Genomic DNA, 144,179 nt, shown 5'->3' with positions numbered 1-144,179 from the left:
CCCCCCCCCCCCAAAAAAATAAAGGGAAAAAAAACTAAATTGGATGTGCATTTCCAATAATAAGATAAGTTCAAAAATTACTTTGATAAAATACGTATTTTGTTATGTGCAAATGGCTCTAGATACCTATTAGGTCCATAAATTACCATATAGCAAGGGTGGACAACTCCCAAGAGACTGCGATCTACTCTCAGTGTTAAAAACTGGCAATGATCTACCCCCTTTTGGGGGCTCCAGGTCAAAGTTGTTGAGCTTCTTTTAGGGAAGAGGAAGGCCCATTTTTTAGGGTTTCAGGTCTAAATTGCGTAGCTTTTTTAGGGAGGAGAAAAGCCAGTGATCTACCACAGGTGTCCAGTGATCTACCAGTAGATCACGATCTACCTGTTGGACGTGCCTGCCATATAGCATATATCCAACACAAAAAACAGCGACAATTTGTTGTTGACAAATGACAGCTGGACATATAAAGGTCCCAATTACCTTCAGTAGCTGAGGGCCACATCAAACCTAAATCTGGCCCTGCCTGGAACTCCCCACCTGAAATACAGCAGAGTTTATCTCCTCTGCAGAGCTATCATGCCCCTGTATGGAAAAAAAAACAGGAAAGTTATGACCGTTTGGCTTTGGAATGCAAGTCAATGGGATTTCCAGAGATCTGCCATTTCTAGATTGTGATCTGGGGCAGGGCAGAACAGGTCCAGATCAGATTAGGTCTGATCTGGATTTGCAAACTGGGGCCACAGAATGGATTGCAAAGCCTATGCATGGTCCTAGGAACAACAACTGGTGATCCCAGATGCAAATTGTTGTTGTTGTTTAGTCGTTTAGTCGTGTCCGACTCTTCGTGACCCCATGGACCATAGCACGCCAGGCACTCCTGTCTTGCACTGCCTCCCGTAGTTTGGTCAAACTCATGTTCGTAGCTTCGAGAACACTGTCCAACCATCTTGTCCTCTGTCGTCCCCTTCTCCTAGTGCCCTCAATCTTTCCCAACATCAGGGTCTTTTCCAAGGATTCTTCTCTTCTCATGAGGTGGCCAAAGTATTGGAGCCTCAGCTCAGATGCAAATAGGCCACTTCATTTGCATGAAAAGTCATATCCAGCTAGTGGGGGGAGGGGGGGCTAGTTGAGCATCATGATCCAGGTGGGGCTTGGCATCCATAGAGGAAACTGCATCAGCAGTACCCATGGAAGGTGTGCTGATATCCCTTCCTACTCCGTTTAATGTTTTGAACTACTATTTGGGCCCAGCCAACTTTTTGCATGGAAAAATGCTGGCACCCAGCTTTAAAAATAACATTGCCAGATTCCTAAATGTCGACTTTTAATAATAATAATAATAATATAATTTTGATATATATCAAAATGTCACATTTTGGTTCAAAATTTCCTCTGATTGGGAAAAGAAATACCATAGCAATTAATCTAATTATCTGATTAATTAATGGTGCACTGGAGCTGGCTACGCAGCTAGGGGAACAGATGAGTGAAAATCTATTTGGAAGATACTGTAATATTCTAAATTGTCGGTGCAGATTATCTTTAGGACAAAAAGTAGCCTCACCTTGAGCTTTACTCATTGTTTGTACTCAGCACCCCCATTTTACCCCATTCTCCTGGGCGGTTGGTATCTTTCAGGAAGCACGGGGATATAGGAAGCTGCATTGATCCATCTAGCTCCAATATTGCCCGCACTGACTGGCAGCGGCTCTCCAAGCTTCCAGGCAGGGAGCTACCAGCCCTAACTGGAGATGCCAGCAGGGGCGTCTTAAGGTTATCTGGCACCGTGGTGCAGGGATCCCTCAGGCACCTCCCATCCCCCACGTTTCCCTCCGGGCGGGCAGCACCTCTCCCTCGGTCCCCTCTGCAGCCCACCTCGCCCACGCTTCCATGGCACGCCTTCTGCTTCTTGCCCACCACTGGCAGGACTGACGAACGGCGACACTGGATCTGCGCTCCGCCCGGCAGGGCAGTTGGAGGGGGCGGCCCAACAGGCGGGGACGCTCCCAGCTGTGGTCTGCCTCCGCCTGCTCGGGCGAAGCGGCTGCGCGGAGCTGCCGTCCAGGGAGCCCTGGCTGCCGCGCCGCTGGGAGGCTCATGGCCGGCTTCCCTGCAACGGCGCCAGCAGCCCAAGAAGAGGCGGGCGAGGGCGGCGCTGCCGGCGGGGCTTGAGGCAGCTCCTCCAACAGGGAGGAGGCTCCGGGCACAGCACAGCATGGCGGAGGCGCCCTCCAGAACCTGCTGCATTGGCGCCTTGCGCCAGTAACCTCTATGGCTAAGACGCCCCTGGACACCAGCATCCTGTTCTCAGAGTGGCCAGCCAGATGCCACCACCAATCCCCTGGCTGTGAGCCTTCCTCCTCTGAGATCTCCCTTGGAGGTTTCGCAGCTGGTACCTCCCCCCATTCTTCTGCATCCAGCCAGTCCCCGACAGCATCATTGGATGTCTACAAGTTCTATTCTTATGACGGAGGGAGTAAAAAAAAACCCCACTTTATTCGCTTTCTCTACACTGTGCTTCTTCTTCTTCTTAATTTATGTATACTTTTCAGCAGGGCCGTCTTTACCTGGGGGTGCAAGGGGTGTGGGGCACCCGGGTGCTGAATTCTGGCAGGCGCCACTGAAACCGCCTAAGCTCTTAAGCAGGGGTTGGCAACCTAAGGCCCATGGGCCGGTGGGGAGAAGACGAGGCAAGTCTAACTGGCCCATGGCGACCCCTACCGCCACCGCCGCCACCCACTTTTACCGGCGCGGTGCAGGGAACAACTTCCAGGTTGATGGTGCCTGTGCAATCCTCCAACCCGGATGTGCGATGGAAATAATGTGCGCGCACACACACTGGTGCTCCTCCGACAGACGGAGCGCCGACCGGCCCATCCTCGGATAAGGTTGCCAACCTCTGCTCTACCTGTTATGTAATAATAGATAATTTTGATCAAGCTAGAAAAACAAAATACATATATACCTAGGTATTACTGAAATGCATACCTACTGTTTCGCTAAAGGACTTTCGACTTTGTGCGCTCATTTACCAAAGACGTGCCACACTTGTCATTCACAACAAGAGATAAGGTGTAAGCGTGGTGTCTGACATAAGCATAATAAAAGTTAATTTGGGGAGCACTGGGCGGATCTTTGTACCCCGGTGGCACATATGCTAAAGACACGGCTGCTTTTCAGATTTATACATTCCTCTGATTTTACAATCATTTTGACATTTCAAAACTTATAGAATCATAGAGTTGGAAGAGGTCACAAGGGCCATCCAGTCCAACCCCCTGCCAAGCAGGAAACACCATCAAAGCATTCTTGACATATGCCTGTCAAGCCTCTGCTTAAAGACCTCCAAAGAAGGAGACTCCACCACACTCCTTGGTAGCAAATTCCACTGCCAAACAGCTCTTACTGTCAGGAAGTTCTTCCTAATGTTTAGGTGGAATCTTCTTTCTTGTAGCTTGAATCCATTGCTCCATGTCCGCTTCTCTGGAGCAGCAGAAAACAACCTTTCTCTCTCCTCTATAAGACATCCTTTTATATATTTGAACATGGCTATCATATCACCCCTTAACCTTCTCTTCTCCAGGCTAAACATACCCAGCTCCCTAAGCCGTTCCTCATAAGGCATCGTTCCCAGGCCTTTGACCATTTTGGTTGCCCTCTTCTGGACACGTTCCAGCTTGTCTGTATCCTTCTTGAACTGTGGTGCCCAGAACTGGACACAGTACTCCAGGTGAGGTCTGACCAGAGCAGAATACAGTGGTACTATTACTTCCCTTGATCTAGATGCTATACTCCTATTGATGCAGCCCAGAATTGTATTGGCTTTTTTAGCTGCTGCATCACACTGTTGACTCATGTCAAGTTTGTGGTCTACCAAGACTCCTAGATCCTTTTCACATGTACTGCTCTCAAGCCAGGTGTCTCCCATCCTGTATTTATGCCTTTCATATTTTTTTTTTTTGCCCAAGTGTAGTACTTTACATTTCTCCTTGTTAAAATTCATCTTGTTTGCTTTGGCCCAGTTGTTTAAACTTGACTTCCCTCCCCCACTTTCTGCGGTTCCTTAAATTTATTTTTAATATCTTCTGCATATCCAAATTAACTTAATTTGTTCATTTATTCATCTTTTTAAATATATACTCTTATGAAACTGCAGGTTATTACAATAATCCTGCCAATGATCTTATCTGTTTGCAATTTATCTGTAAATATTCAATAAACCATTTTCATTCTTTTATAAAAAGTTTGCTATCTTGATTTCTTATTCTTCTGGTAAGTTTTGCCATTTCTGCATATTCAATGAGTTTTTGTATCCATTCTTCCTTTGCTGGGACTTCTTCTTTCCATTTTTTGGCAAGTAACGTTTTTGCCCCACTTTCTCTATGCTGTGCTTAAGTATGGAATATAAAATTGGAATACACATTTTAATAATAATAATAATAATAATAATAATAATAATAATAATCTATGATAAAAGACACGCGCCACATTTAGGGACACTGTGTGGTAATGGTAAAATCTGCCTTCCATCTTTGACTCTGACTAACTCAGTCTTCATGGACAAGGAAACTGCTGTTCGGTTTATGGAAAGTTCAGAACTCAGTGGTAGAACACATGTTTTTAATGCAGTAGGCCTTGCATACAATGATCAGGCAGAAGAGGAGGAGGAGGAGGAAGAGGAGGAGGAGGAGGAGGACGACTTGATATCCTGCCTTTCACTCCCGGAACTTTCCCAAGCTCCCTGAGATTATGCCGGTGTGCCTGCCTTTGCTCCTCCCACTTCATACCTCTACTGGTCTTGGGAAGAAGAAGAAGAGTTTGGACTTGATATCCCTCCTTTCACTCCCGTTATGGAGTCTCAAAGTAGCTAACAATCTCCTTTCCCTGCCTTCCCACAACAAACACTCTGTGAGGTGAGTGAGGCTGAGAGACTTCAGTGTGTGTGACTAGCCCAAGGTCACCCACCAGCTGCATGTGGAGGAGCGGGGAAGCGAACCCGGTTCCCCAGATTACAAGTCCACTGATCTTAACCACTACACCACGCTGGCTCGCAGTGGGTTCTGGGTGGGAAAAATCTGCCCAAGTCTCACCATTCAAGACTAGCCAATGTTGTCTAAAGAGACCAATGGTCTGATAAGGCAGCGTCATCTGTTAGCAAGGTTCTGTTTGACTCTCTATATGCAGAGGTGTACTTTATCTTGAGGTTTTTGCAGGTTGCAAGTCCTCTCTCCACACACAAGCACAGCCTGCCCATCGTAATGACAGGCATTTTGTTAGCATGTTCAGAAGATGCACGAACCTGACTACAAAACAGTTTTGATTGTTTCATTAGCATCAGAATCCAAGCGGCTGCTTCTCCGCCCCCACCTTTCGGAATTCCTCAGTAGTTACTTATCACACAGATAAGATTGAGTGATTGGCCCCATGCTGTCACTTCAGAGGCAATTCATCACAAAAATCTCCCCCACCGCCAAACTCATTGAAATAGACTAAAGCTGGTGGACAGAGACCAGTAAAAGGGGACTTTGATTGCACAAACCAAGCTGCTTGGAGGAGGGGGGGGGGATGCAATCATTACGGAGACGCTCATTTTCAAAGCAACCTCATTGTTTGTGGAACTCCATATTCTCCCTCTTGAATCTAACTCTGCTGATTCAGGGCAAAACAGCTGCGAGTTCTGAGGTCCAAAGGAGAAAATTCTAGTTATTCACCAAATGGTTGTTTTCTGCTGCTCCAGAGAAGCGGACACGGAGCAATGGAGTCAAGCTACAAGAAAGAAGATTCCACCTGAACATTAGGAAGAACTTCCTGACAGTAAGAACTGTTTGACAGTGGAATTTGCTGCCAAGGAGTCTCCTTTGTTGGAGGTCTTTAAGCAGAGGCTTGGCAGCCATCTGTCAGGAATGCTTTGATGGTGTTTCCTGCTTGGCAGGGGGTTGGACTGGATGGCCCTTGTGGTCTCTTCCAACTCTATGATTCTATGATTCTATGATATGTCTACTTGGGACCTGTGAGCTGGGGGCATCAGTGCAGTTATTGATCGAGCTGTGGGGTGGGTATCTTCTGCCAAAATCCTCTTCCTTATTTCCTGAAACTATTTCCCTGCCATGAAAATAGGGCACAATTTTCTTTGGGTTTCTTAGTGGGAAGGGGAAATGGGTATAAATTCTGCTGATTTGAATGAATTACTGCATTCTAGGAAGTGGCTGATGGGGAGCTGTGGAGAGGGCCTTGTGTCACTTTGATTGTAGTGCTTTTTTGTTGTTTTAAAAGCAAAGAAAGAACCTCCCTAAAATCCATGACCGCCCTGTGGGGTTAAGTAAGGTTTGTTGAGAATAGATTGGGGAAGTATATTTAATCCTGAAGTCCCAGGATGTGTGGGGGAAACTACAAAAGAAATGACTGCCTGCTGGAATTTAGGAAGCGCAGAGCTTGACTCAATCTCCAAGCAAAAGAGCCCCCAGTAGAGTTTAAAAATACAAATCTATGCAGCATTTGTGAAGCACAGGAAATATAGGCTATTAGACCTTTTAATATCCTGTTTTAGGTGATTTACTTACATAAACAGAGGTCTTATTCATGCATTGTTCAACGCTGAAGCAAAAACAGCACAGGTACTGTAGATTATTCTTGAGTACAGAATACAAAGAAGTGTCTTCATATCTGGGCTCGGAGCGCCAGTCTCATATGTATGATCAGCTACATGGTTTGAAGAAAAGAGACTTGCATGGGTAAGTCCCGGGGGCCGGATCTGGCCCAATCGCCTTCTAAATCCGGCCTGTGGACAGTCCAGGAATCAGCATGTTTTTACATGTCCTTTTTAAAAAAAATGTGTCTCTGGGTTATTTGTGGGGCATAGGAATTTGTTCATTTTTTATTTATTTTTTCAAAATATAGTCTGGCCCCCCACAAGGTCTGAGGGACAGTGGACCGGCCCCCTGCTGACCCCTGAAAGAGTGGGTAGAGAGGTAGGAGATAAACTCTTACATAACAAATGGCATAACTGACTCTACTCTACCAATTACATTTCTATGGTCTCAGTCTGCCTTTCAGCAAACACAGCTCTGTCAGGTCTTGAACCATTTCATATATTAATTAATATTGTGTTTGCTAGTTATGCTTTAATTGAAAATCTCCCACAAGGATAGGGGTGGTGACACCTTCCCCAAAACATCAGATAAATCTCTCTCCTCCCCACCTGCACATGGGGAGTAGAGCAACAGCAATTGAAGGCCCTTCCCATGTTCCTAAGTGGTTGCATTGTTTGTTTGTGTTAAGCTTGCATGTTTAGTTCAAACGCTTATTTATTTATTGTGAACATTTGAAGGGTCCATTTTATGCCAAAGTGGCACTCAAAGTGATGGACAACTAGTAATTTCCATTGCTCATAAGCAAGACAGTGACTCCCCCCTTGCATAAATCTACTTAATAAAACACTGGATGCTAAATCCTTTGTGTTGAGATTCTCACTCTGAAATATTAGCCCATCTCCCTGGGATGTTTCTTACTCGGCCTTATTCCAAGCACACTAGTAGTTTGGGGGACCATGTAACTTCACAAAAATGGGCAATGTTGCTCTCAAAGACCTACCTTTCAACATTGTGCTACCATTTTCGAACCAAAGTGGATACTATTATGTTATTCTGTACATTAGTGACATAATTGCCTACACTGCTAACTACACCAAAAGCAATATTGCAGGAGGTAATTTATTAAATTTTTATGCACATTAACTGGATAAATAATGATTTGTAAAATTGTGCAGAAGTTATATTAAATTGCTCAGTGGTTAAATCTGACACTGTTTATATTTCTCTTCTCAAATTATTAAGCCACCCTTTTCATTTAGGAGTTCATGTCTTGTAAAATCGTTAAGATGCATAGTATCTTTATGGCAGGTCGTTTTGACTTGGAATTCTAAACCAAATTAAGTGCCGGGTGTAAACTTTATTTAAGGTCCTCTGGCTAAGCATACTGTTTCGGAGGTAAGGAAATAACAAGAGCTGGGTACCGCAAAGGGCATTTCATTGCAATTGTCTTTCTGCCCTGCCCGATATTCAACAGTGAATTGCTGCAGAAATGTTCAGGCACTGCCCAGCTCATTTCTATGCAAGAAAGAAGTAGAAAGATTGTGGATCTTTCTAATGTCAAATGGTTTATGATGGATCACTGGTTTTCATAGGCAGACAAGGGGGTAGGGAGAGAGAAGGGAAGGACAAAGGCACTTGAAAGAGATAAGGAAGCCATAACTGAGTGGCAGGAAGATTACAGAACTGCATAAAATAAATCCACATTAGTGTTGGTGCTATAAAAAGAAACTCTATAATTCTTCACATTTATGTAACACGTTTCAAGCGCTCAAATACAAACTCCAAATACAAACTGCAAGACAAAGGGGTGTTTGGATGAGCCCAAACTTTTGAACTTTTGAACTACTTGCCTTTTGATCTCTCTATCCAACCCTGCAGAGGGGAACCTGATCTGGGGAACACCTGACCCAGCCTGGATCTGGGGAAGACGCTTTCAAAGAAGCACTCTATAGTCCATAGGACCGAATCCTTCATTCAGCAGCTTGGGAGTAGAGGATTGAATCCTGTGAGGTTTGCTTCTCCAGACTCCTGCAGCCTTCCATCTCAATGCCCTGCCCCGTGCCAGCCCTGGATCACTCGGCCGAGCAGCTTGATCCAACCTAGGCAGTCTTGACCCAATTTGGGCCTTGCCCAGATCTGCCCCACCTCCCAGATTGGCCTGATTTGGCTATGAACTTGGCCAAATCTGGTGCACAGCCCTATCCAGCAGTTGCGTGTTCAGACCCAGAAACCTCCCTCTAAATAAATTCACACATGCCTCAAATTTTTGGTTTGGTTTTTGGCAGAATTTAGGCCACAACTTTATTGATTACAGAAAGTGAGTGATTGCATAGGCTCAGGGGCGTAGAAAGATAGGGGCGGTAGGGGCGGGCCGCCCCCAAAACGCGTGTCCCACCCCCGGAACGTGTGCCACGCCCCTCCAGAACGCACAACACAGCCCTCTGGGAGGCGTGCCCCACCCCCGGAATGCGTGCCCCGCCCCTCTGGGAGGCACGCCCCACCCCCAGAACGGGCGCCAGCCCTGCCCCCGCCCCGGTGCTGGAGCATGAAGCTCCGCCACTGCATAGGCTCTGGTTTGACTAGCTCCCTGCACCCTTGCAGGTAGCACTGACCCAGGGCACAAGCCAAGGGTGAACACCTGGATAGGTGGAAAGCCAGGAACAAGCTATGTCTGCCACCCAGATGTCCCCCTGGACTCAGGTATGGGCACAACCCCCTCACAGGTTTGGCCAAACCATTTGAGTCCCTGGATTACTTTAACAGAATACCCTTCACATAGGGATGGTGAGAACGTTCTCCCATCCCTATCACCTGAACGAGTGCCTATCCGCAACCTTACAAGTTGTGACGATTTGCTACGCGGCAGGTGAAACCCAAATGGCACCAGCCAAGTGGGGGAAATTCCTGCCTTGCCCCTGTCCCAATGACGGACGACACATGACGGCATAGCAAGGTCATGTGCAACAAGCCCTAAAAGTAGGGAGAGGTGGGTGGGTCTTCCAATGCAGGCACGGAAAGAGGAAGCTCTGGGACATGTGTATGAGCATATATAGGTCCCTTGATCCATTTGGACTGTGCCCCAGTGGCCAGATTGAACCCAACAAGAAGGGACCTACCAATCAGGTGTTGTGACTGGCCAATATTACCCACCCACAACACAGGGTGTCGGTTTCCAGGTCTCACCACAACATGTGCCCTCTTTGAGGGAGGACCCGATTAATCAGCTGGTGAACACATGTAAAGAGATGGTGACGAACACAAGGGTTTCTATTATCTACAATGGTGGGGAATGTGGGAATGTTCAGGAATGTGGATGAGGAGATATTGTTTAATATATCCTATCCCCGCTTGCGCTAGCAAGCACCAAACTTTAGCAGAGTAAAAACATTCCCCTTTTGCAAAATACACAGCAGAAAAGCGTTTGCGCAGGCTTGATTTAAGCCACTAAAATAAAAGTGTATTTTCCTGGTATTTTCCCCTTTATCCCTCTTAAAAGAAAAGACACAACACAATGCTCTTAAAAGTATAAAAGATGTTTACTTACAATCTTCCTGAGATACAGCATACTCAAGAGGTAGACTTGCTTAGTTAAAAAGTAATATATACATTGTGAAGTTCACTTATAAGAAGTGAGACTCCATCTCATCTCACTAGATGTCGAGTCCTTGAAGTCCAACAGAGTCTGATTCGAGAGAGAGAGAGAGAAATGGCTGTTTCCTTCAGAATTTATCTATCACCTTTCCCATCTAATTAGCATGTAAAGGAACAGGAAACTAGGCTTAGTCATGTGTTCCTCCTCAGTCCTCCAAGTGGACTATCTAGGGATTGTTGTGACTTGACTGCGCTTAACCCTTTGCATCCCACAGGGAATACTTGGCTTCTGTCTCTAAAGGTAAGTTTGTAAGCGATGGCACCTGAACTCCTCACAAGATGTGTTTGGACTCCTGCTCCCATCTGACCATTGGCCTTGCTGGCTGGAGCTGATGGGATTTGGAGTCCAGCAAAATCTGGAGGGCCACAGGTTATTAGGAACTGGTATGTCCTTGTACTTCTTCACGGGCATCAAATTTTAAAAAGACAGAATATGTTGGTGCTTCTGCCACAGAAATTATTGCTGAGCTGGAGTGGAAGGAAATGGTCGCTGGGGAGGGTAGCATAAGTAATTCTCCTTGGGACAATATTTTTGATTGATAACTAATGGGAATGGTACTCCATGGGCTACTCAGGGAGGGGGGGGGGAAGTAAAAAAATCTCTCTTGCCTTACCTGCTCCAGACAATCCCCTCCATTTAATGCAAAGTTGAGCTCTCCAATGGTTGGCATTGTCGGAGGCTAACATGGAGGCTATTTATATACCTGGATATTTGCGAACATCTGCTTTATCGAGATACATCGTCAGAAAGGCTTAATTAAAACAATTCCAAGTTGGAGACTCAGCATGTATTTACCAAAGCATAGATTTGTTTTGCTACAAACAATTAAGAATGTATTCATGAAAACAACTCCTGCATGGAAATCTGTATTATTTTTTAATCCCTTATGCTAAGCTCTTTGGAATTTGCATTAGCATGTTAGTTCCGCTGAACTGAGGACTGCCAGCCTGATCCGCGGAAGCTGATTTAACCAAGCTGTGGTGAAAAGAGGGGCGGCAGAATTAGCATCTTCTTCTTTGCCAGGAGGGCACAGCCAGCCGGCTTTGCCCATGCCAACCCCTCCTTGCCATGCAAAGTCCCTGCTATATGAGAACACAGGCGCTGTATTGACGTGATCAGTGCTTGAGGGCAGGACTAGATCTAATGGGCTTAAGGTGCAGGAAGGATAGATTTGGTTGAACTTTAGGAGGAAGCTAATGGTGAAGGGCCATAGCTCAGTGGTAGAGCATCTTCTGTGCATGCAGAAATTCTCAAGTTCAACTCTTAGCATCTTCAGGCAATGCCCCCTGCCTAAACTCCTGGAGAGCTGCCTCCAGTTGGTGTAGACAATATTGATCTAGAAGGACCAAATATCTGACTCAGCATAGGCACCAATTCCTTGGAGCCAAGGAGTTTCTTTAGGGGGCCAGCTCCCCGCATTGTTCAGAAGGCGGAGGAGGGCAAACACAGAGCCGGGAGTGACACAGCTTTGGTAGCCGTCATGTCCTCCTCCTGCTGCTACTGCTGCTGCCTCTGGCCATGGTGGCTTCCCCCATCTTTCCCTTGCACGGCAGGGGGAGGGGGAGGACAGGGGCTGCCGGCCGCTGTGGCTGTTGCTGCCGCCGTGTTTGGCTCCACCCCCTGGGAGGATGTCACAGCAGCCCCCGCAATCTTTTTGAGAAGTTGGATTTTCTGCGACTCAGCATGATGATGGAAAGTCCCGACCAGAGACGAATGGTTGATGAAGATGATGGACTACACCGAAATGGTGAAAATGCCCTGGAAAATCAGAAACCAGGAAGATAGAAAATTTAAAAAGGAATGGGGGGGGGGAATTATAAGTTACCTAAGAGAACACTGGGCCGGATTTAGAAGGTGATTGGGCTGCATCTGGCCCACGGGCCTTAGGTTGCCTACCCATGAATTATATGATGCAGTAGAAAAAGTTTGATACAGTGATACCTCAGGTTACAAACACTTCAGGTTACAGGCTCCGCTAACCCAGAAGTAGTACCTCAGGTTAAGAACTTTACCACAGGATGAGAACAGAAATTGTGTGGCGGCGACACGGCGGCAGCAGGAAGCCCCATTAGCTAAAGTGGTACCTCAGGTTAAGAACGGTTTCAGGTTAAGAACGGACCTCTGGAACGAATTAAGTTCGTAACCAGAGGTACCACTGTAATGGAAACCATGGAGGGGTGGAAGGAAGTCTAAGGGTTCAGGGAATCCTAAATGCTGATGGTTATGGTTAATGTTTGAATTCAAATGTATACTGTAAAATTGAATGCATATATATATATATATATATATATATATATATATATATATATACACACACACACACACACACATACATACATATATGGTGTGTGTGTGTGTGTGTGTGTGTGTGTGTGTGTGAGAGAGAGAGAGAGAGAGAGAGAGAGAGAGAGAGAGAGAGAGAGAGAGAGAAGGTATGATTGCCATCTTGAAATATCTCAAGGGCTGTCATGTCACGTGGAATTTGGAACAAGCTTGTTTTCTCCTGCTCTGGAAGATAAGACTCGGACTCAAACCAATCAGTTCAAGTTGCAGGAAAGGAGATTCCGACTAGACATACCGAAAAACTTTCTGACAGTAAGAACTGTTCGACAGTGGAATGGTCTCCCTTGGGAGGTGGTGGACTCCTTCCTTGGAGGTTTTTAAGCAGAGGTTGGATGGCGATCTGTCATGGATGCTGAGATTCCTGTATTGTGGAGAGTTGGGCTGGATGACCCTTGGGTCCCTTCCAACTCTACGATTCTATGATTCTAGGATACTTTGGAAGGTGGTGGGCTCTTCTTCGTTAGAGGTTTTTAAACAGAGGTTGGATGGCCATCTGGCAAGGATTCTTCGACTGTCATTCCTGCCTTGCAAGATGCCCCTTGAGGTCCCTCCCAACTCTACAATTCTATGATTCCACACACTGACTGACAGTGGTTCTGCAGGGCATAGTTCAACAATATTGTTGACTTCTACATATGACGATCGTGGAGTATCGGGACGTGTGCCACTCGAGCCCTGAGGATCCAGGACATTATATTTCCTACAGTTCTGTTGAATCATTTAAATGACCTGGATCTGTGAGCCTCCAGGGACCCAGAGGTTTAGTGCCTAGTTTGTTTAAGGCCAGCCCTGCATGGATTAATTGCTTGGCTGGAGACTTGCTGGCAAAATTTTGCCCTTGGCCAAAACAAATTTCATTTGTATTTACGAGCATCCAAAATTTGGACCCAAACCGTTGCAAAGCTTAGCCCTCCTCCTGCTGTGACCATTCCAGCTACAAAATGAGTTGGAGGCCCAAATTAAAGGATTTACAGATAGAGGAAAGGGGTGGTGTTAGTCTCCCGCTCCCCTTGCAAGTGAAATGCCAGTCACACCAACCTCCCACCAAGCCTCGGAGAAAAGAGTCTGAGAGAGCTAGACCAAGGAAAATGAGATCACGGAATGAATAAATGCCTCAGCTGATAAACATTGCCCACCTATTCTTCCCTTTATAAACCAGGAAGAGGCGAGACACTATTTTTGTCTCTCCTCCAATTTTTGTCTCCTTCCAGGCACTATGAGATCAACTGCTTTAAGGCATTTTATAGTATTTTACTAGGCTTTTCTGTTAAATTAATAACATCAGCACCTACAACTATTTAAGAGGTGTTTTTTCCTCCAGAAAATGGTTTCACAGGAGGCCTACACTATGATGGAGCAAGTCTATTTATTTAGATGACTTCTACACTATAACCTCCAACATTTCTCTGATGAAAATAGGGATGTCCCATTCCATAATGATAATTTTACTACTATTTTTACTTTACACATCTTACTGGGTTGCTCCAGCCACTCTGGGCAGCTTCCAACATATATAAAAATATAATAAAACATTAAACATAATAAAACCTTCCCTATACAGGGAACCCTTCAGACGGCTTGGGGGTCAGATAACTCCATACCCTCCAACATTTCTCTAACGAAAATAGAGACATCCTAATTAAAAATGGGACATTCCGGGATCAAATCGGAAACTAGGACAGCTTCTCTAAATCAGGGACATCCCTGGAAAATAGGGACACTTGGAGGGTCTGTTATACTGCACTTTGTGCAACCCCTAGGATTATTTACAAGTAAGTGGAAGAAGATAAAAAAGAATACATAAAATTGACACAATAACATCAAACTTAAAATGGCAAAACAACATGTTCTATCATGAAGTGTAGATGGGTTCAATTATGACTCGAGGTCGAGATTCAGCTCAAAACAGTTTTATTGCTGCAACAGGAGCAAGATTGACTAACAGGGGCACTCCATGGTATGCCTTAAGCGGGCCCAGGCAAAACACACACCCCACCTATGATACCTATGGCCTTTATGATGTTAATTAGCGAATCACAACACTGGCCCAATCTCAGCAGGGATTGGCTAACTGGCAGCCACCAACATTGTCATTGGAGCGTTTTAGAATTGTTTCGTTACGTGGCTGAAGCTCCTGAGCTCCAGGAGGCTTCAAGGCACAGACCTCCGTAGTCCTGCACACATTTTGTTGTTGTTGTTAATTCGTTTCGTCATGTCTGACTCTTCGTGACCCCATGGACCAGAGAACGCCAGGCACTCCTGTCTTGCACTGCCTCCTGCAGTTTGCTCAGACTCATGTTGGTAGCTTCGAGAACACTGTCCAACCATCCCCACCTCTGTCGTCCCCTTCTCCTTGTGCCCTCCATCTTTCCCAACATCAGGGTCTTTTCCAGGGAGTCTTCTCTTCTCATGAGGTGGCCAAAGTATTGGAGCCTCAGCTTCACGATCTGTCCTTCCAGTGAGCACTCAGGGCTGAATCCTGCACACATAGGGTTGCAAAGCCCATTATGCTCATAAAGGGTAGTGGGGATTGCGGACGAGCTCAAAAGAAATCTGGGAGGGGGATGGGCTGTAGTTAGCCTGAGTCATGGGGCGTGTCTCTGATTTTGATTGACAGCAGCATCCTACTTAACGCCAGGTCGGTTTCGCTTTCCCCCTCACTCTCGGCAAGCCTTGAATCTCCCACCCGCCCGCCGCTGCTTTTAGGCTTAGACGACACTGCTTGCCCATTCGCGGGGGTCGCCTGTATTCAGGGGCCCAGTTGGCCGTTAGGCTTTGGTTAAAATTGGTATAGGAGGGGCATGGCATAAAAATGCCTACCCCCCTTACTTGCTCCTTATAGAAGTATTCTGTTAAAGGAATCCTGGGGCTCCAGGACTCTAGTCCATTCATCCTGCCATAGGCAGGATGGTGTGTCCATTACAGAGCCGAGCCTTGGGAAACACTCCTTGGGGGAGGAGAGTGCCTGCAGAACAGTTCCTCCAATCCCTTGGGGTGTTTACTTGACTTGCCTACCATTAGGTAAGTCAGAGCTGGTCCTGACCCAAAACGGGGTCAGATGGAATTGGTCCTGCCCAACCAGGGCAGATGGAATGGTCCTGACCCAACGGGGGTCAGATGGAAAGGTCCTGTCCCTTAGAGTGGACAGATGGATTAACCAAATCCTAAGACAACAGTCAGAATTAATATGTATTTTAAAATAAAGTAAAATAATATAAAGTAGAATTAATATGTATTTTAAAATAAAGTAAAATAAATTAATGCCAAAAACCCAAACCTAAAATATCGTTCAGTAGCACCTTAAAGACCAACTAAGTCTTCGATCCAGACCAACACGGCTACCTACCTGTAACCTAAAATATCGTGTCAGTTGTGAGTTATTGGGATTTCTGGGGGCTTCGTCACGCAATATTTCAAAAAGTGAAAATCCAGACAGAAAAGTGTTTTTTGCCCAAAGTTGTTGAGCGTTTTTTGAGCTATTTCTGAGAGTAAACGGCAAAAAGTCACTTCCGACATGGACTGCCGTGCGTCCATATTTTCCCGGACATTTCTCCGATTTCCGCCTGGACACTGTTTGCAGCTGCAGCATTCTGGATAGGTCCAGCAAATTCCAGAAATATGGCAACCCTATCACTAGATGGCAACTAGTGCATGGGGGTCTATAATAAATAGTGCACGGGGGTTTATAATAAATAATTCTCGTAGCTTTCCTGTTTCTCCAGTTCACTTAATGTTGCACATTCTTCCTTTGTATTGCTATTGTTGTTATTATTTGTAAAACTCCCATCTGGGACTCCTCAGTTCTCCTTAGCGCTGAACTTAAATAGTCCTTCCACGAGTGAGAAGGCTCGCAACAGGTATCTGTCCCTGAAGCCAGCGGGATGATCTAAGCAAACCTCTTGCAGCTGATCCCAACCCCCAAAGTCCTATCAAACAACAGAAGACCCTGTGGGAAAGGCACAGAGCCAAAGCAAACCGATGGGGGTTGACAAAGAGGGCATCTATCTCCACCTGGGATATTTGCCAAGGTAGGAGGATTTATAGCCGCGAGACACTATTAAAGTCAATGGAACTAATTGCACACCAAAGGAATGCTTGCGCTTGTGTAGCACTGGGCGCCTGGGACTTTGGGGTTCTGGAATGGCCTGGGCAACATTGCTGATAACGGCATTGTTTGTGTGCAAATTAGCCAATGTCGCAAAGCCAGTCTAAATAAGAATTTTGCCCCTCTAATCCACGAGAACGTGGTTTCCATGTAATTCAGAGTCTCACCATGTGTGCAAATGTGGCTTGCGGCATTTACTTTGCCTCTCTACACAACCGTATTGGCAGCAGACTCCAGGCAGTTGCTTCAGTCATTTCCATATGGTTCCCCCTCCGATAGTGTCATAATGCAGGGAGTTGATAAAGTGATGCTCATAGCCATGATCTTTCCTTCCCCATTGTGTGGCTCTGTACATCACAGGAGCCAGGTGCAAAGACCACATAGGTTAGCCAGGATTGTGGAGCGGTGAGGAGTATCGGACTAGGATCCAGGAGACTCACTTTTGGTGACCTTGGGCCAGTCAATGCCTCTCAGCCTAAACTACCTTACAGGGCAGATGTGGGGATCAATTAAGCAGCGGGAGAACAATATACAGCACACCACTATGATCTTCTTGGAGAAAAAGGTGGGGAGTATGTGCAATACATAAACAAGAATAAATAGGGTTGGGGACTAGGGCATAAATGTGAAACATTGTCCAACTCCCTGAGCAACAGGCTTCACTATTTGTGTCAGGGATGGGAATTAATTTATTTTTTTGAAATAATTTTTTTTTTTTATACAAAATTATAAAATTACCAAGACTTCCCACCAATAACTCACACTTCACAGAGAATTTAAGTTAAAGGTTTTTGGCATTAAGTTTGGCCACAACTTTATTTAAATACAACTAATGTGAGTGATTGCTTAGGCATTTGTTCCCATGCCATCTGCCCCCCACCTGTGACAGATCTGACTCCCCTAGCATACTGGGGAAGTCAGGATAGGAAGTCTGAGAGAGGCCGGGGCAGGGCCACCACGCCCTTCACCTCTCCCCCAGATGCTCCCCGAGCCTCATGCGCGGTCCTAGCCCCTAGCGGGAGTACGGACAAACATGTGGAGCCCCAGGATTCCTTTAACGGAATACCCCTAAAGGCAGCAGCCTCCACCATTCAATTTGAACCAATGTCTAACCGCAACCTTACAAGTTGTGACATTTTCTTATGTAGTAGGCAAAAACCACAAGGCACCAGCCAATCAGCCAAGTGGCAAAATTCCTACTAGGTCCCCGCCGCAAAACAGACGACCCCATGACAGGCACAGCAATGTCATACACAACAAAACCCCTAAATAGAGGGATGGAGGGAGGGAGGGAGGGAGGGAGATCCGTTGCAAGCACCAAAAGTGAAACCGCAAGCTGCTTGCTCAAAATATATAGGCTGTGTCTGTCAATCAAATAATTGCAACATAACATTCTCCCCAGCAACAACACCCCAGTGGCCATCCAAACTGACCCGCCCAACAAACCAGGGAATGTCTTGTTAACCCTTCCGCAACCCATGCTCTCCTTAAGGGGAGAACCTGCTTTACCGTAAGTTCTTGTAATCAAACCTATTACATCTTTGTGTTCAATTGTTTCTCCTATCCATAGCTTATCCAAATTTCCGCTAATGAAAAGCACCTCTTCCTTGGCTGTTTTGGAAGAGCAAATCAGTGTCAAGAGGCTTCCCAGAACCCCAGACACCCACACCCGGGGAACAGACTCTTCTCACTGCAAACGCTGATCGGATTTGCCATAACAGATCAGACGAACTATCCATCAAGTCTGACATTGTCTAGCTTGACCAAAGCCACAGAGGAAGGCAAGACTCCCTAAAGGCAAGTAGTTAAATGACATATTAAGGGTATGAAGATGAATTATTTCCTTCACCTGTCTAGCAAATACTGCTAGCCTTTTGATGCATGAGATTTGTTCACCTTTATCTTATCGCTTATGTCCACATAAATATTAATGGCTAAAAAGTTATCCCGCTTCTTCATGCACTCTAGCAAAGACAAAGAGTGAATTCAGCCTCGGGTAGCTATGGCACAATGTCTCATAATTTATGTACCTAATTGTGCCCAGGAGCATGGTAGTCCATAGGGAAACAGGGAGTGTCTTGGTTGACCAGTCAGTATGGATCAGCTTGTTTGAAATAAGCTATGATTTTTAGGATCAGTATCGGGCTACTTCATGATGACATCGCTCAAGTATCGATCCCTTAATGTGTGAATATCTTAGCTCTCCAGGAATACTAGAAGTCTACGTGGACGAGTTGATTAGAGGAACATCGGGAGATGGCAACTCCCATTGGTGAACCCAGTGGGGTTTTTTCTTTAAAAAATGTTTAAGGGTACTCTCATTTTGACTCAAGAAAAACACAATTTTATAGTTCAAATCAGGGAAAAGAAATACAGTAAAGGGACAAAAGTACAAAGAACATGCTTTACCTCATATTACACAGCTGACAGCTCGGAGGTGGTAACAACGAAACCAACCAATATCCATGCTAGATTCCGACTCCTACTTCATACATTAAACGCTCGCTTCCGTCTGAGACTCAGGAAACACCATGACAGGAAATGAGGCCGCCATTGGGGGTAGCAACGGAACTGGTGATTCGCTGTGCTTGAGAAGTAACTAAATTTTTTAACATTTTTAGTTTCTTCTCCTGTCAGATTCACAAAATGTTTTGGGGTATGCACACCCCTGCGTTCCCCCCGAAAAAAGCACTGCGTGAACCTAATACATACATAAATGCTATGTATTATACTATGCTAGCCTGCTGTAACAAAAACTACAGTGGTACACAATTGGTTCCGGAAGTCTGTTCATAAACTGAAGCGTTCATAAACTGAAGCGAACTTTCCCATTGAAAGTAATGGAAAGTGGATTAATCTGTTCCAGACGGTCCACGGAGTACTTAAACTGAAGCATTCATAAACTGAAGCGGACTTTCCCATTGAAAGTAATGGAAAGTGGATTAATCCATTCCAGACGGGTCCGCGGAGTACTCAGCCTGAAGCATACTTAACCTGAAGCATGGGTGTAATTGGTTCCGGAAGTCTGTTCATAAACTGAAGCGAACTTTCCCATTGAAAGTAATGGAAAGTGAATTAATCCGTTCCAGATGGGTCCACGGCGTTCGTAAACCGAAAATTGGTAAACCGAGGTGTTCATAAACCGAGGTTCCACTGTACTAACAGACTTGTGGCACACATACTCACACATTTATTTTGTTTTATTCTCAAACATTCTTCATTGATTTTTCAAACAAAGAATAACCCGAGGTACCACTGTATCCGTGGAATGCAGACAGCAGTACAGCCCTCCCTCCAGAAGGGATCTATACATATAAAACAAAATTCCCAGTATCCCATGTCATCCGCCCAACATTCCATCACACACAACAGGAACTAAAAAAAAATGGACAGGGCTTGATTCTTAATGCCTGAGGTCAATATGGGAAGAGAGAAGGCAGAAGCAAACATTGTCTGCAAGTACATCTCTTGACTTTATCCCGTGTAAGTGAAAGGTTGTGATTCAGGCCATAGAGAAAGGAGAGCACAGTATTTGTTGTCGTGGGAGGAAAACCAATTCCCACAATGAGATATCCTGGCCCTTCCTGCAGATGAGGAGTCATCCCCCCCCTAAATATTCCATCCATCACAATATTCCATCCATTACTAGTTTTTTGGGGTTTTTTAAGTGCAAGCCCCCCTTGCATTAATGTGGCTTCCAGGTCAGATGGGTTAATTCGTTTCATATCAGATCTAATTAACACCCCCCGCCCCCGCTGGTGGCAGTTTCCCCCAACTACCAGCGGTCCTTCGAAAAAGTCTGGGGCTTCTGTAGCAGCTCTGAGAAGACCATCAAAACAGCTAATTCCCAATCAGATCTCTATAAACAACAACAAAAAACACCCTGCGGTGATAAGTAAAAAGGGAGAGCTGAGGCAGGAACCGGTGTTTGGAAGTGTGAGATCTATTATTTATTTCCCTAGATTGATAGGTATTTATTATTTAGTTTGTTAGCTCGTTGCACCATGGGTCTCGTCTTCTGGCTTCTCGCCACATGCATTGGGTGGGGTGGGGGGAGTCGCAGCTATATAAATAAATAATTATAGGCAATTAATATTTGATCGCCATAGCCGGGAGATCTCGTAAGAAGGATATTGGTGAGACTCCAGGACTGTTTCCCCCCGCCCCTGCTCCCTTGATTGACAACGGCCATGTGTCAAATGAATTGCTTCTGCTTCGATGGAGTGTTCCTCCGGCTTGCAACACTGTTAGTTGAACTGCACAGTTAATTTGGCTATAGAGATAGTTTTCTAGGTGCTCGCTAGGATGCAGAGAAAGAGCGAACCAACCATTTAAAAACAACAACAACAAAATAATAAAAATGAAATTAACCTAGTAATTTCAGGGGGGAATGGTTTTGTGAAATGTTTTCGCTGAATAATTTTGCTGATTTATCAGAATTGGCCAATTCGCCAGTGGGGCTTGCTTTGGATTAGGTATGCATAAGACTGTGTTGTCCATAAAACTTTTTTTAAAAAAGCGGGGGGGGGGGGGTAGCTCTGCAGCTTTCAAAATAGGGGCTTTGACACAGCACCTCTGAAATAAAATGAGCCACTGTCTGAACAATCTTACCAGTGGTTTTTTTTTGGGGGGGGGAATGTGTGTTTGTTTTCTACATAGATTCAAATGCTGTCCCTTATAAGGCCACAATTTTTATGGGGCAGACATTTTGAACATCCCATTTTATTTTGTTTTTCAAAAACCCAATCTAACCCTCAAAGTAGAATTTCCTGGGAACTCTGATTTGCTTTTGCCTCACCCCAAAATTATAGGTAAAAACGAATACAGTGGTACTTCGGTTTAAGTAAAATAAAAAAATTCCTTCAGTAGCACCTTAAAGACCAACTAAGTTTTTATTTTGGTATGAGCTTTCGTGTGCATGCACACTTCGGTTTAAGTACACAATCTATAGCCCTTCTCATCAAAGATTTTCCAATGGCCATCCAGGGTGGCAGAGGTCAAATGATGGGTGAATCGTCATGAATCCATAGGCCTCACTCACCATTTCTAGATAAATAATAATCTTTAGCCTACTAGAACAGAAGCTAAAGGGTCATGACAACAGGTAAAGGAACCAAACTCGTTCTGCCCGGCTATGGCAATTCAAGCACTGCAGAGCTGGTAGGACCTATACAGAGCTCAAGAACACGTTACTGCTAGGAAGGTCCAAGAAGGAAGACACAATGGAATTGAGCAGGTGTGAGCAGAAATAATCCTCAGCAAGGAACCTGCAGTGCATCATCACCTGGATAGCTCAGTTGGTTAGAGAATGGTGCTGATAACACCAAGGTTGCAGGTTCGATCCCCATATGGGACACCTGAAGCTGGAGGAATATTGTCCACCTCTGTTCCCCACAGTTTGTTGGAGTTATCCGCAGAGACGGGATTATAATGTAGGAGGCTGCAAAAGTAGCAGGATCATATGACTGCAACCCCCCCCCCAAAAAAGAGGGTGCATATGGTGGTACGGCTGTACTTATAAATATTTCAAATGTCAATACACAAGGCTGCCACCAGGCCAAGCTGTTTACTTTACTTTGAATGATTGTTGTTGTTTGTTGTTGTTTAGTCGTTTAGTCGTGTCCGACTCTTCGTGACCCCATGGACCATAGCACGCCAGGCACTCCTGTCTTGCACTGCCTCCCGTAGTTTGGTCAAACTCATGTTCGTAGCTTCGAGAACACTGTCCAACCATCTTGTCCTCTGTCGTCCCCTTCTCCTAGTGCCCTCAATCTTTCCCAACATCAGGGTCTTTTCCAAGGATTCTTCTCTTCTCATGAGGTGGCCAAAGTATTGGAGCCTCAGCTTCACGATCTGTCCTTCCAGGGAGCACTCAGGGCTGATTTCCTTAAGAATTGATAGGTTTGATCTTCTAGCAGTCCATGGGACTCTCAAGAGTCTCCTCCAGCACCATAATTCAAAAGCATCAATTCTTCGGCGATCAGCCTTCTTTATGGTCCAGCTCTCACTTCCATACATCACTACTGGGAAAACCATAGCTTTAACTATACGGACCTTTGTCGGCAAGGTGATGTCTCTGCTTTTTAAGATGCTGTCTAGGTTTGTCATTGCTTTTCTCCCAAGAAGCAGGCGTCTTTTAATTTCGTGACTGCTGTAACCATCTGCAGTGATCAAGGAGCTCAAGAAAGTAAAATCTCTCACTGCCTCCATTTCTTCCGCTTCTATTTGCCAGGAGGTGATGGGACCAGTGGCCATGATCTTGGTTTTTTTGATGTTGAGCTTCAGACCATATTTTGCGCTCTCCTCTTTCACCCTCATTAAAAGGTTCTTTAATTCCTCCTCACTTTCTGCCATCAAGGTTGTGTCATCTGCATATCTGAGGTTGTTGATATTTCTTCCGGCAATCTTAATTCCTGCTTGGGATTCATCTAGTCCAGCCTTTCGCATGATGAATTCTGCATATAAGTTAAATAAGCAGGGAGACAATATACAACCTTGTCGTACTCCTTTCCCAATTTTGAACCAATCAGTTGTTCCATATCCAGTTCTAACTGTAGCTTCTTGTCCCACATAGAGATTTCTCAGGAGATAGATGAGGTGATCAGGCACTCCCATTTCTTTAAGAACTTGCCATAGTTTGCTGTGGTCGACACAGTCAAAGGCTTTTGCATAGTCAATGAAGCAGAAGTAGACGTTTTTCTGGAACTCTCTAGCTTTCTCCATAATCCAGCGCATGTTTGCTATTTGGTCTCTGGTTCCTCTGCCCTTTCGAAATCCAGCTTGCACTTCTGGGAGTTCTCGGTCCACATACTGCCTAAGCCTGCCTTGTAGAATTTTAAGCATAACCTTGCTAGCGTGTGAAATGAGCGCAATTGTGCAGTAGTTGGAGCATTCTTTGGCACTGCCCTTCTTTGGAATTGGGATGTAGACTGATCTTCTCCAATCCCCTGGCCATTGCTGAGTTTTCCAAACTTGGTGGCATATTGGGTGTAGCACCTTAACAGCATCATCTTTTAAAATTTTAAATAGTTCAGCTGGAATATCATCACTTCCACTGGCTTTGTTATTAGCAGTGCTTTCTAAGGCCCATTTGACTTCACTCTCCAAGATGTCTGGCTCAAGGTCAGCAACCACACTACCTGGGGTGTACGAGACCTCCATATCTTTCTGGTATAATTCCTCTGTGTGTTCTTGCCACCTCTTCTTGATGTCTTCTGCTTCTGTTAGGTCCTTACCACTTTTGTCCTTGATTATGGTAATCTTTGTACGAAATGTTCCTTTCATATCTCCAATTTTCTTGAACAGATCTCTGGTTTTCCCCATTCTATTGTTTTCCTCTATTTCTTTGCATTGCTCATTTAAGAAGACCCTCTTATCTCTCCTTGCTGTTTTTTGGAAATCTGCATTCAGTTTCCTGTATCTTTCCCTATCTCCCTTGCATTTTGCTTGCCTCCTCTCCTCCGCTATTCGTAAGGCCTCGTTGGACAGCCATTTTGCCTTCTTGCATTTCCTTTTCCTTGGGATGGTTTTCGTTGCTGCCTCCTGTATAATGTTACGAGCCTCCATCCATAGTTCTTCAGGCACTCTGTCCACCAAATCTAAATCCTTAAACCTGTTCCTCACTTCCACTGTGTATTCATAAGGGATTTGATTCAGATTGTATCTTACTGGCCCAGTGGTTTTTCCTACTTTCTTCAGTTTAAGCTGGAATTTTGCTATAAGAAGCTGATGATCTGAGTTACAGTCAGCTCCAGGTCTTGTTTTTGCTGACTGTATAGAGCTTCTCCATCTTTGGCTGCAGAGAATATAATCAATCTGATTTCGATGCTGCCCATTTGGTGATATCCATGTGTAGAGTCGTCTCTTGTGTTGTTGGAAGAGAGTGTTTGTGATGACCAGCTTGTTCTCTTGACAGAACTCTATTAGCCTTTGCCCTGCTTCATTTTGAACTCCAAGGCCAAACTTGCCAGTTGTTCCTTTTATCTCTTGATTCCCTACTTTAGCATTCCAATCCCCTGTAATGAGAAGAACATCCTTCTTTGGTGTCATTTCTAGAAGGTGTTGTAGGTCTTCATAGAATTGGTCAATTTCACTTTCTTCAGCACCGGTAGTTGGTGCATAAACTTGGATTACTGTGATGTTAAAAGGTCTGCCTTGGATTCGTATCGAGATCATTCTGTCATTTTTGAGATTGCATCCTATTACAGCTTTTGCCACTCTTTTGTTGACTATGAGGGCCACTCCATTTCTTCTACAGGATTCTTGCCCACAGTAGTAGATATGATAGTCACCCGAACTGAATTCACCCATTCCCTTCCATTTTAGTTCACTGATGCCCAGGATGTCGATATTTATTCTTGTCATCTCATTTTTGACCACATCCAGCTTACCTCTATTCATGGTTCTTACATTCCAGGTTCCTATGCAATATTTTTCTTTACAGCATCGGACTTTCCTTTCGCTTCCAGGCATATCCGCAACTGAGCGTCCTTTCGGCTTTGGCCCAGCCGCTTCATCAGCTCTGAATCTACTTGTACTTGTCCTCCGCTCTTCCTCAGTAGCATGTTGGACGCCTTCCGACCTGAGGGGCTCATCTTCCAGCGTCATAACTTTTATATGCCTGTTGTCTTTGTCCATGGAGTTTTCTTGGCAGGGATACTGGAGTGGCTTGCCAGTTCCTTCTCCAGGTGGATCACGTTTAGTCAAAACTCTCCACTATGACCTGTCCATCTTGGGTGGCCCTGCATGGCATAGCTCATAGCTTCTCTGAGTTATTCAAGCCCCTTCGCCATGACAAGGCATTGATCCATGAAGGGGACTTTGAATGATTACTAGCAAAATATTTGTCGTCCTGGAAGAACATGTACAAACCTTAACAATGTTAAGCCCCTCTGCTCTTTTCTCTCCCAACCAATATATTTTATTGGCATACGGACACCCACCCACATGAACGGTAGCTAATGATGATTTAGTAAACTACATTGAGATGGGGAGGAGTAATCCTCCTGTCTCCTTTTGTTAAGCAAGGGCATTTGCATGATTCGAACTCCTCTCCCGAGATCCGTGGTGGCTGGTACCCTTTGGGACTGGGAGGTTGGGAGGTTGGGAGGTTGGTGGAGTCAGAGTCAATGATCAGGCAGTGCCAACTATTTCTAGTTTCGTCTCCATCCTCCTTCATGTTGAGCCCTACAAGCACAACACTGAGGCCACATCTGCACCATGCATTTATAGCACTCTGATAACACTTTAAACAGGCCTGGCTTTCCCCATGGAATTCTGGGAGCCGAGAGTTGTTAGGTAAAGATAAAGGGACCCCTGACAATTAGGTCCAGTCATGGACGACTCTGGGGTTGCGGAGCTCATCTCACTTTATTGGCCAAGGGAGCCGGCGTACAGGTCATGTGGCCAGCATGACAAAGCCGCTTCTGGTGAACCAGAGCAGCGCACGGAAATGCTGTTTACCTTCCTGCTGTAGCGGTACCTATTTATCTACTTGCACTTTGACGTGCTTTCAAACTGCTAGGTTGGCAGGAGCTGGGACCAAGCTCACCCCGTCGCGGGAATTCGAACCACCAACCTTCTGATCAGCAAGCTCTAGGCTCTGTGGTTTAACCCACAGTGCCACCCGCGTCAACTTAAGCAGGTATAATTAGGGGGGGGGGATTCAGTTCACTTCACATTTAAGCCAGGGATTCGAACTGCCGCCCTTCTGATCGGCAAGCCCTACGCTCAGTGGTTTAGACCACAGCGCCACCCGCGACCCTATTCCCCTCACACAGCTACAGTTTCAAGACTCTCCTTTCCGCGAGGGGAATTGGGCTCTCCTAACAACTCTCGGCACCCTTAACAAACGACAGCTCCCAGAATTCTTTGGGGGAAGCCATGACTGTTTAAAACTGGTAGAATAGCATAGTACTGGCATCTCATTTTTTGCTGCCTATGGCAGCTGTTTCATGCCAGCAACACTTTTATCACTATATGAGTACTGGCACCTTAGTGTTTGCGCGCACACACGCAAACACAGTCTATACATTCGGAGTGAGCAATTTAAGTCTTGTATTATTGCTGTTTTATACTTTGTTTTATTTTTTGTTATTTCCATTTTAATTATGTAAGATAAAATAAATGAATAAATAAAATGAATTTACGTGAATTGGGGGAATGGAATTCATTGCATAAAGTTTATCCCATGGAGTTTACAATTGTGGGGTGGGGAGGGAGTGGCGGCAGTGGCGTAGGAAGCCGCCGCTCAGGCACCCAGAGCGGCAAACATGACACGCACCAGGGGGCAGGGGGCCGCTATGTAGTGCGCATGCGCAGCATCGCTATGTACGACATATGTACAATGTCACTATGTACAACGTATGGGTCTCTACATAGTGACACTGTGCATGCACGCTACGTAGCAGGATGCCGGTGGTGCCACTGACGCTGCCCCCAAAAGACGGAGCCAGGAGCGGGCCGCCCCCTCCGCTCCCCCCTTTCTATGCCCCTGAGTGGTGGCTATGGAGACATTTGCCTTTCATGGCAAAATCTGTAGATCCAGCACTGATGAGTAGAACATATTGTTTGACGCTAAATACAGTTGCATCAGCGGTTTGTCAAATCTTAAATACCATTAGCTGTCAACTGTCAATTGCAGTTAACAATAAAACATGGGAGATCAAACATAATTAGATGCCAAATACGTATATAAAATATCTGATGAACATTAAGCAAACACTGAAGTATTTATTGAATATTTGACACAGGATTTTGCAACAGAGAATTAGGTATTTCTGTTCTTGTCTAGATGGTGGTCTTACGATCTAAACATGGGGGTGCTTTCAGAAAGGGGCTTAATATTGCAAATAGGCTATTGGTAGAGTTGCCACCTTTGGCTGGGCAAAAAACGGGGCAGGTGAGGGAAAATAAAGGACAAGTTTGGGGGAGAACTGGGGGGCTAAAAATGGCTTTACCTGGTGTAGAAATGACTTCTAAGCAATTGATTAGGTAAAGGTAAAGGCGCCCCTGACCATCAGGTCCAGTCGTGTCCGACTCTGGGGTTGCGGCACTCATCTTGCTCTATAGGCCGAGGGAGCCGGCGTTTGTCCGCAGACAGCTTCCGGGTCATGTGGCCAGCATGACAAAGCTGCTTCTGGTGAACCAGAGCAGCGCACGGAAATGCCGTTTACCTTCCCGCTGGAGCAGTCCCTATTTATCTACTTGCACTTTCGATGTGCTTTCGAACTGCTAGGTGGGCAGGAGCTGGGACCGAGCAACGGGAGCTCACCCCGTTGCAGGGATTCGAACCGCCGACCTTCTGATCAGCAAGCCCTAGACTCTGTGGTTTAACCCACAGCACCACCTGGGTCCCTTAAGCAATTGATTACAATGACCAAATGGAAGCTTTCAATAACTGCAAACATTCCAACAACAATATTAAAAGGAAATCCTCCCCACCTGCTGAATTTCTGCCTGCCAGAAGGACAACAACTAATTGCAAGAGGTGCCATTCCGGCAGTGGTTTGACCATCAGTGCTTCTCCCCAGGGAGCTCCTGGCATTGTAGCTCTAGGAGGGGAATAGGGGTAACACTGTTCTAAGAACTCTAAGCCTGCTTAGTGATACTGCTTCAAACATATAGTGCAGATGAAGTCAACCACACCGTATGCATTTTGGAGCAGTCTCCTAGAAAAACTTGCCAAGTGTGTCTGCTCTGCAGCTCATCAAATCCGTGCTGGGATGAAGGGTTCCATTAAAATCGTTTTTTTAAAACCCTACAGTTGCCATCTTATTAGCCCATCCTCCTGCTTCAGAAGGTGGTGCCACTCAATGAATACAACTGGAGTCGGTAAGGAAGGAAAGCCTTTGGCCACATGTCATGGGGCACAGAACTCAGGTGGACCCAGCTTGGCGATGAGAACAGGAGAGCTGCGAGAATGCAAGTGTCCCTCTTCCAATCCTCTTGGCGTTTGGAGGACGCCGTTTTGTTGAAAAGCGCAAGCCTGACACATGGCCCGACGCAGCAGACGACACAGTTCTGTTGCCGGAGCTGAGCGTGTCTGGCTCAGAGCGCAGCCTGGCATGGGGACCGTCTGGGAACCATATGCAAAGCCACTCTGAGCTCTTTGGAAGGAGTGTGGGATACACAAGGCAATACATAAATAATTCTCCAAGGGCTCTTTTGCCAACACCAGGAGAGTGACTAAACAGCTCTTTGTATAACAGCACAGGAGGAGGGGGTAAGCAGGATCAGACGTAAGCTCCCCCAAAAGGTCTTGCTGCTCTATTGCTGATAATGGGCTTAGTTCCTCCTTTTCCAGAGCTGGTGCTCTTGTAGAAAGGTTAAACAACTCCGGGCTCCATTTACATAATTTAATCCTCCTCCCTAACACCCCCCTCCTCGCCGTCTGGGAGTGAAAATAGAAGGTTGCTTTTTTGGGAGACGGATCAGATGAGCAGTCGTTTCAATATAGCCATTAATCATCTCAGCTCCCCACCCCACTCACTTTGGCTGCGTTGGGTGACCTCTAAACTATTGACACTTCTGTCAAAATTTCCATAGCATGTCGGGGAAAGGCTGAGCTGCTTCTACGGGGCCTGGACATAATTGCACCGTTTTAATACTCATCCGCAGGATAATCCTGTTCAAGCAATCTGATGTGGGGTTAAGGTGTAATCCATCCTAGTAAAACAGGAGATTTCATCCTCATCTGTCAGGCTTCCAGACTCATTAAATTGGTTAGGAAAGATGATGATCTGCTTGTCATATTTTTAAAGACAGAGGAGTGGGTTATGGTTGTTGTTTTGGAGTGGAGGGATGGCACCAAGCTCTTGAGCTGATGAAGAAGAACTCTGCAGGCGAAATGTTGCCTTTCAACAAAACAAGGAGTTGGTTTAGGATTATTGATGTGATGTTCAGTTCCAGAATGTGACAGGGGTCAGGTACTTGCTGGGACCCCCAAGATGTATAAACCTTTCACATGCCCAACCCAAATCTCCATTCTCCTTCTGCACAGCCAGGAAGGCCAAAGGCTGCACAAGAGAGTTCTCGCTGTATACCACCCCACCTTCTATGATAGATAATACAGGAGGTGCCTTGACTAGAGATGCTTGACCTTGCAAACTCTTGCACCTTACCTGCACCTTCAGATTAATGTGAGGATCAGAACTTTGAATGGTATACAACGAAATAATTGTGCAAGCACAAGAATTACTACTAGTGCAATGGGACTCCCCCCCTCCTCCCTCTTGTGTGTGCCCTATACCATCACAAATAGCTTAATAATAATAATAATAATAATTTATTATTTATACCCCGCCCATCTGGCCGGGTTCCCCCAGCCACTCTGGGCGGCTTCCAACAAAACAGAAATTCTAAAATACAGAGATCCATCAAACATTAAAATACAGAAATCCATCAAACATTAAAAGCTTCCCTAAACAGGGCTGCCTTGAGATGCCTTCTAAAGGTCTGGTAATTGTTGTTCTCTTTGACCTCTAGTGGGAGGGCATTCCACAGGGTGGGTGCCACTACCGAGAAGGCCCTCTGCCTGGTTCCCTGTAACTTGGCTTCTCGTAGTGAGGGAACCGCCAGAAGGCCCTCGGAGCTGGACCTCAGTGTCCGGGCAGAACGATGGGGGTGGAGACGCTCCTTCAGGTATACCGGACCGAGGCCGTTTAGGGCTTTAAAGGTCAACACCAACACTTTGAATTGTGCTCGGAAACGTACTGGGAGCCAATGTAGGTCTTTCAGGACCGGTGTTATGTGGTCTCGGCGGCCGCTCCCAGTCACCAGTCTAGCTGCCGCATTCTGGATTAGTTGTAGTTTCCGGGTCACCTTCAAAGGTAGCCCCACGTAGAGCGCATTGCAGTAGTCCAAGCGAGAGATAACTAGAGCATGCACCACTCTGGAGAGACAGTCAGTGGGCAGGTAGGGACTCAGCCTGCGTACCAGATGGAGCTGATAAACAGCTGTCTTGGACACAGAGTTGACCTGTGCCTCCATGGACAGCTGTGAGTCTAAGATGACTCCCAGGCTGCGCACCTGGTCTTTCAGGGGCACAGTTACCCCATTCAGGACCAGGGAGTCCTCCACACCCGCCCGCCTCCTGTCCCCCACAAACAGTACTTCTGTCTTGTCAGGATTCAATCTCAATCTGTTAGCCGCCATCCATCCTCCAACCGCCTCCAAGCACTCACACAGGACCTTCACCGCCTTCACTGGTTCTGATTTAAAAGAGAGGTAGAGCTGGGTATCATCAGCATACTGATGGACACCCAGCCCAAACCCCCTGATGATCTCTCCCAGCGGCTGCATATAGATGTTAAAAAGCATGGGGGAGAGGACAGAACCCTGAGGCACCCCACAAGTGAGAGCCCAGGGGTCTGAACACTCATCCCCCACCACCACTTTCTGAACACGGCCCAGGAGGAAGGAGCGGAACCACTGCATGACAGTGCCCCCAGCTCCCAAACCCTCTAGACGATCCAGAAGGATGTTATGGTCGATGGTGTCAAAAGCCGCTGAGAGATCCAGCAGAACAAGGAAACAGCTCTTACCTTTGTCCCTAGCCCGCCGGAGATCATCGACCAGTGCGACCAAGGCAGTTTCAGTCCCATGGTGAGGCCTGAATCCTGACTGGAAGGGATCCAAATGGTCCGCTTCTTCCAGGCGTGCCTGAAGTTGTTCAGCAACCACTCGCTCAATCACCTTGCCCAAGAATGGAAGATTTGAGACTGGGCGATAGTTGGCCATATTGGCCGGATCTAAAGATGGTTTTTTAAGAAGCGGTTTAATAACCGCCTCTTTCAGCGGGTCTGGGAAGGCTCCTTCATGGAGAGAAGCATTTACCAACCCGCGAAGCCCATCGCCCAGCCCTTCCTGGCTAGCTTTTATAAGCCAGGATGGGCAAGGATCAAGGAGACAGGTGGTTGGTTTCACTCGTCGAAGCAGCCTGTCCACATCCTCGGAGGTAACAGATTGAAATTGATCCCACAAAACTTGACTAGACAGGACTCTAGCACTCCCCCGCCCCGGCCCTGCTCCCACGGTGGAGTCTACCTCTTCCCGAATCTGAGCGACTTTATCTGCAAAAAACTTTGCAAAATCATTGCAGGAGATCATGTGGCCCGTACTGGGCCCGGATGGAGCAGGTGGTTCCGCTAAATTGCGAACCACCTGGAAGAGTCTCCTGCTGCTGTTTTCTGCAGATGCGATGGAGACTGTGAAGAAGGTCCTCTTCGCTGTCGCCATTGCCACTTGGTAGGCTCGAAGTTGAGCTCTAGCCCGTGTCCGGTCTGATTCAAAATGAGTTTTCCGCCACCGGCGCTCTAGCCGTCTCAACGACTGTTTCATCGCCCTCAGCGCCGGGGAAAACCACGGGGCTGTCCGGGCTCCATGCAATCTGAGAGGGCGCTTCGGAGCCAGACAGTCAATAGCGCTGGTTAACTCCGCATTCCAGCGGGCCACCAGGGAATCAGCTGAAAGGCCATCGACATGGGATAAAACATCCCCTACCACTCTCTGGAAGCCAATTGGATCCATTAAGTAGCGGGGGCGGACCATCCGAATCGGTCCCACCTCCCTGCAGAGGGGAAGGGTTGAGGAGAAGTCCAGTTGCACCAGAAAGTGATCTGACCATGGCACTTCTTTTGTTTCGCTTTTACTTAATGTCAGATCACCAACATCCATAGAGGTGAACACCAAGTCCAAGGCATGTCCGCGGCTATGAGTTGGGCCAGACTTATTCAGGGACAGCCCCATGGTGGCCATGCTTTCCACGAAGTCCCGAGCGGCTCCTTGTAAGGTCGTGTCGGCATGGATGTTAAAATCCCCTAAGACAACCAAGCTAGGTGTCTCCAGGAGCACATCCGACACGACCTGAAGCAGCTCGGGCAGGGAATCCTTGGTGCAGCGGGGAGGTCGGTACACCAAAAGGAATCCTGTACTGCCCCTATTGCCCAACTTCCAGAACATGCACTCAGAAAACTCCGTCTTACCAATAGGACGCCTGGTGCAAACTAATGACTTCCTAAAAATCACTGCAACCCCCCCTCCCCGCCCAGATGGCCTGGGTTGCTGTGCATAAGAGAAACCTGGTGGACAAGCAGCGCCAAGAACGGGCCCATCGGCTTCATCCAACCAGGTCTCTGTCACACATGCCAGGTCAAATCCTCCATCCACAATCAGGTCGTGAATGGCAGTGGTCTTATTCATCATCGACCTGGCATTGCACAGCAGCACCTTCAGGTCATGTGGGTATCCCTTGCTGATTCCAATATCCGTCCGGTCAGGACCAGACCCGGAGGCAGGGATAGTCCTCAGACAACGACTAAGTCTGCCTCCTCGGTAATGACGTGGTCTGGTCTTAGCGCAACTCCTCCTCCTACCCGTGACCACTGAGATCGGTTGTCCCAGTGCATCACCCCCTGTGGAATCTGCCCCAGCCATTTTGCTTGCTGGGACCCCCTCCCGGGCAGCCCTGACCCCTCCCCTTAAAAACAAAATAAAACCTCTGTAAAAACAGCAAAGAACAGAACAAAAGAAAAACACAAAAAACACAATAAAACAATAAAACCAAAAACAATAAAAATTACAAATACACTAAAATTTAACAGATTCCCACACCCGACTAAAAATCCCTCCCTAAAACCTATGTAAATCAAAAAATACAGTAAAACAATACAAAGACAGAAAATTACAAACTAAAATTGACCCCTCCCCTTAAAATCAAATTTAAAACCAATACAGAAAACAAACTAATGCAATAAAACAATACAAACAAAGACAGAAAATTACAAACTAAAATTAACCCCTCCCCTTAAAATCGAATTTAAAACCAATACAGAAAACAAACTAACAGACTAAACGATAAACAAAAACCAAAAACAATAAAAGTTACAAACACATCAGAATTACAAGAAAAGCAGCAGCGGCACTGTTTCAGGCCTCCTAGGAGCCTTAAAGCTGTGGTAGAGTATGGGTCCCGCCCCCGGGCCCAAGGTGGAAGTGGGCTTCAGGGGGAGCAGTCCTTCCAGTACTCACAGCAGCAGTGATGTTCCAGGCCTCCCAGGAGCCTCAAAAGCTGTGGTGGAGTGGGGGACCCGCCCCAAGCCCCAGGTGGAGGTGGGCTTCAGGGGGAGCAGTCCTCCCAAACACTCCCTGGCAGAGCAGCAGCAGCAGCAGCAATGTTCCAGGCCTCCCAGGAGCCTTAAAAGCTGTGGTGGAGTGGGGGACCTGCCCCAAGCCCCAGGTGGAAGTGGGCTTCAGGGGGAGCAGTCCTCCCAAACACTCCCTGGCAGAGCAGCAGCAGCAGCAATGTTCCAGGCCTCCCAGGAGCCTTAAAAGCTGTGGTGGAGTGGGGGACCCGCCCCAAGCCCCAGGTGGAAGTGGGCTTCGGGGGAGCAGTCCTTCAAGTACTCACAGCAGCAGCAATGTTCCAGGCCTCCCAGGAGCCTTAAAAGCTGTGGTGGAGTGGGGGACCCGCCCCAAGCCCCAGGTGGAAGTGGGCTTCAGGGGGAGCAGTCCTTCCAGTACTCACAGCAGCAGTGATGTTCCAGGCCCCCCAGGAGCCTCAAAAGCTGTGGTGGAGTGGGGGAGCCGCCCCAAGCCCCAGGTGGAAGTGGGCTTCAGGGGGAGCAGTCCTCCCAAACACTCCCTGGCAGAGCAGCAGCAGCAGCAATGTTCCAGGCCTCCCAGGAGCCTTAAAAGCTGTGGTGGAGTGGGGGACCCGCCCCAAGCCCCAGGTGGAAGTGGGCTTCAGGGGGAGCAGTCCTTCCAGTACTCACAGCAGCAGTGATGTTCCAGGCCCCCCAGGAGCCTCAAAAGCTGTGGTGGAGTGGGGGAGCCGCCCCAAGCCCCAGGTGGAAGTGGGCTTCAGGGGGAGCAGTCCTCCCAAACACTCCCTGGCAGAGCAGCAGCAGCAGCAATGTTCCAGGCCTCCCAGGAGCCTTAAAAGCTGTGGTGGAGTGGGGGACCCGCCCCAAGCCCAAGGTGGAAGTGGGCTTCAGGGGGAGCAGTCCTTCCAGTACTCACAGCAGCACTGATGTTCCAGGCCTCCCAGGAGCCTTAAAAGCTGTGGTGGAGTGGGGGACCTGCCCCAAGCCCCAGGTGGAAGTGGGCTTCAGGGGGAGCAGTCCTCCCAAACACTCCCTGGCAGAGCAGCAGCAGCAGCCAACTGCTGCAGATAACTGCTGAGGAAGTGCAGGAATGAGTAGGGAATGTGTGTGTGTCATGGCAGTCTTCCTTTCTGCTCTTCCCGTGACCCACTAACATGTTTGCTGATTTGCAATCCCTATTTGCAATCAAGGGCTGACCTTGATGCCGAAATCCAGCATCGCCTGAGCTCAGAGAGCGCAGCTTTATTCCCGACTGAAGTGTTTGAGGACTGGGACATTTGGCAGGGAAAGCAAAATGCTTGTTTATAAAGCTAATGTACTACCAACTTTACTATATGCTTGTGAAACATGGACCACTTATAAACGCCATCTCCAACTCCTCGAAAGATTCCATCAACCGTGTCTCCGAAAAATTTAACATACTGATTCAATTAAGAATTGAAACAGGATGAACTTATGAATGGACACATTTGAAAGAGGCATGGATTGGAAAGGTTCCGATTCATCCATGCCACCTTGGGCTCCTTTGCGAGTAAGGGCAAGATATAAATGCAATAAATAAATAAATATGTGTGAACTGGGTGTATGATTTGAAACCAAAGTGCTTGTTTACAAAGCTATTGTACTACCAACCTTACTATACAGGTATGCTTGTGAAACATGGACCACTTATAAACGCCATCTCCAACTCCTCGAAAGATTCCATCAACGGTGTCTCCGGAAATTTTCACACATCACTTGGGAAGACAGGTGAACTAATATCAGTGTACTGGAGGAAGCAAAGTTCACTGTGGCAGGGTGATTTGTGTGCCTGCTTAACCTTCTGTCCAGGTACTCACTGTTGGAGGGCAACTTCAGTGACCATCTGCTCTCCCTTCTTATGAACTTTTTTTTTGTTTAACCTGGGCTTGGATCGGACAGCCCTTCACAGATAGAGGACTCCTTCAAAGAGCCCCCTGCAAAGGGTCTTCAAAGAGTCACATGTAAAGTTGGGTGCGCAGCAGAAGGGCAGTAGCTCAGTAGTAGAACATCTGTTCTGCATGGAGAAGACTCCAGGTTCAAGCCCCAGCATCTCCAGGTAGGATTGGGAAGACCCCTGTCTGGAACCCTGAAGAGCCACTGCCAGTCAGTGGCTACTGGGCTGGTAGGGCAGAAGGCCCAGAGGCCAAAGATAGGTGGAGCCTGAGCCAATGGCAAGCAGAGCTAACTATCCCATCCTCCTCCCTGTTGAGTTCTACAAGGGCGACACCGAGACTAAGGAGGAGGAAGCTAGCAGCCAGAGCCTTCCTCTAGACTGGATGCAAGTAAGAAGGCAGGCAGCTGGAGAGTTGGCTGAGTGTCGTCTGAGGTTTAGAGGAGCAGGGCCCCATTTGCCCTAATGATGCAGCTTCCAAAGACCCACTTCCACCCGATGAGAGGAGCTTAAAAGGCATGGAAGATCTCAAGCACAAACATGGAGTTGTAAAAGACCATGCTGCTCCTACCATTGGCTGTTGCTCAGCTTCAGAAGAGAGCTATACACTCCAGGAGCCGCTTTTGGAAAAGCGATGACTGACAGCATGGAAAATATCAGTTGGCTACCCTCTTCCTCCAATTCCTAATAAGAGACACACACACACACCCCCGGCAGCTGGCTTAGCTGTTTGAAGATGCAAATGTCACCCAATCAACAAGCCTTTGAATCTCGGCCTAAACCTCTTTGACTTCTGGCACTCCTTGCCTAATTAGTGCACGGAGCATCCATTTGAACAGATCCTCCACATAATTAATCTGCAATTGTTTTAATGAACATTCTCCCGATAGCTCGTCACACGCTGCTCCCGTCGTCAAGCGGGTTGTCTGTCCTCCACTCTGCCTTGTGCATAAGGAAGAGCCGGGGGCACCGTTGCAGGCAAATGAGGATCTGGGACTTGGGAGTTAACCCATAAATATCAAGCAGCACCTTAAGGACGAGTGAGGCGGGTGAGAATCATACTGAAGAAATACGTCAGGGCTCTTTCCGGAAGGGCTGGTGGAAATCAAAGCCCGATCTTTGCTTGTGGTCCATTTCCCAAAACCTTTGGCTCCAGTTTGTGAGTATAATTGTTGACACCACTAGATGCCAGGAGATGAAGGTCAGGCTGGTCAGTTCAAATGTACATGTGAAATTCTCTGACTTCCCTTCCCTTCCTTCTTTCAAGGACTAGCAAGTCCCAGCCCCCAGCAGCTGGGAGAATAAAGTATCTGGGAGAACAGAGAAAGCAAGCTGTAGGGTCAGTTGTACAGAATGTCAGTAGTTTGCAGGAGGAATTCAAGCGCACACCTGGAAATTTAGCTTTGTGCAGCTGAACTATTTTTTTGCAATCCGTTTCAAACAGAATCGTATTGGCCTCTCCTCAAAGAAAATCAGAATGAATGTCCATCAAAGACCACATTGTAATCCCGCCTCTGCACAATGCTTTTTTCAAGCAAGTCAGTTTGAGCGCTCAGAAAGCAGGTCACCCGGAGGATCCCTAAGAAACAGCAGCAAACTTTGGCGCATTTAGCAGGTGGCGGCAGGGGGGTTGGCTCTCTGGCATGCGAGGAACCACCATGTGGCATCCTCAGGAAGCTGCCAAGACCCCAACAGGTAGAAACCCTCCAACGTTTGCATAGCTGGAAGGTTGATTTCTGTGCAAAGATAAAAGCTGCACCTTCTGCTTCCCCCACTTTTATTTATTTATTTGCCTATTTAAATGTGTCACAATACCATACAAGATTATTATTATTATTATTATTATTATTATTATTATTATTATTATTACCTTCCCATCTGGCTGGGTTTCCCCAGCCACTTGGGGCAGCTCCCAACAAAAGATTGAAAATGCATTAAAACTTCAGTCATTAAAAACTTCCCTAAACAAGGCTGCCTTCAGATGTCTTCTAAATGTCGGATAGTTGTTTATTTCTTTGACATCTGGTGGGAGGGCTTTCCACAGGGCGGGCGCCACCACCGAGAAGTCCCTCTGCCCGGTACCCTGTAACCTCACTTCTCACAGTGAGGGAACCGGCATATGTGCTCAGAGCTGGACCTCAGTGTCCAGCCAGAATGATGGGGGTGGAGACGCTCCTTCAGGTATACAGGACCGAGGCCGTTTAGGGCTTTAAAAGTCAGCACCAACACTTTGAATTGTGCTTGGAAACATACGGGAGCCAATATAGGTCTTTCAAGACCGGTGTCAATATCAAAGCATTTACAGTAAATTTCAATATCAAAGCATTTACAGTAAAGTCTAAACAACAACAACAACAACAAACAAACAAACAAAACAAAACAAAATTTAAAATCCAACTCTACAATTCTATTATTCTATGATTCCCCAGATTAAAGCATCTTGTTTCTTTTCTTTCTTTCTTTAATGTACATGCAACTCGTTTCTACAAAAACACACACCTTCCAAGCTAGTTTACCAAAAGAATAAAGCAATTAAATTATCGGTACAAACATCTATTTTAAATACAGGTTGGTAGCCGTGTTGGTCTGCCATAGTTGAAACAATTTAAAAAAATAAAATCCTTCCAGTAGCACCTTAGAGACCAACTAAGTTTGTCATTGATATGAGCTTTTGTGTGCATGCACACTTCTTCAGAATATTTAAAATCAACAATGAAGTAAGAACCATATTAAAACACAGATCAACCTTTCATATATACGGATAGGCTTGCCTAAACAATAATGTTTTTAGCAGGTGTCGGAGAGGGTGTGACATCAATAGGCAGGAAGTTCGACGGGGTGGGTGATGCTAAACTAAAAGTTTATTTCTTACAAATGCAGAATAAATATTATGTGGCACTTGAAACAGAGACAATTCCATAGAGTGGGGCGATTGAGTGGGCATATATGGAATAAAGCGATCTCACATGTAAACTACTGGGGGCTTTATAAACTTTTGGAACCCATACAAGGAGCAAAGACATTTTTTAGGAGCGGGGACGGTGTTGTTGTGAGTTGTTTTGCATCAACAAGACGTGCTTCAGGTTGTACAGAGAGATCCAGGTCTTTGGACGCGAATCCTCCACAGATGCCGCTGTGCATGACAAAATCATGACACATCTTGGCATGGGGTGGAGATTTCCATGCACGTTTCTTTCATTTTGCTGGAGCGCAGGGTCCGTGAGGCAGAAATTCAGTCGGGGGAAAGGAGAGTGATGGGGACAGAGAGACACAAGTCTCAATCCAGCAAACTTTGTTTTCAGCCTTTCTCGGCACCAACTCCAGAAGGACCCAGATGTTGAATCTGCTGCCTGCAAGTCTATTCAGATGAAAGGTCAGCCTGCTAAATCGGGTCCTCCCTAACAAGAGGGCACATGTTGCAATGGAACCTGGCAATCAGACCCTGTGTTGTGGGTGGGAACATTGGAGCGGCCACAACACCCTATTGGTGGTCCCTCGATCTTGGCAGCAATTGGGCTAGAGGGACGCCAGTCAAAGTGATCGAGGGACCACTATTTAACCCTCTGCACGTGTCCCTGAGATTCTCTTTTGGGCTCAGTGCATCGGAAGAGTCGCCCACCTTTCCCTATATTTAGGGCTTGCGCTTGACCTTGCTATGCCGTCGTGTGTCGCCTGTCTTTGGGGCAGGGGCATGGCAGGAATTTTCCCCACTTGGCTGATTGGCTGGTGCCACTTGGGTTTCGCCTGCTGCATAGCAAACCGTGACAACTCGTAAGGTTTCGGATAGGCTCTGGTTCAGGTGGATAGGGGTGGCAGGATGCCTAGCCATCCCTATGTGTTGGGTATTCTTTAAGATGGAATCCACGGACTCATGGTTGGTCTTCCCCGTGAGGGATTGTGCCTTGAGCCTGAGTTCAGGGCTCATTTGGGTGGAGGCCACAGCTGTCAACTCTCCCGTTTTTTCGCGGGAAACCCCTGTATTTTGTTACCGTTTCCCGCTGTTATCCTGAATGGATTTATATCCCGTAAATCCCCCGGATTTGGAATGTAGCTCCTGCCAGTGGCCATGTCCCGGCTCCCGGCTGTCTGCGCATGTCTGGACATGCAAAGAAGCGATCTCTGGTGCCCAGACATGCAGACACGGGCAGCCTAGCACCGGAAGTTGCTTCTGCGCATGTCTGGGCACCGGAAATCGGGCAGCGCCGGCACCGGAAATCACTTCTGCGCATGTCTGGGCACCGGAAATCAGGCAGCGCCGGCACCAGAAGTCGCTTCTGCGCATGTCTGGGCACCGGAAATCAGGCAGCGCTGGCACCGGAAGTCTGGACATGCGTAGAAGCGACTTCCGGTGCCGCGCCACTGCTGACCCCAGATTTTTAATTCCGGGAGTTGGCAGCTATGGTGGAGGCTGAACAGACCCCCCTGTTCGCCACTGTCCCAGGTGTTCACCCAAGGCTGGCTTATGGTTGGTGCCCAGAGCCAGCGCTGCCCGCAGGGCTGCAGGTAACTAGTCGAACCAGAGCCTATGCAACCACTCACTTGATTGTAATCAATAAAGTTGTGGCTTAAATTCTGCCAAAAACCAAACCAGAATTTTGAGTCTGTCTGAATTTATTCCTAGGGATGGTTAAAAGGTCTCCACACACAGTGGCTGCCTTGCAACAATACCAAATCGCTTCAATGGGGGACCTGGCGACCTGATGCTGGCAAGCTGGCTGGAGAGTCAGGAGAAGAGAGGAAGAGTACAAGGAAAGGAGTCGATGCAGATGAGCTCCTTGCACCATGTGTTTCCCCCTGGTTTCCAATTCTACCTTGGCAAGTGTGCAGTCTTTTTTCTCTGAGCCATGCTGCTCCCTGAGAGTGTGGGGGCTTCAGACTGAATTAACTCGCTGCAGTGCCACCTTGGCATGAAGAGATTCAGGAGGTGACAGACTGCTCTCCTTGCCTGAATACACTTACCAAGCTGGTAATGAGAAGGCCGGCTGCCAGGCACCAACAGAACGGGCTGTAGAGATCCTGGAATGGCCTACTGGGGACTGCAACCCACGTTTTCTGGTTTTGAAAAAAATACGGGATTATCCCTGTAAGTCGCTCCCAGGACTCTCCAGAGAGGAGAACATGAAGCAAGTGGAGTGGAATGGCAACACACATTGATGGCCATGTAAACGTTGGGACCCTGGTGGTCATGTAATCCAATCCACTGCAATGCAGGAATCACACCTAAAGCATCCCCCCTTTTTTGAAAAAATAATTATTATTATTTATGCTTTTCAGGTTTATACGTTTCATTAATTTTACAAATCATTTTAACATTTCAAAACTTGACTTCCTTCCCCCTCTTTCTGCGGTTCCCTAAATTAATTTTTAAAATATCTCCCGCATATCCAAATTAACTTAATTTGCTCATTTATTCATCTACTTTAAATATATACTCTTATAAAACTGCAGGTTATTACAATAATCCTGCCAATATTCTTATCTGTTTACAATTTATCTGTAAATATTCAATAAACCATTCCCATTCTTTTATAAAAAGTTTGTTGTCTTGATTTCTTATTCTTCCAGTAAGTTACGCCATTTCTGCATATTCCATAAGTTTTCGTATCCATTCTTCCTTTGCTGGGACTTCTGCTGTAGTCACATTTATGAATAAGTTTCTATACAGTTTCTATACAGTTTAGGTACCTAATTTTGTTTCGTTTCATCACTTTATAACCATTTAATATATTTTTTTTGCTTCTGGGGGGGGCAGCTGCCCCACCCCCGTCCCTTGCTTGGTACGCCCATGTGTACAGTATAAATAGCAAAATTACCATTATAGAATGGGACGTCTGTGGGATGTAATCCATTGGTACAGTCAAATACTATATTCCTTATTTCCCTAGAGTGGACAAAGGTAGGGGGATATCCAGTCAGTGTAACTTCCTCTTCCACTGATATGGAGCATCCCCCCACCACATGTGACCTGGGAGATGGGCATGGCTCTGGCTGACTCCATAAAAGAGCCAAGTTACACAGCCATTTTCTCACTTGCAGTTTTCTCTCTTGTTCGTCTTGATACTGCTGTTGTCTTGTTCTTATCAAGGGAAGTAATAGTACCATTGTATTCTGCTCTGGTCAGACCTCACCTGGAGTACTGTGTCCAGTTCTGGGCACCTCAGTTCAAGAAGGATACTGACAAGCTGGAACGTGTCCAGAAGAGGGCAACCAAAATGGTCAAAGGCCTGGAAACAATGCCTTATGAGGAATGGCTTAGGGAGCTGCGTATGTTTAGCCTGGAGAAGAGAAGGTTAAGGGGTGATATGATAGCCATGTTCAAATATATGAAAAGATGTCATATGGAGGAGGGAGAAAGGTTGTTTTCTGCTGCTCCAGAGAAGTGGACACGGAGCAATGGATTCAAACTACAAGAAAGAAGATTCCACCTAAACATTAGAAAGAACTTCCTGACAGTAAGAGCTGTTCGACAGTGGAATTTGCTGCCAAGAAGCATGGTGGAGTCTCCTTCTTTGGAGGTCTTTAAGCGGAGGCTTGACAGCCATATATCAAGAATGCTTTGATGGTGTTTCCTGCTTGGCAGGGGGTTGGACTGGATGGTCCTTGTGGTCTCTTCCAACTCTATGATTCTATTATTTTGCTCCCACGCTGCTCTCCTGCAGCCATTTTGTTGTTTCAATATAATTTTGCTGTCTGCTGGCTCTCAGCCAGCAGCACATGAGTTCAGTCTCCATCTGAGACGAACTCACAGTTTGTGTAACTACTAAGAAAAACCTGCCTTTCAGGGATCATATTGTGAACTGAAATGCAAGTAAACTTTTTGTTACTTCACTCAAAAAGACTCTTGTGTCTTTACTAAAGTGGACACCAGGAAATTATCCTAAGAGATTCAAACGAATCTGCAAACTAGCTTCCAGCTATATTGAGGGGAATCTGCTCTGCTACAAGACTTACTAGTGTGAGTGTAGGAAGAATAATATTTATTCAACACATCCTTCCTTATTACGGTATTCTTAACATTCCCACCACAACGTCCCTATTTTAACCGGAAAAATGTTGGAGGGTAACGGCTTGTGCATGGTGTTGTTTATCGCCTTCTGACAATGTTCTCAGGGGGAAAAAATACCTAGTTGCACTGGTTGTGTCCCAAGCCTAGTTTCTGCAACACTGCAGTTTCCTGGTGAAAAGTGAAAAGGAGGGAACGTGGTGGGAAAGGGTGAGGGCACAGCTCTGTGGCTCTGGCGAGGAAGTAGATCCATCTGTTTCGCTATCCCGTTGCAAATCAGGCTGCAACGTTCTACAGGGATGTTCCTTGTTACAAGACAATCCCTTGGGGGAGTGCGGGGAGGGGATTGCTGTGTAGAGGTAGTCACAGATGGTGAAAGGAGATCTTTCGAAATGGATCATCGAAGAACAAGACAATTTGCGTGGACCAATTCAGTGCACGGGAATGCTAAACAAAGACGTTACAGCATAGTGTCAGGGAAGGCAGGGCATCTGCTGAAATGGACTTAGCAAACATTGCACAAAGAGGGGCAAAACATTTAGGGCTTTCTAGAACCAGTGGGTCTAAAGCAAAAAAAAAAAGAGGGGGGGGGTGGACAAGCAACATATTCTGAGTAGGGATGAATAGATCTGTCCATTTCGGTTCCCTCGGTTTCTCGTTTTCGCCCAATCTTAGATTCAGTTCTTCACATTTCTGCAACAATTCATGATTATTTTTTTGAAAAGAAATCCTCATGAAAATACCTCAACATGTTAGTCCAAACTTCTCCAAATGTACACATTTTTTTCTATGCAGTTTTATCACATATACATATTTTTGCAAGCAGGTTTTGCTAAAATAATGTGTTCCTGTATCTTGTTTTCACTCATATATCCATTTATCTGCACACTTTACCATAACATTGGCCTATGTGCATTGGATTTCATGTTCATGTCCACGTTTAAACGTGACCCTGCTGCCTGGGCATGCAGCGAGGAAGGAGAAATCATCATCATCATCATCATCATCATCATCATCATATATTTATTTATTTATTTATACCCCGCCCATCTGGCTGGGTTTCCCCAGCTACTCTGTGTGGCTTCCAGTAAAATATTAAAATACAACAATTCATCACATATTAAAAGCTTCCCTAAACAGGGCTGCCTTCAGATGTCTTCTAAAAGTCAGATAGTTATTCATTTCTTTGACATCTGATGGGAGGGTGTTCCACAGGGTGGGCACAGAAGGTCCTCTGCCTGGTTCCCGGTAGCTTCACTTCTCGCAGTGAGGGAACCGCCAGAAGCCCATTGGCGCTGGACCTCAGTGGCGCTGGACGATGGGGGTGGAGACGCTCCTTCAGGTATACTGGACTGTTTAGGGCAGGGGTCCTCAAACTTACCTCACCGAGGCCCGGTGCCGTCAGCACTGATCGCGCTGTGGGCCGGAGCATGTGGGAGCGCACGACCATGCGCATACGCAATTTCCGGCACACTTCCGGGTTGTAAAAACACCGGAAATAGCTTGTGCGCATGCGCACGGGCCTCCTCCGGCCCAGAAGTACACCGGAAATGACGCTTGCGCATGCGCACAAGCTATTTCTGATGTTCTGGTGACTGGTGAGAGCGGGGGGGCGGGGGGTTCCAGGGGCTGCATAAATGAGCCTCACGGGCTGCAGGCCTTATTTTGCCGAACCCTGGTTTAGGGCTTTAAAGGTTAGTACCAACACTTTGAATTGTGCCCGGAAACATACAGATCAGCTTGTGTTGGGTGGGCAGTAAGCACAAGCCCAGCCTCCCCCCTCCATATGGCTGGATGGATCAGGGGTAAGCAACACCGGAATTTGCCTTTCATCTCCTAGTTCTGATGAAATTTCAACTAGATTCAGAGAAGGGACACACCTCTCTTACAACAGCATATAAAGCAGCATATAAATCAATGGTGCTATGTAAATAGCAATTAAAACTGTAGAAGCTCGCCTGTCGCCTCCATTACATATCTTTGCTATATGCCATTAGGCGCCAGGCAAAAACTTTTCTCTTCTCCTGGGCCTTTAGTAAGTTTAACAAGCTATGGCAAGTTAAACTGTGGTAGGGAAATTCCTGTTTTTGTTTATTACTATAGTATGTATTTTTGTGTTCTCGTGGTTTTATATTGTAAACCGCCCTGTGATCCTTGGATGAAGGGCAGTTAGAACTTTTGTTTGTTTGTTTGTTTATGATGATGATGATGATGTATCCACCAAAACTATCCCATTCACAGCAGGACTTCCACTTGTGAGTGGAACTTCCACTTCTGCCCCTCCCCCTGCTCCCCCTGGCTGTTCTTGGGGTCCCCCTCAACTTTCAGGTTCTGATTTGGGGGAACACAGGGGGAGAGAAAAGGGAGCTGCCATTGGGCAAATGGAATTCGTTGCACAAACAAGATGACTTCATTCGATACGTGCTTGATCTCCCATTTCGTTTCCGAGCACAATTCAAAGTGTTGGTACTGACCTTTAAAGCCCTAAACGGCCTCGGTTCCTGTATAACTAAAGGAGCGTCTCCACCCCCACCATTCAGCCCGGACACTGAGATCCAGCACCGAGGGCCTTCTGGCGGTTCCCTCATTGCGAGAAGTGAGGTTACAGGGAACCAGACAGAGGGCCTTCTCGGTAGTGGCACCCGCCCTGTGGAACGCCCTCCCAGCAGATGTCAAGGCAATAAGCAACTATTTTACTTTTAGAAGACAACTGAAGGCGGCGCTGTTTAGGGAAGTTTTTAATGTTTAATGCTGTACTGTTTTAATATTCGGTTGGAAGCCGTCCAGAGTGGCTGGGGAAACCCAGCCAGATGGGCGGGGTATAAATAAATAAATAAATAAATAAATAAATAATAATAATAATTATTATTATTATTATTTACTTGTCAATATTGGATTATTTGGACCAGCCAAATCCAAATCATATGATAAAGTACTGGGGAAAAGAAATAATAATTAAGTTTGTTTGTTTTTTAAGCAACTAAATTGTTTGCCCGTATCTGGAATGCCCTCAGTTTGGGGTTCACTAATAAATGCATTTTTTTGCCCTGGATATCTGCCCTCTTGATTCCCTTTTACCCATGAAGAGCAGGAACATTATATGTGTTCCTTACATAAACATAAATATATGGAGCGCATACCTTCAAGTTGTATACTGTTCAGCGGGAAATGGATCAGCCTGATGCCTCACAAATCCCACCCCAAGAGTCTGTCCCATCCATCCTGCAGCAGATGCTCTATATTACAGGCCCCAGTATCTCATCATAAAAAGGTATGTTCATTAAATCACAGCCCCACTGTGCTGCTTTATCTTTTATTGTAGTCTTTCATGCAGCAAGGACCAGAGCACTGCAAAATAAATTCAGACAGCAGAACAGCAATCCAGGTTCAGGGTGATATTTCAGAGATTATAGCCTTGCCAGGGGGGGGAAAGAAAAGGGTAATTCAGAAGCAACACCGAGGTTAGAGCTTTACAGCAACCCCTCACTGTCAGCTGGGCTTCACTTTGGTGTGAACTACCAGGTTCTGTCCCAGGGCCGTCTGAAGTATATCCGGCGCGTGGTGCAAAGATCCCTCCGGTGGCGCCCCCCTCCCATTTCCCAGAGTTGCCGACCTTTTTACAGCATTGCCAGCAGCTTTGCGGGGCTGGAGGAGGCGGGCAGCAGCTGGAGGATGGCTCCTCTGGTGGGGAAGAGGCGGAGGCTCTGGGTGTGGCACTGCTTCAGCAAGGTGGGCAAGGGTGGAGAGCTGATACCAGGAGGCACTGCGCCCTTACCTTCCAAGTCCTGGACTGCAGAATCCGGGACCGGCAGCCGTGCGACACCGGAAGTTGCATCGACGTAACTTCCGGTGTCGCTTTGCCCTTCTATGGGCACCAAAAATGGCCGCCGCCAGCTTCGAAAGTCGCTTGTACGCATGTCAGGAAGTGCATCGACGCAACTTCCGGTATCGCTCCACCCATCTATGGGCACCAAAAATGGCCACCGCCGACACCGGAAGTCGCGTCTACGCACTTCCGGACATGCGTAGATGCGACTTTCGAAGCTGGCGGCGGCCATTTTTGGTGCCCATAGAAGGGCAAAACGGAAAGGAAAAAAATGGCCGCCGGCAGGAGAAAATAACGGAGAAAAACGGGAGACGAAGTGATACGTGGGACCACCGGGAAAAGGTAAGTAAAAAATGGGGGTTTCCCAGGGAAAACGGGGTACTTGGCAGCTATGGCTGCGCCTAGCCTCCACCTCTTCCCTTGCGCCCGTGCCACAGTGGCCACAGCAGACGGAGGCTCTGGGCACAGCGCTGCTTCAGTGCGGCATGGCAGAGGTGGACGAGGGCAGTGAGCTGATGCCAGGAGGCGCCGCATCCAGCCTCTGCCTCTTCCCTGGCGCCCTCTGGAATTTGGCACCCTGACGCCCTGCACCACTTGCCTCTATGGGCAAGACGCCCCTGTTCAGTCCTGCCAATGTAGCAGTTCGAAAGCATGTCAAAGTGCAAGTAGATGAATAGGTCTACTTACAGCGGGAAGGTAAACGGCGTTTCCGTGTGCTGCTCTGGTTCGCCAGAAGCGGCTTAGTCATGCTGGCCAAATGACCTGGAAGCTATACGCCGGCTCCCTCGGCCAATAGAGCAAGATGAGCACCGCAACCCCAGAGTCATCGTCGGCTGGACTTAATGGTCAGGGGTCCCTTTACCTTTACCTTTATCAGCTCCATCACGACGCTATTGGGGCCTCATTTATAAGCATGACATGTGGCCCCTGGAAGGTTACCCAGGAGCCAATGTGGCCCTCGAGTTGAGAAATGTTCCCTAGTCCCTGCCTCAGATTTTAATAATTGCATTTATTTATTACATTTATATTCCGCCCCTTCATCATAAGATCTCAGGGCAGTTCACAGAATAAAACACAGGATAAAAACAAGTAAATAATTCAAACCAAACAGCAGAGCAATAACCACCTCCCTTTCCACAGACACATTATTTATTTTATTATAATAAGCAGAAAGAAGAGTTTGCATGACATGGCGGAGATGCCCAATTTTTAAAAAAATATAAAGCTAGCCAAAACAAACAAAACCTTTGGAATATACATACCATTCCACTTGTAGTAATAAATTAAATGTATTTACATTTAGCGCTGCAATGCATTGAAAGGGGCATTAACAAAGCAGAAAGTTCATCAACATGATTTCTCCCCCAGTCATCTGCAATGCTCGTGCCAGGGGTGGGCTACAAAATGAAGAGTGTGATCAAATAAAAGACATTGGGGGGGGGAGATTGAAGGTTTTTATACCATGGGTTAATGAGCAGTTGTGAAACTCTTACAGTGCCTTTAAGAGCCTAGTCTGTAACCCTTGGCTGCTCTATAAAATATGTTCTTGCAGACCAGTCAAAGTGAGTTTCTGAGAAGGTTCAGCTCTCTGTGGAACAGGTCAATGCAGCAGTAATTTAATGTAAGGACAGAAAACCTGTCATCTACCTTCAAATTTGTCAGGGATAACTACCAGCTTGTTGTTCGTGGAAATGGCTCATTTTCCCTGGCCTAGCTGATCTGACATTTGCAGCGGTGATTTTCTCAAAGGAAATCAGTCCATGAACTCTGCCTCGACCAGGGAGGGAAAACCTGCGGCCTTCCAGACCTTGCTGGACTACAACACCCATCACCCCTGATAATTGGCCAGTCTGGATGATGGGCATGGGTGGTCTACCAATATCTGGAGGATTCCCCATCCCTTGGCCGAGAAGATACAACCTTTTGACCCAGGGACCACGACTTACCCACGTACTGAATGGCACGGAAGTGAGTTCATGGTATCTTGTCATTTCATAGTGTATGTATAATAAATGCATACAAGATCAGGTCCAATAGCACAGATTTTCCCCACCTGGTTGACACATTATGTCAGGGTTGTTGTGACTACTCTTGAGTAACGACCTTGCACATGTTTGTCTTTCAGAAGCTTTTATTAGTACACATTATTTACAGTGTAACGAACTGCTGGTTTCATGTCTACTCGCTCGAGTCAGATTCCTGCACTGCCCCCCTCCACGTTCTGGACCAACATAAAAGCCTCGGAACTGAGAAACGCCTCCCTTTCCTCCTCCTCCTCAATTCCGGCGTCGGGGGGGAAAGGTCTGACTGATTCCTGTCCTCTCTTTCCCCCTCCCTCTCTCCCTGCCGATGGAGCGGGGGCTCTTGGATGTTGCCAGAGCCCTGGCACTCTCTTTCCGTTTCCTGACTCACTCCCTCAGACCCTTCGCTCTCATGACTTCTGGGAGATGAGCTGTTCTCTGTAAGCCCTCCCCGTTACACATTACCAGGTCTGCACTGTGTGAGAAAGGTCTCTGTGGTTGACGTTTTGCTATAATGTGACAGGCTCTGTATTTCAGCAGCAGAGTGTGTTCATTGCACACAGATGGTCCCAGTTTCAGTCTCTGGCACCAGTAGTTTAAAGCATGCATCAGGACCTCTGTTGCAGAGCTACTGCTGACCATAGAAAATAGTGCTGGACTACGCGGACAAACCGATCCTCAGGGTCCCTTCTAACTCTATGAGTCTATGGTGTATGATCTGTTGACATATCGGGCAACTTCCTATTTTAATTCACACACTCTCGCTTAGCAAAGGTAAAGGTAGAAAGGTATAAGACCCCTGGACGGTTAAGTCCAGTCAAAGGTGACTATGGGGTTGCGGCACTCATCTCGCTTTCAGGCCAAGGGAGCCGGCGTTTGTCCACAGATCATGTGGCCAGCAGGACTAAACTGCTTCTGGCACAACGGGACACCGTGACGGAAACCAGAGCGCATGGAAATGCCGTTTACCTTCCTGCCGCAGCGGTGCCTATTTATCTACTTGCACTGGTGTGCTTTTGAACTGCTAGGTGGGCAGGAGCTGGGAGAGAGCAACAGGAACTCACTCGGTTGTGGGGATTCAAACTTAGCACACCATGGGGTCACCCAATAGGAAGGCTCAAAACACACTGCTGGGGATATGTGTGAAGGGACCTTTCTTTTGCGTGCCGAGGTACCAAGCATCCCCCCAATAACTCACACATCACACGATAGTTTGAGGTTTTTGGCATTAATTTTGGCCACAACTTTATTTAAATACAACTGAATGTGAGTGGTTGCTTAGGCATCGGTTCTTGCCATCTGTCCCCTGCCTGGGACAGATCTGAACTCCCACTAGCCTAGTAGGGGAGCCAGTAGGTGAACACCCTCTGGGAGAGATCGGGGCAGGGGCCCAAGCCCTTGACCTCATCCCTCCGAGGCTCCCCCGAGGCTCATGCGTGGTCCTGACCCCTAAGGGGGATAAACGGACAAACATGTAGAGCCCCAGGATTCCTTTAACGGAATACCCCTAAAGGCAGCAGCAACCATGAGGGGCAGGCCCAGCCAAAATCCGTACCCCTCCACCAATTAATTTGAACCAATGCCTAACCGCCAACCTTACAAGTTGTGACTTATTGCAGCATAGTAGGCAAAAACCACCTGGCACAAGCCAATCAGGCAAGTGGCGAAATTCCTACCAGGCCCCTGATCCAAAACAGGCGACCCCATGAGAGGCGCAGAAAGGTCAATGCAAGAACGCCTAAAATAAGAGGAGGGCGGGTGGGAGATTCGATGCAAGCAGCAAAAGTGGGAAGAAAGCTGCTTGCTCAACCTATTTAAATGCATAAGCTGTCAATCAAACATTTGCTACGTGCTAAATACCCCAGCAACACCTCAACCCACCAATCAACCATGTGGCCATCCAAACTGACCCGCCTCTCCAACCCTGGGATATCTTGTTAACCCTTTCGCAGCCCATGTTCTACTTTAAGGGTAGAACCTGCTTTCCCACAACTGTGAACTGATTCAGTAAGAGGCATTGATTTACCTTATCTATAGTGTTGCTTCTTAGATACTTCAAGCAATAATCCCACACACCTGTTATATACTCCTGCATGTAAACACCACTGCAATGAGATCAGTGATTCTAGATCAGGCTTCCTCAACCTCGGCCCTCCAGACGTTTTGAGACTACAATTCCCAGCATCCCTGACCACTGGTCCTGCTAGCTAGGGATCATGGGAGTTGTAGGCAAAAACATCTGGAGGGCCGAGGTCAAGGAAGCCTATTCTAGATAATGTGACAGCTTGCTCCACATAAATCCAGGGGCATCAGCATTTCAACATGGTGAAATTGGCTGTTCTCACAAGGAACAAAATAGGCGAGGAATGCTATGTGTTCCCAGTGGGCTGGCACAATTGTGTGTGTGCGCGTGTGTGTGCCCTGAAATAACTAAACAGCTTTCAGAAACCAAACCTGGCACAGGTAATAGAGATGGAAAAAGAGGAAGCCCACAAGCCCATGCACAGATGTTGCCGCAGATGTTTGGCACTCGAGTTTGTAGCCTGGGGATTCATTGGAATGCTTGTGCTCGCTATCTGCTCTGAGGTCAACCTTCGCTAGCGATGCAACTACTTTATTTATTCCGCTAAGCCAGATAACATCAAATTACTTTCTGACTCGTGACCCGGCAATGGGAACAAAGGGGAAGTCAAACAGGGACGGTTCAAAGAGCATGAAGAAGCAGGATATGAATAACAGAACTAAAAGTCTTGGTGTATCGGATCCTTGGATATGAAAGAAGCTGAAAGTGGAATGACTGAAGGTCTGCTTAAGCATGAAGCTTAAGTGGCACAGGAATAGTTTCTCTGAAGCGAATTCAGTTAAATTCCTTGGCTCAAAACATGAGCCTTGGCTTCAGTGCAAAAGTGATCATCATGGCTGAGTTGGAGAAGCACAATCAAAGCTATAGAATGGGTTTTCACAGGATTTCATCATAAACAAGTAGGACAGGGAGATATATTCCTACCTACTTTGCAACTGGGGTCTACAAACCATTTCATTTTCCGATTGAACATAGCACAATTTTGGTTTTCTGCAGATTGCTGTTTGCTCCGATTGAGCTTTAAAGAGTGGGTTTTCATGGGGAGCACACACACACACAAAATGGTGCTTGGACACAGCTTTAAAATGCAGACCATGCCTGAAAAGAGCAGAGGAAGTGTAAGGGTCTACAAGCCCCAAATTGTTGGCCATCACTATATCTTATGGGAGCAAATACACTGGTTTAACTATGGAGATTGTGTGATTGCGATGGGGAAGGGTTTCCTGTAAGTAATAGTGCCATTCCAGTAACTTAAAAGCACAATATCCAAAGGAAAATCAGTCTCCAGGGCCCTATCAATGACCCTCTAGTTGACTCATCCAGTAGCCTGAGTAAACTCCTTCATTGCATTGTGTCAGGATTTATTGGTCTTCCAAAACACCTCTGAGAAATTTGTCTGAGGTGCAGTTTCTTGCTTTTGCAACCTCCCACAAAAATGTGCTTCTTTGTTAAGTGTAATACAGCAACACACAAATGAATAAAGTTGCACACTCTGTAAAATGTAGGTAGAAATGAGCAGGTATTTATTAAGCATGTTTTTATTGAACATCCTCCATTAATCTCTCTCTTTGTGGGGAATTTCTCGGAAGGGTCGTTGTGTGGTTTTTGGTTTTTTAACCCATTGGAATTCAAGTCTTCCCATCCCTCCTTCAGGAAGCAGGGGGGGGGGGGATAATGCTGCAAATCAAGTAGTCAGTGAAGTATGTTTAAGTACGGTCTTCCTGGAACATGATTGCTGCATCATTTGTGAGCATTCCCAAGGGGAGGCAAAAGTAGGAAGAAGCAATATATCTTCAGGCAGTTCTTCTTGCGGTGGAGATCAATTGGAGACTTCTTTGCTTTCAGAGGCTCACTAATTTCTTCTCAGAGCAGGTGACAAAAAGCTTAAAGCTATTGTAATACCTTTTTTGCTGGTGATTGGGGGCGGAGGGAGGGTCATTTTGTTCCAGACAAGAACCTGTCCAGAGAGAAATTCCTTCCACTCATCCTAAGGATGACAGACTTTTGTAAAAATCATTTGAGGGATTTCCCTTGAAATTCCACTGATGCTTCATCCATCAACTTCAGATGTTGGCTTCAGCATTCAGTCTAGGCAAGGCTGGACCACCCATGAGGTGGAGTGAAGTTGTGCCGCCATCAGCGCCAGTTTCTGGTGAGATCTCGTGTGTGAGATGTCGTGAGATTTCAGCTAGATCTTGTGAGATCTCACTGAAACCTACTGTCATCGCCACTGCCATGCAACCTAGGTAAAGGTTGCTTGGCGGTGGAATGTGGCTGTGGCGGCAGGGCAGGGTGGCATTTTCTGTTTTAGGATAACTTGCCCTCGAGTGTAGGTGAAATCCAGCAGCAACAGAAGGCAATGGTGGGGAACCACACCTGGAATACTGTGTCCAATTCTGGGCGCCACAATTTAAGAAGCATGCTGTCCAGCTGGAACATGTTCAGAGGAGGGCAAGCAAGGTAATCAAATGTCTGAGAACCAAGTCTTATGAAGAATGGTTGAAAGAGTTGGGTATATTTAGCTGGAAAAGAAGAGACTAAGAGGAGATATGATGGCCATCTTCAAATATATCAAGGGCTGTCACATGGAAGATGGAGCAAGCTTGTTTTCTCCTGCTCTAGAGGGTAGGACCCAAACCAATGGATTCACGTTACAAGAAAGGAGACTCCAACTAAACATCAGGAAGAACTCTCTGATGGTAAGAGCTATTTTACACTGGAGCACATTCCCTCAGGAAGCTCTACTTCCTTTGAGGTTTTTAAGTAGAGGTTGGGTGATCATCTGTCAGAGACATGGCCCACAGAGAGGAATGGGCAGAGGGGGAGGAAGAGACAGAGAGCAGCCTGTCACTTCTCAAAGCAACACTGAGATCAGGGCCATCTTAAGCAAATCCCCAAGCTGCTCTATCTCGCCCTGGCTCAGGGTCCCCAGCGCCACCAGCCCAGGTCATGCCGCCGACCCCTCTCTGCCTCAGCCAGAATGCGGGCAGCTCCACAGCTCCCGCCACCTCCCCGGCCCAGAGGCCGTGTGGCCCAGCGGCCACCATCCGCACCAGAGGAAACAAGCGTGAGCGGTGAATTTCAGGTCCTGCAGTGTGCCGCTTGTTGCCCGGCTGGCTGACCGGTCCACCGCTGCCTCCGCCTGCGCTCTCTCGCTGCGCTCTCAGCGGCCTAGTTGCCACGCCGCCGCCTGTGCCCCGGGAGTGGTGGTGGTGGGGCGGCGGGCACCAGATGTGGAGGAGGCCCCTTGGGAGCCGCTCCCGTAGGTGGCAGCGGCTCGGTGGGCAGCAGCTGAGGGGATTCCCGCAGGCCAAAGGATAGGAGGAGGAGGTGGAGGAGCCATAGGGCTCAGACATCAGCTGTCTGGCGGGCACAGCAGCACCCCTGGTGGCCAAGCGCCCTGGCGCATTGCGCCACCCAGCCCAGGCCTAGAAACGGCCCTGACTGAGATGCAGGAACCGGAGGCAGGTGGTAGTAGGGGGTTGGATTCAAATCCAGAGGAGGAGGAATTGGCTGCACCTGAGTCTCTACTGAGAAGTAGGAGGCAGAGCAAGTGATTACAGCAAAGGAAGACCAGCTGGAAGCAGGGGCGGGCTTGCCATATATCTGGCCATTTAAAATCTGAAAAATGAATTGAAAAACTAAACAGAATTAAAAGTCTATAAAAATCTAATGGAAGCAAGGAAAGTCTAAAAGAAGAGTTAGGAACATTAGATGGGAATGGCAGAGCATAAGAATATAATTTAAGAATAAGTATATAGAAGACTATAGCTCATAGCTGCCAAGTCTCCCATTTTTTGCGGGAAACCCCCGGATTTTAATCTGTTTCCAGCTGGTCTCCCAAATTGAAAAAAAATCCCAGAAATCTCCTGGATTTCCTACCTGCCAGGGAGGCTCCATTTTGGGTGCTGGCGCCGCCCGATTTCCGGTGCCCATGGGTAGTGTGGCACTGGAAGTCGCTACTACGCATGTCCGGAAGTTGCATAGAAGCGAATTCCGGTGCCGTACAGCTGCTGATCCCAAATTTTCCAGCGGGAGACTTGGCAAGTATGCTATAGCTATCAGTCTACAAAGCACTCTGAGTGCTCATTAAATCTAGTTTGTGACACCAGTCAGGTTTGTGATTTATGAACATCTTTCCATGTTCTAGGACACCTTGAGCATGGTTTTAACTATGTAACAGGTGGCATACAAATAAAATGATGCAGGTGATCACGGGCATAGCCAAGGGATGGGAGGGGGTTAGCTGCCCCCTACCCCCAAACCAAGTAAATAAATAAGGATACTTAACTAACTGAGGTTCTGCCCCCATAACATAAATCCTGGCTACGCCCAGGATGATGGTGATATTATGATTGCTACAATAGTTTTAAAAAAACCTTTAAAGAGTTCCACCGAGGCCTTCAGCAATTTTCAAGTGGGTTTGATGCCCTGACTAGATATATTCAGACTTATTCCAAGCTCTCGTTGGATTAACTTGGAAATGATCAGGGTTTTCCTTGGTGAGCTGGAGTGGGGAAGTCCCCTACTTTTTCCTGAGTCAATTGTGTTTTGTGTGTTTTGCTCTATTTAGATGGATCACTCCATCCCAAAGTCCGCGGGTGGATATCAATCAGCTTGCTTAGCCTCTAATGATCCATTTGCAATAAAATATTACTATCAGTCATCATGCTTACAATCCCGTCCTTTGTGATTGAGTGCCTTGTCTTCAGCTGAATAAATCAAAGTAAAGCATAGCTTTTCTTTGTGCTCACATACAGGTGTGCATGCATTCTCTTCAGGAGGACCGGCCACACCCTCCCCGATTCTGCATTGTGCCCTCCTCTCTTGATTCTATCTGTGTGGACTGTGCTGTTGAACCTTGCTTCCCTTTATGGAAGATGGAAAAGTGGTGTGTGTCTGGCCATACTCGCCTTCAGCCTGGCAAAAGGTTCATAGAATCATAGATTTGTAGAGTTAGGAGGGAGCCAAGGGTCATCTTGTCTAACCCCCTGCAATGCAGGAATCTCAGCTGGAGCATCCATGACAGATGATGTTAGGTTTAGCGTATCTTTCACACATGACACAGCAAGCGGGCAGTTTAACTCCTTTAGCTTTATTTGGCAATTACAGGCTTACAGCAAACAGAGCCTCCCACAGCTCATTCTTCACTATTGGAGTCAGTTGACTCGACTGGCCTCTGGTCCCTTCCAAGGCCAGATATATGGCAAGCCCGCCCCTGCTTCCAGCTGGTCTTCCTTTGCTGTAATCACTTGCTCTGCCTCCTACTTCTGGGAGACTCAGGTGCAGCCAATTCCTCCTCCTCTGGATTTGAATCCAACCCCCTACTACCACCTGCCTCCGGTTCCTGCATCTCAGTCAGGGCCGTTTCTAGGCCTGGGCTGGGTGGCGCAATGCGCCAGGGCGCTTGGCCACCAGGGGCGCTGCTGTGCCCACCAGACAGCTGATGCCTGAGCCCTATGGCTCCTCCTCCTCCTCCTATCCTTCGGCCCTCGGGAATCCCCTCAGCCGCTGCCCGCCGAGCTGCTGCCACCTGCGAGAGCGGCGGTGGCGGAAGCGGCTCCCGAGGGGCCTTCTCAGAAAATGATCTCCATGCAGTAATTGAATAAACTGGGCAAGGGGAGGAGGGGTCTGTGTACACTGTCCCTGTCCCTAAGTATGAACCACAAGCTCCCTACACGTATGGGTGAGTGTGTGATGGAGTTGATTTGTACACCTCACCTATTATGTCACAGGTACACAGACTGTACACTTGTTGCATATAAGTGAATAACCGTACAAGTGTGTGGCCCAATTTTTGCGTCCAAAGGGACAAAGATGGTGTGTTCATTGAACGCTACATATGTCTAGAGTCTAAAACAAGCAGATAGTATGAAACCAATCACCATTTCGACACTCGGAAAGTTCTCACTGGCTTACTAAAAGCTGTCAAAGTGTAGCCCTGTTCTGGCTGAATGTTTTCCCCTTTGGCTTCAAGGATGATTGAATTTTATATTAAGTATTTCAGATCCTGGTTTGACTGTTGCGCATTTAAGGGATGATTGTATTTTAGATTAATTGCTCATATTTGACTTGATTGCTTTGCACATTAAATGTAATATTCCCAGTTACATGTATGTTATCAGCAGCATTTTAATGATTCTAGCTGCATCAGGAAGATTTTTCTATTCAGGTTTATGAAGTTCTTTATTTAAGGGGTAGGGGTGGGAAGGAAGATTTTCAGAGTTGCTCCTTTAACGGACGCCTGTGACTTTCAACCACAGTTTGCTCCCTGGTGATGTGTCAGCGAAGGGTGATCTGTTTTGTGAGATTGCCAGGCTCGGGTTCCACATGCCACAATGAGTCACTTTACGGGTGTCAGGCAGACCTCAGCAGGAGGCTCCACTCATCACCAGCCACTGCAGCCCTGCACTTAAAGGAGAAGTTCCATCTAACAGTAAATCCCAGATTCATTGCAGTAGGACTGCAGCTTCCATCATCCATGACCATTGGCTACGCTTGCTGGTGAGGACTGTCGATCAGCAGCGTCTGGAGGACCAGAAAATTCCCCACTGAAATCAGAAGGGGGGGGAGCTGAAGTGTAACTTCTAGCCACATGCTGTGGAGGTGGAAGGAGACACTTTGGATGGATGGATGTGTAGCTATACAGCATCATTTCCTTGGCTATTCCAGGAAGAATGAGCAGGTCAGACAGATGGCAGTAAGGTCCCCTCTGTAGGAAGTGCCTGCAAAACTTCCTTATTTTTGTGGGATGTGATACATAAGTAGTAATCAAGTACAACATTCCTTGTTTTCCTAGAGTGGACATGCGGGGGAATGTTTGGTCTAGCCAGTCGAAGACTTCCTGTTTCCTCCTGACTGCGACATACTTCCTTTGCATGTGACTAGAGGTGGGCGTGACCTTACCTGCCCAGGTAACAAAAGGGCAAGGCACGCAGCACACCCTCTCCTTTTGACTTCCTCCATCCGTTGGAGCAGCTTTTAGCTAGAGATGCTCTGTTGGCTTCCAGCCAAACAAGGACACAGGGTTTATCCCCATATGGGATAGCTCCACATGTATATACTTTGTAACTAAGTCTACCTTCTGGGACCCAACTGTGAACAGAATGTGAGGAAACTAATTTTATATACAGTGGTACCTTGGTTTAAGTACACAATTGGTTCCGGAAGTCTGTACTTAACCTGAAGCGTACTTAACCTGAAGCGAACTTTCCCATTGAAAGTAATGGAAAGTGGATTAATCCGTTCCAGACGGTCCGTAGAGTACTTAAACTGAAGCGTACTTAACCTGAAGCGAGCTTTCCCCTTGAAAGTAATGGAAAGTGGATTAATCTGTTCCAGACGGGTCCGCGGAGTACTCAACCTGAAGCGTACTTAACCCGAGGTATGAGTGTAATTGGTTCCGGAAGTCTGTACTTAACCTGAAGCGTACTTAACCTGAAGCGAACTTTCCCATTGAAAGTAATGGAAAGTGGATTAATCCGTTCCAGATGGGTCCGCGGAGTACTTAAACTGAAAATACTTAAACCGAGGCGTACTTAAACCAAGGTATGACTGTACTTTACACAAGATTGTGGGGTGTTAATTCTTTTAAGAGGGATATAAGGGAACTTATCAGGTCACTAATAGTGAGAGGCTTAAACAAGCCTGCAACCAGCTATCTGCTGTGCATTTAAAAGGGGAATGTAAAACTCTGCTAAGTTATAGAACTTGCTAGTGCAAGTTAGGAAGGATATTAATAAACAATATATTCTCTCCTGCCTCCCTGAACATTCCCACAATTTTGAAAGAAGTGAGAAAAGATAAAGCCCACCCAACTTATAAGATCAAACCCCTCATTCTCTGAAAACGTCATGGAAATTTCTCCTGCCCATTTTTAAGCATCTCTCTCTCTCTCTCTCTCTCTCTCTCTCTCTCTCTCTCTCTCTCTCTCTCTCTCTCTCTCTCTCTCTCACACACACACACACACACACACACACAACTTTCATGGACCTGCAAAAATTTGTTGTTTTGGCCTGCCTTTAGCAGAAATACTAGCAGCATGAGATGGTTGATGCATGCATACCTTGTGATATGTCTATGCAGTTTCTCTGCTATATTCTTCAGCAAAAGTAAAATATTTCCAGGAGTACTATAATTTATGGTAGAGATGACATGAAACTAATGCTGGTGTGGGGAAACTCTCCTCCCACCTCCACTATGTTCCGCCATATGTGCTTCAACGTTTTCACTCCAACTCATTCTCTCCCTATTTAAGCAAAGAGAAGATTCCCCCTTACCAAACATCCTAGAAATGGATTTCACATGATGCATGTTCTAAATCTCAGTTCACTCACCTAAGCTTTATCCTTCAAAGTTGTCAGTGATGGTTATTGTGTCTCTCATACAACCAGGTGGACCAGGTGGGTCTCTGACTCGATCTAGCAGGGCTCTTGTAATGTTCTTAAGTCTCCACCTGACTCAGCAGCCCATAGATTTGTTTATAAGTTCTTTTCATTGTTTCCCAGATGCATCTACTAAAGCTCTTCAACCAATTTGCATAATTTCATTAAATGCAGTGATAATTACATGAGGCACTCAAAATTGCTTTGTCTTTGTCTAAAGGATGCCGTAATGGAGAGGGAGACGAGGAGGCCTCCAAGAAGGAAGGTTCTCTCTTTCCACTTTGTTTCGGAGGAGAGAGCGAGCCAAGAGTTCAGAGTCCCCCTGATTTGATCCCATTATTAGCTGGCAGTGAAAGGGTACGTCCTTGAAACGAAGCAAACAGCCCACCTTATTGGAACAAAAGACAAACCGAGAATAAATGGCAAACCCCTTTTAAAAGTCCAGGAGGAAAAATAATTATGAAAATTGAAGGCTCAGAAACGTGATTAGACACCACCGAGAAAACAACAAAGGCAGAATAGAAGAGAGTCTGCGGCAGTTTTAGTGTTGGAGACGCAGCATGGTTTCCTTGATGTGATTCTGGAAGAAAATAAACAGGCTGTGATTTGCTCGAGTCTCTCAGGGTAGCAGCTGAGGACAGAAGAAGAGGCCTGCTGGATCAGGCCAAGGGCCCATTGCCCTTTTCCCAAAACCATCTGCTTATATACATTATTTACACAATGGGCTTTGTGTGATTGGCTACTTCAGGGCTATACCTGTGGGCCAATCAGTTTGTGGATTGACTTCTGCCAGCAGCCTGATTGGCTGCTCCTGCAGGCCAATCAGGTTGCGGATTCACTTCCACCTGGAGTTGGATTGGGTGGCTCCTGCGGACCAATCAGACTGCTGATTCTGGATCCTATTGTTCTATGATTCAGCTCAGTACATAACAATAGTAATCGTGGCTAAGAGGCAGTGATAGTCTGAGCTGGTGTTCCCTACTGTGTCCTGCAGGAGCAGGTTCCACAGCTTAACTCTGCAATGTGTGAAGAAGTGCTTTCTTTTTGTCCACTAGGGTGATGCCTTTTTCTTTTCTTTTTCCTCAAAAATTATTTCCTGTAGCACAAATGGATGAACTTTTGCCTATTAATGACTAAAATGAGGTATATTCCATTGAAATATTTAAAAAAGGTTACGCACAAACCGTTTTTGATTTTTTTTTGGTATGCCGTTTTACCATTTCATAAAATTGTATTAACAATTCTATATATATTTCGTATCAAATTTGGACACAACACCACATTCCACAATGGGGAGTGTTCTTAGCAACATAGGGTATACAAATGTCACACCTGCGCAAGGTAAAAGCCCCTTTTGGGGACATCAAAACTCAGCCAGCAGACCCTGCCGGGCATGTTGGGAAAAGAACCTACAGGAGAGGTAGCAAAACATCGTCCTCTAGCGGCGTCTATACTGTTACTGCAGGTAAAAAAAATGCTTCCTTGTGTGTTTGATGACCCTATATAATGTTGTATATATGTGCCTCTAAAGCTTGGGTTCAATTTTATATCTGCTTACAGTGACTTCAAAAATGGTCAAAAAACTGATGAATAAAATTTTTATAATCATTTTGTGCGTGAGTTTTTTTTAATCAAATCTCTTTGAAAGTAAGATTTTATCTAATCTTTATTGAAAACTCATCAAATTATGATACAGGGAAATGAGGTTGTAAAAAAGTCATCACCCTAAATTGTCCACGGTTTTTAGCGTTATGAGCGAGGGAGAAAAACTTGCCAACCTGGTGCCCGTGGGTGTTGTGGCATCCTCGAAGGCCTTCTTTGGTGCCCCTAGCATGAAGCACAATCCCAAGACAGCCAGTTTTTTAAACGCAAGTTTCTAGGGTGTTTAGAACCTGAGATGTAAGGTTTTGTTCAGTTCTGCTTGGAGCTCTTCAGGGTACCACCTGAGTCCATTTGTATGCTGGCTGCAGGATGCTTTCTACATCCTCTTTCTCTGTCATGAGACCTAAACTCAAGTGTATATTTAAGTCTTTTGTCTCTTTGAAAGAAACCCATTTGGGATGCTGTGAGAGCTGCATCGAACTTGGGAGACATTCCAGGATGTCAAGAAAATATGTAGTCAAGAAAATACCTCTCAAAGGGCTTGGCCACTTCTGCTTGCATGGGAGCAACTTCTAGTTGTTGGGATAACTTGCAGAAGTGTTCCAAAAATGTGCACAGTTGAATAGCTGATATACATAAACGTGTTTTATAATGTTATTATGTTCTTCTTATTGGTTGTAAGTCACTTCAAGGGCTTTTGTGACAGAGAATATAGCATGTGGATCTAACAAACGGGCAAGCAAATACAGTAACATTTCAGCCTGTTTATTGGGCTTGCTGGGAAAGAAGGATAAAAGCTGTGGCCACAATACATCTGCAGGCTTTGAGAAATGATGAGTTCACTGGGTCATGCATTGCTTGGGAAGCCCTACGCTGAGTTCTGATGAGTAGCAGCCCCAAGTATTAACCACAAGACCATCTTTCCTCGCCTCGAAAGTCTCTTCCAAGTCTTCCGATGTATGAGATAAGCTCCCAATATGCAACATGTAGTTTATATTTTCATTGCTCTTTTGCTCAGGGAACTTAGTAGTTAAACCAACATTCTCTCATATCGATTCATCCAGGCTTTGCAACAGTGCAGCAAATTCCCATTGTTGCGGAGTGTGATTTTACAAAAAGCAGTGCTTCCGTTTTAACTATTGCTGTGCTGAATTTTTGTGAGATTCAGCTTTCAGTGCAAAAAAAGAGACAGGGATGGGGGGAAGACGGTGATATTCCATCTTCTTTTTGCTTATTTGCGTTGTCCCAATTCACCTCTAGCAATGCATTGCTGCAGCAGAATAGGAACAATGATGCACATTTGAATGCTCATCTGATGAAATGAAATGAAATTAAAATCTCATTGAAAGAAACACATCTGAATTAAGATGTGTTTCTTTTAATGAGATGAGCACTTAAATGCAAAAAGGGATTCTGTATTCTTCTCCAATTACTTCTGACAGTAAGAGCTGTTCGACAGTGGAATTTGCTGCCAAGGAGTGTGGTGGAGTCTCCTTCTTTGGAGGTCTTTAAGCAGAGGCTTGGGAGGCATATGTGAAGAATGCTTTAATGGTGTTTCCTGCTTGGCAGGGGGTTGGACTGGATGGCCCTTGTGGTCTCTTCCAACTCTATGATTCTATTATACTCTACAGTGCACACATAGACTAGGGCAAAGAAGCCATGACAGTCACAAATGGTTTTGCAACATCACCACAATGGCTGTGTTCTACCCCAACTGCCATGCCTCTGGACACCAGTAGCTCACAATCACAGGGAGGCAGAGTGCTCTTGTGTTCATCTCCAGTTTGCAGGCTTCCCACACACATCTGGTCAGCCTCTGTGAGAACAGGATACTGGACTAGAAGGGCCATTGGCCTGATGCCACAGGTTCATCTTATGGTCTTATGTTTTCATGAGGGTGAGAAAATGGCCCAGGAAATTGTCATGAAATGGTCCCATGCCTCTCTGCATTTCGGCCAAGCACCAATTTTAACAACAAAGCAAATAAGATCTTCTCAATAAAAAAATTCCTTCAGTAGCACCTTAAAGACCAACTAAGTTTATATTTTGGTATGAGCTTTCGTGTGCATGCACACTTCTTCAGATACACTAGAAACAGAAGTGTCAGACCCTATATATATACAGAGGGTGGTGGGGGTGGGTGGGAATGGGAAATGGGCTGATGGGAGTGGTAAACCTGTAGATGGGTGTTAATGGCTGCTGATGGCTGCAATTAGTCCTGGGCTGAGGTGCTAAAGAAAGCTTGATCATGCATAATGAGATAAGAATCCGATATCTCTATTCATCCCAGGTGCTTCCATGGTTTTAAGCTTGGTAATGATTTCCAATTCAGCAACTTCCCTTTCCAGTCTTTTCCTGAAATTTCTCTGTAATAAAACAGCTGCTTTGAGATCTTGTATAGACTGTCCTGGGAGATTGAAGTGTTCTCCTACTGGTTTTTCAGTCTTATGGTTCCTGATGTCAGATTTATGTCCATTTATCCTTTGGCGTAGGGTTTGGCCTGTTTGTCCAATATAGAGAGCTGAAGGGCACCGTTGGCATTTGCTGGCATACACAATGTTAGAAGATGAGCAATTAAATAGTCCTGAGATGGTATGTTGGATGTTGTTGGGGCCAGTAATGATGTTGTCCGGGTGTATGTGGCAGCAAAGTTGGCATCTGGGTTTATTGCAGGCTCTGGTACCAGTGTCCATGTTAAGTCTGGTGGTTGTATTATTGTGGGTGAGGAGTTGTTTAAGATTGGGTGGCTGTCTGTAGGCAATGAAAGGTCTTCCTCCCAGAGCTTGAGAAAGGGAGCTGTCATTGTCCAGGAGAGGCTGTAGATCTCTGATGATGCGTTGTACTGTTTTAACTTGGGAGCTGTATGTGATGACTAGTGGTGTTCTGTTATTTTCTTTTTTGGGTCTGTGTCCATCTCCCATTCCCACCCACCCCCACCACCCTCTGTATATATATAGGGTCTGACACTTCTGTTTCTAGTGTATCTGAAGAAGTGTGCATGCACACGAAAGCTCATACCAAAATATAAACTTAGTTGGTCTTTAAGGTGCTACTGAAGGAATTTTTTTATTTTGCTTCGACTCAGACCAACACGGCTACCTACCTGTAACAAGATCTTCTCAGTATCTGAAAGGATGTCACACAGAAGAAGGAAAGACTTCTGTGCCACTGCACCAGAGGGCAGGATTAGACCTAACGAGCTTAAGTTACAGGACAGAAGATTTTGGTTCAAATTTCTATCGTGTCACCTTTTACTTGCCTTTCCTCAAAACTAAAAAGTCTTAAATGCTGCAACTTTTCTTCATAAGGAGTTATTCCATTCCCTATATTGTTTTGGTTTCCCTATTCTGAACCCACCCTCTTCCTGGGGATCCCCATAGTAGATCTGTACTTTCTCTGATAGATCCAATAGATATGCAACTTTCTTTCACAAGATTGTTTCTGAAAACATTCCCAAAACCATGCTCATTGAAGAGGCTAAATTATGTTAATATAGCATTCATATTACTTCAGAGTTGAATCCAAAACACAAACAAAGGGTGCAGAAGGTGTTTTATACAGTATGTCAAGTTGTAGGAGGATGTCCAGAGTTAAGAGTTGCAGAACCAGATCAATGGTCAATTTTGATCAGTCCTGCATAGTTCACGTAGCGATTGCTGGGCTGGAAAAGTTGCTTCCATTCAAATCAGCTGCATCTTTCCCTCTCTTCTTGACTGGTGAACCCTTTCACCCTGTGAAAATAGGAGTTGATACCTGATAGGGATCTCTGTGTGAAATTAAATTCATTAGAAAACCATCATGTTAATTGGAGTGTTTTGAGCTGTTTGACAGTGCACGGTGGTAAATACCGAGCAATTGTAATTGAACGCTAAGGAAGTGTTGGAAAGAGTCCCCAGAGCTCGTTCCTAAAAGAGGAATGATCATGTTAGAACCAAAGTGTAACAGAATCTGTTTGCTCTTCAGGAATTCCTCTCAGAGGTTTGTCCCCAAATAGATATACAATATTCAGGTGAAGAAGCTTTCTATCCTACATCTCGTAGGAGTGACGTAGATTAATATGGACGGAGGGGGGAGTGAGCCTTAATTGGGAGCACCGCCATTTGTTTTGTCTCTCACTGTGATTATTAAAGAATCTAACTGGTAAGACGTTCCTTTTGTTTGATCTTATTTAAGATAAGGAAGCCGATTCCCCGAAGCCGATTCCCCGAAGCCTGAGCTTATCTATCATGACTAATAGCCATGGATAGCTTTATCCCCCATGAAATTACTCAATCCTGGTTAAAGCCTGGTTAGAGTGTTGGACAAGGGTTCAAAGTTCCACCTAGAAATGAAGATCACTGGGTGACTTTGGGCCAGTCACTCACTCTAGGCCTAACCCACCTCATGTTGGGAAATTCCATTCCACCTTAAGAACAGACGTGAAGAAGAAGAAGAAGAAGAAGAAGAAGAAGAAGAAGAAGAAGAAGAAGAAGAAGAAGAAAGAAGAAGAGGAGGAGGAGGAGGAGGAGGAGGAGGAGGAGGAGGAGTTTGGATTTGATATCCCGCTTTATCACCACCCTAAGGAGTCTCAAAACTGCTAACATTCTCCTTTCCCTTCCTCCCCCACAACAAACACTCTGTGAGGTGGGTGGGGTTGAGAGACTTCAGAGAAGTGTTACTAGCCCAAGGTCACCCAGCAGCTGCATGTGGAGGAGCGGAGACGTGAACCCGGTTCCCCAGATTACAAATCTACTGCTCCTAACCACATGTCTGTGTAACACACACCAGCATTGTATGCTGGGAACTTCCGTTTGTGTATAGCTTTCTGTTTTGTTTTGGACACAAAGGAGATCAGACATGTTTCCCTTTGTCCTGATTTACGCTTAATAAATCCTGCTTGTAAATATGCTACCACAGTCTCTCTGGCTACATTTACTGCGTAGTGGAATCTGCTGTAACCAAGCGTGCCCAGGCTTCTGAAGTCCTGGGTCGCTGATTTATGCTGCACTAAGGAGCGGACCCAGGTGGCGCTGTGGGTTAAACCACTGAGCCTAGGGCTTGCTGATCAGAAGGTCGGCGGTTCGAATCCTTGTGACGGGGTGAGCTCCCGTTGCTTGGTCCCAGCTCCTGCCAACCTAGCAGTTCGAAAGCACGTCAAAATGCAAGTAGATAAATAGGAACCGCTACAGCGGGAAGGTAAATGGCGTTTCCATGTGCTGCTCTGGTTTGCCAGAAGCGGCTTTGTCATGCTGGCCACATGACCTGGAAGCTATACACCGGCTCCCTCAGCCAATAATGCGAGAGTCGGTCATGACTGGATCTAATGGTCAGGGGTCCCTTTACCTTTTAAGGAGCGGAGATCACCCGGCACTTCGGCCGGGAGGGCTGGAGCCAGCTGGGGGCCTGCCAGTTGCCCCCGTTTCCTTGGTCGCATGCCAACACCTCACAGGGTTCTTGTGAGGATGAAATGGGGAGGAGAAATAATTTGTCACCTTGAGCTCCTTGGGTGGAATATGAATGGAATTGGGAGGGGGAGTGTCAATACCCACCACTGTATCTTCTCATCTCAATGGAGAAAAAGAAAATTGAAGCAATTGCCTGGGTTTTCAAATGACACTGGAATTTCGTAAAATGTGATGTGCATTTGGAGGTTTCTGCTTAGACATAACATCTGAGGGATTTCAAAAGGAGCCAAATAGGGGAAAAAACAACATGTTTGTAATGGAAGAAAGAATGTGGTGTCAAGGACAGTGACCAAGACGATCAAGAAAACAAAAATGTGTATAGATTTTCATGCAAACTTTAAGAGAGAGAATGCAGTAGACAAGTAGATTGGGCAAACTGAAGCAGAGGCTGGGGGAAAATGAGAAACTTAAGAGGAACCAAAATTGACCGATTCTTCCATTGATCATTGTCTGTGAGGCAGAAGCTCCTCGCTCTATGATAACAGAGGCAGTCATCCCTGATTCCTTAACCGCACCACTCCTGTCAGTGTACCATGTAATCCCAAAAGCTGTTCTGGCTAATGACTAATGGTAGTTTATGATACCAGTTATGGACCAATTACTGCCACTCATTTTGCACTGAGCAGATTATCAGTTCTTGCTCTTAGAATAACAAAAAACCTCATTTCACGGGGAACAGGGGAGGTGCAGAGACGTTATCTCCTACTTGGTGTTTACTCAGCGATAGCATTGTGTCAAGCGCCTGATCCTGCCTGCATCTGCTGTTACAGCTGGCCTCTCCATCCCACCAGTCTTTATTTAGCTGGATATTACGGCAGTAACATTTCATTACAGTTGTGTTCAGAAGAAGTCATAGCCCATTGGTTTTATTGAAGCTTACTTCTCATTTACTTCCATTTCAGCGGAAAGGACAGCTGCTTCACGATGTACTTGGTGCAACACCTAAAGGCCTCTGAGTGTTAATTAAGTTGGGAGGAAGTGTTTTTAACAAGCACCTTTTTATTTTTAGTTTATTTTTTTTCAGTGCAAATGCCAAGATGTTCAATCATGTTCAGTGTTGGCATTAAAGCTGGAAATTAACAAGACCTAGAACAGGAAAGGGCTTGACACTCGTTTGCAACCAGGAGGTCTAGGTAGAATGGGGTGGTGGTGGAATATAGCATGCTTTATAACTCTCCCCCCCCCCCTACAACACATTAAAGAGACCACATTACCACTTGGCTTCCCCCAAAGAATTCTGGGAGCTGTGGTTTATTAAGGGTGCTTAGAGTTGTTGTTGTTTAGTCGTTTAGTCATATCTTATTCTTTGTGACCCCATGGACCAAAGCACGCCAGGCACTCCTGTCTTCCACTGCCTCCTGCAGTTTGGTGAAACTCATGTTCGTAGCTTCGAGAACATTGTCCAACCATCTCGTCCTCTGTCATCCCCTTCTCATTGTGCCCTCAATCTTTCCCAACATCAGGGTCTTTTCCAGGGAGTCTTCTCTTCTCATGAGGCAACCAAAGTATTGGAGCCTCAGCTTCAGGATCTGTCCTTCCAGTGAGCACTCAAGGCTGATTTCCTTCAGAATGGATAGGTTTGATCTTCTTGCAGTCCATGGGACTCTCGAGAGTCTCCTCCAGCACCATAATTCAAAAGCATCAATTCTTCGGCGATCAGCCTTCTTTATGGTCCAGCTCTCACTTCCATACATCACTACTGGGAAAACCATAGCTTTAACTATACAGACCTTTAACTATACAGACAGATTAAGTTCGACAACCAAGGTACCACGGTACATCACATAGCCAAACCCATTCAGCTATGCCACATCTTCACAGCTGGTTCTTTTGGAACCTAGGCTCCCCCAAGGCAAAGGGTTATCGAACCCAAAGGAAGTGATGAGGAAAACTGTTGCCCATTTGTCCAGATAAGGGTGTACTCCTGGGAATCAGCCACAATATGCTGGGCCTTGGTCTCATTCCAGAAAAGTCGAAACCTAAGGAGGTAGGAACCTGAGGCATGGGGTACCAAATGAAGACCTCCAAACTCCTCTGTCTGGTCCACAGTACTCTGTTAATGGCACATCTCTTCCCTGGTAACACAGACTCTCTTCCCAGGCCACCCCGGTTCACCAAATCTGCTTCACACCCTCCTTGATTTTTTTCTTTCTGCCTGGCTGCAATGAGTCCCTGATCTCTGATATTACCCCTCACTTTGTGTGTACAGGTATGTGTGGAGGAAACAGAAGCTAGTTGATTGCACAAATATAACAATTACATTTGCTTCTGGCCCTGGCATGTGGATCCCCAGAAAGGAATGCCACCTTTGGGCTGAAAAGTCCGCCAGCCTGCTTATGAAGAGCACATTCCACCCTTAATTCCAGTCAGTGGGCAAGAGATCTGACCATGGCTCAAAATGGGCTTTATCTTCGATTTGAAGGAACTGTCTGTAGAATTGTTCAGAGATGCAAACCCAGGTTCAGCTGCATTTGGGGTATCCACAATGCCTTGAAATTACAATGGCATTGTGTAATATAGCTGAGGTAGGCATTTTAGCGGGATACATATTCCCAGAAAGCCTCGCTGTTGCTTTTGTGTTATGATTTGACCTTGGTCTTTTGCTATAATTTTTTTTATTATCGTATAAACTAGAATGATATAAAGCTTGTCTAAGGTCTTTGAGCACATCCTATCAAACAGATGTGGCCATCTTCTCCACGCATTAAAACCTGCCATGATTAATTTCATCTGTAATGAAGTTTTATAAGAAACTTAGCAGCCAACCCAGTTTATCGCCGGCGTTATCAAATCTTTGTTAGTGTCACTGAAGGAGTTTCAGGGTATAAATCTTTTGAGAAAGAGATAAAACAAACAAATCATAACAACATGGGATTAGGCAACGATCTCAGCTCCAGGGCATATAAAGTCATCTTGTAGATAAACACAGGAGGCTAATATAAATACGCCAAACAATTTATTTGAAAACTTATATTATGAGGGATGATCCAAACTTCGTATGGCTTTGACCCGCAAAATCTCAAATGAAGTTCAAATACTCACCCTTCAGAGGTTCGGCGAAATCATTGGGGCCTTTTTCTGTTGGAACATCAGAAAAAAAATCCTGCTAGGTCTAAATATTATTATTTTGTTATGTACATGTTGAAACACAATTGCCTCCCCCTTCCTTTTCAAGGTGACTTCTGAAACAACATTTAAAATCAGTGGGTTATCTAATGTTGTCTGTTGTTGTTTAGTCGTTTAGTCGTGTCCGACTCTTCGTGACCCCATGGACCAGAGCACACCAGGCACTCCTGTCTTCCACTGCCTCCCACAGTTCTAACTATTCTAACTTCTTGTCCCACATAGAGATTTCTCAGGAGACAGATGAGGTGATCAGGTACTCCCATTTCTTTAAGAACTTGCCATAGTTTGCTGTGGTTGACACAGTCAAAGGCTTTTGCATAGTCAATGAAGCAGAAATAGACATTTTTCTGGAACTCTCTAGCTTTCTCCATAATCCAGCGCATGTTTGCTATTTGGTCTCTGGTTCCTCTGCCCCTTCGAAATCCAGCTTGCACTTCTGGGAGTTCTCGGTCCACATACTGCCTAAGCCTGCCTTGTAGAATTTTAAGCATACTTTCCTTTCGCTTCCAGGCATATCCGCAACTGAGCGACCTTTCGGCTTTGGCCCAGCCGCTTCATCAGCTCTGAATCTACTTGTACTTGTCCTCCACTCTTCCTCAGTAGCATGTTGGACGCCTTCCGACCTGAGGGGCTCATCTTCCAGCGTCATAACTTTTATATGCCTGTTGTCCTTGTCCATGGAGTTTTCTTGGCAGGGATACTGGAGTGGCTTGCCAGTTCCTTCTCCAGGTGGATCACGTTTAGTCAAAACTCTCCACTATGACTTGTCCATCTTGGGTGGCCCTGCATGACATAGCTCATAGCTTCTCTGAATTATTCAAGCCCCTTCGCCATGACAAGGCATTGATCCATGAAGGGGCAAGCAAAATGGACATCCACTTGTGATATAAAGTTCCAGTGCACACTGCCGTTATACAAATCTATGTTGCGACCACATTTGGAATGCTGTGTTGCAGTTCTGGTAGAGCCGGAAAAAGTTAAGAAAAGGGCAAGGAGATGGCAGGACTTCCTTGTGAGTTAAGTTTGCACCCACTGGGGCTTTTTTTACTTTAGAGAAAAGGTGTACAAGATGAGACATGATGGAACATCATAAAATTTTGCATGGCATGGAGAAAGTGCATAGAGAATAGTTCTTCTCCTCTCATAATATTAGAACTTGAGGACATCTAATGAAGCTGAGTGTCTGCTTCATATCTCAGGTTCTCAAAATGGTAGGAACATTGGGGTTTTAAGATTTGAAATGATGTTGATTAGAGCCCTCCAAAATTTTGAAACATGGGGACCCCCCCCCAAAAAAAATATAATTTGGCAGACTATTTGGGTTATTTGATACGTATATGTATAATGTGGAACATTTGGTGTGATTGGATTGTTAAAATGGAAAATTTAATAAACATGATTTAAAAAGAATAGTAACATTGGGGTTTTTTTACATATAAAAAAACCTGAGGTTCATGATTCATCCTGGGAGCACCAAAGAAGGCCTTCACAAGTGCCGTAACTCCTTCAGGCACCAGGCTGGCCACACCCCCCCCCCCAATAACAAAAGCACTTGTGGACATTTGCAGAAATGTGCATATGAGGAAACTTTTGCACTAAAACACTTGACCCAATTTCATGAGGATTGAGCCTGGAACCTTCTGCATTCAAAGCAGATGCTCTACCATCACCCTATGACCCTTCCCCCACAGGGGCTGAGAGTGGGGAGATCCCTTCAGCTTTCTCCAAATCATGTGGACATTGGATGGGTTATTTTTGGTCCAGCAAAGCCTAGAGGTTTCCACCCATCAATTAGTGTGTAGGAAATTTCTTTTTAGGAAGAAATGGAGGCAGTGAGAGATTTTACTTTCTTGGGTTCCATGATCACTGCAGATGGTGACGCCTGCTTCTTGGGAGAAAAGCAATGACAAACCTAGACAGCATCTTAAAAAGCAGAGACATCACCTTGCTGACAAAGGTCCGTATAGTTAAAGCTATGGTTTTCCCAGTAGTAATGTATGGAAGTGAGAGCTGGACCATAAAGAAGGCTGATTGCCGAAGAATTGATGCTTTTGAATTATGGTGCTGGAGGAGACTCTTGAGAGTCCCATGGACTGCAAGAAGATCAAACCTATCCATTCTGAAGGAAATCAGCCCAGAGTGCTCACTGGAAGGACAGATCCTGAAGCTGAGGCTCCAATACTTTGGCCACCTCATGAGAAGAGAAGACTCCCTGAAAAAGACCCTGATGTTGGGAAAGATTGAGGGCACAAGGAGAAGGGGACGACAGAGGATGAGGTGGTTGGACAGTGTTCTCGAAGCTACGAACATGAGTCTGACCAAACTGCGGGAGGCAGTGGAAGACAGGAGTGCCTGGTGTGCTCTGGTCCAAGGGGTCACGAAGAGTCGGACACAACTAAACAACAACAACAACAACAACAACAACAACAACAACAACAACAACAACATTTTTAGGAGGTCTAGAAAATAAACGAGGCAGTAATCAAGCCAATTGAACTTGGGATGAAGTGAAAGAAGAAGGGAAGAGGTACCTTGTAAAATGCATGATTTGACTATACAAAGAGCCCGGCGCATAGAATTTTTGGCTCGTCCATGGGCTTTTGGAGAACAAAAAGCACTCTCCACGCCTCCCTCATTTTACACCTCCATTCTGGCAAGGCAGCAATGGCTTTGGGTCCAATCCAAAAATCTCTTCAATCATAAAACCATATGGCAGAGGGGGGAATTATTCCCTATAAAAACATGTGTGCATCCACCAATTCCCCCAAGCGTTTATACAGGATATTTAAATAAACATTTTGTATGGGCTGCTATTAAATTTTATTACTGAGCCTACTGAGTCCTGCAGCCAGTTGGGCTGCTATGAATGGCAAATAAGCAAACATCTGATTGGAAAAGCCCAGAAAGGGGAGAAAGGGATGGATCCCAGGACGAAAGGTGCTCAGTGCATTATAAGTAGGGGTGCACGGCATGGCCACACTCTGCCCCCCTACCTGGGAATGTGTGTGAAATGTGTCCCCCCCAAAAAAGTCTGAATTCTAACCTTTGTTTTGACTATTTATAGCTGAACCGTACCACTTCTTCCCCTCTCTTGTTGCCTCTATACCATTTGCCTTTCAGCTTCCCCCATGTCTTAGCCCAGTGTTTCTCAACCAGTGTGCCTCCAGATGTTTTGGGACTACAACTCCCATCATTCCTGACCACTGGTCTTGCTAGCTAGGGATGATGGGAGTTGTAGTCCCAAAACATCTGGAGGCACACTGGTTGAGAAACACTGTCTTAGCCAATCAGGTTACAGCTCATTGGCAAGGCTCTAAAACACAGGCATGCTATAGGGTGTCTCCAAGCCCAAGAGGAGAGAGGGAGAGGGGTCTGGAGACTGGACCACACCTAGGGTGACACTACACAATCTAGGCTGCAATCTGATGCCCTCTTTGCTTCAGGAAAGGGCATGACCTCTCAGTGTGCATGTGCAGGATTTGGGTGTAATAAACCCCTGTGCAAGGATACAGTGCAGGAAGTGGGCAAAATATAGGGCACAGCTGTTGATTTTGTGTCCTTTTCTTCGGCTTTTTGAGGAATATCTGCTTGACCATTGTTGGAGATGTGGTGCTGGATTAGGTGGACCTTTGCCCAGTGCTATTTTTCTAGAAAAAGAGGTGCCAGAACTCACCATGAATGCCCTTGACACCGGAGCAGTGCCAGAACTGAGTTCTGGTGAGTTCTGGCTGGGGAAAAACTCCAGCCTTTGGCCCATTACAGTGGCTTCCAAACTTTCCCCATGTCTTGTGGTGTGGATCCAGAAATACTCTTTTTATGTTCTCAATGTTACAAAAAGTTTGGACAAAGAATAAAATAATGGAAATGTTCACAACATCCTCCTTTTGACCCTCTTGCAGTGACCTTACTATGTACAGTCCTGTCAATGATGTCTCTATGCCTAACCTTCTTGCCAGCTAGGTCAGGAGGGGACAGAAAAGTCCACCCCTCCTCAGGAAGCTAGGTTGTGATCAGGTTAATGAGACAATTGATTAGGAAATGCATGGGCACCAGGGGCAGGTTTTGAAATCCTGAATCCTCTGCTTTAGACTCCAGAAACAGTTTCCTTCAACCAGCTGGGTACCCCACCAATTGGCAAATACAGTTTAGATAGGACAATGGCAGTTCTAGGCTGAGCCACACTACTTGAAACCATAGACGTTGTTTTTGCAAAGTAAATCCATTCAAAAAGGTCAGTCCCTCGGGTCAGCCTTCCAAGTGCGTATTCATTGATGGATTACCTGCTCAAACTCCCTAGAACTTTCCTAGATTTTACCCATTCCTCGTTCATTCCTTCATTTTGCCCAATCCCTTTCCAGACTTTCATTTCTACCCAATCCCCTTTTGTTCTATCATTTTTACCCCTTCTCATTGGCCACTTTTTCAATTCCACCAGATGTGCTTTTGGATTTCTTATAAGCCTGTTTAAGAACAGGTTCTAATATTGTTCCGGTCTTTTATTTGCTTTTCTGCCCTCTCTGAGCACACCCTACAAGGTTCTCCAAGGGGGAACCTACATTGAAGGGGAATTCCCTGCATTGCAGGGGGTTGGACTAGATGATGCTTCGGGTCCCTTCCAACTCTATGATTCTATAGTTCTACCATTCCCTCTGAGCAACTTCTCTGCATACCCCAGGAAGATTTTAAATACATTTCTGGACTTCAGATCTAAGACCTGGTGAAAGATCTGTACCTGTGATTCTGTTTTAATCTGAAATCACTTGGGGAATAAACTCCTGAGCTCCATACCTGGGTCCCAGGCATTCTACCACACACATGGTTTCAGGAATCCTTTGGTGCCATCATCTGTAGCTAATTTTCTCCTTTTTCGTTTACAGTTCTTCTTTCTCTAAATTAGAAGTGTACTTTTTAAATATATTGCTTTGTGTGTGCCCAGTACTGTAAAATGTGTGGTACTGCACTCTATGGTTAAAATTTACCTTTATCCTTTACATAATTAATTTAAGGTTACCAGATTTTTTTTCCAATGAATTCAGAGACACTTTTCAACTTCCTATTAAATAGATGGATTTTGTCAGGGGACTGATTTGCAAATCTGGGGACTGTCCCCGGAAAACGGGGACATCTGGTTACCTTAAATTAATTCCTTCTTTTCCTATAATCCCTGTGTGGGCACACCTTTGCTGTCTGTGAAGAATCAGATACAAACACAGAAAAATTGCTCAGTTTGACTCCAGCAAAAGGTCTAATACAGGGGTCAGCAACCTATTTCAGCCGTGGGCCGGTCCACCGTCCCTCAAACCATGTGGTGGGCCGGACTATTTTTTTTGGGGGGGGGGGTGAACGAATTCCTATACCCCACAAATAACCCAGAGATGCATTTTAAATAAACGGACACATTCTACTCATGTAAAAACACGCTGATTCCCGGACCGTCCGTGGGCCGGATTGAGAAGGCAATTGGGCCGCATCCGGCCCACGGACCTTAGGTTGCCTACCCCTGGTCTGATAGCATGTTTTAAGGACCACGTGGGGGAACGTTACACACACAAGGGATTCCCAAATACACATGTTTATCAGCCCTTGTGTTAACACTGTCTTGGAGACAAATCAGAATGAGGGTAAGAATGGGAAGGAACACTTCTCATCCTCACTCTGATTTGACTTCGGGAAATAAAACACCAGAGAGTGAGGGTAGAAGAAACAACGCTTCCTGTCTCTAAGAATGGGAGAAACTTCCTGTGTGTGTGTGTGTGTGTGTGTGTGTGTGTGTGTGTGTAATGGTACCCAGTCACAGCAAGATGAAAGATTGAATATGTAGCAGTGGCAATGGGAAAAGTGAGTGGGGTAGCATGGTTCTGGAAAACCTTTTCCAACCTGCATCCCAAATGCAAACTGGGGAAAGTTCCTTTCATCATCCAGTTCAGTTTTAGTATTTGATAGATAATTCATATAGGCACTGGGAATGTTTCATTTCACACAGAGGCTGAGAAAATCACATATTTGAATGCTCTCGTGTGCTGTCATATATTGAAATCTCTTTATGTGTGGAAAAACCACCATGTCAGAAAGAAGGCTCTCACCTATTCTTCTCTCTGACATGCTGGTTTTCTGAATATAGGGAGGGTGTGTTTGGTTGTTGTTTTTTACACGAAGGGACATTTCCATCTTCTGTATCACACATAAAATTGTATGTGTTTGGGCTGTTTGATTCAGTGAGGTGCCCAAAGATGGCTCCTACAACCAACACACATCCAACACACACACACACACACACAGAGTTACCTGGGTTTTCTCTCTCCACACACGATGACCAGCATGCAACCTTCCCAGAATGATTGAGGCAGCCAAAGCTGCTTTGATAATAGATGGCCTGCTGGATGTTAGATTAGACATCTGCTCTGCTGTGAAGCTAAATGATACAACATAGGGGTTGAATGACTCTTTTCAGCTGGGGTCTGGGGTTGCTGTAATCCCTTTTTATTCTTCAGAAACTGTGACCAGCCATGTGTTTTGAGTTACAAGCAAATGCAAATCCGTCTGCCTGAAGGGTGCAAAGACGACTCGTGTTATTCTTTTCGTGTGTGTGTGTGTGTGTGTGTGTGTGTGTGTGTGTGTGTGTGTGTTTTAAAGCCCTGTAATATTGCAGAGAGGGCAGGGGGCTGCAGATGGGTTGGAAGATGGTGTCATCATAGTGAGGCTTCTTTTCATTTAGGATACCAGGAGCTCACTCCTAGGCAAAGCGCTGTTAATGAGCAAGCCAAGCGCCAGGGTCAGCTCCAGTAGGGCAGTGGCCAATGATCCGAGCTCTAAGGAGGGGCCTCACTGAGCATTCCCTGATGCTGACCCAGAATTCCAGCAAAGTCACCCAGGTCTAGGGATGAAGGAGAAATTCAATCCAGTTCTCAACTAAAGGTGTATCTACCTAATTCATGCTTTCTGAAACTTCACCCTTTCAAAATCACTCTCCTCTTCATCCTGGAGAGTAGTGACTAGTGGGGTGCCACAGGGTTCTGTCTTGGGCCCAATCTTATTCAACATCTTTATCAATGACTTGGATGATGGGCTTGAGGGTATCCTGAGCAAGTTTGCAGATGACACCAAATTGGGAGGGGTGGCTAAAACCCCAGAGGACAGGATCACACTTCAAAATGACCTTAATAGATTAGACAACTGGGCCAAAGCAAACAAGATGAATTTTAACAAGGAGAAATGTAAAGTACTACACTTGAGCAAAAAAAAAAAAAAAGAAAGGCACAAATACAGGATGGGAGACACCTGGCTTGAGAGCAGTATATGTGAAAAGGATCTAGGAGTCCTGGTAGACCACAAACTTGACATGAGTCAACAGTGTGATGCAGCAGCTAAAAAAGCCAATGCAATTCTGGGCTGCATCAATAGGAGTATAGTGTCTAGATCAAGGGAAGTAATAGTACCACTGTATTCTGCTCTGGTCAGACCTCACCTGGAGTACTGTGTCCAGTTCTGGGCACCACAGTTCAAGAAGGATACTGACAAGCTGGAACGTGTTGAGAGGAGGGCAACCAAAATGGTCAAAGGCCTGGAAACAATGCCTTATGAGGAACGGCTTAGGGAGCTGGGTATGTTTAGCCTGGAGAAGGGAAGGTTAAGGGGTGATATGATAGCCATGTTCAAATATATAAAAGGATGTCATATAGAGGAGGGTGAAAAGTTGTTTTCTGCTGCTCCAGAGAAGTGGACACGGAGCAATGGATTCAAGCTACAAGAAAGAAAATTCCACCTAAACATTAGGAAGAACTTCCTGACAGTAAGAGCTGTTCGACAGTGGAATTTGCTGCCAAGAAGTGTGGTGGAGTCTCCTTCTTTGGAGGTCTTTAAGCAGAGGCTTGACAGGCATATGTCAAGAATGCTTTGATGGTGTTTCCTGCTTGGCAGGGGGTTGGACTGGATGGCCCTTGTGGTCTCTTCCGATTCTATGATTCTATGAAATTGGCACTTCTCCTAATTTTGCAATGCAGTTCTCCAGCCAAGTACTGTGTACAAAAAAATTGCATATATTAGGGTAAAGTATGAATCAAAAATCCATCCATCTATAACATACAAAAGTACATTATATTAGGGGGGAATGCTTTGCCAAAATATATACACAAGGCAAAAATTGCATTCAAAAAGCCAGAAAAAAAAGCACTAAAACGTTGATGGATTTCCAGGAGGGCATGCTGGTTATTTAATTATTTTATTAATCGCATTTGTCACTTTCTTTCGCCAGTGCAACCCAAAGCGCCTTCCACAATCAATCAATAACATGCATTAAAAACCCCATAAAACAGAGCATAGTAAAATCTAAAACACGTTTTTGAGAGGCGGGATTGAAACACCCCACCCACTGTTCCAGCAGGTCTTCTTATATCCTTAACCACTAACTTGATTGACTCCAGTAAATCATAGACTTCCAGAATTACATCAAGGAAACCATGCTGCATTGCCAATACAAAAACTGCCCTGAACTCTGTTATATTCCACTAGGCGGGCCATCGACATGATCTAGCAGGGATCGTATGTTCCAATATTCCTGATGTAATTCCGTCCAAGTTCATCCAGCCTTTTCAGTCCCTTTTGGTCTCCTCCAAAGGAATGTAGGACTACAACAACAGCCTGAACCAGCATGGTCCATGGTGAGGAACGATGGGAATTGTAGTCCAACAGCATCTAAAGAGCACCAGAAGTTTGGGGGTGGGGGAGGCTACTGTGTCTCATTTCTACAAGAGATGTCCAGCATATTTTCCAACATCTCTCTGTTGAAAATAGGGATGTCCTATTCCATAAGAAGAACAAGAATAATTACTCGGGGGGGGGGGGGGGGGCTCCAATATATATAAAAACATAATAAAACTTAAACATTAAAAAAAAACCTTCCCTATACACGGTTGCCATCAGATGTCTTCTAAAGGTCATATAATTACATATTTCCTAGGCTCGGGGGTCACATAACTCCATACCCGCCAACATTTCCCCAGTGAAAATAAGGACATCCTAAAGGAGAAGCGGGACATTACAGGATCAAATCTGAAACTGGGACGGCTTCTGTAAATCCAGGACTGTCCCTGGAAAATAGGGACACTTGGACTGCCTCTCGCTCTGCAGTCCTTCTCAAACTTAACCCCACTTGACTGGTGATTTTGGAAAATGTAAGAGCTATACATACTCATTAAAGTACATTTGATGCTTTAAAAAAAATTGGTGGGGTTTAAATGTATTCCCACCCTGAAATAAAGATGTTTTACACACAGCCTGAAGGGTCTTATTCTTTCCTACACACACACACACACACACACACACACACACACACACACAACCGTTTCCCCCAGAAGTGCCAATGCATATGCAAGCTAATTTGTTCTGGCTATTATCACAATTTATTTCAGTCGCTACAAAGCGGCCAATCACTTTAATAAAGAAGGCTCCAGCCACCCAATCTCGCCCAGTTAATAAACCGCATTGAATCACCCAGAATAAATGGGCTCTCGCTTGCAACCAATATAGAGAATTTCCACCTCGTAGTGTTATCACCGCTACCCAGGTACAATTAAAAGGCGTGTTATGCATGGAGCTGCGAGGCCATTACCAGAGCCGACAAACACAATTAGAAAAGGTGCCATTGTGTGAGGCCCAGCTGAAAAATCGGCCTGTTTGTGTGCACCTTTCAACGGATTGCTTGCTGGGTGGCAAAGTATTGAACCGGGAGGTGATTAGGAGACCAGGAAGACAGCTAAGCAAACAAAAGGCCGCGGCCTACCAGGAGACAGCATGAATACTAGGGGAGTTAAGGATGGGCTCCCCAAAGCAAGATGGATTCCCTCCTTTTCAGCATTTTGGTTCATTAAAATATTGATTTTATTGGGTACACAGATTGGAGGCTGCACTCAATTGTCTTTTGTGTTTTCCTCATGCATCTGAGCTTACACCTTATATTTAATGGGTTCCTATTGAAAGTAGGTAATTGCTCGCTGTTGTTGATAACATTTTGGGATATATTTGCTTCTGGGAATTATTCCGCTCCCAGTAGAAAAACACAATCCCTTGTAAAAAAAAAAAAAGTGTTGTCCTCATTTGCCTTTGTTATCATGTTTTGATGCTTTTGAATTATGGTGCTGGAGGAGACTCTTGAGAGTCCCATGGACTGCAAGAAGATCAAACCTATCCATTCTTAAGGAAATCAGCCCTGAGCGCTCACTGGAAGGACAGATCGTGAAGCTGAGGCTCCAATACTTTGGCCACCTCATGAGAAGAGAAGACTCCCTGGAAAAGACCCTGATGTTGGGAAAGATGGAGGGCACAAGGAGGAGGGGACGACAGAGGATAAGATGGTTGGACAGTGTTCTCAAAGCTACGAACATGAGTCTGGCCAAACTGCGGGAGGCAGTGGAAGACAGGAGTGCCTGGCGTGGTCTGGTCCATGGGGTCACGAAGAGTCGGACACGACTAAACGACTAAACATCAATAATCTTTTATTCCCATCAAACAATCGAAACTGATTCTTTGCTGGCAATATCATCTGATATCACTGTTTTTACGGCGTTATCTTTGCTTAAGAATGGAAGAAGATCGTGCTGGATCAGGCCAGTGGCCCATCTAGTCCAGCATCCTGTTCTCACAGTGGCCAACCAGATGCCTGCTGGAAACCCACCAACAAGATTCAAGCACAATATCACTCTCACCTCTTGCAGTTTCCCACAATCGTTGTTCTGCAGCATTGCGGCCCAGTTGCAGACCTACCCCTTCCTGTGCAAAAGCTTCAGCAAGATGTGAGAAACAAACTCAACAAGAAAAGAATCTGGGGTCAATAAACAGCCAGGACTTTATTGATTCCAGATGTAGGTGACCTTTGGCTCAGGCACTCGGTGTATATCCATTTCAGCCTCCTGCCGGAGGGCTGAAATGTTTTGACAGGGGTGTGCCAAGGATTATGGCCTCCTCAAGATGCCAGTCAACCAAGGAGGCCATCCAAAGGCTACTGCTGGAAGCTTTATGATCCATCTGTCACACATGTGCCCTCTCGATAGTCTTAGATCCCTTTAACGGGGTACCCTGTATATACACTTGCTCCGAAACCCTACATTTTAATTGTACATACTTTTTATGCAAAGTGCACACTTTTGAAGCATAAATTGCACACTTTCCAATGCATTCACCCATAAAATATGCATGTTGTGCACATTTTTGAAGTGCGCTTTTTCGCCAAACAAAACTGTATTGCAAAATTTGGGAAAGAGTGCAGCCCGACTGGGAGCTGTGTTCCAATATGCAAGCGAGCTTGAGAGCATCAGGTCAGGTCAGTCCTGCCCAATGCAGACAATAAGAGTTTCTTCCTTCATACCTGGTAGCCACTGCAACATCCTGTGGCAGCAAATTCCACTATTTAAGTATCCTGGAAGGGACAGAGGGCTAACAGACTTCATGCTAATACCATTTGCACACTGCCGCTTGCAAGTCCGTTCACACTACCCAGGGCTGCTGTGAAGAAAGCAGACGCAATACAAAAGGAATATAGCTTGGTAAAAAGTCAAGAGGTCACAGAATCATAGAATTGTAGACTTGGAAGGGACCACTAGGAACATCTAGTCCAACCTGTGCAATGCAGGAATCTTTTGCCCATTGTGGGGCTTGAACCCACGACCCTGAGATTAAGAGTCTCAAGCTCTACCAACTGAGCTATCTCAGATGCAGATGACTCAAACCCAGCCCAGACTCAAACATCTTGCATCATGCATTCTGTATGTGAGCAGAACTTAAGGAACCCATTGAACTATGGGGAGGGTGATTGTAGCATGTTCGGAGACACGCTTTCAGAGGCCAACTTCTCATGGTTGGGATGTCTCTGGGGATAAGCAGTGAAATCTAGGTCATCATGCGGAGTCCAGCTCAGGTCAGTGGTTCCCGAAAGTCATTATTCTCCAAGAGCTGTTTGGCAGCCCTTGGGGAAATGAGCGGGTCTATTGTCAAGTCTTGGCAGACACAAAGGGTCATGTCACATACCTTCCCCCACAACTGGGGATAATTGTCAGTGTCAGCAGAGGGCAGAAGGTTTCTCATGGATGTCAAGGTTGAAGCACATTGGAAAGGAAGGACAGTGATTGTTGAGCGGCTGTTGAAGTGGTCCTGTTTGGTGGAGAAATGCAAAATGTCAGTTCCTCCAGGCCTGCCAATCAAACAGTAAATGAATAAATAAAAAAGGAGCAAGGACAAGGGCTCTCGGCTGTTGCACGTGAGCTGCAGCTGCACACAATAGCTGCAGGATTTTTCTACAGTGAGCCTTCACTACGTGTGGGACCGTGCAACCTTGCAGCTCAATCATAGGTGCTTGAGTGTCCCCCTAGTTTCGCAGACCTTGATAGGAAGACATAAAGACCCCTGAATCTGACCTGAGAATTGTCCAGCTTTTCTCCTGGCATGGGTGCTCAAAGCATCCCCTCCCTCTCCCCCTTCCACAAGGGCTTCACGTGGGGAAACGAAGGAGGCAAATGACAGTGGACGCTTAGAGACACACCAGCAAAGCAACTCTAAAACATTTTGATGAAGTTTACCATAGCACAACCCCAGTACTAAATTGGAAGAGCCACAGTCTTTAGACAAGCATAGGTCCGCTCACCCCTCTTGGTGCGGCAGTGTTGCAGGACAGCATAGGCTTCATAAGCCCCCTCCGCCTATCAGGAACTGGATCCTAGCCTGCACTCAGCTTTGGCTAATGGGGATGCAGGCTGGGACTTGGGCTGTGCCAGGGGGCGGAGCCGACATAGCAGGTAGGCTTCCTTCGGATCCGCCCCTTGCCCATTTAAACACCTGGGGCACTACTTGTTTGCTCCTTCGCTGGGTTTCCCACCCGCCCGCCTGCCCACCCTCAGTTTAAGCTGATAGTCAATGACTTTGCTGTGGCTACAGTGGTCGCCATTCTTTAAGGAGCCAGGTAGAAATTTGCCCAGTGGGCTAATTGGCACTGACCCGGCGGTTTTGCCTACCTCATAGCAATTGTCACAACTGGTTAGGCATTGGGGCAATCCTTTGTTTTGAATGGAGGGGAGGTTGTAGTCTCCGCCTGCCCCTCCAAACGCTAGGGATCCAGGGGGAGTGGCCAAGCCTGCGTGCCCAGGGGTGCCAGGCCAATTGATTATTCACAGATATCTGTGGCAATGCAACCACTCCCCTGCTTTGCTATGTTGGCACCTGGTACAGAACACCTGGTGGATCATGGGAGGAAGTTACATGCTGATTTCTTGAGGGATATGATAAGCAATAGGTTTGTGAGAAAGGGCCAGGGTTTGGTATTTTTTTGCAGGCAGTTCATAAATGCATCTAGTGAAGTTTTTAAAGTAATTATCATATTGGGGAGATCTAGCATTGGCGCACAATGTAAGAGGAGCATAATGAGTTCCCAAGGCAAGATATAACAGAGCTTTTGGAATAAATGATGCTATTACATTTTTAGGATCCCCCCCCATTCTGATTACTGATTCCCAAGGCAAGATATAACAGAGCTTTTGGAATAAATGATGCTATTACATTTTTAGGATCCCCCCCCCATTCTGATTACTGGTCATGCTGTCCTGACAATATTCAAGATGGGCTTTGTGTTATTATTATTATTTTTTTAAAAAAATCTAAATGGGTAATAGTAATGTGGCACTATGTGATGACACGCTCAGGCCATATAACCAAAGCATGTCACTGAACAATGGGGCACTGATGGCTTTGTTTGTGTGCTTATAGTTGGAATATAATGTTCCCTGGATGAGAGGGAGAAGAGTTAGCATGTGAGTTAGTCTTAATGCTTCTATGGTGCCAGCTAAAGCAGTAGCATCCCTTTGCAAAGCGGAGAGATAGAAAAGTCCTGCGGCTGGTAAGATTGCATCGCCTCTTAGCTCTTGCGATTCTGCCCATTAGCAGGCAGAATTAGCCGGCCAAATCTCGTCTAAGCCCTTGCTGTTCCCCCCCGGCTTATGTGCTCTGAGTGCAAACAAGGAACTGCCACAGACACATCAGCTGAGTTATATCAATCCCACACCCCAATCGCTTTGCCCTTCACAGACGATAGTTGTCTTTGTAGGCAAAAGGCCAAGATGCTGAGCTGATAAAATATTCAAGAGGCTTTTGCTGTGACCTCCAGTGCGAAGGCTTTCCTCCTGCTTTCAAGCACAAAAAGCGGGGAACCATGAACAAATAAGCTCATGCTAGACGTGTCAGTCTTTAAGACTGCTGCAAAAAATAAAACTATCCACCACCACCCAAAAAAACCTCCTCTACACCCGACTGTTTGCAAACCATGGGTTTTAAGTTGCAATCTTCAGTTCAGAAAGCCTACCGCTGAAAAGTACATTTGCACGCACTACATGAGATTGATAATAAAATGTATTAGAGATGTGCCCATTCAGGGTTCTCCCAGTCATGTGGGAACTGCTCTCTATAAGCACTTCTCAGAGGCCAAGAACAGGGATGGGAAACCTGTTCTCAATGGCTCCTGTTAGTTATTACTATTAGCCATGGTAGCTGGGGAAGACGATAGCCGGAGCCCAACATCTGGAGGGCCAAACCTCCCCTATCACTGGCCTGGACCTGTTTGCATGGGCTGTTCTTTACCCCATTCACTGTGCCCATATAGTTGGCCCATTTGAGCATTCTCCTAGTCACTCCGGAATCACCTGCTCTCAGGTGAGTAGGAGAATATCCCAAAGCTGCAACATACAAACACCAAAAGTTGGCCCCTTTTCTCTGGCACTGTCAGATTACTGATATATTTGTTGATATTTTTCCTGCTGTTGTGGTAATTTTGTACAGTGTACACTTTCCTGTCACACACACACACACACACACACACACACACACGAAAATGGAGCAAATAAAGGAATGTTTGGATCAAAATTGGGCCCAACATCAGATTATTATTTTTTTTGGAAGAGTACTGATGTAGAGGGTGGGGAACCTGTGGCCTGTCAACAGCTGCTGGACTACAACTTTCATAATTCCTGACCATCACATAGAATTCCAGAGTTAGAAGGGATCCTGAGAATCATCTACAAAGCTGTAATCTCAGGTAACGCATCCTTCAAGTCCCAGATGTTCTCTGGCATTTTAAGGAGTGAATTTAAGCAGGCTCCTGAAACATGGTATTTTTATTATTATTATTTTGGTTATTGTAAGGGGGAGAGATTACAGAGAACCTCCCCCTCTCATCAGGAGCGGTTCGTCCCCAAGCAGCCAGGAAAGCGCGGGGTCTGAAGGGGCTAGTCAGGAGGCGGAGAGAGAGAGAGCCAGGTCTCCGGCAGCAGGAAAGAGCCCCTGCTCCACAGGCGGGAAGAGAGAGAGAGACGGAAAGGGGGGAGAGGGAAAAGACGGAGCGCAGACCCTTTCCCCCGGCACCGGAATTAAGGAGGAGGAGGAAAGGGAGGAGATTCGCTGTCCCACGACTCTTATGTTGGTCCAGGTCCTGAAAAGGGGCAGTGCCGGATTCTGACATGGAATAAGCGGACATGAAACCGACAGCTCACCACACTGTAAATAACGTGCACCAATAAAGACAAGTATGTGGAAAGTCGTTACTCAAGAGTAGCCGTAATAACCTCTGACAGTTATATTGCATTTTTATGACTCTGCTAGGTAGACAGATGTCCTTTTGTGCTGGCTAATCTTAAAGTTCTGGGTGTTTTGAAGTTTCAAACTGTATTTTGCTATTATGATCTAGGTTTGCCGCATCCTGATGAGATTTTTCCAAAATGCCAGGGAACCTATCAAATAATATGGGTCTCCAGTAAGGAATAATAATAATAATAATAATATAATTATTTATACCCCGCCCATCTGGCTGGGTTTCCCCAGCCACTCTGGGCTGCTTCCAACAAAATATTAAAATACAATAGTCTGTTAAACATTAAAAGCTTCTCTAAATGTCTTCTAAAAGTCTGGTAGTTGTTTTTCTCTTTGACATCTGGTGGGAGGGCGTTCCACAGGGCGGGTGCCACTACCGAGAAGGCCCTCTGCCTGGTTCCCTGTAACTTGGCTTCTCGCAGTGAGGGAACCGCCGGAAGGCCCTCGGTGCTGGACCTCAGTGTCCGGGAAGAACGGTGGGGATGGAGACACTCCTTCAGGTATACTGGACCAAGGCTGTTTAGGGCTTTAAAGGTCAGCACCAACACTTTGAATTGTGCTCGGAAACGTACTGGGAGCCAATGTAGGTCTTTCAAGACTGGTGTTATGTGGTCTCGGCAGCTGTTCCCAGTCACCAGTCTAGCTGCTGCAATCTGGATTGGTTGGAGGGCCATAGCTCAGTTGTAGAGCATTTGCTCCAAATGCACAAGTTCCCAAGTTCGATCCCTGGTCTCCCCAGGTAGGGCTGGGAAAATCTCCTGCCTGAAGGCCTGGTATGCGGCTGCCAGCCAGTGTCAACAGCACTGACCTAGATGGACCAGCTATCTGACTTGGTATAAAGCAGCTAGCTCCCCGTGTTCCTAGTTTCCAATAAAAATTCAAGTGACTGCAGCAATATTATGTCATTTTTGAAGTGTTCCCAATTGATGCACACCTCATTCTCGACGGCAGCTGTAGCCAAGACTCACACCCCAGCCTGTAGCTGTCGGCAAAAAGCCACTTCTTAACTGCCACCCGGTTTTGCACACTTATTTCATGGTGTCAGTCGCCGTGAGCATTTTAATCTGTTAAGAGGGCTCCCCCCCCCAACCTCCAGCCCTTTAACACAGAACCCATTTTTTATTTATCAGCCTTTGATTGAGAAACGCTTGGAAGGCAGGCCACGTCCTTCTTTAGATGGACGAGTTCTTGTGGGTCTTCTTTTATGATTATCATTATGATTATTATTGGGTTGTTGGTGCTCCAACATCTGTGGCCAGGCATCTTTATGTAGAGAAATATGGGCTTCTGCGGCAGGGAAAGACCAGGGCGGAGGTATGGAGAAAGCACTCAGCGAGGCCTATAAAGCTGTCTGTAAAAAAAGAGAAAGAGAGAGGCTGGTGTTCTATATGGGAGTTGCCTGTCTCTCTCACACACACACCAACACACACCTGACTTTGCAAAAGGCTTTTGGTTCCTGCCCAACAACTAGAGAAGAATGGAAGCATAAAGCAAAGGCAGGAATAGTTTATTGTCCCCCTTTCTTGCGGGACACTTTTAAGCCTCTCTAAAAAGAGCAAGATTGATGATCTGGTGGTTGCAAAGGGCTCAGAGAAACTTGTTTGTCCAGACAGAAAAAATAAATCTTTTCTTTTGTGCACCCCCCTCTCTCTGTGTGTGTTTGTGTGTGTGGACACAAAAGGCATGGTTGGTCTCATTCCTTCCAAGAGGTGTATTTTGGAGGTGAGCTGAAACTTGAGGGTGGGAGGGGGATCAACATACCAGTTTTATTTGAACATGAAGATTTGCAATACAGCTCTAAGCATACTTAGGACCAATCTAAATGCCATATTAAATACATTATTACATTTAATATATGCTTTAAAAAGGGGGGAGAAGGTGCTCTAGACTGGCTTTCCAGGTCTGAAGCAGACATGTTTCTGTAACAACCAGTCTGTTAAAAGGAGATGCAAAATTACTCTGATAAACTTTTGCATATGCAGTTTCAACTCATGTGCATATTTTTGCAAGCAATCTCCCCTACAATAATGCATTTTTGTATGTTATTTTCACTCATATTTGCCCGCTTTCTGCACACTTGCCTCTAATATTTGCATTTTGCTCGGTTGGAGAACTGCTTTGCAAAATTCAGAGTAGTGCGAATCTCAAAGCATGCCTTTGTTTCGGTTCTCATTAATGTGAATTAAGTAGTTTCATCTAGAAATGCAAACAGGATCAAATTTCTCCCTCATTTCTGCTCCACGAATGGAGGTCCCTAAACTGCTTGGCTTCCCGGCTGTTTCTCCAACACATCTTCTCCTCTCAGGGCCCCAGGAGCAGAAGAAATCCAGTCATACCTCAGGTTGCTAACGTGATCTGTGTGGGAGGCACGTTCGCAACCCGCAGCATTTGCAGCCTGAAGCACCATGTCTGCAAGCGCATGACATGATTTGGTGCTTCTGCGCATGCGCGTGACATCATTTTGTGATTCTGTGCATGCGCGAGTGTCGAAACCCAGAAGTAACCTATTCCGGGACTTCTGGGTTCTGCGCAGTCCACAACCTGAAAACGCGCAACCTGCAGCGTTCGTAACCCAAGGTATGACTTGTAGAAGTAACCAGGCAGGAGCTTCTGGGCCCCCACAAAGCTTCCAGGTAGCTGCATGTGAAGCTACGTGGAATGAGAAGGACGAAGATGGAAATTTGTCCAGATCAGAACTGAAGTGGGTTTTGACGAAGCAAGACACAGTGATAAAGCAGGTTCTCCCCTTAAGGAGAGCATGGGTTGCGGAAGGGTTAACAAGACATTCCCAGGTCTGTTGGGCGGGTCAGTTTGGATGGCCACATGAGTGACTGGCGGATTGCTGTTGCTGGAGAAATTGGTATGTTGCAAGTGATTTGATTGACAGTCATAGCCTTATATATACATAGCAAGCAGCTTGCAGTTTCACTTTTGCTGCTTGCAACGGATCTCCCTCCCGCCCTCCCTATATTTAGGGGTTCTTTGCGCTTGACATTGCTGTGCCTGTCATAGAGTCGCCTGTTTTGGATCTGGTAGGAATTTTGTCCACTTGGCTGATTGGCTGGTGTCATGTGGTTTTTGCCTACTGCGTAGCAAATTCTCACAACTTGTAAGGTTGCGGTTAGGCATTGGTTAAAAATGGATGGTGGGGGGGTAAGGATTTGGTTGGGCCTGCCCCTCAAAATTGCTGCTGCCTTTAGGGGTATTCCATTAAAGGAATCCTGGGGCTCCACATGTTTGTCCGTACCCCCGGTAGGGGCTAGGACCGCGCATGAGCCTCGGGGAGCACCTGGGGGAGAGGTGAAGGGCTTACCTGCTCCGTCCTCTCTCAGAGGGTGCTCACCTATACTGGCTTCCCTAGTACGCTAGTGGGAGTCAGATCAGTCCCAGGCGGGGGACAGGTGTAAGCACCCACTCACATTAGTTGTATTTAGATAAAGTTGTGGCCAAATTAATGCCAAAAACCATAAACTTAAATTCTGTGTGAGGTGTGATTTATTGGGGGGATGTCCTGGTATCTCGACACGCAACAGCAAGAGACATCCTCCCAATAAATCACACTTCACACAGAATTTGAGTTAACAGAACTGAACAACAGGGGGCAAAGCAACTGCTTATATGTATTTCTGAAGGCCTGAGCCACTCCCACTCTCAACGCGATTGGCTGTCTAAACCCCCAAGCTCCAAATTGTAAGAGCTTAAGAGCCAATGCCAGTAGCCCCAAACCTGATAACGCTACATGATTCGAGATCATGTATCGAATCAGAACACAGGGGCTCAGAACCCAGCCCATACTCAAGCTCAGGCAAACACAGAGCACTGAATACAAAGCAGCAGGGTTTGGCAAACCTTTTCAGCAGGGGACCGGTCCATTTCCCTCAGACCTTGTGGGGGGCTGGATTATATTTGGGGGGGGGGGGAAATGAATGAATTCCTATGCCCCATGAATAACCCAGAGATGCATTTTAAATAAAAGCACACATTCTACTCATGTAAAAACACCAGGCAGGCCCCACAAATAACCCAGAGATGCATTTTAGATAAAAGGACGCATTCTACTCATGTAAAAACACGCTGATTCCCGGACCGTCCGTGGGCCAGATTTAGAAGGCGGTTGGGCCGGATCCAGCCCTTAAGAGCCATAGTAGTTCCTGTATTTTCTTCTGGTCTGAGCTGCTCTGTTGCTGAAGCAACAGCTCCTTTATAGTTCCAAGCTTCAGCCTTCCTGAATTAGGGAAAGGGATTCTGCCTTTTTAAGTCCCCACAGTGCCTCATATTTAGCATCACTCAGGGCATTGTGGGAAATTAAGATGGCACCTCCCAGAGCTGGGAGGCTGCCATTTTAATTTCCCACAATGCCACAGGGGTTGCTACATAAGGAGCCATGGCGGGGAACCAAAATGGCACTTCCCTGAGCACCACTAGGGGCTGCCATCTTAATTTCCCACAGTGCCCTCAAGTGATGCCTTGTGGGAAATTAAAATGGCGCCTCCGAGACCCAGTGTAGATGAGAACCCTGAAAGAAAAGAAAAAAAGTTGACATGGTGATCCAGGATATGTATCATCAGTGGGTCGTGGCAAAGGCATTGGGGCAATGTCAACTGCCTGAGACTGTTGTGTGCTGGACGTCTGGGGACCAGGCGCTACCCACCTACAGGAAAGAGAATAACCTGGTCAGTGGTTATTAATAAGGCAGTAGCTGCACTCAGTGGTTCATCCAATGCTGTTTGAGCCTGCCCATCCATTCTATCTGGCAAGTGCCATGTTCTCCTAGTAATATCCACCCTGTGGTTATTACCTCACAGGAAAGGGAAAACAAACAAACCGCCCTTCGATTACAATTACATCTCTTCACTCCGCTTCGCCACCAGGCAGTGCAATTGCACACGAGGCAGACCAAATAAATGGCATTTCTGCATATGCGAACTAACAGTCGGGAAAATGCCACGCAGCGTGGGGGCCGCGGAGAGCCTGGCAGGCAGCACAAATTGCTCAGCAGGCCCATCTATTATATCTATCATCTAGTTCTCCTTGTGTAGCATGGGAGCACATTTCGGATAGAGGAGATTGCGAGTGGCGGGGTGGAGAGAGAGAGGGAGAGGGAGGGAGAGAGAGAGGGTGGGAGAGAGCGATGTCCTCTCATTTAACGCGGCATGGTAATTGTGTTGACTTTGGTGGAGTACTGTTAATTTCCAGAAGGCACGTGCTGGAGGGGAGGGGAGGAGAACAAAACAAAACACAGCTCTAGCCGAATTGCCAGCCAGCCAGCCCGTCCACCCGCCTGCTTTTCCATCACTCTCACATGATATCTATTTAACACACAAAACAGTGCATTTTATTCTTCTCGGAGCTGCCAGATGGTGAGGTCACACCTAGTCTCACATATTTTATTTTCTCTGAGTGTGCAAGCATGTGTTCAGTCTTTAGAAGAAAGGGGCTGGCTGGGGGTGGGGGGGCAGCGCAGATTGTCAAGATATATCTGCATTAATTACAAGGCGGTATCGTGAGCAAACAGGCATGAATACAGACGTCTCACAATCCTGACATTCGTAGGAATCAAAGAATCATACAATTGTAGAGCTGGAAGGGACCCCCAAGGGTCATCCAGTCCAACCCCCTGCAATGCGGGAAACTCAGCTAAAGCATCCATGACAGATGGCCATCCAACCTCTGCTTAAAAAGCTCCAACGAAGGAGAGTCCATCACCTCCCAAGGGAGACCGTTCCATAGGAAGCTGGCTTATTCTGAGTCAGACCATTAGTTCATTTAGCTCAGTCTAAACTGAGGCAAGGCTCTCTCAATCCCAACTAGTGATTGAGCTTGACTTCTCAAAAGTCTTACCTTCCCGCAGCAGTGGTACCTATTTATCTACTTGCACTGGTGTGCTTTCGAACTGTTAGGTTGGCAGAAGCTGGGACAGAGCAACGGGAGCTCACCCTGTCACAGGGATTCAAACCGCCAACCTTCTGATTGGCAAGCCCAAGAGGCTCAGTGGTTTAGTCCCATAATCTGGGCATAGGATGGAGCTGTTCACAGCATTAACATGCCAATGGATCTTCCCTCCCCATTAGGTTCCCAGGGAGATCCCCTGGTAGATCCCTTAGGGTCCAGCACAGATTCTAGTTTCCAGAATCAGCCAAAACTCTCTCTCACACACACATCCCCCTTTGTTCTCCATCCTAGAAGATGTCAAGCCCATCCAGGTGAGGTGGGAAAAAATCCAAAGTCCTGTCCAATTCTCTCCATGGCAACAGGGCTCCCCCTTTAAAATGCTGGTGACAATACTTAGTTGAGCGGCTAAGCCTTAACAATGGAACTAGTGTGACCAGCAAGCAGGTTCTTCTACTAGATTCTAAATTTCATGGATCCAGAAACACAGGCCTGGAGGAGACCAACAAGAGACTGAAACACATACCCTCCAACAGTGCCGGATTTACGAAGAAGAAGAAGAAGAAGAAGAAGAAGAAGAAGAAGAAGAAGAAGAAGAAGAAGAAGAAGAAGAAGAAGAAGAAGAAGAAGAAGAAGAGTTTGGATTTGATATCCCGCTTTATCACTACCCGAAGGAGTCTCAAAGCGGCTAACAATCTCCTTTCCCCTCCTCCCCCACAACAGACACCCTGTGAGGTGGGTGGGGCTGAGAGACTTCAGAGAAGTGTGACTAGCCCAAGGTCACCTAGCAGCTGCATGTGGAGGAGCGGAGACGCGAACCCGGTTCCCCAGATTACGAGTCTACCACTCTTAACCACTACACCACACTGGCTCTCAAACAAGCTAAAGCTTAGGGCCCCACTCTCTTGGGGCATGGGCGTAGGCAGGGGGGGCAGGAGGGGGCAGCTGCCCCCCCTAGAAGCAAAAAATAATAATGTATTTTACAGACCATAACCAGCACTTTTCCCCTCCAAAAACTGAAGTGGAAAAGGCTTTGCTTTAGCAAGAGCAGCTAAGTCTCTGCTTGCTGGGGGGGGGGGGGCACAGCAGTAACAAAAACACATCAAATAAATAAAGCAAAGTGGCTACCAGTAGTTAAGCAGTTAAGACAATGGAGCATATATCCCCAGGCAAGATTTGATAGCTGACCATTTCACCCTATTGTTCTTAAGTGGGACTTGTTAATGAGCATTCAGGAGCATTAAGAGTTCTATTGGCGATTTAATGAGGGTGCAGACTCAAGAGGATTCAATTTGACTAAGGTGGCTCTGCAAGGCTAAAAGGAAGTGAATAAGAAAGGGGGGGCTGTAGCTTTGACAGACACAGTGATGTTTATAAAAAGCATTGGTGTTCCAGTCTGCCCCTCCTCCTGCATCTGTATACTGTAAATCAGGGGTGGCCACCTCCCAAGAGACTCTGATCTACTCAGAGTTTAAAACTGGGGGTGATCTACCCCCTTTTGGGGGGTTCAGGTCAAAGCTGTTGAGTTTTTTTTAAAGGAAGGGAAGCCCTGTTTTTTGGGGTTTAGGTCAAACTTGTTGAGCTTCTTTTAGGAGGGAGGGAGGCCCATTTTTGTTTAGGGCTTCAGGTCATAGTTCAATTTTTTTGAGGGAGGAGGAAAATTTTGGGTGAGCTTTTTTTAGGGGTGCCAGTGACCTACCAGTGATCTACCACAGACATCCAGTGATCTACTGGTAGATCACAATCTACCTGTTGGACGTGCCTGCTGTAAATCAAGCAGAGAGAAAGCTGCTTACAAGGCTCCTGTACATGCAGAGTTCCAGCATCACAGCGTCACCCAGAGGCACCCACAAATATGAGTTATCCCTCTCTCTATTTCTTCCTTCCTTCCCTCCCTCTTCCATCCTTAATAAAATACGGGGGGGGGGGCAGATAAGCCCCACATAGAAAGCCCATCAACATGGGGGGATGACTCTTTCAAATACGGTATTTACCAGTAATTGGGGGGGGGAGGCACCTAGGCCTCTAGGAGTTGGCTGCTATGCCTAGGAGTAGGACAATTCAAGAAAGCAGAACGATGCATATGGTATGGTAATATATCAATAGAATCGTAGAATTGTAGTCGGAAGGGACCACAAGGGTCATCTAGTCCAACCCGCTGCAATGCAGAATTTTTTTCCTAAGGTGGGGCTTGAACCATGGTTGAAATATTATGCTGATATGCAGCAACGCCTCGGAGCTGTCGTAGCTGCGGCCATGCCTTGCCCCGCCCTCGCCCGCCCTTCCACCCCCTCTCGCCTGCCCGACCCTCCTGTCCTCTTGCTGCAGAGTTCCAGCATCACAGCGTCATCCAGAGACACCCACAAATATGAGTTATCTCTCTATTTCTTCCTTCCTTCCCTCCCTCTTCCATCCTTAATAAAATACGGGGGGGGCAGATAAGCCCCACATAGAAAGCCCATCAACATGGGGGGATGACTCTTTCAAATACGGTATTTACCAGTAATTGGGGGGGGGGGGGGAACCTAGGCCTCTAGGAGTTGGATGCTATGCCTAGGAGTAGGACAATTCAAGAAAGCAGAATGATGCATATGTATGGTAATATATCAATAGAATCATAGATTTGTAGTCGGAAGGGACCACAAGGGTCATCTAGTCCAACCCCCTGCAATGCAGGATTTTTTTCCTAAGGTGGGGCTTGAACCATGGTTGAAATATTATGCTGATATGCAGCAATGCCTCGGAGCCGTCGTGGCTGCGGCCGTGTCTTGCCTCGCCCTCGCCCGCCCTGCCACCCCCTCTCGCCTGCCCGACCCTCCCGTCCTCTCCAGCCAAGCAGGGTAGCCGCCAACGCTACCAGCCCCAGAAGCACAAGGTGGCCGCTGCTGCCACCGCCACGATGTCACCAGGCCCGTTGGCCCTTTAGCCCTGCCCACTTTGTGGCCCCTCCCCTTCTGTGCCTTGGCCCCGCCCCTGAACGACCATGGCTTGCCCCCCCCCTAGTTTTGATCCTGGCTAGGCCCCTGTCTTGGGGCCCAAAAATTTTTTAAAGAAAAAAAATGGATGTATGTTTCCAAAATACAAGATAAAAAATAAAATAAAACCTACATTAATACTACTTTTAATTTAATATTTAATATACTTCTTAATTGTATTTCAGTTCAACGATTACTTTGATAAAATACATATTTTGTTATGTGCAAATGGCTTTAGAAACCTATCAGGTCCATAAACTACCATATAGCATATATTCAACACAAAAAAGCGACCATTTGTTGTTGACAAAGGACAGCTGGACATATAAAGGGGCCCATTACCTTCAGTAGCTTAGGGCCTCATCTAACCTAAATCCGGTCCTGCCCTCCAACCTGTAACAATATAATGAGAGAGGGACAAAACCTTTTCTCCATCCGCTTTCTTTACTTAATTTTTATATATCTCTGCCATGTCCCTCCTTATTCACCTTCCCCCCCCCCCCACCAAAGGGATAAAGTCCAAACAAAGAATGTGTGTTTGTCTTTGCCACGAGTTGCTTCCACCGCGACTACTTTTCTGGAAACTGCTGTTAACAGGATAAAACCGCTAACCACCGTCACATTGGGAAGCAACAATGAAAACCACCAAACGAGAAACGAAAGATCAATAGCCAATCATGCTCAACATGAGAAGAGTGCCGGTTCTCCCCCAGCAAAGATGGGTAGGCTATAGCTTCCATCGCTGGCAACGCTCTAAGCGGAAGGTTTAATAACACAGCAGGAACAAGCCTCCTTGCTAAAGATGAGGTAAGTGTTATTTCACACTCCCTTCAAAGCATGCCAAAGCTGCCATGGACACAAAGCCATGTGCTGCCTGCCAGTCAGCTCAAAACAGATCCTTCACACTTAGGTTGATCCCTTGAAAGAGTTGGAGAAAAAAGGCTCAAAGAATTTTGGAGGCTAAAATAAGAATGGCACTTGCAAATCGGGTCCTCCCTCAAAGAGATGAGACCTGGCAGCCAAACCCTTGTGTTGTGGGTGGGTATGATTGGATAGCCACAACACCCAATTGGTAGGTCCCTTGATGCAGGGTTCAATCAGGCCAATGGGACACAGGCTAATCAGATCAAGGGATCTGCATATGCCCATGCATGTGACCCAGAGCTTCATCGGAACACCTGCCCACCTCTCCCTACTTGACCTTGCTATGCTGCCGTGTGTCGTCTGTCATTGGGACAGGGTCACGGCAGGAATTTTCTCCTCTTGGCTGATTGGCTGGTGCCATTTGGGTTTCGCCTGCCGCATAGCAAATCGTCACAACTTGTAAGGTTGCGGATAGGCTCTGGTTCAGGTGATAGGGATGGGGGAACGCTCTCGCCATCCCTATGTGAAGGGGTATTCTGTTAAAGGAATCCAGAGACCCAATGGTTTGGTCAACCCTGTGAGGGGGTTGTGCCCGTGCCTGAGTCCAGGGGGACATCTGGGTGGTGGACATAGCCTGTTCCCGGCTTTCCGCTTATCTGGGTGTTCACCCTAGGCTGACCTATGCTGGTGCTCTGGGTCAGCGCCACCTGCAACGGTGCAGGGAGCTAGTCGAACTAGAGCCTGTGCAACCAACTCACTTGCTGTAATCAATAAAGTTGTGGCCCAAATTCTGCCAAAAAACCAAACCAGAATTTGAGTCTTGTCTGAATTTATTTAAGGGGGAGGTTTAAAGGTCTTCACACATGTGACTCCATTTCGTTGTACAGGCATCTCTGTCTCCAGAAATACTTTTTCAGGAGTTGTAAGCAGAAAACAAGCCCCGCCCCACCCGAAGCTCCAGGGGGAAAGAATGGCTGTTGTTTGGGTGCCATCTAGCCTGCAAGATGGGCAGTCAGTGCTGCCAGCTTCCGAGTCGCCCGAGGCTTCGTCAGATGGTTGGTGGCAGCTTTGGAGTCCTGCTAGCTCTTTTCCTTTCAAGCCCAGCTCATTGTGATGAGGAGCTGCTCTTATTTGCTTGTTTAAGAGCTTTATGCAAAGTCCTCACAAAAGCAGCATTTGCCGGCTATTAAGCCTGTCTCCTGTAGAAAAGCAATGCCCCCCCCCCTGGAATTATGGCTCACATTCAATGCAGGCTGGGCCATTATGCAATCGCGCCAACTGGGTGCCAATCATCAGTGCAGCCGAGTGCCAAAGCAGGCATCACGGAGAGGGATAGAAGCATCAAGAAACCAACTGAATGGGATTCTCACATTCTGGGGACACTTTTGGGTGGTGCTGACTGTTGATGGAGAAGGGCACTTCAGCCAACACCCCTGGTGCTCTCATGGTGTCTCTGGGCAACTTTGAATAAATGCAGACTGTGTAGTCGACACCAAGTTGTTTTGCGGTTGCCTGGTGGCAGGAAGCACCCTGTGAGATGGGCCAAAGCTCATTTGCCTTGTGGTTGGCCACTGTGAGAACAGGATGCTGAACTAGATGGGCCACTGGCCTGATCCAGCACGATCTTCCATTCTTAAGCATTCTTAAGCAAAGATAACACCATAAAAACAGTGATATCAGATGATATTGCCAGCAAAGAATCAGGTTCCATTGTTTGATGGGAATAAAAGATTATTGTTGTTTAGCGTTTAGTCCTGTCCGACTCTTCGTGACCCCATGGACCAGACCACGCCAGGCACTCCTGTCTTCCACTGCCTCCCGCAGTTTGGTCAAACTCAAGTTGGTGGCTTCGAGAACACTGTCTACCATCTCATCCTCTGTCGTCCCCTCTTGCTTGTGCCCTCAATCTTTCCCAACATCAGGGTCTTTTCCAGGGAGTCTTCTCTTCTCATGAGGTGGCCAAAGTATTGGAGCCTCAGCTTCACGATCTGTCCTTCCAGTGAGCACTCTGGGTTGATTTCCTTCAGAATGGATAGGTTTGATCTTCTTGTAGTCCATGGGACTCTCAAGAGTCTCCTCCAGCACCATAATTCAAAAGCATCAATTCTTCGGCGATCTGGGTAGGCTTGTCTAAACAGAAACGTTTTTTTATCAGGCCCTGGAAAGAGCACAGCGAAGACACCTGCCTGGTGAGAGAAACACCAGGGAGTTTCAAACTGTAGATGCAGAGTAGGTATTATGTGTCATGTGTAAAAATTGCAGTAAAAAGAAAAAATGAGTTCGGGGTCTGAGTATTGTGTCTTCCAGTGGAAGCCAGGACATTCAGTAAAGCCAAGGAAATGCAGCTGGTTTTCCTTGCTGTGACAAAATGGCTGAGCACAGGTCACAGGAGAGATAACTTCTTTTCACGTGAGAAGGAGAAGGAGAGTTGTGTCCCATTGGTTTTTAAAGTTTGTGTCAGAGGTTCTTGCGACTACTCTAGAGTAACGACGCTCCTCATGCTTGTCTTTGAACAGCTTTTTATTAGTGCAGGCTATTTACAGTGAGCTGCGTATGTACAACATGTCTGCTCAGTCCGATGCAGAATCCGGCACTGAACCGCCCCTGGACCTCCTCCAACGTAAGAGTCTTGGGACAGCAAACCTCCTTCCCCTCCTCCTGCGTAATTCCGGAACCGGAGGAAAGGGTCTACGCTCCATGTTTTCCTTCTCCCCCCTTTCCCCCTCTCTCTCTTCCTCCCTCCTGTGTCGCAAGGGCTCTCCCATGCTGAGAGAGCCCTGGCCCTCTCTCTCCACTTCCTGACTGCTCTCCTCAGCATCCTCGCTGCCCTTGCTGCTTGGGGAGGAGCTGCTTCTGATGAGAGGGGGAGGGACTCTATACTCTCTTCCCCTTACAGTTTGTAACAGGAAGCAGGTTCAGGCTGAACTCCTAGCCCCACTTACCTGGGCTGGGAGTAAGCCCCACAGAATTCTGTGGAATTTGCTTCTGAGTAGGCAGAGTTGGGCTTGCAGTGTGCATAGGCTGCCTTTGGCAACAAACAACACTTCAGAAATAAGAAACGCAAAGAGACACCTGTATGCCCCAATGGCTTCCTCACACCTTGGCTGTCTTCCCTCCATTAGCCCAAAACAAACACCTTCTGCGATTCACTTCCCTGCGAGTTCTCTTTCAAAGCAAATGAAGCAGCTAACTGGCCCATCAATTAGCCATCTCCCCGCAGGGCTCTAAACCTCCACTGAGCTCCATCAGCATTAGGAAACATCAAACAAAGTGACATGAAAAAGAGTTGTTAATTACATATATGCTAAAGACTGGAAAAAAAACAAAACCAGGGGCAGGGACACCGCAAGTGTCCTTGTGCGGTTGCCCCCCACCCCACTCAGTCCCCAATCTTTCTACGATGAGGGGTGAAGGGCAGTGTGGAGCTTTTAGTCTTATTTGCTTGTGAGCAGAACTTGGGAAGTGGTGGAATATCTGTTTTGCATGCAGAAGGTCGCAGGTTCGGTTCCCGGCATTCCTTAGGTTGGGCTGAGACCCAAAGGCTACCTTTGAAGGTGACCTGGAAACTACAACTAGTCCAGAATGGGGCAGCTAGACTGGTGACTGGGAACGGCCACTGAGACCACATAACACCAGTCCTGAAAGACCTACATTGTCTCCCAGTACATTTCTGAGCACAATTCAAAGTGTTGGTGCTGACATTTAAAGCCCTAAACAGCCTTGGTTCAGTATACCTGAAGGAGCATCTCCACCTCCATCATTGAGCCTGGACACTGAGGTCCGGCACTGAGGGCCTTCTGGCGGTTCCCTCACTGCGAGAAGTGAATCATAGAATCATAGAGTTGGAAGAGACCACAAGGGCCATCCAGGCCAACCCCCTGCCGAGCAAGAAACACCATCAAAGCATTCTTGACATATGCCTGTCAAGCCTCCGCTTAAAGACCTCCAAAGAAGGAGACTCCACCACACTCCTTGGCAGCAAATTCCACTGTCGAACAGCTCTTACTGTCAGGAAGTTCTTCCTAATGTTTAGGTGGAATCTTCTTTCTTGAAGTTTGAATCCATTGCTCCGTGTCCGCTTCTCTGGAGCAGCAGAAAACAATCTTTCTCCCTCCTCTATATGATTGCTCCGGCGCCCCCGCCCTCGCAGCACGGCTTCCGCGCGGCTGTGCCGTGCAGTGCCCCCCCCAGCTGGCCCCGCGCCCTGGCGCCCCGCGCCACAGGGACTGCACCTAGAGCCGGGCCTGGATCCTGTCCTCTGGGGTATTAGCCACCCCTCCCAATTTGGTGTCATCTGCAGACTTGCTCAGGATGCCCTCAAGCCCATCATCCAAGTCATTGATAAAGATGTTGAATAAGACTGGGACCAAGACAGAACCCTGTGGCACCCCACTAGTCACTTCTCTCCAGGATGAAGAGGAGCCATTCATGAGCACCCTTTGGGTTCAGTCAGTCAACCAGTTACAGATCCACTGAATGGTATCAATTTCTAGCCCACATTTTACCAGCTTCTTTACAAGAATATCATGGGGCACCTTGTCAAAGGCCCTGCTGAAATCAAGATAGGCTACATCCACAGCATTCCCTTCATCTACCAGGCTTGTAATTCTGTCAAAAAATAAGATCAGATTAGTCTGACATGACTTATTTTTCAGAAACCCATGCTGACTTTTAGTGATCACAGCGTTCCTTTCTAGGTGCTCACAGACCGTTTGCTTAATGATCTGCTCTAGAATCTTTCCTGGTATTAATGTCAGGCTGACTGGGTGACTGAAGCTTCAGGCTGACTGAAGCTACAGGGAACCAGGCAGAGGGCCTCCTCGGTAGTGGCACCTGCCCTGTGGAACGCCCTCCCATCAGATGTCAAGGAAATAAGCAACTATCTGACTTTTAGAAGACACCTGAAGGCAGCCCTATTTAGGGATGTTTTTAATGTTTGAAGTTTTATCGCTTTATTATTAATACTAAGCCACCCAGAGTGGCTGGGAAAACCCAGTCCAATGGGCAGGGTATAAATAATAAATTGTTGTTGATGTTAAGGACCTTGTCAGAGTTCCTGGAAAGCTCATGCCAATCTCAGTAGACAATACTGAACTAGATGAAGCAGTCGTCTGGCTCTCTGGGCACCTGCCATCAATAAATCACACAGAGTGAGTGAAGTTAACTCTTTATTAGATGAAACAAGGAAGGCCTGCTCAGGGGGGCCAGGTCTGATGAGTACAGCAGCTCTTTTCGGTAGCTCTTACTCCTTTGAGGCAATTGCAGAGATTAAAGGTCCCCTTCTGTCTCTGATTCTGGCCTTCTCTCTGCCACAGCCTCTTCCTGCTCACTAAACCCTGTTGCTCCTTCAGCTTCCAACACCTCCTCTTCCCAGTCTTCTCCCTCTGACCAATCATCGTCGCCCCACCACCAATTTCCCGACTCTGAGCCTTCTTCCCTTGGGGGTTCCCCAGCTGGTTTCTCCCACCATTCCTCAGCATCCAGACACTGACTCAGTATAAGCCAGGGAAAGATAAAGGTAAGGTAAAGGACCCCTGCATGGTTATGTCCAATCGGATTCGACTATGAGGTGTGGCACTCATCTCCGCTTTCAGGCCAAGGGAGCCAATGTTTGTCCACAGACAGCTTTTCCGGGTCATGTGGCCCACAGGACTAAATTGTTTCTGGTGCATGGAACACCATGATGAGTCCCAGTGCACATGGAAACGCCGTTTACCTTCCTGCTGCAGCGGTACCTATTTATTTACTCACGCTGGTATGCTTTCGAACTGCAGAAGCTGGGACAAAGCTACTGGAGCTCACGCCATCACGTGGATTCGAACTGCCAACCTTACAATCAGCAAACTGAAGAGGTTCGGTGGTTTGGACCACAGTGCCACCTGCATCCCTTAAGCCAGGTATGTCCAAAGTCCGTTTCGGGGGCCTAATCTGGCCCGCCAGTCGGTTTAATCTGGCCCCTGTTGCAGTTTATTTCCTGGGGTAAAATCTTTTTTAAAAAACCTCAAGAATTTCAATCTTTAAAAAACGTTTAACAACCGTGGTTGGCCCTTTGGTTGGCCCTTCACTTCATCAAATCTGGCCCTCTTTGAAAAAAGTTTGGACACCACTGCAAGTCAATATACTTAAGTTCCTGCAGATACAGGGATTGTGAGAAGTCTTTATTCAAGCCTGTTTACACAGGCTCCACCAGTGAGCCATGCTCCCCCTCCTGTGCACTCCCTGAATTTACTCCAGAGTGTTGGGGGAACCCCTAGAATAGGTTTAGGGGGTGTAGGGGGAAGGAAATAGAGAGATCCTTCTGCTGCGCTGGCAAACATCCTTACACTGATGGAACATGTAGCACCATGCTCGATACAACCCCCAAAGAATAATAATACAACCTGCTGTCGTTCAATGGTTCCTAAACCTCTATCTGCTGATGCCACCTGCCCAACAGCTGGGCCGGTCCTGATGTAAGAGCAGAACGATTCATTCGTGTCTAAGCTCCCACATGTCTAAGAATGCAGATTAATGTGGGCATTACAGTTATTAACGCAATACAATTAAGCAAAAGGGGGGGTGAAAAGAAAGGTAACAAAAGAGAGAAAGAGTGATGTTATTGTTTGAGACAGATATTATTTCCCTGCAGAAGAATAAATCAATTGCAATTATTGCGCTTTCTGGTTAGAATTGGCATAGTTTAGCGCTCCGGGTCAAACTTATTAATGAAATGAGGCACTTCTATATTTCCCTGAGATTGAACAAAGGGCAAAGCTGGTGACAGGTACAATTCACTGCTAATCATGCTGTATGCTTAACACTTCGAGAATTAATGAAGACCAAAGTAGCTCTCCGTTATCTCTCCCCTCCCCTTTCCGCACCACCCCAGAAGAAGCGGAAAATCTGAATATGTCACCGGAGTCATTTGTTTTGCCCTCCCTCCCTGATCTCCCCTGTACAGGGTCTTGGGCATGTTCCCACAATGACCTCCAGCAGCACCTGTAATTTTATATGCAACTGAAACAAAAGGAACAGCCGGGAGAGGCCCTGCTTCCTTTCCTTAATGGCTTTTGCATGAAAAACGCAAACACAAAAAAAGCACGCGCCCGATTGTTTGCATGGAAAAATGAGACCGAAGACTGATTGCCACTGAACCTGCTTCCCTTCCTGCTGGAAGCTCAGAGGGGCCGGTCCGACAAGCGTGAACTGAGCGTTCAAATGCACAACATCTCTGTTCCAATTCAACCAAGCTGTTAAGCCCGTGCAAAGTTTGGTGCGCAGTGAATTGAACATGTGTCTGCTTCACCTTGTGCATGGTTTGCAACTTGAGCTGTATTAAATAAGTACAGGGCCGTCTTAAGCATATCCGGCGCTGTGTTGCAAAGATCCCTCCGGCGGCCCCTGTTTCCCAAAGTTGGTGACCTTTTTTAGGAAAGGTTCCCCAGAGTTGCTGACCTTTTTTTATTTTTTATTTTTATTTATGGAGCTTACAGATTATCTCTAACAAGCCCTTAGAACAAAATAAAATGAAAAGGCAGAAGAAAATCTAATAAAGTCCTCAATTCCAGAGCAAGACTCATTCAAGACTCAGCAGTTCTTCTAATTCATCCTCATGATTCAAATCGTCACATATCAAAAAAGTTAAAGCAATCACCAGTTTGTTGTTCTTTGAATAAATTGATAAAGACACAGAGAACGAAGTTCCTGGCCAATTTGTGTTTAAGTACAAAGCTGACGTTTTCAAATATTGTGGGGGGTGGGGTGGAGGTGGGTGTAAAGCAGTGACATCCTGAACCTTAAAAGGACCCAAAACTTGGGTCACAAAGGCTGCAGCCCTAACTGCACTGACCTGAGAGTAAGCCTTGACATTAAAACCCGCCCCTGTCTTTAAAGGACTTTTTGTTGGTGTTTGTTTGTTTTTAACCACTAACTGCATGGAGAGCACACTCTCGAGTTCATCCTTACCTTCGAACTGAGTCCTAATGGTAGTGCCCCCCCCCCAGCTTTCCCCTCCCACCACCCCAAATTGAAATGAATCCCTCCTCCACCTTTTTCCTCGATGGAAGGGGCGGGGGGCTGACGTTCTCGGCTCCTCCCCCTCCCCCCTCCCCTCCCCCTGCACTGGGCAGCTCCAGGCTCAGTTGCTGCATGGGCTTCCTCAGCAGTCCCGCTACTGTTGCAGGGCGGGCATTAGGGAGAAGGGTGCCACATAGCTGTGTGCGCCGCCACCGCTGCCTCTTCTCCCAGGCAGGAAGCGAGAGAGCGTGGCTGGCTGTAGGAAGAGCCACCACCACCCAGCATGCCCTTGCAGCTGTTCCCGGTCAGTCCCGGACTTCCGCTGCTGGGCGCCCCTGATGGGTGGGCACTGTGGCACAGGGCGCCACTATCCCTAATGGGTAGGATGGCCCTGAATAGGAAGGAAAACAGGTAGATAGATTAAGGTTGTGCACAGCGCCCTCCTAAATCTACTCCATGTGTCTAATCCAAGTCGCCACCAAGGGCCAAGCTGGAGACCACCCACCCCGCCCATACCTGCCAAGTTGCTGTCGGAGAAATAAGGGACCGGGCCGGAAGTAGCAGACCGGAAGTAGCGCTGCCGCCATTTTGGAACTGGGCGGAGCATGCTCAGAAGTGTGCCCAGTTCCAAAATAGACACTGCGCCAGAAGTCGCACTGCAGCCATTTTGGAACTGGGCAGAGCAGCATCAAAAGTCCCTTCTGAGCATGCTTCGCCCAGTTCCAAAATGGCCACCGCGCCAGAATAAACCGGGGGAAAAAAAATCCGTTTTTTCAGCTAGGATCAGCTGAAAAAACGGGGATTTCCCGGGGAATACAGGAGACTTGGCAGCTATGACCCCGCCTTGGATCCAGTCCCAAATTAGTTTGGAAGTGGGACTGATGTCCAGTTAGGGCAAAATCACCCAGATTCACACAGTTGGATGCCACATCCTATGATGGACCAGATGGGCCATTGGCCAGATTCGGCGGAGCTCCTCTTCTGTTCTTTTGATCAAAATTACATTTGCATACATGTGCATTTTTATAGATTTCTTTTCCCCCAAAACAAAAATAATTGCGGTTTGAAGTGAAATCAGAACGGAGCTAGACTGATCTGTCCATCTCTAGGGGGAAATAGGAATCGTGCAAGACTGCTGATTGCAAGGCCGCCGCCACATACAAAATAATTTATTTCCATAATTCCCCTGAGAAAATAACCTAAAAATGCCTCCCTGCACTTTTTCAGCCGGCAGACAAGCCCAAGGGAGGGTTGTGGGGTTTCCCCCCCCCCCAGCCCTAATTTTAATAGCATGCAACAATAGCGTAAGGAATTTTGCCAAGGAGAAGCAAGCGGTGCAGCAATTAAACTGCTGGCACATTTGCAGAGCTAAACAAGGTGCAGTATGGTTTCAAACTGGATGAGGGAACTGCGTGTTGTGATTCCTGCTTTGCCAGGGGTTGGACTAGATGGTCCCTTCCAACTCTACACTTCTATACAGTGGTACCTCAGTTTATGAACACAATTGGTTCCAGAAGTCTGTTCATAAACTGAAGCGTTCATAAACTGAAGCGAATTTTCCAATTGAAAGTAATGGAAAGTGGATTAATCTGTTCCAGGCGGTCTGCGGAGTACTTAAACTGAAGCGTTCATAAACTGAAGCAAATTTTCCCATTGAAAGTAATGGAAAGTGGATTAATCCGTTCCAGACGGGTCCGCGGAGTACTCAACCTGAAGCGTAATTAACCCGAAGCATGGGTGTAATTGGTTCCGGAAGTCTGTTCATAAACTGAAGCGTTCATAAACCGAAACGAATTTTCCCATTGAAAGTAATGGAAAGTGAACTAATCCGTTCCAGATGGGTCCGCGGGGTTCGTAAACCGAAAATTCGTAAACCGAGGTGTTCATAAACTGAGGTTCCACTGTAATTCTATGATTCCCATGCTGCACAATGGATGTGTCTATGAATGCCATGATTGTTTGGTTATGAGGGGAATTTTTTTTTGTTAATGGGAATGTTATTTTCTTTTATTTCTTTTATTTTCACAGGCATGCATAGGTGCCTGATGAAGGCAGCTTTGAAATGCACTGGGTAATCCATGCAAATTTTTTTATTAAAGATGGTTTTATAAATGTGAATTGGCCATAGCCACAACTACTCGCATGGCTTTCACCGCAGGGGGGTTGGACTAGATGACCCTTGGGTACCTTCCAACACTATGATTCTATGTTGCTGTCACTTACCGGGAGATGAAGCTGGATGGCCGAGGCAGCAGCAGTGCAAACACAGCAATAGAGCCCATCCAATGCTCCCAGTGCCGGTGTGTGTTTGTGTTTGTGCCATGTTGACCTGGTCCCTAGTTGCTCGTCCACTGCAACAGCAAGGTGGCTGACTGGAAGTCAGCTGAGAAGCAGCACCCCATTATGCCACCCACTGCTGGGCATAGCTCAGAGGTAGTACAGGTGAGCTATTGACATTGATGTCAAAATCCAGCATCGCCTGAGCTCTGCGAGCGCAGTGTTCTCCTGACTGAAGCACAGAGTGTTTGAGGCCCGGGACACCTGCAGGGAAATCAAAATGCTTGTTTACAAAGCTCTTGTTCTACCAACCTTACTGTACGCTTGTGAAACGTGGACCACTTATAAACACCATCTCCAACGCCTCAAAAGATTCCATCAACGGTGTCTCCGAAAAGTTTTACGCATCACTTGGGAAGACAGGTGAACTAATGCCAGTGTACTGGAAGAAGCAAAGATGGCCCGTGTCAAAGCAATGATTCTTCAACATCAATTTCGTTGGGCTGGTCATGTTGTGCAGATGCCTGGTTGTCGTCTTCCAAAGCAACTACTCTATTCCGAACTTTAAAATGGAAAGCGTAATGCTGGTGGTCAACAGAAGAGGTCTAAAGACTCTCTCTTTTTTTTTTAAAAAATCTATTTATTAGATTTTCCAATACAAATCACATCCAATCACATCCAAATTAATTATACAATTCCCAATTAAAGAAAAACATTCCAATTATGCTTAATTATTATAATAAATTGCCTCTCTCAAGGCAAATCTAAAAAAAAAAAGATGTAGTAGAAACACTGACAACTGGGAAACACTGGCCCGCAAGCGCTGCAATGGAAGAACAGCCTTTACCAAAGGTGTCATGGGCTTTGAAGAAGCATGAACTCAGGGTGAAAGGCAGAAATGAACTAAGAGGAAGGCCCATTTGGCAAAGCCTCACCATGATCAGCTCCCACCCGGAGACCTATGTCCCCACTGTGGATCTGTGGATCCAGAATTGGCCTCCACAGTCACTTACGGACTCACTTTTAAGAGCGTGTTCATGGAAGACAATCTTACTTGGTTACAAGTGATCACCAAAGAAGAAGAGTACGGATGCAGCAGGTCTCAAGCTGAACCCCATCAGTGTCTGATTAAAAATGATCTTAGTCAGCAGGCTGGGGAGTGATCCCGCCCCTGCCAGCCAGAGGAGGCAAAAGGGCATCTGATGGGTGAGTGGCTTTACGCGGGGGGGGGGGGGGAGAGGGGGGGAGTAACTTCATATGTTAAAAAGGTATCAGCTCACCACGGAGGCCACGTTCTCCCAAACAGCAGGCAAGTTTGCAAACCAGAGTCTGGAGCAGACCACCTCAGTCTGCAGGAAGGACCTCCACACAATTGAACACTCCTGCATACAAAACAAATTTCATAGAATCATAGAATCGTAGAGTTGGAAGAGACCACAAACAACAAGGGCCATCCAGTCCAACCCCCTGCCAAGCAGGAAACACCATCAAAGCATTCTTGACATATGGCTGTCAAGCCTCTGCTTAAAGACCTCCAAAGAAGGAGACTCCACCACACTCCTTGGCAGCAAATTCCACTGCAGAACAGCTCTTACTGTCAGGAAGTTCTTTCTAATGTTTAGGTGGAATCTTCTTTCTTGTAGTTTGAATCCATTGCTCCATGTCTGCTTCTCTGGAGCAGCAGAAAACAACCTTTCTCCCTCCTCTATATGACATCCTTTTATATATTTGAACATGGCTATCATATCACCCCTTAACCTTCTCTTCTCCAGGCTAAACATACCCAGCTCCCTAAGCCGTTACTCATAAGGCATCATTTCCAGGCCTTTGACGATTTTCATTGCCCTCTTCTGGACACGTTCCAGCTTGTCAGTATCCTTCTTGAACTGTGGTGCCCAGAACTGGACATAGTACTCCAGGTGAGGTCTGACCAGAGCAGAATACAGTGGTACTGTATTTCAGAGTACAGGAGATGACCATGTCAAGGAGATGTGTTCTGGGTTGCATTCAGACACAGGTCTCCCATCTCATCTCTGGAAATGAAGTGCCAGCTTGTTTGAGAAGTGGCCTGGCCAGCACAGAACAGCCTCCAGCCATCATTGGTCTTGCTGTCCAGTGAGCTGCAGTTTAGAGTTGATTTGCATGATTTACTGTGCATGCATTCTCTTACTTCCAAAGAGCAGAATTATCTCCGTCTCCGCTCACGGATTGCCTTTGTCCTCTGCAACCTGTGTAATATCATTCGCTGAATCCCAATCAGCCTGCCTGCTCTACCCCCCTCCCCACCCCGCCATGTACTCATCAATAGCCAAGCTGTGCTGTTTGGTAACCAGAACATATTGCAGGGAGGGATTGATAAGTACATCAAGCATCATGAACAGACTAAGCAAAAAATGATCTTGCTTCCTCCTCGCATTTCTCTAAAAACAATGGACCTCTCTGACCAGATGCAGGCACTTGTCCTCACTTTGACCTGTGCCTTGCTGACAAAGTACAGGTCTGAGCACTTGACCCACATTCTAAGTACAGATCTGAGTGGAAAACCCTCTCTTTAGTAATGTATTGGAGGAAACATCAACCTGGATAAAACCCAAATTGCTGTTTGCTCCAATTGAGCACCAAAGAGCGGTTTTCCTCTCGGGGGGGGGGGGGCACCAGGGAACAAGTATGGAGAAGCCCCACATGCTCTGTAGCACTTTTAAATAAATAAAGTTTTAGAAATAGGGATCGGGGAGAAAATTGGTTGCATTTGCATTATGAACCTACTGAAACCGTGCTTCCAGAAACAATGTGCCAATTGAAACAGCAATTCTTCAATTTCTCACTCCTCCCAATTTCTCTGCAGTTCTCTGAGCCAAGTCAAGTGTATTAAAATTAGATTGCTGTGGGAGGCTGAAATGTCTGGGGGAGATCTGGGATGTCTGAACCTGACTCAGCTGAAGTCTGGGTGCCCCCCCCCCCACAATTCTGTTTGAGATTCGGGGTTTGGCCAAATACAGATGCAGCCCTATTGAAAATGCACGTATTAGAGTAAAATATGCATAAATATGCACAAAATACATATATAAGTGAAAATGATAAACCTGTTTTGTTAAAATGTGTGCACTGGGACAAATCTACCCCTAAAAGCTGATAATTTTTAATGAGAAGTTAAAATCATCATCATCACAAGTTAATCGGAAAAGGTCGTGAACTGAATTTAAGACTGGAAAACTGAGCTATTGAGAAAAACTTGACAGATTCAACCATCCCTATACAAAAGAAGCAACTTTGCATTTGATATTTAAAAAGCATCAATCTCTTCCATTCCACCCCGTCACCAAACTTGTGAAAATGGCTAATGACTTATGCAGTGTGGGAAATAAAAAATGTTTTGTTCATAGAATCATGGGGTTGAAAGGTACCCCCAACGGTCATCTAGTCCAGCCCCCTGCAATACAGGAATTTCAACACACAGCTACCCATCCAATTATGAAACCATACTGGACCCTGCTAACTTTGCAAATGTGCTGGCAGTTTTATTGCTGCACCACCAGGAGGGTATAAAGGGCAAGCTTTGTGAATGTGGCTGTTTCAACTGTGTGGTTGGTGCTCAGCCTTTGTTGCCACTGTGAGCAGATGTGACCTCAGATATTCGAGTTGCTCTTTTATCTTTTTCATTTCTTCACACAGGAGCACAGTGAACTTGCCACCTTAGACAGTTACACAGAGGAAAGCAGGCAGACCCCTGCCTCCTAGGAGCTTACAATTCCGCTGACGCATGGGAGGTGGAGGGCAATGGATAGAGAAGGAGGACAAGACTAAGGAGGGATGAGTTGCCCATTCTTAAAATTGAGTTTTCCAGTTTGGAATGAGGAGTAAGGAGAATCATAGAATCATAGAGTTGGAAGAGACCACAAGGGCCATCCAGTCCAACCCCCTGCCAAGCAGGAAACACCATCAAAGCATTCTTGACATATGGCTGTCAAGCCTCTGCTTAAAGACCTCCAAAGAAGGAGACTCCACCACACTCCTTGGTAGCAAATTCCACTGCCGAACAGCTCTTACTGTCAGGAAGTTCTTCCTAATGTTTAGGTGGAATCTTCTTTCTTGTAGCTTGAATCCATTGCTCCATGTCCGCTTCTCTGGAGCAGCAGAAAACAACCTTTCTCTCTCCTCTATATGACATCCTTTTATATATTTGAACATGGCTATCATATCACCCCTTAACCTTCTCTTCTCCAGGCTAAACATACCCAGCTCCCTAAGCCGTTCCTCATAAGGCATCGTTCCCAGGCCTTTGACCATTTTGGTTGCCCTCCTCTGGACACGTTCCAGCTTGTCAATATCCTTCTTGAACTGTGGTGCCCAGAACTAGACACAGTACTCCAGGTGAGGTCTGACCAGAGCAGAATACAGTGGTACTATTACTTCCCTTGATCTAGATGCTATACTCCTATTGATGCAGCCCAGAATTGCATTGGCTTTTTTAGCTGCTGCATCACACTGTTGACTCATGTCAAGTTTGTGGTCTACCAAGACTCCTAGATCCTTTTCACATGTACTGCTCTCAAGCCAGGTGTCACCCATCCTGTATTTGTGCCTTTCATTTTTTTTTTGCCCAAGTGTAGTACCTTACATTTCTCCTTGTTAAAATTCATCCTGTTTGCTTTTGCCCAGTTGTCTAATCTGTTAAGGTCATTTTGAAGTGTGATCCTGTCCTCTGGGGTATTAGCCACCCCTCCCAATTTGGTGTCGTCTGCAAACTTGCTCAGGATGCCCTCAAACCCATCATCCAAGTGAGATAAACCAAAGTGTGCTGGGGGGTAGGATAGAATTTGAGGGAGGATTGAAGAAAGGGATAGCTGGTCATAATTTGCACCATTGTGAAACTCCCAAGTTTGCACGCACACCTAGAAAACAGAGGCAAGGCACAACATTTATTAGTATTTAACATAACAAGGAAACCTGATAGCTCATAACAGTGCGGGAAGACCTCCTTTTTATTCTTTAAAAGCTCAGAAATATGCTTCTATATCATCATTTAATCAGGCTGGTATAACGACATTATCTCATTGCTGCATTGTAAAAGCGCCTATTTAATCAAAAAGCCGAAAATAAATGGAGAGAGAAAAAAGAGAGATACCATTAAATGAAGAAGGTCATCGAAACAAGTATCATCAATCCATCTGTTTGAATATTATGAACCTATTGATGTCTGAGAAAAGGAGGCTATATAGAACTAAATGCCTAAATAAGAAAAAGAAAGAAAGGAGAAAAGGGGAAACAAGCACATTTAGATAGGTTGTATGCTGCTTTCTATATAAGGATATTTAAATCTATAGATAAAAGGAGCTTCGTGAGGTAGTCTTGGGCCAGTCACTGCCTCTCAGCCTAACCCAGGCATCCCCAAACTGCGGCCCTCCAGATGTTTTGGCATACAACTCCCATGATCCCTAGCTAACAGGACCAGTGGTCAGGGATGGTGGGAATTGTAGTCCAAAACATCTGGACGGCCGAAGTTTGGGGAAGCCTGGCCTAACCTACCTCCCAGGGTTGTTGTGAGGATAAAATGGGAAGAACTGTGTAAATCACCTCGAGTTCCTCGAAGGAAAGATGGGATAGAAATGCAAATAAACTAACAAATGAATCTATATATATATAAATGCGAAAATGGTGAAACTGTGGGCTCCAATTTTCTCAGTAACCGCTTGACCGATCCCCCTGAAATTTGGACACAACGATCCATGCCACTTCCCGAGTGTCCGCAGAACCTCGGATGCCTCACATCTCTTACCTGTGCAGGTACAGACCTGCTTTTCCACAAACTAAAACAGCGCCCTCAAGTGGCGTTATTCCCTCAGCTCCTCCTCCTACACCCCTCCCTTCCTGTGAAATCTACACTACACCCACAAACCCCGCCTCCACCACGAGATCCACCACTCACATACATCTATGAAGGCCAAACAAACTGAAAACAGGCCTTTTCCAGCAACAAGGCCCAACATTGCCAAGTGGAGGTAGGGGCCTGCCTGGGGGGGATGGGGGCCCGAATAGAGGGCAGGGATAGGTAATGGGTCAGAACAGGGTGGGGGGAGACACAGGGATGTAACCTGCCCTCTCCACAGTATCTCGCCTCGGCTCAGGGGGACTCTGAGGCTCAGGGGGATCTGAAGAGGGGCTATTACCCTCCATCTCACAGACTAACACACAGCAACGCGTACAGGGCCAGCTAGTAAATAATAAAAATTAATCTGAAAAAAAATCAATGGAAAGGAAGGTGTGCTGGAAGACACCTTCTAACCTCTGGCCCTCCTTGCTAAATAACAACAACAACAACAACAACAAATTTATTTATACCCCACCCTCCCTGGCCAAGGCCAGGCTCAGGCCGGCTAACACTAGATATAAAACAACTGATTAAAATACAATTTAAGAACAAGATTAAATACATTAAAATTAAAATGCAACCTCATAAGGAAGGAAAAGGAAAAGAGAAAATGGGGGGGGGGGATCAGGTTGGCTCCAGGCCAAATGCCAGGCAGAACAACTCTGTCTTACAAGCCCTGCGGAAAGAAGTCAGGTCCCACAGGGTCCTGGTCTCAGCAGACAGAGCGTTCCACCAGGTCGGAGCCAGTGTTGAGAAGGCCCTGGTTCGACAACTCCCAGCATCCCTGACCATTGGTCTTGCACACTGGAGCTGATGGTTGTCCAAGTTCAAGAAAGTCTGGAGGGCCATACATTCTTTGCAAGGCTGGGATTGAATGGTGCATGGCTATTGTGTCCTCCTCACCCATGGGCATCAGGGAGATTCACCCACCAAGGGAAACGTTGACCGGCTGGGCTCCCTCCTGCACAGGCGTGCGGGCAGCTCAGCATGGCCCCACTTGGCTATGGGGTGGGGGTGGCACTCCAGCCGTGTCAGCAGCAAGGGCTGGGCTAGCATGGTGAGCTCCTTTCACCCTCCGTGCCCCACCACCTGGTGGGCAGGTGTGTCCTGGGCACCAGCAAACCATGCTATTCTGCTGTCTGTATAAGTAACCCAGACCCGTCCTTATGGTGGGATCTTCTCCCTAGCCTGGGTCCCCAAAACTGGCTTGCTGTTGTCATTGTAGTAGCATTTGGGACTTTCTACCAGCTCCTGCCAACCTAGCAGTTTGAAAGCACGTCAAAATGCAAGTAGATAAATAGGAACCGCTACAGCGGGAAGGTAAATGGCGTTTCCATGTGCTGCTCTGGTTTGCCAGAAGCGGCTTTGTCATGCTGGCCACATGACCTGGAAGCTATACGCCGGCTCCCTCGGCCAATAATGCGAGATGAGCGCGCAACCCCAGAGTCTGTCACGACTGGACCTAATGGTCAGGGGTCCCTTTACCTTTACCTTTAGTTTTGAGAAAAGGTGAGTTAAGAGGCAACATGAGAGAAGTTTGTGAAATTATTGGGCATCCAATGAAGCTGATTGCTGGAAGTTTCAGGACAGATTTATTCACACAGCATCACTTAGAGAGTTTTGTGATTCAGGCGTTTATAAATCTTTCTCAATAAGTTGTTGTTGTTGTTGTTTAGTTGTTTAGTCGTGTTCGACTCCTCGTGACCCAATAAGTAAAGATTTCTAAATGAATCACCCGCACCTGCCCAGAGAACTTACAGGTCTTAGTACAGATGAAATTCATAAAATTAGAATATTGTCAAAAAGTGCATTTATTTCAGTAATGCAACTTAAAAGGTGAAACCAATATATGAGATAGATGCATGACATGCAAAGCAAGATACGTCAAGCCTTTATTTGTTGTAATTGTAATTATTTGTCATTAGGCGGGTCAATTATAAATGGAATGTAAATAATTAAATGTAATAGTGATGTTTATTTTTGTTTGTTGTTGTTGTTTAGTCGTTTAGTCGTGTCCGACTCTTCGTGACCCCATGGACCATAGCACGCCAGGCACTCCTGTCTTGCACTGCCTCCCGCAGTTTGGTCAAACTCATGTTCGTAGCCTGTTTATATTTGTATTATTGTAACTCTTTGCTTTATTACTGTGGAATTTCCAAAAGAAAGCATTTGTAAAAATTAAAAGAAATAATAATAATAATAAATTGCATTACTGAAATAAATGCACTTTTCAACGATATTCTCATTTTCTGAGTTTCACCTGTATTCTCATGGCCTCTCAACAACCTCGTTCCAGATTCTGGTCTGGGTTGTGTGCAGGAAGATCAGGTTCTCCCCTTAAGGAGAGCATGGGTTGCGGAAGGGTTAACAAGACATTCCCTGGTCAGTAGGGGCGGGTCAATTTGTATGGCCACTGAGGGTTGGTTGCTGGGGAGAATGTTATGTTGCTAATTTTGATTGACAGCCACAGCCTATATATGGGTGCAAGCAGCTTTTGCTTTTGCTTTTGGGTGCTTGCAACGGATCTTCCTCCCTCCTTCCCTATACCGCATTTAGGTTTTTTTTGCTGTGCTATTAATAATAATAATATAATAATAATAATTTATTATTTATACCCCGCCCATCTGGCTGGGTTTCCCCAGCCACTCTGGGCAGCTTCCAACAAAATATTAAAATACAATAGTCTGTTAAACATGAAAAACTTCCGTAAACAGGGCTGCCTTCAAATGTCTTCTAAAAATCTAGGTAAAGGTAAAGGGACCCCTGACCATTAGGTTCAGTCGTGACCGACTCTGGGGTTGCGCGCTCATCTCGCATTATTGGCCGAGGGAGCTGGCGTATAGCTTCCAGGTCATGTGGCCAGCATGACAAAGCTGCTTCTGGCAAACCAGAGCAGCACATGGAAACGCCGTTTACCTTCCCGCTGTAGCGGTTCCTATTTATCTACTTGCATTTTTGACGTGCTTTCGAACTGCTAGGTTGGCAGGAGCTGGGACCAAGCAACGGGAGCTCACCCCGTCACAGGGATTCGAACCGCCGACCTTCTGATCAGCAAGCCCTAGGCTCAGTGGTTTAACCACAGCGCCACCTGGGTCCCTAAAAATCTGGTAGCTGTTTTTCTCTTTGACATCTGATGGGAGGGCCTTCCACAGGGCGGGCGCCACCACCAAGAAGGCCCTCTACCTGGTTCCCTGCAACTTGGCTTCTCGCAACGAGGGAACCGCCAGAAGGCCCTCGGTACTGGACCTCAGTGTCCGGGCAGAACGATGGGGGTGGAGACGCTTGACGTTGCTGTGCCTGTCATGGGGTCGTCCGTATTGCTGCGGGGGCCTAGTAGGAATTTTGCCATCTGGCTGATTGGCTGGTGCCAGGTGGTTTTTGCTAACTACATAACAAACTGTCACAACTTTGGAGGTCTTTAAGCAGAGGATTGACAGGCATATGTCAAGAATGCTTTGATGGTGTTTCCTGCTCGGCAGGGGGTTGGACTGGATGGCCCTTGTGGTCTCTTCCAACTCTACGATTCTATGAACTTGTAAAGTTGGTGGTTAGGCATTGGTTCAATTTGGATGGTGGAGGGGTACGGATTTGGCTGGGCCTGCCCCTCAAAATTGCTGCTGCCTTTAGGGGTATTCCGTTAAAGGAATCCTGGGGCTCCACATGTTTGTCCGTACCCCCGGTAGGGGCTAGGACCGTGCATGAGCCTCGGGGAGCACCTGGGGGAGAGGTCATAGGGCGTGGTGCCCTGCCCCAGCCTCTCTCAGAGGGTGCTTACCTATCCTGACTTCCCCAGTACAGTACACTAGGGGAGTCAGATCTGTCCCAGGCGGGGGACAGATGGCATGGGAACCAATGCCTAAGCAACCACTCACATTCAGTTGTATTTAAATAAAGTTGTGGCCAAAATTAATGCCATAAACCAAAACTTAATTTCCGTGTGAAGTGTGAATTATTTGGTGCCTCGGCACGCAACTACATCAGTTGGCTGTGTTATCGTTCTGAGGGACGGATGCTAAATTTAAAAGAAAAGGCATCAAGCCACCTGGGATGATAACCTTTGACCTTTCACCTCCTGTGACACTGGACTTAATGAGCACACTTATCTGGCCTGCCAAACCTAACACCATACAGATGTGAAGTTTGCATTGTTGGCAAATTGGCTGGGAAGATTTGAGCCAGTTGCTGGGGGGGGGGGGGCGGAGGGGTCGAGTTGCAAGTAATCTTGAAAAGGCAAACATGAGATCCCAGTGATAAGAATGTATAGGGTACCTGACACCCGCATATCAGTTGCAAATGCTGCAGTAGGCTGCAAAGATTGCATAGATTTTTTGACAGAGGTGCAAAATGAAAAACTGGATTCGACCACTGCCTTCATAATAGGGTTTCATGAAACTTGTTGCGCTATTGTATTGAGTTTGATTTCTGTAATACCGACATAAGGCTGCCAATGAGTGCACACTCATAGAATCATAGAATTGTAGAGTTGGAAGGGCCCCGAGTGTCATCTAGTCCAACCCCCAGTGGAGATAAGAAACAGAGGCAGATTTCAGGCAGCACGACTGATTTCGCTGAACTAGGTACAGAGCCTAGGAGGTGCTGCTGGGTGTCACAACTGTGACTTAGTGAACTGAGCAGAACAGAAGGCAAGAGGCAGAGAGGCGCCAAATTTGAGGCTTGCACAGGGTGCTGCTGAAATTCAAAAGCCCCAAGTCTGCCCTGATATTGTAGCCACTTACAGTTCTGTTCATACCTTTCCTGGCACACCTATTTGCAAACATGAATTAATTAAATTTACATCTTTCAGCATACACTTAAAAAATCTGAGGAGTGGACCTAACCCCAAATGTACAAAAATATACAAAAATATATTATTATTTTACATTTTATCTTATATTCGCCTATCTCAGTTCATTTTGCTCTGCCGAGCTTTGACTTCCCTCCCTCCCATCATTCGGTTTTCTTACCCACTCCTATCCCGCAGTTCCTTTTAGTCCATCTAGGAAGATAGACTTCTTCCAAATGGGAAACGAGTATCATGTGACACCAGTGAGTGCCAGTGCTGCAGATCAAAGCCGCCGAGTGGCACCTACTCTTCCTTGCTCTTGTAACACTCCTACAAGTCAACAGAACTGTACTGACGGAAAAGCCTGGTGACAGCTCATTGAATCCAGCCTCCCCGTGTTTAAAGACTGTGGCCTGATCTCATACATGATAACTGCGTCCCGCTGTTCCTTGGACGTCAAAAATCACCTCCTGAATCACTTCCATGAGATTAGAAAGCTGTGCGAAGGGGTTGGGTTTCTCTCCCTTTTATCTTCTTCTTCTCCCCCTCATCCCAACCACACGAAAAGAGCCATAATTTATTGCGCAGAAAACTCAGAACGCACAAGGCAAACCCGACGCCTCTTCACTCTTCAGGTGCATCTGCTTCACGGAGGAGACAGGAGATTAGGAAAACGCAATTGATACCAGCAAACAAAGCCGTATTTTACCTTTCCAGTTCCTTGTCTCGTGCCACAGACTGATACTCAGAGGGTTCCCATTTGATTTATTCCCATTTTAAGCAAGTTTCACTGTTCTTCCATTCGTCACACAGCTCCTGGCCTAAGGAAACTCTACTTGAGGGAAGGAGAGGCCATTATCATGTACCGCGCAAGGTCCAATCTGTTGGCGTCTTGCTTAGTAATGGGAATAGGACCTTTGGAGAGCGCTTGATTGACATTTATGCTTGAGAGTATGTTTTTATGATTCATTGACGAGCCAGTCACTGTGGGAAACGATGTCAGGATTGATCTTTCCTTGTGTTGTTTTTAAGAGTGCCTGGTTTGTGTTTGTTCTTTAGGTTCTAAAAAAAGAAAGAAAGGGGGGAGGTTTTTGCTCATATCTCTGCTGGGGAAGATATTGTCAGCAAAATGAAGGAGCAATGCAGAAAGGCCAGACAAGAAACACCATCTCCTGTAAGCCCTGGCTGTACAAAAGGAAAAACAGCCCATTAGCATAGCTGCCAAGTCTCCCATATTCCCCGGGAAACCCCCATTTTTCCAGTTGTTTCCAGCCGAAAAAACGGATTTTTTTTATTTTTCCCGGTTTATTCTGGCGCGGTGGCCATTTTGGAACAGGGCAGAGCAGCATCAAAAGTCGCTTCTGAGCATGCTCCGCCCAGTTCCAGAATGGTGGCAGCGCTACTTCCGGTCTGCTACTTCCGGTCCAATGCCTTATTTCTCAGGCAGGGACTTGGCAGGTATGCCCATTAGTCATAGAATTATAGAATTGTAAAGTATGGCAGCCCTGATCTAGTCCAGCCCCGTGCTATGTAGGAATCTTTTGCCCAATATGCAGCTCAAACCCACAACCCTGAGGTGAAGGATCTCATGCTCTACTGAGTCTTCACCTTTGAAATCCCACTAGTGCTTGATGAGCCTGATAATCACTGTCATGTTCTGCGCATGCCTGATTATTGTCTTCCAAAGCAACTACTCTACAGTCATACCTCGGTTTAAGTACGCCTCGGTTTGAGTATTTTCAGTTTAAGTACTCTGCGGACCTGTTTGGAACGGATTAATCTACTTTCCATTACTTTCAATGGGAAAGTTCGCTTCAGGTTAAGTACGCTTCAGGTTAAGTACGGACTTCCGGAACCAATTGTGTTTGTAAACCGCGGTACCACTGTATTCCGAATATAAAAATGAAAAGCGTAATGCTGGTGGTCAACAAAAGAGGTTTAAAGACTCTCTCAAGGCAAATCTTGAAAAATGTAGTAGAAGCACTGACAACTGGGAAACATTGGCCTGCGAGCAGTGGCGGAGGAAGCCGCTCAGACGCCTGAGGCGGTGCACCCAGGGGCGAGGCAAGCCACCCATAGGGGCAGGGCGGGGGCACACCGTGGGGCTTCTGGAGTCTGCCTGCCTCCTCCTACTCAGCCGCCCTACAGCTGGGGGGGAGACAGCAGGCAGACCGTTTAGGCACCGCGAGCCTATGCACGCCCAAGCCACCACATCTCTCCCAGGAGAGACACGTGACTCGGGCGTGTTGCAGGCCCCGCGGTGAGTGCCACCAGTCATTTTGTCACCCCTCTCAGTGGTGACACCCGGGGCGGGCAACAGACACTGGGTGATGAGCTGGTAAAAATGATGGGTGGGGGCTCTCTGTAAGGAGATCCCCTGACAGGTATATATAGGTCCCTCGATCCGTTTGGACTGCACCTCATTGGCCAGATTGAACCCAACATCGAGGAACCTACCAAACAGGTGTTGTGGCTGTCCAATCTTATCCACCCACAACACAGGGGATCAGTCTCCAGGTCTCACCGCAACATGTGCCCTCTTTGAGGGAGGACACGATTTGTCTCACAAAGTTGTTCACCTGAATTTGGCGTCCAAACTATAAAGCACAAGTCTTTTTTGTCTGCATTGTAACACGGATAAAGATGTATTTATTTTTTTCAAACAAGAAAAAACAAGGTGCACAAAGCACTTTATAAAATACCATAGATTCCAACGGGAGAAAGTTAAACACGCACTTAACCCCAGGAGACATTCCTTATAGTTCTGTACCCATCAAAGATTCTCATTTGCAGCTGCTTCGATCATCATTTGTGGCTTTGTTCCATTTTTTCGAAACGGCACTTTTACATTATTTCCAGCTTCGGTTATTGCTCTGCCTCAATGGCAGCATACTACATAACAGGCTTTAAAAGGACGCCTGGACTGCTGGAGAGAGAGAGAGAGAGAGAGAAAACCCTACCCCACATGATTAAATAAGACCTTTTTTTGCAGACAAACCAGTCAACGTCAAGTACAGGGGGATTTTTTGCTCTGTTGCAGGCTAAACAAGATTGCCTTCCTTGATGAGCTGAGCATCCTCGCTCCTTGCAGATCTTGGCAAACAAGCTGTGCAGGAAGTGGAAAGGGTTGAGCCAGAGTCCACCTTCTCTACATTTCCCCTCTCCATCATCTTGAGTTCAGCTGGAAACCAGCCTGGTAAGGAAATAAGAGAAATTTGCACGAGAAGATGGAAAACAGGCACCTGTGCGAGAACGGTCATGTCAGGCGGGCAAAGCAATCAAGAGGTGCAAGGCTGGATGCTTTAAGCCACTGGATTTTAAATAAATGCTTGCATTGCTTCTGCATGTTAGTGGCAGTGAGAGACAGAAATATTGGAATAACAATTGTTAAGATGGATTTTGTTCATGGAACGCATGCAGCAGTGTAAGAGTGCAACACCATTCCAGCAAAATAATAATCATAATAATCTCGCAAAATGTTAATTTAAAGTAATGCAATATAAAATAAGAAGTTAATATAAGAAAGAGCAAAGAGAGAAAGAAATGCTGGACGTTGGCGGCGGTGGTGGTGGTGGTGACATTTGTTTGCTCGTAGAACGCATGTAGCAGCTTGCATAGGCATAATAATTAATAAAATGCAATATACTGCCCTTCATCCAAAGATCCCAGGAGCAGTTCACAACAGAAAAATACAAAATGAGAATACAAAATATATAATAAAACAAAAACTAACCAGTAACGCCTCCCCTGCCACATTTTAAAAGCCTGCGTCTAAAAGGCTTCCTAAAATTTATTTACTGGTATGTGCTTACCTTTTTGTAAATCTACCAAAGAATAAAATAAAATCAATAAGATGTGTGCTGTGTCCCATTGATGTAGTTGTGGTGGCCCTCGCCCTTCTTATGATAGAAAATGCTCAGCCAGGGGGATGGATAATTGGGGGTCAAGGAGTGTCAGTTGAGGGGGAGTGGGAAATGTCACAATTTTCGTCTGAGGAATGTTGGTGGGTATGCATTTCACAAATGGGGAGCCACCGCAGAAAAGGCCCCGTTCTCCTGTTGCCACCCTCCAAACTTGTCATGGAGGAGGCACACAAAGAAGGACCTCAGATGATGAATGCAGGGTTCGGGTCAGCTCATACGGGGAGAGGCGTGGTCCTTGAGATATTGCATTTCTGGGCCATTTGGGGCTTTATAGGTCAAAACCAGCACTTTGAATCAGGCCCAGAAGTCAGCTGGCAGCCAGTGCAGTTGGGCCAGCATCAGTGTAAGATGCTCAAATTGTAGTGTTCATGGTCGCTCATGGATAATTCAGGATGTGCCTATTTGGGCATACTCGGGAGTAGACCGGCTGCAACTCGGCCCATGATGGATGGTGTTTCATGTCCGCCTCTCCTCTTCTGTCTCAGCTCTGACTACTTACAAGTGCTTGAAACCCAGCAAAGTGACTGCAGTATCAGGAATGCAAACAACCATTAACATAGCCAAACTGATGAACTTCCCTCCTCCGGTTTTGTCCTAAGTGGCGTGGAGGGGGGGGGGGAGAGAATCTTGATCTAAAGTTCCTCTTATTTCTAATTGCTGCTTTCTTTTCAAATCTCAGGACATAAATCACCACTAGCTGACGCCTGTCACGTTTTACAATATCTAATTGCCTTTCTGCTCCAGTATAATCATAAAGTCTTTTAACATTTTCACTTTCCCCTCAGGAAAATGCTACCTAGATGTGACCTTCACATCCTTCTGTGAATGCCGAGGCAAAGAAATCATTCAGGTTGTCAGTAATATTATCAGCCTCCCTGTTTCCTAACTTCCTATTCATGATCCTTAAGGACTTCGGGAATCTTGTTTCCTAACTATTTATAGAGTTGTTAGCCTGAGTCTTGTCAGGAAAGGCTTCTTGGGAAGGGCTGATATCTGAATCTTGCTGAAAGGGAAATGTCAAGGCCGACACGGAAGATTCCTGATGAGGCATAAGAACACCCATATTTCTAACGCAAAGGACGAGTGGGAACAAGTCAAAATCATGTTGTAAGGACATAGGATTTGCTGGATCAGGCCAGTGGAAACAGCTAGAAGCCATGAATAGCCTTATGGTCTATGACAGGCATCCCCAAACTTCGGCCCTCCAGATGTTTTGGACTACAATTCCCATCTTCCCTGACCACTGGTCCTGTTAGCTAGGGATCATGGGAGTTGTAGGCCAAAACATCTGGAGGGCCGAAGTTTGGGGGTGCCTGGTCTATGATCCCCCCAAATCCTCCTTTAAAATTGGTGGAAGTTATCAACACATCTTAATAATAACAAAAGGAGCAAACAAGAATTTCAATAGGACGAGCAAAGCATCTGCTGGATGAAAAAGGCCTCAGATCCCACCAACTTTCTCCTAAAGTGATATGGTTGTGGAAATTCAAACAAACCATTTCAAGTGAAGTGGAAGAGACAACAACAAAAGCACAGTTTCTCAGGACAGTTTCACACCTTTCCTCTTGACTCAGGGGTGGCCAATGTTTTGGGATGGTTCAGTAGAAAATCCACAGCATCTGGCTTTGGGGCAAGTTTACCACAAAAAGGCCGCTAGGGCTGTCTTTACCCGGGGGTGCAAGGGGTGTGGGACACCCGGGTGCTGAATTCTGGGGGGGGGGGGCGCACCAAATGTATACCTACTGTATACCGGTACCTCTCAATCGGCGGCAGTGAAAAGCAATGGAGCGAAAGTCCCCTCCCCCCTCCCCCATCGCTCTGTTACTCAGTAGCGTCAAATATTCCCGACCAGTCAGGAAACAAACTTTGGCTTCCACCCTCCCCAAAAAAGCTCAATAAAAGTTAATTGGGGGGCGCTGGGTGGATCTTTGCACCGCGGTGGGGCATATGCTAAAGATGGCCCTGAAGGCCCCGCAAGTCAAGTCCCTGGTCTATTTCATTCAGCATTTTGTTTCCCACGGTGGTTACAGGGAAAGCCCAAAAGCACAACATGCAAAGTATGTTGAAATTGTTATAGCAACAAATAAACTATTGTCTGCTTTCAACACCCTTGGTGTCCTCTCATATGAACCAGGCATCGCATTCTATTAAACCTCTGATCTCAATGTTCTCTGCGTTGGTCACTTGCTCTTCCCTGTCCCTTTCTCTGCTTCGATTTTTTGCAAATTCCAAAGCCAATGCTTGTATTTGAAGCTCATAGACAGATATTCCAATTGTCTTCCAGTGGTACATTTAGTTTTCCCTTTTCACTGTGGGAAATATTTGGTTGGCAACCATCTTCACGGGTGAAGGAAAACTGTTGGAAGGTTACAACTGCAGTGAAATATAACTAGCAAGCTTAGGGCTAGTTAATGCATGAAGTGACTAGGACCACAGAATCGTACTCCTAGACTCAGATTGAGTCTATTCCTAGACATTCCTAGATTTCTTCACCTCTGGTGAAGCAGGAAGTGAAGCTTCTTTCTTCATTCTCTTGCACCATGTGAAGCTGGCCAGGCAACATGTCTGGGCTTGACTTTTTCAAGCCCAGACCACTTGTGCAGAAATATTTTCTGTATTTTGTAAAGCTAAGATTTCTACCTGTGTTCTTCTTGCTGATGCATGGAATAATGTGTGAAATCTGACCTTTGATGTTTGTAAGTAAAGCATTTAAACTTACTAAATGGTGTGGTCTCTTCATTGCAAGAAGGGTAGAGAGGGGAACTGCTGTAAGTGGACTAGAATGGGATATTTAAAAGGTCTAACAGCCTATTATTTCCATGCTTCACTGTGCTGCATGATTCTGTATTTTTAATACTCTGCTGGGGGCTCTCTCTTGCTGAAGAGTATGCTTAGCCCCAGGCTTTGGAACTAGAGAACCAACCAATTTTTTTTATTAATTAGCCCACATAGATTATCTTTCTACTATTTCTCCCCACATTCACTTCATTCTCTTGTACAAAATCTTGTATTTTGTTCTCTTCCCACTCCAGAAACAGCTGCACAGATTGAATTAGGAATCTCCCTCAGACCGTATCCAAAAATATATTTCCTGCCTTATTTCCTCTGGTTAATGCAATGTAGTCTGTGTTTAGGTAATTAAAATTGTCCATTACCACCACTCCTGTTCATTTACTTGCCTTATCTTGTTTAATTTGTGCAATCATTGCAGGGTATTTGAATTTATCTCAGCCAGATGGGTGAGTATGTTTTCAGGATGGCAAGACTTATCGTTGAAATGTATCTCCAGACGTGTACATTGATCATGTTACACAATGTGATTTTAGCCCTTCCACACTTTACAGTAGGCAATGTAGCTTTACCCTAATGCTTTCTAATAGTTTTATTTATAAATGTTCCTACCCAGCCTTCACTGAAATGTTACATTACAATATTACATTAAACTCAGTCAAAATAATAGGATGTGTCTTTTTTTAAAAAAAAAATTGAGCCCAATTATCTATTGGAGTTCTTTGGTATGTAGAGTGTGCAGTACCTTGGATCCCGAACGCCCTGGAACTCGGACGTTTTGGCTCCCAACACCGCAAACCCGGAAGTGAGTGTTCCAGGTTGCGAACGTTCTTTGGAACCCGAACATCTGATGTGGCTTCTGTGGCTTCTGATTGGCTTCAGGAGCTTCCTGCAGCCAATCGGAAGCCATGATTTGGTTTCTGAACGTTTTGGAAGTCGAACGGACCTCCGGAATGGATTCCATCCAGCTTCCAAGGTATGACTGTTATATGACTTCTGAATTTTGGTTAGAAAGCAGACTTTACACACAAAGAGAGAGGTGTCGATAGAGTAAGAAAACAGCAAAGTAGTTTATTATAGGAAGTATATAGCTTGGACAGAAAAGTTTCTAGTTCTAACATAACTAATCTAGAGAAGACAAAGACAGCCATGCTTGCTCCTTTGTTCTCAAAGGATAGATCCAAAGTGTTCCAAGACAGAAGTGGGAGGAGGAGGAGGTTGTAAATAGGATACAATCTAAGACTTAGCAGCCTAACATGAAAGAGACAGGAAGTTCAGCCAAGAGGTTAGAGGTACAGGGATAGTCTGGGAATCAGGAGATCACTTACTCTCTCTGTCTTAACCTCATGCAAGAGACGAGAAAGAGAGAGAGAGAGAGAGAGAGAGAGAGAGAGAGAGAGAGAGAGAGAGAGAGAGAGAGAGAGAGAGAGAGAGAGAGAGAGAGGAGAGAGAAGACCTTTGCCGTGGCGCAAAGGTCCGTCTGCCGCCGCCCTCCCCAACTCACCACAGACGCAGAGGAGGGACTGGCAACCAATGCAGCTGTTTAAGAACATGAGATATGTGAGTTCTAAAAGGAACCCCAACCAGTAAACCGGCTGCTGCATTTTGGACCAGTGGAAGTTTCCAAGGTGTCTTGGAAAGCTCCAAAATCTTTATTGTGCTGGATGTTACACCAAGCAGGGGGAAGAAGGAAAGTATTAACTCCTATGGGGTCCCACAGACCCCTGATACCTTTTGGTAAGCTTGCCTTCAGTTCAGAACATATTTGTTGTGGGTGTGCATAGCTGCCAAGTACCCGTATTTCCCGGGAAACCCCTGTTTTTCTTACCCTTTCCCGCTGGTCTCCCATTTGAGCTCCTCTCCGTTAATCTCCCTTATTTTGGCTCCTGTCGGCGGCCATTTTTCTGGTGTTGCTTTGCCCATCTATGGGCACCAGAAAATGGCCGGCACCGGAAGTCGTGTCTACGCATGTCCAGAAGTCAGTCAAAATAATAGGATGTGTCTTTTTTTTTTTTTTGAAATTGAGCCCAATTTTAAGCCACTGAAATGGGGGGCTTAAAAATCTTCAGCTTTGGGTGGATCATTGGCAGTTATAATAGTAAGCTGATATCAAATGGAAGCAAGCAGGAGTCGAGAACAAGAGCGGACGTCTCTGCTCCTGTGGTTCCGGCAACTGAGGCAGAGCAAAGCCATCATGACTAGCTGCCATCGATAGCCCTCTCCTCCATAAATTTGTCTAAGCCTCTTTTAAATTCACCCATGTAGGTGGCCATCACAGCCTCTTGTGGCAGCGAGTTCCATAGTTTAACTATGCGCTGCACAAAGAACTTTCTTTTATCGGTTCTGAATCTTTCAACATTTCTCCTTCATTCTAAAAACTTCCTCTTCAGTTGCGCTTGCTGAAATTGTCTCTTGAGCTCTTTCATTTTGTTTATTAATCCAGTTTGTGGTTTGCATTGTCTCTTTAAAAAAAGAGAGACAAAGCGCCCTTTTATTGTACTTTATAATGCATTGCAATTTTGCTGCTTTAGTTTTTGGCTGTGTACTGCTTTGGAACTGTGTATTGAAAGGCAATATAAAAATCTTGAAAATTAGTTTTCTAAAGCGCCTCACTCTGGTGAGAAGCATTGGAGCTGCTGGTGGTGGAATTCTGGTGTATATTATTTATAAACAAATCACTTAAGATGAGTAAGTTGACCAAAAGGACAATGAAACAGGAAATGAACTAGGCAGGTGCTTCTTCTTCTCTTAAATCAGACCATGCTGAGAAACCTAATGATCTTTTTTGTTTGTTGCTGGATATATTCATTACAAAATGCTTGTACGCCCTAATTTTTTTTAATAGTCCCCCCTACAAAAGCACCCCAAGGTCCCATTATGTACTAATGACTTTCACCATTACATTGCAAAAAATAATTTCTAGTGTGGATGAAGAAATAAAGCACTCTCAGTATCTTGTATGCATTGGCGGGGGGCGGTCCCAAGCTAGGATATGTCTTCTCTTTTGGTGCAAGCCTGTTCCGTTTCCCTGGAAGTTAAGCCCTGTTGAACTCAGTGGGACTTTGCACAGTAGACATGCACAGGGTTGCACTGTTTGGGGATTATTAGATCGCTTTTTCCTTTTCCCCTTCCCTCTCTTCCTCTTTCTCCTGAACAGACATCACAAAGGCCACCCATGGAGAGCATTTTAGGCATAGAGAGATAGTGATTTATAAGGTCAATCAAACATCCCTTGATTTCAGAGAAAAATCTCCTATTGACATCATAGAATCTCCTGCAGCCAATTGGAAGCCGTGGAAGCTGTGCCAGACGTTCGGGTTCCAAAGAACATTCACAAACTGGAACACTCACTCCTGGTTGCATCTGGCCTCTTGCTCCTTGGACCCTTGCCGTGCCGATGTCTTGCTCCTTGGACCCTTGCCTTGCCGACCCCTTGCTCCTTGGACCCTCGCCTTTGCCAACGCCTTGATCCTCGACCCTTGGACCACTGTCTTGCCGATGCCTTGATCCTCGACCCTTGGACCTTTGCCTTGTGAATGCCTTGCTCCTTGACTCCCAGACCTTCGCCTCTGCCTTGCTCCTTGACCCTGCGACTGCCTGCTGCTGGACCCTCAACCCTGCACCTGTTCCTGCTTCTACACCACCATCTTGCCTCTGGTCCTGACGTCCTCAGCCAGAGCTTCAACCGCCCGCCAACCGGACCGTGACACAGTTCTATTCCTATTCCCCTTATCAGCTGAGATCTGGGGTGTTCTTTGCACCGTGACACATTACAGAAAAGATGGGGTATCTTGACTGTTTGCCATGGGTTTTCCCCTTCAGCCATTTAAGACCTCATCTGAAGTGGCAGACACATCGTCGTCCCTCTCCCCGCTCCCGCCCTCCACAGACAATGCCCTCCCTTTCTCAAACACAAATTCACCCTGCCTTAGAAAAGTAATTCATACGAAGGGGCGATAAGGTATCTCAGGCTTCATAACATGTTCCTGTTTGTTGTTCCCTGAGAATGGGCAGATAGGATCGCTTTGTGTCACCACCTTGCTCCATTATGGTTGCTCTCCTGTGTGCATAAAACATACCACAACTGCCGAGTGTGGTAATACAGTGTTATTTTTCTTTAAAAAAAGAGGTGCTGGAGCTCACCATGAACTTCTCCCTTGTTCTCTTAGAATGGCAATGACGCCCACCTGAGAAGCGCTGGAACTATATAGAAGCTGTGGATTTGGGAATTATGTGAAGTAAACAGAGGTATGAAATATTTGAAATTGTAAGAAATTTTTTATAAAAAATGCATTGGAAATTGCTAAAGATAAAAGTGAAATGAACCGCAGATCGAGGGAACTCGAGGAGGACCCTATATACAATGTTAAAGGAAAAGGATTGTGTATTCGGATTTTTGTGTTATTTTATTTTATTGTTATGTTATTGTGTTTTATTGTGCCTTATTGTGTTGTACGCTTTTGTTAGTTTTCTTGTTTGTTGTAAAATTAATAAAAATTATTTGGGGGGGGGGAAAACACGAGAAGCGCTGGAACTGTGCCCCAGCACACTCCAGCTGGAAAAAAAGCACTGCATACATATGTAGGCCCAGCAGAGCCCAGATTAACAGCCATAGTATCAAAAAGTGCACAAAAAAATAAGATCAATCAATACAACATCAATGCAAGAATGCTGACCTTATCTAACAGCTTAAACTAAACAACATGGTATAAAACAGTACAAACAAGGCAGCGTAATCTAAAAAAACTGAAACTGAACAGAAGACAAAATGATAGAAGACTCAATCTTCAGCATCCAAGGACCCATCTCCCATCTGGGGTAGTGCAGACACTCCCACCCAGAGGGACCTGATGCCCACGATTATCATGGGCTTTCATCCTAGTAACTTTCCTTCCATGCTCTCTAAGCAAGCAACATACGGTATATCCAACCAATCAGTGTAGTCCAGGCATCCCCAAACTGCGGCCCTCCAGATGTTTTGGCCTACAACTCCCATGATCCCTAGCCAACAGGACCAGTGGTCAGGAATGATGGGGATTGTAGTCCAAAACATCTGGAGGGCCAAAGTTTGGGGATGCCTGGTGTAGTCAATGGACAAGGAAGAAGAGGAGGAGGAGGGGGGGAGTTTGGACTTGATATCCCGCCTTTCACTCCTTAAGGAGTCTCAAAGAGGCTAACAATCTCCTTTCTCTTCCTCCCCCACAACAAACACTCTGTGAGGTGAGTGAGGCTGAGAGACTTCAGAGAAGTGTGACTAGCCCAAGGTCACCCAGCCGCTGCATGTGGAGGAGCGGGGAAGTGAACCCAGTTCACCAGATATGAGTCCACTGCTCTTAACCACTACACCATGCTGGGAGCTGGAGCCCTGCAACATCTGGAGTGTCACAGATGTTTTGGGCCTGGTGTAGAAGATGGGATGTTGACCGGTGTACCTTACATATCAGGCCTGCTAAAATCTCCACAACTGCTGAAGGTGCAGGATCCTGTGCTCCTTTGGACCTGGCCACCCTGGGAAGGGCAGGCTGCTCTACTACATCACCAATTCTGCTGCAGTACACCCAGTTGTTGCATGTACCTCGTACCTCGGGAGTCGAACGGAATAAGTTCCGGAAGTCCGTTCAACTTCCAAAACATTTGGAAACCAAGGCACGGCTTCCGATTGGCTGCAGGAAGCTCCGGCAGCCAATTGGAAGCCGTGGAAGCTGTGCCAGACGTTCGGGTTTCAAAGAACATTCGCAAACTGGAACACTCACTTCCGGGTTTGCGGCGTTCAGGAGCCAAAACATATGAGTGCCAAGGCGTTCGGCTTCCAAGATACAACTGTACTCTTATGACTGAGCCCTTTGTACAAAAGACTCCATGCTTGGTGTCAGTTCCATTCCTATTCCCCTTATCAGCTGAGATCTGGGATGTTCTTTGCACCGTGGCACATTACATAAAAGATGGGGTATCTTGACTGTTTGCCATGGGTTTTCCCCTTCAGCCATTTAAGACCTCATCTGAAGTGGCAGACACATCGCTGTCCCTCTCCCCGCTCCCGCCCTCCACAGACAATGCCTCCCCCTTTCTCAAACACAAATTCACGCCGCCTTAGAAAAGTAATTCATACAAAGGGGCGATAAGGTATCTCAGGCTTCATAACATGTTCCTGTTTGTTGTTCCCTGAGAATGGGCAGATAGGATCGCCTTTGCCTGGATGGAATTTTAAAGAGACACAATCAGCATGTCGGCAGCGTGGCAAGAGTGTTTTTTAAATACAAAGATCACAGCGCAGATTAGATTTCCCGCTCTCGCAGCGAAAACGAAGAAATTTAATTCCCGTGTGGGGATGCCATATAAGCTCGGATTCTCATTTTGCCATGACGGGCTGCCATAATCAGTGCAGCTACGTGTTGTTGTTTTTTGCCGCAGGGGAATAGAAAGGCTTGGGGTTGATAATGTGGCAAAGTTACATTTGTGATTTCAAAGGCACAGAAGGAGAGGAGATAAGGGGACATCTATCAAACTGCCTTACCCCAATGGACCACTGGTCTTCTCAGTAGTGGTGCCCATCTGTGGAACACCCTCAGATGTCTAGGAGATTAAAAACTACATAACTTTTAGAAAACATTTGAAGGCATTCCCTATCAAGGATTTTTTAAAATGTTTGATGCTTTATTATGTTTTATATATTCTGTAAGCTTCCCAGAATGGCTGGGGAAACCCAGCCAGATGGGTAGGGTATAAATTTTCTTGTTGTTGTTGCTGCTGCTACTACAGTTGTTATCTATGCTGCAGAGCTGGGATGGAGAAGCGCCAACTGTCATGCTAGCATGACATCATGCTAGCAGCGTTCTCCGTGAACTTGTCCAATCCTCTTTTTTAAAGCCTTCTGAGCTGGTGACCACCACTGTTTCCTAGTTTAACTATGTGCTGTGCATAGTCAATGCTTTTAACCATAGCAGATGTCCAGTCCTTGGCATCTCCAGGTAGGTCTGGGAGCACACCTTGCCTGAAACCTTGGGAAGCCATTGCCAGTCCGACTGGTCCAGTGTTTCCCAAACTTGGGTCTCCAGCCGCTTTTGGACTACAATTGCCATCATTTGGAGAGCCAGTGTGGTGTAGTGGTTAAGAGCGGTAGACTTGTAATCTGGGGAACCGGGTTCGCATCTCCGCTCCTCCACATGCAGCTGCTGGGTGACCTTGGGCTAGTAACACTTCTCTGAAGTCTCTAAGCCCCACTCACCTCACAGAGTGTTTGTTGTGGGGGAGGAAGGGAAAGGAGATTGTTAGCCACTTTGAGACTCCTTCGGGTAGTGATAAAGCGGGATATCAAATCCAAACTCTTCTTCTTCTTCTTCTTCTTCTTCTTCTTCTTCTTCTTCTTCTTCTTCTTCTTCTTCTTCTTCTTCTTCTTCTTCTTCTTCTTCTTCTTCTTCTTCCCTGACCACTGGTCCTTCTAGCTAGGGATGGTGGGAGTTGTAGTCCCAAAAACAGTTGGAAGCCCAAGTTTGGGAAAGCTTGGTTTAGACAGGGCTGAGATAGATGAACCAATGGTTCTCACCCAGTATAAGGCAACATCCTATGTTCCTGTGAAGACATTAAGAGACAGGAATTTTTCATATGCAACAACTAAGCTGTCCTCCTAAATCCCTAGGTCTCAAGTCTTCTGGAACACAGTCAACAGCAAATCAAATCAAATTCAAACTGGGACTAGCAAATCAATCAACCCGCCTTCCCTCGTCCTCCGGCTGAAAGTAGCAGATTTACTGTAAGCGAGTTCCCCCCTGCTCTTTCAATGTGGTGTGTATCTCTCAAGCAAAAACATAAATAATGTGAAAACTCTTGAGAACATGGCTCAGAGCTGGAACACATGTCTCTTCCTTTGTACATGATTTGCACAGAGCTGTTTCCGGTCTCCAAAGCTGCTCGTCTCTTCCTTGGGTTTCCATCATCTCAGAACAGCTGCCAGAGGGTGACACATTGCGCATGTATGTGTGACATCCCCAAGGACACAGCGATGACAAGGAGGAACTTAGGTGGAATCTGCACACATATAAAACACATTCTGAAAAAGTTTTTTTTAATTGAATTTTCCTTAAGGCTCAGCATCGCCATCTAGTGTCACATTGTATATTGCACTTAAAACGTTTTCTTTGCAGCCGTATAGCTGAGTCCCTAACACCTGAGCTTGGGGGAGACTATTTGCTTTTTTTTTTTTTTTTACAAAACAACAGCAAATCCATCCATTTGAATCTTCCCAATGAGGAAGGTCAAGCAGATAGTCTTTCCTGAAACCAATCTTTGGAGCTCCAGACTGACAATCCAATAACTGAGCCTCTGCTGTGACTAAGAAGATCATGGGAGGAAGGAAGGCTTTTTAAAAGGATTGGACAAATTCATGGAGAATAAGGCTACTACATATCCTCCAACACCTCTCCGCTGAAAATAGGGACGTCCCATTGCATAATGATAATACCCCACATACCTTACTGGGTTGCCCCAGCCACTCTAGGCAGCTTCCAACGTATATTAAAACATAATCTGTATTAAGCATTAAAAAAAACCCCCAAAACTTCCCTATACAGTACAGGGTTGCCTTCAGACGGCTCAGGGGGTCGGATAATTCCATACCCTCCAACATTTCTCCAGCGAAAATAAGGAAATCCTAAGGAAAAGCGGGACATTCTGGGATCAAATCAAAAACTGTGACGGCTTCTCTAAATCAGGGATGTCCCTGGAAAATAGGGACACTTGGAGGGGCTGCTATTAATGAGGACCGCTAGACATGTTGGCTGCGCTCTGTCGCCATGTTCAGAGGCAGCAATGTTTCTGAATACATGTTGCTGTAAGCCACAGGAGAGGAGAGGGCTCTTCTGCTTGCTGGTACCCCATAGGCATCTGGTTGGCCACTGAGGGAACAGGATGCCAAGGGCACAAGGAGAAGGGAATGACAGAGGACAAGATGCTTGGACAATGTTCTCGAAGCTACCAACATGAGTCTGACCAAACTGCGGGAGGGAGGCAGTGGAAGACAGGAGTGCCTGGCATGCTCTAGTCCATGGGGTCACAAAGAGTCGGACATGACTAAACGACTAAACAACAACAGGATGCTTCAAGAGTGGGTGGGTGGGCAGGCTGCTCAAAGGGTGTGCGTGAATGGATGAGACATTTAAGGGGTGTGTGTGAGAGAGAGAGACACTGCAGATGGTAGGAGGCTTATGGAAGGAATGTGTGAGTGAAGGTCATGTTTAGTATGTTTATGAATCTCTCTGTGTGGTGTTGTGGGTGGAGAGAGAGAGCAGGGAGATTGTTCATTTTGATGAACAGGTCTAGCTTTCAATCACAGCGATTCCAATCAAAGTGATTTGGGTAGGCTTAAAAAACTGTGCAGGGTTTTTGTGTCAACCTATGCCCTACGAAAGCCTATGCATAAACAATGGAGCATCCATTTTATCCCAAAAAAACTGGGGTGGGGAAGAAGCCAGTGACCCTTGGAGTAACAGGGTCCTTGCTGGGAGTAACAGTTTATCCACCCCACTTTTTCCTGAGAATCCATGTCCCCCCCCCCATTACACCACTCATTTCTTTTGTATTGTATCTGTCTCCGAATGGTAAAGTCTGGGGAAACCACTGCAGATATCAATCGGACATTTGGCAGGCTTCAATCCCTCAGAAGTGGTGGTCATGCCTGTCAATTGTGTCATCACCTGATCCTAACTTCTGGTGCGTGTCACATGTGTTCACTCATAAGTCTCTTTAGCCCCACTTCTCTCGTAGATCTGCAAATCTTTAAAAACAACAACAAAACACACGCTTGAAAAATTCACATTTATGCCAGTAAATAAGCATTCCCCGATGCCTTTTCTGTCAAAAGTACACGTTTTGAATGCATTTGTTTTAGGCAAAAACGGCAGTGGGGTATTCTTCAGAAAGTGCTGAAAGGATTGGGCCGCTAAATTCCAATCTGCACCTTAGTCCAGGAGAGGCAGATCAGATCAGCTTGCATCAGAACCCACACAGATCAAATGCCTCAAGCGTTCCCACCACTGTGCGCTTTGAGTTTACCAGAGCCATCCATTCGTTGATTTATTTATTTCTCACAAGAGCACACGGGGAAATCTCTCGGGGCACCAGACTGTGTCTCAGCATACTATTGGGGGATTACTGGGGGTGTAGCTATTTCACTGTTGATCAGGAGGAGGAAATTGGTGCCAGGTGAGGCTGCAGGGCCAGAGCATCCTCCTTCAGCCTCAAGATGTGCAGAAGACGCTGCCCCTCCCCCTTCCCAAACCTGCCATCTTTCTTTCTTTCCCCCCCTTTTTTTTCCTGGAGAGAAAGTGAAATGCTAAAGAAGATTTTCCACTGCACCAGAGCAGATAATAAGGCAATTAAAGCTTTTAGCACTGTGAACAGTTCGACAGGCTACCCAGCTCGGAAGAAATCCATCATGGCATTTTTGTGTGTTTTTTTGAGCAGAGGGAGCAAGTGAAATAGAAAAGCCTTTGGTAAAGCGTTTTTGATAGCCCGCTCTAACGACAGCCTTGGCACCAGAAGGTAATGTCATTACAATATCAGAGAAAGGAGAAGGGTTAAGAAGAGGGCACTTTTTACCTGGTTCCCAAGAAGTTTATTTCTTAATGTGTCTCGAGATGGATCGGTTCGAAAGGTCAAGGCTATTTCGTGTTGGAACCATTGTTGATGGGCAGAAATTCTGCTTGCAGCCAAAAAAGCATCAATAAAGGCGGCTGGAAAAGGTCAGAAGTTGTTGGGATCGTGTGTGTGTGTGTGTGTGTGTGTTAGGAGCATAAGAAGCTGTCTTATACCAAGTTAGATCATGCATCCATCAACTTCACTACTGGCAACACCGACTGTGCTCTCCTGGGTTTAAGATGGGAGTCTCTCCAGCCAAGGATTGAACCTGGGAGCTTCTGCATGCAAAGCTCTGTCATTGAGCTATAGCCCTTTCTCAAACAACTGTGAAATTATCCTTCTTTGTGGTGCAGCCCCTCGGAGCTGCCTGGTTGGTGCTGAACCATGGCAAGGCCTTCTCGGTGGTGGCTCCCCATTTGCGAAATGCCCTCCCTGGTGACTGTGTCTGTCTCCATTACCTTTCAGGAGCAATGTCAAAACATTCCTGTTTACCTAGACATTTGGTGACTGTAGAATATTGTTCATGGCAAATCTGTGATCATTGATGGAAGTATGACTCAGGTGGCACTGTGGGTTAAACCACTGAGCCTAGGGCTTGCCGATCAGAAGGTCGGTGGTTCGAATCCCTGTGACAGGGTGAGCTCCCGTTGCTTGGTCTGAGCTCCTGTCAACCTAGCAGTTTGAAAGCACGTCAAAATGCAAGTAGATAAATAGGAACCGCTACAGCGGGGAGGTAAACGGCGTTTCCATGTGCTGCTCTGGTTTGCCAGAAGTGGCTTTGTCATGCTGGCCACATGACCTGTAAGCTATACGCTGGCTCCCTCGGCCAATAATGCAAGATGAGCGCGCAACCCCAGAGTCGGTCACGACTGGACCTAATGGTCAGGGGTCCCTTTACCTTTACCTTTTTTGTTTTTAAGTGTGTGTGTGTGTAAACTATGTTTAGAATGATTTTGCTTTTGTTTGCCACACTGGACTCCTTGGTGGGGAATAAATTCAGTAACAAAACAAAACAAAACAAAACACATCTGTTACATGGATGAACCTTGTGATGAAAAGTGTGGCCAAATGCTGACCAAGAAAATATTGGCTAGCCCATGGGATTTAGAAGGATAATTTCAGCCACAGTGAATCGCAAGCCTGGCTTCCTAAAGGGGGTGTTCATTTCCCACTGGTCCCTGTGCCTGCAGCTCCAGGAAGATGCCAGGGACTGAAGCAGTCCAGCTTCTCAGCAGCTTAAATTAAAGCTCTGAAGGGATGCATCCTGTATTGAAAACTGGTCACCCTAATAGCATTCCCAGTGCGGTGCCATAAACCTGTCTGTCGAAACACTTGTGGGATGAAGAGGCAGGGAACTGAGATGATGTAGACACATTGCTGACGGCTACTTGGGGGTAATTGCACCTTGGCCTCCCAGCTGAGGACACTCGTACAGGGCCATCCAGGAGCATTGAGCTCACTACCCCCTTGCTCTAGGATACAATCAATACCAAATTAGCCTTTAATTACAAGTCTTTTAATTATTCAGTGTTGACTTATGGCGTGGAGTCAGCGGCAGTAAATCTTCTTGGTAGCAATTGGCTTGGCTGCCTCCACCTCCGCCCGCGATCCCTTGTACAGGGAATCAGAGAGCTGCCATTGGCGCCTTTTCCATAATTCCACATGGCTAATCGGAGAAAGATGCCTCTCCTCAGCAAGTGGAATAATAAATTTGGCAGCCTCTGGCCATCCCAGGCTGGTGTCGCAAGGCAGAAAGTGATTCATCTTCAACTTGATAGCAGATCCGGGTCAATTTTCTTAGAGCTCCCCTAAGTGAGCATGCCGACAAAGGTCTGTATATTTAAAGCTATGGTTTTCCCAGTAGTGATGTATGGAAGTGAGAGCTGGACCATAAAGAAGGCTGAAGAATTAATGCTTTTGAATTATGGTGCTGGAGGAGACTCTTGAGACTCCCATGGACTGCAAGAAGATCAAACCTATCCATTCTTAAGGAAATCAGCCACCAGTGCTCACTGGAAGGACAGATCCTGAAGCTGAGGCTCCAATACTTTGGCCACCTCATGAGAAGAGAAGACTCCCTGGAAAAGACCCTGATGTTGAAAAAGATGGGGGGGCACAAGGAGAAGGGGACGACAGAGGACGAGATGGTTGGACAGTGTTCTCGAAGCTACCAACATGAGTTTGACCAAACTGCGGGAGGCAGTGGAAGACAGGAGTGCCTGGCATGCTCTGGTCCATGGGGTCACGAAGAGTCGGACATGACTAAATGACTAAACAACAAAAGTGGGCATGAATGAAGCTCTGACCATGGGTCAGAAGTGTCCATCAGGCTTGCAAGTTCTGCCCCTGCCTTTCTTTCTATCCAATTCCTGTGCTTGCTACCAGTTCCTCTGTGTCCATCTACTCCTCTTGTGCTCATTTCCCCTCACCCTTCTATTTTCCAAAGCCAATGATGTTGCAGTGTTTCGTTTGCATTCAAGTTAACATCAACCACAGTTAGCACAAGGCCCCTTTTTGCAACTGTGGTCCAGAGCTGGGTTTATATTTTGTGGTTTGAGCTAACTGCGATAAGCAAAAGTGTTTCTGCAGATATAATACTATATATTGGATCCCCAGATTTACACCGAGGGGCACTGTGGCACCTTAAATACACTCAGCCCAAATTTATTATCACTGAACATTATCCCTGGCCTCCCAGAGTCTGAAAAGAGGCTTTTTCATCCTCTTTTGCCTTGCACTCCCTCCCCCTAATACTCAGATTGAAATTGTTTAAATATTTGAACATGCATTTCAGCATAGCCCTACATGATGTTTCTTCTTCCACAGGACAGTCTCTCCTCTCCTTTCTTCACGTCTCCTCTCCTCTCCTTGTAATGATCAACAGCCCTGTGCCTCTAATTTTTGGGATTTCATTGCTGAAGCTTCCAGAGAACAATAAACTCCATTTGGGGAAGTTCTGCTTGTTAAGTTACTTTTGACGATTCACACCAGATACTGATTTTAGGAAAAGTCAGATGTGAAGCCAGAAGTGTATTTTCAGCTGTCAACCATGAGAAACTCTTCATTTCAGAGTTGGTTTTTGATGAAGCAATCAAATGAGATCTAATCCAGAGATCTCATCAACAATACATTCTTTTAAGACTCAATTTCACAAGGACATTTATACTTTTGTTCTTTCTAGTGCTTCTCTTTGCTGCAATATGAATCTATTTTACATATAAGCCCATTTCACACATGTTATTGCAAACTATTGCTGTGATATACTGCATTGCTATATCTATCAGTTAAATTGATTACCTCTTATGCTGTGTTTATGGGTCTCATTGTCTGCAGTTTTTGTGTTTTTGGGATCTGAGCAATGCCATGTGCATTTGCAAAACCAATCCAGGACTAATCAGAAGCCGAGAGACATAGCAGGCTACTCATAACAAATTCCCAGGACATGGCAAGTGGATATTCAAGAAAGTAGGTGCATGTTCATGAGATGTTGCCACCACCCATCCCATCATCAATCAAGAGCAATGCTCATTTTTTCTTCAGAGGAGAAGAAAGTCTTTCTCTGACTAAAGACAAGTCCCGTTCCTTTAGGCTATTGGGATATGGATGTGGCCAAGAGCTTAGGAGAGTACCCTGCAAGAACCAAAGACTAATGGCATAAAGGAGCCACTAATCTGATCCCCCCAGATGAATCCCAAGCAGGAATTAAGATTGCCGGAAGAAATATCAACAACCTCAGATATGCAGATAACACAACCTTGATGGAATTAAAGAACCTTTTAATGAGGGTGAAAGAGGAGAGCGCAAAATATGGTCTGAAGCTCAACATCATAAAAACCAAGATCATGGCCACTGGTCCCATCACCTCCTGGCAAATAGAAGGGGAAGAAATGGAGGCAGTGAGAGATTTTACTTTCTTGGGCTCCTTGATCACTGCAGATGGTGACAGCGGTCACGAAATTAAAAGACGCCTGCGTCTTGGGAGAAAAGCAATGACAAACCTAGACAGCATCTTAAAAAGCAGAGACATCACCTTGCCAACAAAGGTCCGTATAGTTAAAGCTATGGTTTTCCCAGTAGTGATGTATGGAAGTGAGAGCTGGACCATAAAGAAGGCTGATCGCCGAAGAATTGATGCTTTTGAATTATGGTGCTGGAGGAGACTCTTGAGAGTCCCATGGACTGCAAGAAGATCAAACCTATCCATTCTTAAGGAAATCAGCCCTGAGTGCTCCCTGGAAGGACAGATCGTGAAGCTGAGGCTCCAATACTTTGGCCACCTCATGAGAAGAGAAGAATCCTTGGAAAAGACCCTGATGTTGGGAAAGATTGAGGGCACTAGGAGAAGGGGACGACAGAGGACAAGATGGTTGGACAGTGTTCTCGAAGCTACGAACATGAGTTTGACCAAACTGCAGGAGGCAGTGCAAGACAGGAGTGCCTGGCGTGCTATGGTCCATGGGGTCACGAAGAGTCGGACACGACTAAACGACTAAACAACAACAACAACAACAGGAAAAGGGGACGACAGAGGACGAGATGGTTGGACAGTGTTCTCGAAGCTACCAACATGAGTTTGACCAAACTGCGGGAGGCAGTGGAAGACAGGAGTGCCTGGCGTGCTCTGGTCCATGGGGTCACGAAGAGTCAGATACGACTAAACAACAACAACAACAACAACAATCAGATCCCCCCCCCAATATGACAAGCCAAGTTAGTCCCATCACACCTTGACTAACCTCCAATGAAGAATATGCTGAATCCCAACAGCCTCATCCCCAGACAGCTACCACCTACCATATATATTCTACAGTGAAGGCAAAGACAACCTGGTTCCAACTATATTGTGTTCTGCCCATTCTATATGGGTGGTTCCACCATGTAAGTGACCAAGGGTTGACTGAGCAGAAGCTCCTGTACCAGAGAAGCTTTTTGTGAACATTGAACAGGTGCAGCAAAAATCAAGGTGGCTTGGTAACTTTTTCTGCTCCTTCGAACTGTTCTTGGAAAAGTTAAGTGGTGAAGAGTAAGAGCTGTTCCTGACAGTAAGAGCTGTTTGACAGTGGAATTTGCTGCCAAGGAGTGTGGTGGAGTCTCCTTTTTTGGAGGTCTTTAAGCGGAGGCTTGACAGCCATCTGTCAGGAATGCTTTGATGGTGTTTCCTCCTTGGCAGGGGGTTGGACTGGATGGCCCTTGTGGTCTCTTCCAACTCTATGATTCTATGATTAAGAAAAAGGTGAATCTCCAAAATTCAGTACTCATGGGTGTCACCAATCATATGTTTAAAAAGGTAAAGGACCCCTGACAGTTAAGTCCAGTCGCGAACGACTCTGGGGTTGCGGTGTTCGTCTCGCTTTACTGGCCGAGGGAGCTGACGTTTGTCCACAGACAGTTTTTCCGGGTAATGTGGCCAGCATGACTAAGCCGCTTCTGGTGAAACCAGAGCAGTGCACGGAAACGCCGCTTACCTTCCCGCTGGAGCGGTATATATTTATCTACTTGCACTTCGATGTGCTTTCGAACTGCTAGGTTGGCAGGAGCTGGGACCGAGCAACGGGAGCTCACCCTGTCACGGGGATTTGAACCACTGACCTTCTGATTGGCAAGCCCAAGAGAGGCTCAGTGGTTTAGACCACAGTGCCACCTGCATCCCAATCATTTGTTTGCGTATTAATAAATTCATATATCCTTTTGCATTTACAGAAAGAAATAACAAAGCCGTTCACATAACAATACTCTATAAAGATAATAATCCATCATCACAAACAAAATCAGTAAAATCACCACAATGACAAGAACATCACAGTCATTTTCTAGGATATCTTCCATTTACATTTCTCATGATGCTGAAAGAGTTCTGTTAAGACTCTCAAGTAAAGTTCTCTTCCCCCCACTTCGATTCAGCTCAGCTATATAGCCTTTCCTCTGTGATTGGGGGGGGGGGGAGAGAGAGAGAGCCATAGCCCTTGGAAACCATAGATAATTAAATAAATAAATCCTTCACCAGGAAGGTTATAAATCCTATATTCCTTTGCCCGATCTCAGCAGTAGCGTTCCTAGGATTAATGTCTTAAGGCTCTCTTAATCACTTTTGTAATTACCAAAAGCAGAGCGAACCCGCATTATCAACAAATTGTGTGGTCTACTTTTTCATTTTATTTGGAAGGAAATAATTGAGAGGAGAAAGGAAGGAAATGGTTTATTATTAGCCAAATAATAAAGAAATGTCAATCAAAGAAACTAACATTTAAAATATGAGGTCTTAAAATGCCCGAGCTTTTAAAAAATAGCATGGGGGGGGGCACCGTGCTCACTTTTATATCACAAAGTTCGGTTTAATTAAAGGCAGGGATTTGTAAAATTGAGGGATGATCTGCAGTACTTTCTTCTTTCTTTGGGGAAAGTAGTAGGGAATCGTTCTCTGATCCACATCCTGGTTATTATGGGAGTTGTCTTGTATTAGATATAATCCATTGTGATCAAGCGTGAAAGAGTCTCATAGCTTCATCTCCCTCATTGTGTCCCTCTGTGCTTGCAGCCTGATCAGTGTATGCTTACGTGGAAGTAACTCTCACTCAAGGGAAGCTCTCTTGCAAGTAAGGGCAGATAGTGGAAGTTGTATTTCCTCAAAATCCTAAACACACTCCAAAGATTGGCAGCTCTTATCCCGCAGTCCCAAACCTAATAAAGTGAATGCGTAAGTAAACAATCCAATTTAACCACCCATCCTTAAACGATTTGACTAGCTCAGCACTGCTAATATTTCTATGCTGAGATACGTTCTAGAGAAGAGGGAAAAGAAGAGTAGGAGAGGAAGAATATAACAATGATATGTTAACTGTTCTCTACCATACCTGCCAAGTCTCCCACTGAAAAATGCGGGATCAGCAGCGGTGCGGCTCCGGAAGTTGCGTAGAAGCAACTTCCAAGGCCGCTCTTCCCATGTGTGGGCACTGGAAATCGGGCAGAGTGGCACCGAAAGTCGCTTCTACGCATGCTCGACGGCCATCTTGGTGGTGGCCGCCGGGCATGCGTAGAAGCGACTTCCAGTGCCCCTCTGCCCTATTTCTGGTGTCCACACATGGGAAGAGTGGCACCCAAAATGGAGGCTCCCTGGCAGGTAGGAAATCCAGGGGATTTGTGTGTCGAGGCTTACCAGAAATTACCTTAAAATAACTCACAACTGACACGAAAATTATGGTTTGGTTTTTGGCAATTAATTTAGGCCACAACTTTATTTAAATACAGCATTTTAATCCGAGTGTTGGCTTAAGCTTTTGGTTAACATTCGTCCTTCCCTAAGAAGGACTATCTCCATCTGTCCACTGTGGACAGGACTCAACTCATCTGTCCACTTGGGACAGGACTCATTCATCTGTCCCCTTCGGACAGGATTCACATCATCTGCCCACTTGGGGCAGGACTCAGTTCAGCTGTCCCCATGGGACAGGACTCACCACTGTCCGCTTGGACAGTACCCGCTCCGACTTCCTAAAGGGAAGTCAAGTGAACATCCCTGGGAGAGGAGGTAGCTGAGCCCAGGCATTCCCTCCTCTCTTTTTCCAAGAATGTTCCCCAAGGCTCGTACTCTTATAATTGGCCCCTTCATCCCCGCCAATGGCGGGGTTGTAAGGACAAGAGCGTAAGCCCCAGGCCCCCAAATGGAAATAACAAGAAGTACCAATGAAAGAAGAGTGGCAGATGAAGATGATGGACTTTGCAGAACTGGTGAAGCTGACAGGAAAAATCCGAAACCAGCATCATCAAGTATTCCAAAAGGACTGGAGTAAATCTATATTATATCTGAAAGATTATTATAAGCAATTAACATCACTAGCAGAGTTGTCTGAAGACTTGTAATGAAAAATTTTCTACCTTTCTATATTTATTTAAAGTTTGAGCCATTTTATAATGAGTGATTAGAATTGGAAAATGTATAAAATGCAATGATATAAAGGTTAATTTTGAAAGCCATGAGGCGGAAGTCGATAGGCTCTAAAGAGCCAGGGCGGTAAACAGGATAATGATGATGTAAATGTAGAATAGAAAATAGAAAATAAATAAAAATTATATATAAAAGAAGAAGACTAGCATGTGGCACCTAATCACATAGATTTCTAGGGTGTCAGGCCTTCCTCTGTCATTTGAATTAGCCCTTTAATTTATTGCATTTGCCTCTTTCCATCCCAGTTCTTGTCGGTTTGCATTTCTTAGTGCAGAAAGTATTGATCTGATGTGTAGAGATCTTTCCTGTTCTATTTAGTTCAAGAGGGTTCTGGAAGCTTCTCTGTGTGAAAGAAGCAAGCAGAAGGTTCATGATGGTTTGGGTTTATACCTTCTGGGAAACTGAGTACAGCTGGTTTAAAATAGTTCTGTTATCTCTTCTGCAAGGTCATGCTGACTATAATTATAATTATTATAATAGTAAGGCCAGGAGGAGCCTGGGTTTCACTTCTTTTCTCTTTCTGTCTCTTTTCCTTATGGTGTGGTGTTCTGTTAATGCTTAGTGTTAAAGTTTCAGTCTTAAAAATCTTATTATAAGTTACTGCAAGTTTAAGTTAAGTCTGCTGCAACTGGATTTCTTATGGACAGTGCCAACTCTGAATGTATTGGATTTGTTTACAGGTAGGTAGCCGTGTTGGTCTGGATCGAAGTAAAATAAAAAAATTCCTTCAGTAGCACCTTAAAGACCAACTAAGTTTTTATTTTGGTATGAGCTTTCGTGTGCATGCACACTTCTTCAGATACCTGAAGAAGGTTATCTGAAGAAGTGTGCATGCACACGAAAGCTCATACCAAAATAAAAACTTAGTTGGTCTTTAAGGTGCTACTGAAGGAATTTTTTTATTTTATTGGATTTGTGACCATGATGCTCATTTGCCTTCAGTAACAGTAAAGCTCTGCTGGATGAAATCGCCTCTAGTCTATTTTGGGGGGATCCTGCAACATGTTTAAGTTTTTACTCTGCTAACTAATTATACATCGGAATCTGCTCTGGATCAATATTGAGTAGAATTCCAATGACAGTTCTAACCTCCTCCTCTCCCATTGCAATATGACCGGTTACGAAATACAGCAAATGAGAAAGCTTTTTTAAAAATAAATAAATCTAAAGCTGCAGTGTACTGTATCTCAATTTATACTAAGTTGATTTCCATAACTGTTCTTCAGGAATAGCATCATTTGAGAAGGAAAAGGTCAGCGAAGTCATAATACCCTGAGAGAAATTCTCTCTCTGCTGGTCGACACATGACAGTCTCCAAAGGATTCCAGAAAATAATGCCCAGAAACCAGCCACCAGCTTATGTGTGCTGTTTTCCATTTTGGTGCGTATGGTGGCCTTTAAAATCTAACTTTAACATTGGAATTGAAGAGTTTTAGAAAATGAATTGAAGAGTTGTTGAGGGTATCAGCCACCAGGAGGTTCTGGTGCACAGGCTCCACTGAAACAATTGGACTCTGTGCAACAGTTGGACGTGAGTTCAAATCCCCACTCAGTGAGAAAGGTCGCCAAGTCACCTTGGAGGAAACTACAGAATGCATGCGGTAAATACAAATATAGCAAGTTGACACACAACAGGTCAGAGGATGGGTAGAATCAGTGGACTTTTTTCTGGGGGGGACGCAGGGGTACGCATACCCCTAAACATTTTGAGAATCTAACGGGAGAAGAAACTTAATTTCTTAAGTTTCTTCTCTAGCGCGGTGAACCATCAGTTCCACTGCTACCCCCGATGGCGGCCTCATTTCCTGTCACGGTGTTTCCTGAGTCTCAGACGGAAGCAAGCGTTTAATGTGTGAAGCAATGTGGAAAGTGGATGTGTGGTGTTTTATGAGGTAATGCATGTTCTTTGTACTTTTGTCCATTTACTGTGTTTATTTCCCCCGATTTGAACTACAAAATGGTGATTGTGTGACGAGGTTACCAGACATCCCCCCAAAATAACTCACACCACACTCAGAATTTTAGTTTGGGTTTTGGCAATAATTCGGCCACAACTTTATTTAAATACAATTAAATGTGAGTGTTGGCTTAGGCATTGGTTAATCCATCTGTCCCCCGCCTGGGACAGATCAGCTCCGACTTCCCTAGCTGTACAGGGAAGTCAAGTAAACACCCCATGGGAGAGGAGGTAGCTGTGTCCAGGCACTCTCCCCTCGACCAGAAATGTTCCCCAAGGCTCGTGTTCTGTCATGGCCCCAGCCCCGCCCATTGCAGGGGTGTATGGACTAGAGCTCCGGAGCCCGAGGATTACTTTAACGGAATACTTCTATGTGGAGCAGCATTTTAATGAGGGGTAGGCACCTCCATGCCATACCCCTCCACCAACCAGAATTATTAACCAACTAGTGTCATTCAGCCCGTTTACTAAATGGGCGCTAGAACATTCGGCCTTTTTCTGCGGCGGCGCGTGGGGGGGCCGGCCGGCCCCTCCCATGGCCGCCGCTTCGTTGGGGCGCTCCGCTGAGCCCAGCTGGCCAGCGGGCGCCCAGGAGAAGGCCGTGATTCGGCCTCTTTCCGCGGCGGCAGCACGTGGGGGGGCCGGTTGGCCCCTCCCATGGCCGCCGCTTTGTCGAGGCACTCCGCTGAGCCCAGCTGGCCAGCGGGCACCCAGGAGAAGGCCGCGATTCTTCTGAGGACTGCGAGGGAAACGGTAGGCAGAGGGGTGGGGAGTGTGTGTGTGTGTGTGTCAAGTCTCTGCGTCCAATCCCTGTGTCTGTGGGGCACATGCGCAGTAGCACAAACCCAGGGACACAGGGAATACTGGACACAGAGACACTTGCATTTTATTATATAGGATGCCTAACCGCCAACCTAACAAGTTGTGACAATTTGCTAAGCAGTAGGCAAAAACCAATGGCAACAGCCAATCAGCCAAATGGCAAAATTCCTACTGGGCCCTTGCAAAGCAAGCGACCCCATAAAAGGCAAAGCAATGTCAGGCTAAACCATTAGAAAAAAGGCGGTGGGCAGGAGGGAGATCCAAAGCACTTTGCAAAAAGTGAAACTAACTGCTGGATGCTGAGATTATCAGGAGCACTTCCTGTCAATCAATTTTTGCTACATGCTTATTTCCCCAGCAACCCGAAAGAGTCCAATCAAACACACTCCCTCTCAATTGACACCACCCCAACCCCCTTTTTAACCCTTCCGCAACCCGCGCTTTCCCTAATTGGAGAACGTGCTTTTTCATGAGTCAAAATGAGAGTACCCCTAAACATTTTTTAAGGGAGAAAAAGCAGTGGGTAGAATCCAATGCAGCACTAGATAACTCATTCCGTTAGCACCCTAATTTACATTTGTGCAGCCAAGCCTTCCAATATGTCTTGAAGGTTTCCCCAACCCTGTAGGTGCAATTCTACTAGGAATATA

Source organism: Zootoca vivipara, chromosome 1, assembly GCF_963506605.1.
Source record: "Zootoca vivipara chromosome 1, rZooViv1.1, whole genome shotgun sequence".
Classification (NCBI taxonomy): Eukaryota; Metazoa; Chordata; class Lepidosauria; order Squamata; family Lacertidae; genus Zootoca; species Zootoca vivipara.
This window is presented reverse-complemented; position numbering follows the sequence as displayed.